Source organism: Camelus ferus, chromosome 16 (assembly GCF_009834535.1).
Source record: "Camelus ferus isolate YT-003-E chromosome 16, BCGSAC_Cfer_1.0, whole genome shotgun sequence".
NCBI lineage: Eukaryota > Metazoa > Chordata > Mammalia > Artiodactyla > Camelidae > Camelus > Camelus ferus.
Genome location: NC_045711.1, coordinates 34492749 through 34635186, shown reverse-complemented (window position 1 = coordinate 34635186; position 142438 = coordinate 34492749). Strand labels below are relative to the sequence as shown.

The 142438-nt window shown below is 50.1% G+C and overlaps 2 protein-coding genes and 1 long non-coding RNA gene across 5 annotated transcripts; 2 read left to right on the top strand and 1 right to left on the bottom strand.

Annotated features, from left to right (window-relative positions):
* Positions 1-59028: 59028 nt before the first annotated feature.
* Positions 59029-61559, bottom strand: LOC116669216. The gene is made up of 3 exons (XR_004326562.1): positions 61013-61559; positions 59863-59960; positions 59029-59169 (listed from the first exon to the last, which is right to left on the bottom strand). It is a non-coding gene; the product is annotated as an uncharacterized LOC116669216 (long non-coding RNA).
* Positions 61560-72859: 11300 nt separating this feature from the next.
* CRHR1 (corticotropin releasing hormone receptor 1) lies at positions 72860-125915 on the top strand. Of its 3 annotated transcripts, none has more exons than XM_032457182.1 (13): positions 72860-73193; positions 95241-95283; positions 102350-102469; positions 107265-107350; positions 114305-114411; positions 115200-115320; positions 115564-115717; positions 116003-116075; positions 118183-118255; positions 118511-118596; positions 118827-118962; positions 119140-119181; positions 119768-125915. In XM_032457182.1, exons 1-13 carry the CDS (start codon positions 73161-73163, stop codon positions 119906-119908), a joined length of 1215 nt encoding a protein of 404 aa, XP_032313073.1. In that variant the 5' UTR covers positions 72860-73160; the 3' UTR covers positions 119909-125915. The 3 variants fall into 3 exon arrangements, with proteins under 3 accessions (XP_032313073.1, XP_032313072.1, XP_032313071.1); XM_032457181.1 differs by having other exon boundaries at positions 95196-95283; positions 116015-116075; XM_032457180.1 differs by having other exon boundaries at positions 95196-95283.
* Positions 125916-129638: 3723 nt separating this feature from the next.
* On the top strand, positions 129639-131603 carry SPPL2C (signal peptide peptidase like 2C). The gene has a single exon (XM_032498213.1). It carries the CDS (start codon positions 129639-129641, stop codon positions 131601-131603), a length of 1965 nt encoding a protein of 654 aa, XP_032354104.1.
* Positions 131604-142438: the final 10835 nt, after the last annotated feature.

Here is a 142438-nt window from a genome sequence, read left to right as displayed (position 1 = left end):
AACCACCTGTTCCTCGCAGAAACTTGGCATCTTTGCCCCACTAAACTCTGCAAGTGGCTCACTGCTCAGTGGTCTCTCTTTTCATATCTGCTGACACAAGCTGCTCCAGTTGGTCTCTTGACTTTACACTTTTTCAGGGGTGAGCTGGGCCCTAGTCTGTGTTTCCCCAGCTCTGGAAGGCAAAGGTCAAATTTCCCTAAGATATCTCTGATTCCAGCTCCACAGTGGCATTTGGCCAGTGGAGCGCCCTCAGGTGATTTGGGAAGATGGAGACAGGTGGGCCTGGAGTAACCCCAGCCCTCACCATTAGCTGAGAAGGCTAAAAAAAACCCCACCTCCCTCCAATCATCTCAGTCTCTAGCCTTCTATTCCACAAGAACAGGGATGTGTGATGAGGCGGGGTGGTAGAACCAGTGCAGGGTCAGTCTAGTAAGTCCTACCTAGATGGCCTTGCATCTCCCTTCAGAATATGTGGGCACTTCACACCCGAAGTCCTCAGCCTCAGAGCCTCAGGTGAGATTCCAAAACAGTACGGCAAGCCCTTACTGAACATCTTGTCCTATATATTACATTTATTGACTGCTAACCATGTGTCAGGTACCATTAGCCTGTTACCTGTGAGGTTGTTACAGGTGAAGAAACTGGCAGTAGAAGTGAGTGAGTGAGTGGAATAGTCTGGAAAAAAGTCATGAGAAATGAGGCCAGGAAAGAGAGGTGAGGCCAGATTGCAGAGGCTTTAGCTTCAGGCTCAGAAGCTCAGACCTTCTCCTCTGAGCACTTTGAAGGACGGTGAGCAGGTTGTGATGTGGTCTCAGTTGTGCTGTTGAAAATTTGATTGCAAAGCGAGTGTGGGATGGATTAGAAAGAGGGCAGATGTCTTCCCATTAGCATGTGGGTCCAGGGCATGGCTGGGGTATGGGGAGGAGAAAGAGGAGGAGGGAGGAGAGGGGACCAGGGGGTTGGGAGGTGGAGGGAGGAGGAGGAGGAAGGAGAGGATTTGTCCCCTGTATTTCTTCATTTGCTTGACACACAGCATACAATTCCTGAGCGCCCACCACATGTGAGAGGGGCTGGGATTAACAACGCAAGGACCATCCATAGCCCTTGACAGAGCTCACAAAGTGGAAGGAAGGAGGATGCCAATGGACATTTGCAGGCCCTTTGAGGCTTACAAAGAGACTTCACACACATTATTTCATTCAATCCCTGCACCTGCTCTGTGCAGTAAGTGGGGCACATATACTCATACCCATTTCATAGACGAGAAAGCTGAGACCCGAGCAGATTAACTGGCTCACAGTTGTACAGCTGGATGGGGCAGAGCTGGGACTCAAATTCAGTGCTCTTTCTGTTACATCAGGCACCTACAGGAAAGGTCCCCAGAGCTCTGGAAGATGTGGAGTTGGGCAGAATGACTAAGGGCTGGAGTCAGATGCCTGGCTCCATCTCAAACTAGCTATGTGAACCTTGGGCAAGTTTCTTAAACTCTCTGTGCTTTAGATCCTTCACCTGTAAAATGGGAAGAATAGTACCTACTTCTTAGGGTTTCTCAAGATTCACTCGAGATATTGCATATAAAGTGCTCAGTACAGGCCTGGCCCAAAGCAAGCACTCTGTAGGTGATTCTACCATTACTATTATGTTTTGAGGTGAGTGAGATAGGGGAGACACTCCAGGTAGAAACAGTGAGCCAACTCAGGGGGATGTGGCAGGGACCCAGGCCACTGCTAGAAGCTTTTCTCTATATCCAGACCCCCTATAATACCCAGTACCTAACCTTTGCTTTCTCTCTTGCATCCTTCTCCCATCCTCCTCTTCCTCTCCCTTTCTTTGTCTCATCAATTTTTCCTTTCCTTGCTGCTCTTTGCTCAGTTCTGCTGGGAGCCCTGGGGGGAAAGACCTTGCTGACACCTCCCCACGCCCTCTATGTGGCTGTGGGCCAAGAATCAGCCTCTCAAATTGCTTTGACATTCACTGAGGAGCACTCCCCAGAAATATCAGCTGTTCGCCAGGTCTGCTAAAAGACGTGGCTGAAGCATCTGGCTTTTCCTGGGTGAAGTATCTTCTGTAGGCAAATGTCTCCCTTCCTTATGCCATGTCTCCTGATCCTCAATCCAAATGGTTTCCTTTTTATTAAAAGGAAGAAAAGGGAGAGATGGAGAGGGAGAGGGAAGGAGAGAGAGAGAGAGAAATATTACAATCTGCCCTCCGGTTTCACGGGAGGTAATCAGGAAAGAGAGGAGGGGAGGACTGGACTCTGTGGTTATCACAGCTATTAGTGGGAGATTATTGGTTCATCAGCCTGTAAAATGTTCCCAGCTTTTGCCCAGGTAATTACCAGCCTAGGTGACTGGCCAGGTTGGGGCATGGGGGAGGTGAGGCTGTCATTTCCAACTCACCAGCCTCTATTTGCTGCTTGGTCAAGGGGTTCAAATGAAAAGGTTAATTAAGAATCAGAGGATTTGCTCATCAGGTTAAGTCATGTATACACAGCACAAAGGCCACATATATACATGATGATTGCTTTTAAAAAACCAATTCATTTCCATGTGCATGTATTGACACACGCACATCCTCTCCCACCTCCACCTGACAACCACGTTCCCATCTTCTCTGGACCAAGTGTATGCTAGGCTTTGTTTGTTACAGGAGGTGAGTAGCAGGTGAGGCATAGGGGCTGCCTTTTTGGTGTTCACTTGGGAAATGGGGCTCATACAACAATAGAGAGCAGCCTGCAAATGCATGGGCTCCTTTCACACTAGCTGTTCACCTGCTGTATGTCCCCGGGCAGATCACCTCCTTTGTCTCAGGGCAAGTAGGGGTATATCATCAATTCCTAATCATGATGGCCTGTTGGGGGGGAGTATTGTAACAGAAATAGCTTAGACAACTCTTTACACTATGCCCTTTCCTGGGATTCTGATATGTGCCCTCCACTCAATGTGGCCCAAGTTGTTGGCACATGTAGTAGATTCTGTGGGTGTCACTCTGATCCTTCCTTCAGGACCAAGGTTTTCATTTCTCCAGCTGCTGCGAGTGTTGGCAGATGATGACTGTCAGCTGAGTACCCTCTCTAGGCATTGCCCTCAGCCAGAACAACCATTTCACTCAAGGACATGCCACCTGCCTGCTTCCTGGGGGCAGTCTGCCTCCAACTATGGTTGTAGGGGTGTAAATATCTATCCTTTTGTTTAAGGGCAGGACAACTCAAAAAGGTCATCCCAGCTTCAGAGCTCCCTGTAGTAGAACTGGCTGAACATTTTGTTGAAAATTCAGCCCAGTTCAACTCCTGTCTCTGCCCAGTCCCACTTCCTTCATTCTTCTCCTAGCCCTCACTCCCAGTTGGCATTAGTTGTTGATGCCAGTCACCCTCAATAGATTTCCTGCATGCAAATCTCCATTTCTGACTCTGTTTCCCAGGTAACCTCATGTAAGACAATACAAAAAATTGAGGATCAGCAGATTCGATGATCACCAGGCCCATCCATCCATCCATCCATTCTGCAAACAAGTGTTTAGCACCTCGGATAACTCCAGCCCTAGAAGTCTTCCTGAATGAGGAAGGATGCTGACTGGGCCTTGAAGGGCAGGCAGAATGTGGAAGGAGGGGGAGAAGCAATAAATTTAATGGGATTGTTGTGTGTTGTGGTGGTTGTTATTGTTTTATCTCAGCTTATGGAGTATCCACCACAGTGGAGATACAGTAGGCAAATAGAGTTTTGAAATTATCATGGATTACCAAATTTACTAACTTCAGTTCTAGAGTAGCACTCTCTGACCTCTAATGGGTACTGGACTATTACTTATTGAAAATTCTATCTTGTTCCTGCCATGTGATGTGTCCCAGTGGCACCCCCTCTTTAAAGTAGTGACAAATCTCCACCACACAGCCAATATCAAACAAGAGGAAACTCCCAGTCCCATGGTATTATTTACAGCCTTTGCCTTGAACCTACCACCTCATTCCACTTTGAATCTTCTCTGAATTATCCCTGGAGGCCTCAGCTTCTGGCCCCTTGCCTTGCCACCTGCCCAAGGCTTTGCAAACTTTAATGACTGAGGTTGCCTTCCCAATCATCAGCCTTTAACTCTCCTCATTTACAGTCCAGACATGTTCTTCATCCCATCTGTCTCCTGCCATGCCAAAGGTCTCCCAGCCCAGACTCTAGGCCAGCATCACCCCAGGTGACCAGGTGTTCTTCTGGCTGTAACCCCATGACCTCTGATCAAGCATTATTGGGAAGGGTATCTTCAGCTCTTGAGAGGAGGTGGGAGGCTGGGGACAGTGACTCTGGTTGGGTCTCATAATTAAGGTGTTTCCTTATTTTAAGGACCGCCAGAAATGTTGAGAGGTCCTCTCCTTTCCAGGGTCCTTCATCTCTTCTCCCCTCTGGCATGGTGTGGCTTCTGGCTACTGAAGAAAGGCAGGTTTAAGCGGAGCAGAGCCCTCAGTGAGGGGCTAGAGGCTTCACCTAGAAGGAAATCAGGAGAAAGACACGAGAAATAGAAAACAGCCTGGGAGGAAGAGGAGAAGCTCTGTCCATGGTGCTGAACAGCAATCCCAGAAATAATTAGTCGCGGAGCTTCTGTTCACCGCCGAGCACTCAGCTAGCCGTGCACTGCGAAGAACCCAAAGGATACAGGGAACCCAGTTCCTGCCATAAAAGACTTTTTAATTAAGTTGGAGACAATAAAACACCCACGTGAGAACATATAGAAATAATCCTAAAGGGTCCATAAATGATGGGTCTCAGAAAACTGCACGGGGGAAAGGGTTCTGGCTGTCTTGATAAAGAGGTCCTTAAGACAAGCCTCATTTTAGAGTCTATGCCCTTTGAGGGGAAAAAAAAGCACTTTATAATGAAGTGTTCTTTCTTTAGTCACCATACCATTCCCTAAAGTATTTAAAGCCTAAAGGTCTTGCGTATAAAACCAGTTGATCTAACTGCAGCAGTGCAGTTTAAATTTAGGTGCTAATGCTATGTTTAAAGTGTAAGCATGTGATTGGCTTTTTAGTTGCGTCTTTAAAAAGGATTGGTGAGTAATTCTTGTCTGAGTGCCCAGCCCAGGACTGTATGGCTATGGTCTCTCAACCCCTGCTTATCATAGTCACACTCAGCTGCCCCTATAAGCAGGAGGCTCCAAAAAGTCACTGCTGAGGGAGTGATGTCCCTCCTCAGTTCCTCCTCAGCCCTCAGCATCCTCAGGACCTGAACCTCTTGGGACTCATTACCCTTCTCTGCTCTCAGCATGTGCCCTCCCTTGCCATGAATGGGAAGAGGCTGAGACTTTGCACTCCCTCTTTAGCTAGGAACCTCCCTGCCCTCCCCATTCCATTTCAGGAGGGACAGGAGGAGGAAACTTGCCTAGGCCTTCATTGAAAATATATCCTTGTGAAGGCCTACTACTCACAGAGGAAAGGAATTTAGCTTCAGCTGTATCACTGGAATTGGAAAATGTAGTATTTCATCAGACTAATACACTGATCCCTGACTAATGTGCTGTATGAGGGACAGTTTGTAAGTCTATTGGTCTCAGTTTCTCCTTTAAACTAGAGAAATTGACTGGATGGTTGATCAGGGTTGTTACTGGTTCATTCTCACAGTCTTGGAATCAGAAGATGTTGGCTGTGTCCTTATTTACCTTGGGCATATATGCACCTCATTTATCCACCTCACTCCCTGAAGTCTTAACTCCCTGAGAGCTAACACTCAGGGAATTCTCCATCCATGGGTACACTCTTTACTTTTATGTGGGACTGTTGCTTTCAATTTTATTTGGTTTCCTATCAGTGAAGCTTGGCTAGACAACATGGACCCTAAAGGAACCCTACATCCATCTCTCCTTGAGACCTCAACCAGAGCCAACCTCACCCGCATGCTCCTTCTTTAATTTCTATTAACTCTCAAGAGAAAAGGCAGTGGGTATGACCAGCACCAACGCCTCACCACCTTGGAAGGAGAAAAGAGAGAAGAAATAATAGATTTTCACTCCTCCAGACAAAGGCTTCACTCCTAAGGCTTCAGGAAAGGACTGAGTGATGCCAAGAGGAGGCTGGTGCAGGTGGAAATGTGGACTAAAGCATAAACCCTGATTCAGTGTATGATAAGGATTCCCTAAGATGGCTTCTCCAGAGAAGCTTTCAGAAGAAGCACTGAGTCAGGATTTGCAGAGAAATGGGGAGACTCATATATTGTAAAGACAGAAGCAGTAATTGGCAAGTTGAGTGTGTTTAGGGAGAACTTAGTGGGCTCCAGAGGACCAGGTGAAGGGACTGTGAGCTGTGTTTGGTGAGATGCAGAACTGTGGGGTAAGCAAATGATCAGAGCCTTGCATGCTAGACTCTAGAGTTGTTTAAATAAGAACAAGAGAGATTTTGGTCATGATGCCATGGGTTGGGTTTTTGTCCTGGGACTCCCAAATTTGGGGGAGACTTTAGGGCTCAGACATAAGTTGGCGTGAGTGTGTGAATATATGTGGAGGAGACAATGGAGATGGAATTCATTTGGGTCATTATAGTTTGATTCAAATTCATTTTAACTTGGTCAAGAGTATTAATTCAATGTTTATTAGTAATTGGTAATTAGCTCCAACTCAGCCTAGGCCCCAGGGACTGGCTGTCAGGCTGTGTAATTGCTTCCCTTCCAGGAGAAAGGCAACTGGGGCTTCAATGTTTGGCAAATACTGGGTTGGGGAAGAGAAATGGATTGTTTTCTCTTCAGTCCATCAATTTTGTTATTCTCAATTGCTGTCCCAGTGGATCCTTCATCCCCGACACATCCTTGCAAACCCTGTCACATTTGGTGTGACTGGGGACAGAAGAAGAAATGCTAGAGGGGTACCTGGAGAAGAGCCTAAGCCCTTCTTACAGGGAAGTCAGCCATTTCTGGATGGGCAGTGGGACTGCACCAGCCATGTAGATCCAGCCATCTCTCACCTCTTGCCTCCAGCCCCAGTTTCTACCTGAATTTCCATATGTTATACTGCTGTTAGCAGAAATCCAAGGGCCTTCCCTTTCAGGGGCTCCAGAGGTTTCCCTTGCAGGTCTCCCTCCTACTCCCTCCCCAGCAGCATCAACACTGGAGCCAATGCTGGGTCTCACCACTCCCTGCCCCCACTAGCCCTATATGCACCAGGGACCAGTCTTGGGAACTGCAGGAAGGGTGGGGAAAGCATGTTGGGCCTGTTGACATGAGTGAATCACTCTGAGTGGGAGTAGATGATGAAGAAAATATGACTCAGTGAAGGGAATACAATGTGGGTGAAGACAAGGGGTTTGTACATCCTTACCTGCTCAAGTAAATATGGGAACTCAGGGGTCTTAGAACGGGGGCAGCTGGTACCCACTGATGCCATGTTGGCCTAATGGCCTGGCATTCTCAAGTCTCTCTTTGGGTCACCCTTGTATATGGCATTGTCTTCCTGATCTTGTCCCCTCTGCATTCTTTGGTGCTTCCCAGTATATTTTGTCTTCATCACTTTAGCCCTTCTTAGTCAGTGAGGTTGGTGAACAGAAGTTGCAGGGAATCTTCAACCAATGGCCCCTTAACTACTGGTCTTGGTCCATGTCCATCAGAGAGGATAGAGCTAGAAGCCAGTGTCCTGGCCTAAGTTTTGGAGCAGGTCTGTCATAGGGAAAGACTCTTAAGGGTCTGTCTTAGTCACTGGACATAGCAATAGCTTGTATGGACTTCTCTTTTTAGAAGATGGGGAGAGGGACATTATCCTGGCTGCTATAAGATGCTACCTTCCTTCTGTGGCCAGCACCTTGAAAGCAGCAGGAGGGCAAAGTGATCTGAGGAGGCCACATGGTACAAGGAAAAAGACTAGGGGTAGGAGAGGGGTGGTTATTGCCACAAGCCACACAAAACTGGCAAACACCTGTCTCTGGGCCTTTGCACATGATATTCACTTCACAAGGAAGGCTCCCTTCCTCCCCATGCATACATCTGGACAGCCAATTCCCTTACATCTTTTAAATCTTCACGTATCACCTTCTCAGTGAGGCTTCCCTGAGCACACTATTTTAAAATGTCACCCTACCCCCAGTCCCAGCATTTTCTATCCTTCTTTTCTGCTTTATTTTTTCCCCATTATTACTTTTCACCATCTAACATACTGTATCTTTTACTTATTTACTGTGTTTTTTGGATACCTGTAGAACACAGGATTCACAAGGGTAGGGATTTTTGTCCGTTTTATTCATAGCAGTATCTCCTATATATAGAAAAGCACCTGGCATGAAGAAGGTGCTCAATAAATCTAAGCTGAATTAGTGAATTAGCAAAGACAATTATGAGTGCTGTTAGGACATATAATATGCCCGGCAATCGGTTACCCACTGTAGGGGATGAATTAGACAAGGTCTCAGACTAGGATTTGGGAGAGCTGGACTTGAGTCAGCTCTGTCCCTCACCAGCAGTAAAGAGGAGATAAGATAGCCCCTGGTACTCCTCCAGGTAGCTGTGAAACTCAGACCAGGTAATGGAAGTAAAATCACACTGTGAGTTATTAAGGGCTGCCTCTCATGGTCCTCCTCATTCTGGCTACCATTTTGTCTGGGGCTGTGTGACAGGGTGGTAAGATGAGGCTGGCATAATTAGAGACTTCTTGGAGGAAGTGAGTCTTGAGATGGGCTCTAAACATACAGGGAACAACAATGGCAAAAGCCCAGAGGAATAAGGAATTTGGGGTGGGAGAGAGGCAGGGCCTCTGTGGAGATGGTTTCTGATGCTAATCTAAGACACAGGGAACTAGGGGAACTTCTACCTGCTGGGGCCACAACTTCTCAGGCCAGCTGTCCTGGCTGAGCTGTGCTCTACTCAAGGCAGCTTGTTACAAGGAACTGTGGCCCACCAACTGCTGGGGTGTGTTAATGTTTGGCAAAGAGAACAGGCAGCCTCAGAGGCTGAGCTGGAAGGTCCAGGACTCCAGCCCTTCTCCTGGAGCCTGCAGACAACTCACTTTGTATGAGAGCTGTTTTAACTGCCCCTGCCTTCTCCCCATGTTACATCTTTTGGTTTCAGTCCCCATTCCTAACTGTAGTGTCTCAGTGATGTTATCAAGAGAGAGCATTTCTGATGTCCCTGAATCAGCCTATGGATGGAGCAGACACTTGTCTACCCCTCATCCAAGCCCCTGTGGCCTGGAGGGGGACAAAGTCACATGGCACGTGGGAGGGGGCACATGGCTTCCCCCTTTAATGTCAGGGAGAATTGACCTAAGAAGGCAGTGGGGCAGGGAAGGCTAAATGGCTGGGGGTTGGGTACAAGTCCTTAATACCATTTTGCAGGCAAGGTTCCCAGGGTGGATTCTGGGAAAAGGAAACAGGGCCGTTCCCATAGTGATCCTGTCTGAATTTAAGCTTTACATTCATTGTCGATTCACTCACTCACCAACCCCCCATTACCCACCTCTGCCCATGCTGTCTCCCCGCCTGGCTCTTCTCCATTTATTGAAATCCACTGATCTTTCAGAGCTCAGCTCTACCCCATTTCCTGCCAGAATATTTCCTTCATCATTTCATCTCTTTAACTTCCCCTCCTCTTCATTTCTCATTCTTATCGTTCTTCAAAGTCATTCCCAGACCCGTGTTGTGATGGCTTTTGTAAGGTCATCTCATATTGCTTTTTAGTTCTGGCAACTTCTTATGCCTTGTCTTTCCAACTGGTTGACAGCACAAACATTTTGTACCCCCCCCACACACACACACACAAGGCCTTCTCTGGAAACAGAAGATCCTAGTGGAACTGCAGCTATTTGCCTCCAGGGTGGAAGGAGTTGTAGCCATCTATAGGTCAAATCTCCCTATTTTCGAAATAAGGAAACTGAGACCAGAGAAGAGAAATGTTTTAACCAAAATCACATAGTCAGGGTCAGATCTGGGTTTGGAATTCCATTCTCTCAGCTCTTTGCCCAGGAGAGAAGGATGAGAAGGAGGAGTCTTTGGCTGTGAAGTTGGTGCCACGAGGCTACAAAGTAAACCAGAGCCAGGGTGACCAGTGGCAGTCAGGGAGGCCTCGTGCATCAGGGAGTGCCGACTGGGATGACTCAGATGCCTAAATCCCCCTCCTCCCTGGAGGGACCTTACAGGCATTTCCTCTTAAAATGCAGACCCCTGAGAGATGGGCTGAAGGGCACAGGCTGGCAGAGAGCTCTGGAAGGAAAAAGAGGAGTGGTAATGGAGGAGCCTTACGGTTTTACCTATTTCTCAACCTGGCTCTGGTCATGAGTGTGGTGTATTTTTTGATTGACAGGTGATCTGAATCAAAGCCAGCCCAGAGACCTGGGAAGAATAAATTTCAATGAAATGTTTATTCTGAGAGCTCTGCTGCTCTATGAGGGAGAAGCAGATTAAGCTGACAAAGAGCAGGCTGGATGGGGGCTGAGCTTTCCCAGCCCCTGGGGAGGGTTGACCTCCAGGGCCTGGTGATCCCGGCTTTAGGTAAGGGTGCAGTCAGGATTCTGTTTGATCTCACCTGGTTTCATTTGCTCTCTGAGGAGAGCTCCCTGGAAGACCTCGAGAGCAGGAAGAGATGTGTGATTGTCCCCATTTTGTAGGTGGGAAGGGTGAGACCTGCACTGGCTAAGTGGGTGCAGAGAGAATTTTGAAGCAGAAAAGGAACGGGATAGGAATTTGGACCCTAACTTGCTGAGTGATTTTGTCCAAACCTTCTACCTTTTCTGGGTTTCTTTACACAGTTGTGGAGTTTGGACCAGATCAGTGGCTTTCAGACTATTTTTCCCCCATGACTGCACATGCTTGCCTCTCCATTTGGCTACATTAGGACTACTCCGGGGGCTGTAATAATGCCAATTCTTACACCCCTCTCCAAAAAACTCATCAGAACAATGGCCAAGAATGGCATTACAGAGATACCCTTGCATCTGTCCTAATTTACATAACAAAATTCAAAGCTTTTGCACTTGATATTTTGGAATGATTTACCAAGCACCTGAGTCACTGTCTTGAAAAACTCCAGGCTTCATAGGTGCCTCTCCTCGGGGGCTAAGATACCTTGATTCTGGGTTTCTGGATATGCCCAAGCAATGGTCCACTCTGGGAGAAGCAAAGCTGGGCTGGGGCTGGGCGTCCAGCCTCCATGCCCTTCACTGCTCAGAGGCGCTGTGTCCCCCATCACCACCTCCTCCTACCTTAACAACAGACTGTGGCCGCTGGCGGGTAAAGTGGGTCAAATGTCCAGATTCCTCCACTGGGGTCAGGCAGATCCAGCTCAGCGTGCTCCCCAGCCCTGTTCCCTGGGGCTCTGAGCTGCCTTTCTCCATATCTCCACTTTTCTTTTTCTAGACTCCAGCGAATACTGCCACATAGGGAGCCTGATTTACCAATCCTTGAGCAAGTCGAGAGATGCTAATAGATCCCCAGGGATGACAGGCTGTGTCGGAGGCTGGTGCGGAGAAGGCAGACTGTACCACCGGCAGCTCCCCACCCCCGGGCGATGAGCACTGCAGGCCGCAACAGCCCCAGCACTGTTGCGACACCCTGGCCAAGGTCACTCCCACCTCCTGGTGAACAAGCCAGGCTTAGGGGCACTGCTGGCTTGCTCTGCGGGGACCTCTAGGCAGCACAGCGCCTCCGTGGTGAAGAAAAGGTTGGGAATTTTTCTTGTCCTAGGCCCAATCCAGAGCTGATTTCAGATTCTGAATGTAGTAACTGCACGTGTAGGGTGCCCTATTCTGATGGAACTTAAAGTCCCTGGAAGAATGAAGAAAATTACACTTATTAGGACCTGGTGGGTGATGGTGACTCCTTCAGGCATCGCCTCATTTGTTCCTCACTTTCCAATAGCCCTGCCCATTAGGCAGCACTGTTCTACTTACAGGAACATCACCTCCAACACAGAGAGGCCAATCATCTGGCCTGGGGTAACACAGCTGACCAGAGGCAGAGCTGAAATTCCAGCAGGCCCAGTACCTAAACCAAGGTGAGAAAAGTCAGGAAGTAGAACCCTGTTTAGGGTGGACAAAAGGGGGCCTGTTTCTTCCCTCCCCTGCCTCGCGTTGGGTAAAGACCTTCTTCCTGCACCAGCCCCCACTTGCCTCTCCTAAGATCCCAGCCAGGGCAATATCTTTTCTGTTCAAGAAGGAAGAGAATCCTCATCTCCTGCCAGCAGAAATCAATAATTTATGAATCGCTCCAGCCGAAGCCGAGAGCGATTTTTTCAAATGCTTCTTAAAATACAATATTAACAAGTCTTCTAAAGGGTGAAAATATTTGAATTAAGAGAGATGAATGTTTTACGAGTTGGCGGGGGAGCAACCCCCTGAGATGGGCACGTGGGGAGGCAGGAGAGAGTCTTGGATTGGGGCTGGCTCAACCGTCCTGGGGCTCCAAGCCTGAGAATACCGTAACTCCAAGGGCAGAGCAGGTAAAAAACCAGGCCCAGCAAAGGGCCCCAAATGGCCTCCATCCCTGATGTTTGTTAGGTGATGGTTTTGAGTGTCCAGGTCTAAGACTACTGTGGATTTTAAATTCTGGCTTCTTGGGACCTGCTCCCCTAGAATGGTCCTCCAGTCACCGTCTATGGAAGACTGTTACTGTTCAACACATATTACTCTCCCTGAGTCACTGTGCAGCCGAGTATACTGCCCTGCCCCACTGACTCTGGCTTTGCCAGTGGAAATGTAGCTCATCCAAACAGAGGCCTTAAATGTGCTTGTATGGATGGCGTGGCTTCTAGGGCTCCAGCCGTGCACCCTGAGAAGAGCATGCCTTGTGCAGCCACTGCTTCTTCAACCCAGATCCTTGGATGAGAGACAGATGGAGCAGAACTGAATCTCACCACAGCCAGGAGCAGCCAGCACAGCCAGCCTGCAGAAGACTCGTGAGCTAGAAGACACTGAGATCTGGGGTTGTTTGTCACAGAATCAGCATCATCACAGAAAAGTGAACACATCCTCCCAGCCCCTCTGCCTCCACCCCCCTTATTGGAGAAGCATCTCCTTGCCCCTTTAGCCAGGCTCCCCGTCATCAAATGCATTCCTTTTGAAGAGTATCTGCTTTCCTCCCAGACATGCTCCCACCAAAGAAGGCAGAGCAAACTCCCCCAACTTTTTCCATTATGAAAGACCTTTGATAACATCGAGCCATGTCTTAGGTTCAGCAGTTGTATTTTGGTAGTCATCCATTGGGACTAAGTTGGGGGGAGGGACACAGTGATAAAAAAGCAACTCTGAATTAGTTACTCTTCAAAATCAATTTTTTTAAATCCAATATACCAGCAGTTTACAAACATTTGAAAAGCAGTACCCAAACAGAAAGTGTGTAGTATTTCTTCAGTCATTGTTTGAGACACTACAGATTTGTGGATTCCTTGCAATCTGAGACTCTGAGGTCCTGGGGAAAGAAAGTGAATTTTGTTGTAACAGACCACACACCAGCAAGCCACTTAAGCTCTCTGGACCTCAGTTTTCTCTTTTGTAAATGGTGATAAACACACCCGTGCTGTAGGGTTTTCACAAATATTCAGTTTGTGGAAACATTAGTGGTAAAGCACTCGGCAGACATAGGAGGTGCTTAACTCATCCTTCTTTCTGTTCTGCCTTTGCTGCTTTTTTAACTCTGTGACCTTGGGCCCGATTGGGCCAGATGGATCTCGGCCCCAGTTTTCTCATCTGCACAATGGGGAGCCTCACACTTACCTTGGAATATTGCTGGGGGGATGATCCAGAGTTCTGAATGTGAATGAACCTGGTGCACAGTAGGTACTAAAATAGTTTTCTCCTTTCTTTCTTCTTTGCCATCTCCATATATCTTTTTCCATGACCATGTGCAAATCACACCTTTTCCAAACAGCTTTCCCAGGACTCTGACTCTGCTCAGGAGCCTTCCTTTATGACAAAGCCCTTTTCCAGGAACGCATTCATCACAAGCTAAAGCGCCAACAGCTGATGTCAGTAACAGAGATGCCCTAATCGCAAACTAATTTAAGATCCTGTTTACACCCCTTAACCTTGATCATGTGCTCCTTTGACCTGCAGTCCTGCCCCTTAATTAAAGCAATTAGTGTGCTGCGGTAAGTGACAGTCTGGATTTCTCAGACCTCTGCCAGTTTCACACTTGCCTGCACTCCCCGAAGCCAGGCTGGGTCAGCCCATCCACACCTGGTGTGGTAACGTGGCCAAGCTCTCAAGAGACTTGATTACTCTTCATAAGGGAACTAGAAATAGAATCCTACCAGACAGGGACAAAACAAGGCAAGAGGAGTGTTTTGCTGAAGTAGGGACCATGCAATTTTTTTTTTTTTTTTTTTTTACCACAGACCTCTTACTTTCACATCAGTAACTGGACCACAGTGACCGACATCAGCCTCCTAGGGGCTAAGACATTCTCTCCTCTCCCACAGGTCCTCTCCTGTATCCTCTGGCCCTGGACTTTGAAGGAAGTCAAATGAAGGAAATGGAGACTCAGGGAAGTTAAGTAACTTGCCCAAGTTCACATAGCAAATAAGAGGTGCTAAGTCCAGCTCTGTGTGGCTCCAAATCCCTAGCTCACAGCCCTGGGAAGCCACTCTGAGGAGACAAAGCCTCCGGGGTATCCACAGTGGAACACTGTCAGAGACCTGTTGCCTCTAGTGAATCCCAGTGTGGCGTGAGGCCCAGGGGAAGCAGTAGGGCTGTGAAAAGACTGACTTCAGAGCTACGGACCTCAGGATTGACAGCCAGCTCTGTCCTCCCCAGCTCGAGGCCTTTGCAAGTTCTTGGCATTACTCAGCCTCAGTTTCTTCCTCCATAAAATGAGTGTGAATGCTGACCTGCAGTGAGCATTACTGCAGGCAAGGCGGTGCAGCACTGCAGACAAGGCAGTGCAGCACAGTGTGGGGCCCAGGATAGATGCTCATGAAATGTGAACTCCTCTTGCTGCTCCACCTAATGTTTTGGAGTTGGGGGACCCCTCACTGTAGAGAATCCCTACTCTATGGGACCTGTCCCATAAGTGGCTTGACCTAGATCAGGAGCCCCAGACAGCACCCCTTGGATAGGGGAGCTGCATCAAAATCATCTAGAAAAATATTTTAAAATACAGATTCCTGGCCCCATCCCCTGGAAGATCCGCTTCAGTAGGTGGGATGGGGCCTGGTAATTTGTATTTTTAATGTTTCCCCAGGTGATTCTGGTGCTCAGTCCAGCTTAGGAACCATCAGCCAGGTTTCCAAAGTCCTTGCAGCTCCCCTAGGCTGCTGCCCCAGCAGGGACCGTGATGCCTCTCTGCATGCTCCCCTCCCTCTCCTGCCATCCTGCACCCCAGCCTGGGCTGGGTGGTTAAGCAAGGGATTAGGACGTGCTGGTTGGAAAGAGGAATGACTTTTGGAGACAAACAGGAAGCTTGCCAGATGCCTTGGGGTAATCATAGGCTCTGTGGGAACTGTTCCCATTTTCTACTGGGGATGAGTCACTTCTCAGCCAGGAAGATTCATGCCAATGTGGTTAGATTCCCTTTCCTCATTCCTTTCAGACCACCCCCCCGGCCAAGCCCCCAAACACACACACATTAAGGAATCTAATCTGTCCATGATTGGCTTTGCCTACGCTTTGAAACATTTGGGTATTTGGAAATTGCTAGAGCTAGGGTAGGAGGGTGGCAGCTAGATTTTTCGTTAGTTTTCCCCAGATGCATAGCTTCATGTACCTGATTTGGGGGTGAGGGTTGGGTCCCATGGGAAATGCATGGTTTGTTTGTTTCTTTGTTTGAGAAATGGGCATGGGCCATCAGAGTGGCCTTGGAAGTAAGAAGACTAACAAATGATGAATAAGAAATAAGGGTCAATCGGGACAGGAAAGCTGTTAGACAGTAGAAAGAACTAGGTTTTCTTCTGTTTTCAATGATTTTATTTGTTAGAATCAGAACAAAATCCAAAACTTACAAATAGGGTATCTTTGAAAAGTGCCCCCTTCACTTCATACTCTCAGGCCCACCCCACAGGCACCTACCACTCCGCTCCTTACAGACCCTTCCTGAGACAGTCCGTGTCAATCAGTGCACAGAGGGGGAAATTACGCTTGTTCTCCCAGAAAAGGTAACATAGAATACACACTCTTCTGCCCTTTGATTTTTCCAGCTTACTTATCTTGAAGATCTTTCCAGATCAGCACATAAAGGGTAGCCACATTTTTTAAACCGTTGCTGCTGTTCCGTATTACGGACAATTCATCTAGTTAATCCTCTATTAACCACTTAGATCATTTCCCAACCTTTTATTTTATAACAGGCGCTACAGTACAACGGCTCTGCAAGTCTGCACTCCTGTGCTTAATCTGTGAGATAAATACCTGGGCATAGAATATCCGGATCAGAGGGAGTATGAATTTGTAATTTTGATAGGGTCAAATTGCCTTCTCCAGAGACTGTGCCAATTTACACTCTCCCCGGCAATATGTAAAAGTGTGTTAGCAAATATTTTTTACCTTTGCTGATATAATAGGTGAAAAAAATTGCTATCATCTCCTTGTAGTCTAATTTGCATTTCTTTCATGAGTGAGGGTGAGCATCTTTTCATGTGTCTGAGAGCTATTTGTTCTTCCTTGTTATGAACTCTGTTTTATATTCTTTACTTGCTAGTTTTGCATCTGAATTGTTGTTCCTCTTTCTTATGGATTTGGAGGAATCTTTACATATTATGAAAACAACTCTTTCACCAGTGCTAAGAGACACCAGCTTGCTGTTTGCTTATGGTATATTTTCCGTGGCAGAAATTTTTGCCTTCTCCCTAGTCAAATTTGTCAACCTTTTTTTTTTTAATGACTTCTTGATTTTGTATCACATTTTTAAAGGTATTCCTACCTCCAAATCAATTTTTTAAATCATTTAATATTATTTTTCTGGTTTCTTTTTTTTTTTAATGTTTAAGCCTTTGATAAATCTGACATTTATTTTAGTATAAAGTGTGAGACAGGGATCCAACTTTTTTCTTCCAGTTGTTCCATTCTTTATAACAAATACTCCATCTCATTCCCAGTGATTTGAAACGTGATCTTCACCACATACGAAACTGCTGTAGCTGTTTGTTTTCATTATAGAGATTTTTTCTGTTGCATTGATCTGTTTGTCTATTTTTGTTGTTTTAATCACCAGAGCTTTATACTATTTTAAATATCCCGTAGGTCTAGGCCCCCCTCACTATTCTTTTTTAGGTTTCTGCCTATTCTTTCTTCATGATTTATCTGTATAAACTTTAGAATGAGCTTGATTGATTCCAAAAAGGAAGGTGTTTTGGCGGTGGCATGTGTGGGCACACATGTGCCTGCCTCCTCTGGTCCCGACATGCAGCACCGAGTGTAGAAGACACAATGGTGCTGGACAGTTACAGGTGATTCATTTTTCCTTTCTCTCCCTTAATCAAGGAGGGCCTTCTGGAGGGAGAGGAGGTGAAGAAAGCAGAGAGGGAGCAGAAGGGAAAGGAGAGGTGGAAGAGAATCTCAGAGCAAAGGATAAATGAGGCCTCCTGGCAGAGAGGATTAGACACTACTCTCCAGGGGAAGAGAGACGGAACGAGAGGAGGCTTCTTGGAAGAGGAGCCAAAATCAAAGCTGCAGGGAAGTTTCCTTGCAGAGATTGGAAAGGAGTGGGTGGGCGAGGGGGTGGAAGCCAGCTGGGAGGCCCTTGCCTGGGCAGCTCGGGGGTGGCCTGGAATTGATGAAAGACGTGGTTAGAGAGAGAGGCGGTCAGCCTCTGAGTCATGCTGCAGACCTCTAGTGAGCCAGCTGCCCAGGCTGAGTGGAAGATGGGCAAGAATGGAATCAAAGCCAGAAACCCCAAGGGCCTCTCCAGGCCTGTTGGCTCCCAGAGGCCCCACCTCACATTCCTTCTGGTAATAGAGGGTCCCTCCCTCCTGGGAAACCATGACATGGGGTTTTGACTTGACTGCTGTGACCAAGTGGGTGCATTTACTCTTGGAGAAAAATTGGAAGTCGGAATTTGAGAGTCTGTGATGGAGTTGTACGTCCTGGGCTACAACAGAACCACCCCGAGGTCATGTTGCAGTTTTATTAGAAGTTGTAATTCTCCAGACCAAAGAAGGCCGCAGGAGCTCAGTCCTGGAAGCAGGGGGTGGGGAGTCAAGGAATGCCCTGCAATGGGGAGATGGCTGGCACTGGGGAAACAAGGGAGGCTGAATGAGCCTGAGCTTGGGCCCCACTCACAGCCTTGTCAGCTTCCGGGAAAGGGTGGACGTGGAAGGAAATGAGTGCCTGGGTGAAGATGAGCCCAGAGGGCTCTGTGTCTGCTCAAGGCTTCATTCACCCCCAACCAGAGGAATTCACACTCTGAGAAGGCCTCCCTGGGTGAGGATGCTCTCAGCAACAAGCAGGCTGGTACACACGGCTGCAGACCTGTGCAATGAGCTGCTTTTGCCCCACCACAGGGGCTGCCCTCAGAGCTCCTGTCCAGGGTGGCTGGGACCATCTCCTGCCTCTACCCACACTAAAGCTGGCCCTTTTCTCTGTTCCCTTCTGGGCTGGGCTTGGTTGGGGACAGCGTCCTGCTTGCCTGCCCAAGGATCTAACAAGGTTTCTTTTCTCAGCAGCTCAAACCTCAGTGTGTCCTTAGGTCCTACCCTCCCTCTAAAACTTAACACCTGAAACGCTGAGGCCCAGAGAAGGCACATTAGGATCCTGCAGCCACACAGCAAAGTCATTGACTAGAATCTAGGTTGTTGGATTCTAGCTACAGGTCTCCCACCTACTCTGGGCCCCAATCCCCCATGTGCTGTGGAGCACTTTCTACCTCCCTCCCTGGGGGCTCAGTCCTCATCCCGGTGCGAATATGCCTGCACTAGGCCTGGGGAGTGGAGACAGCTTGGTTTTAAAAAGCTCAGGGGTCAGTGTTTTCAGGGGCTGTGCTTATTTTCAGTTAATGTGGACAGAATGTTTCTTTGTAGTTTGCTTTTTTAATATAAAATACATGCCCCAGATATGAGGCCAGCAATACAAATCTATAGGGAGCTGCTGGAGTTTTGTAGAACATGATCTTGCTGAAGAGCTGGGTCTTAAGCTCTATCTGGAAGTCCCTTCCTCTCTCTGGGCCTCAGTTTCCCTCTCTGTAATTTGAGGGAGTTGGATTAAGGAGTCTCTCAAGGCCCTTTCATTTTGACCTGCTCTGATTTTCTGAAAGAGCTCTAGACCCATGACACTGCATTCCAGGGTCCCCCAGTGGGGACAAGGTGAGGCCTTCACAGTCTTCTCTCAGGGATGGGAGTTGGCATGATTTGCATGGAACCCTCTTGGGCCTCCCTGGGGGGGGGTCACTCCTGCACTTCTGCTCAGCAGATCAGTGAGGGTGGGGCTTACTGTCTACCCACCAGGCACTTCATTTTCAGAAGGAAAGTAGCTGCTGAAAGGCTCCCAGGGACCCAGCATGGGGCCACAGTCCAGCAGGGGAGATAGCTTAGGATGGAAAGGGGAAAAGGCCAGGTGAGCAGAAAGCACTCCTCGCTGCCAGGCCAGGACAGCTGGATGCCTCCTGCCCCCAACACTTCCCTCCCTCCTCCAATGCAGCGTGGGGAGCCCCTAGAAAGAGCATCTGCCCGCTCTGCTCCTCAGAGAGGAAAACATGCTTCATGACAGTTAGAAACATAAGCATTGTCAGAAGTACACTCAATCAGTAATGTAAGTTATGAGACAAAGGTCAAAGTTCCATTCATAATGAAATTGTGTAAAGAAAAAAAAATCAAGAAATATCCAAACTAAGAAAAATCATGAGCCCTGCAGCATAACACACATGACAACACTTCAAGTATAGCATCTCTGCTGGACCTTGCAGCCACCTGCATGGACTTTTGGCTCATGTTAAAGTTTTTACAGGACTTGGCACCAAGTAGCACACATATTTCTGACTCTCCAGCAGTAATCATCTGTGTTTTTTCCTTGGTGTATTGGGTTATGGCCAGGCTGCTGTAACAAAGAGACCCAACAATAACTCAGAAGAGAGAAGTTTAATTCTCTCTCCTGTAATGAGATGAACATTCCAGGTCAGTGGACAGCTCTATTCACACAGACATACAGGGACCCAGAATCCTTCTGTGGTATGGCTCTGTTGACCCACAGTCTTGGGGTCAAGAATCATGGCTGGGTTTCCATGGAGGTACAGGACTCCACCCCGGAACTGAGCCCCTCTCTTTGCTTACATTCTGTTGGTGAAAACTTAGCCCCAAGGTCACATCTAACTGTAATGTGGTCCCTAGCTAGGCTCTCATGTGCTCAGACACAGCTTTATTACTGAGGAAGAAGGGGATATAAAAGTTGATGGATCACTAGGAGTTTTTGGATCTTTGAAAAGTATGTGAAGCCAAAAGTTTTTTTTTTCCTTCTGACAGTCCTTTTTATGTGATTCTGACTTTTGCATCATCTGTCACCTTATTACTATCCCTCCCTCTTCCTTGCTCTCCTTTCTCCTCCTTCTCCCTCATCCTCACCATGCCCCTCACCCTCACTCTTTCGTCTACCTGTTCCCTCACCTGGTACAGAACAGGATATGCAGGATGGAGTTCAAGGTTCCATGGGTCAGTGTGTACAGCCATGCCCCAGATGGTCACAGCTAAGGATGGTGTGCATCCCTGTCTACACTAGCCCATGGCCAATTCACCTATGCTAAGCCATCCCCAATCCAAGTGGCCCCTGAGGATGCATTTGAGGAACAGGTGGACTCTTTGAGAAATAAGCATTGATTTTACAGGCAGGAGACCTGAATTTCATGTCCTGGATTTGCCAGTTGCTAATTGTGGGATCCTGAGAAAGTCTTCTGTCCTCTGTTCTGAGACTTTATCAAAAAATAAATAAGTAAATAAAAGCAAATGCAACTTCACCCGCATACACCAAAAAGGCTTTGTGAGGCTGACACAAAATAATGTTTGGGTAAGAGCTTTGTATCTTTTTAAGTATTTTTCTTTACATAACATAAACATGCTTGTTTATAGCCTGAATTTGACAATACCAACATCTGAAGTCCTCTGGATGCCTAATTCTGCTCTTTATTTTATCTGTTGATTTTCACTCGCAGTGGTTTATTTTCTTGTGTATCTTGTAATTGCAGATTGTGAGCTCATATTCACCTGGGCTTTCCTTATGTGTGGGACTCCTGGGAAGCCTAGATTAAGAATGTCAGCTCCAAAGAGGATTAGTATTAGCACCCTAAGGTGCTACTAATCAGTCCCCACTTTAAGTAAATTTCTTGGTTGGGGGTTTTCCAAATCAGATAGGCAGTGTCCGTGTGAACTTCAACCAGCAGAGCTAAGAAGTTATAATTCCAAATTCTCAGGAGAGTGATATTTTTCAACTCAGAGCTCAGGCCAAGACAGATGTGTTTCCTTCAGTCTCTGCTGATGGGAGCATATTTTTCACTCTGGATTTAAGCCCCTCAGGATCCAGGTTTTTATGCTGGGATCTCAATTCCAACTTCCTAACTTGCTTGGGTCCCCATGTGGGTTTTAAAACACAAGACCCTATGTTAAGGAATTGGGCTAATGCCCTAGGGAAGCTGCCACCTTCAACATCATTTTTAGCATTCTTGCTTCCTATTCTTTCTTCATGTGGGGGCCCTTGAGGATTGCTCTCACCTGCCTGTGAATTCAGCAGCTTCAGTGAAAGGGTGTTTGTGGTATTTTGTCCAGTGTTCTACATGCTGGGCAGTGGGAGAGGTTTTCAGGATGGCCACTGGACTCTGAAATGCCACATCTTTCACCTCTTTTTTTTTTTTTAACTCATTCTCCTCCCCTCTTTTCCTTTTTCTCTCTTGTCTTCCTCTTAGTCTTTAGCGCCTTCTCTCCACACCGAAGCCACATTTGTCTACTAGATCTCAGTTGTTAGCTTTGCATGTCCTAAGGGAACATTCTGGCAGGTTTTCTTCAATGTTCCTGGTTGACTTTCCCCAGCTCCTCCCTTGGTTTTCTAGCTCCAGCTCCTGCATGTGACCAGTGAACAACCCCAGACACTCCACTGCCCCAACCTTTGCCCTCAGGCTTCATCTTCTGCACAGAGTTGTCATAATCCCTCAATATTCATCCAGGGCTCTTCAACCCATCACTAGTCAACATGTCAAAATGTGCTCAGCCAGGAGCAGGTTTTGGTCAGAGCTTTTTATAATCTGTTTGGAGCTTTCCTCCTTTGAATCATTGTGAACATTTATTCATCAGAAAAACTCAACATTTTGAGCCTCAGAGCCCCAAATATCAACACCAAGCTTTCAGTCCCAACTCTTAACACTGGTAAGGTCCTAGCTGGTGAGGTCCAACTATGAGCTTGGAGGGGCCAGAATTTGGCTAACTTCTCCCTGGAATGAATTCAAGGAATGTGAGAAAATTCTGGTATAGGAGAGCAGGCAAACTGCCTGGGAGGGACAGAAGATCTATGGCTCTAATTTGAGGGTCATTCTTCTTCTGGTTGGTATTCCTCTCCCAACAGACAGCCTTGAGACCCTCATTCAAGGCTTCTGGGAGGGTTTGCTGAAGCTATTGGCACAGAGGGAATTGACAGGGACTTTGGAATGTGCCACCTCTCTCAGGGTGCTTTGCATGGTGGTAGGAGGCAAAGCCTTACACCCAGGGGATGGGATCCCAGGTTTGCAGAAAAAGGAAGCCAAACAGTGGGGATCAGGGACTCTCTTCCCAAGGCTACTAGAACTAGGCCAAGAAGGTTGTTCCTGGATTCTCTAGTATAGTCACTGTACCCCAGCACCACATCTCATACACAGCATCTCATTTAAAGCTCACAACCGCCCCATGGGCACATGACATTATTATATCATTTTGTAGGAAACCAAGGCTGAGCAAGGCCACAGAGGTCCTGTCACTTCCTGACTTTCTCTAAAACCTGTTCTTTACCCACGATGCTGAGCTGTTTCCAGGACGCTAAAAGGTGGATGGGCAAGCTGGCTCTTGCAACCATCCAGGTAAGAGCTGACATCCAGGTACCAGCCTTCGGGAGGCAGCAGACCCAGGCACGAAGCTCAAGGGCTCTGGAGTCAGAGTGATTGAGTTCATATTCCAGCCATTCCCTGAAGTAGCCAAGTGGCTTGGGTAATTTTTACTCCAGCCCCTCCCCTCACCTCTCCCTGCCTGTAGCCAGAGCAAGCCTTTAAAACATAATTGGATCATTTCATTCCTCTGTTCTCAATCTTCAACAGCTTCTCATCACTTTCAGGATAAAATCCAAGTGCCTCGTCAAGGCCCATGGCAGAGGCTGCCAGTGCTCACCAAAGCCTGCATCCTCTCCTTGGTCCCAGACTCAGTGCTGCAGCCTTCCTCAGCCTCCTTGCACGGTGAGGGTAGGGGCAGGTGGAGATATAAGACCTGTTCTTGCCAATGGAATTCGAGTGGAGGTGACACATGCTGCCTCCAGCTGAGGCTGTTAAGAGGGATGTGCCCTCTCCTCATTTGTCCCCATCTGCCAGCTAGATGTGGGGGTCTGATGAGGGCTCTGAGGAGTTGATAGAGCCCCAAGATGAGAGGTGCCTGGGTCCCTGGGCGTGTGGAGCAAACCCCTCTAACCCCACTCTGATGACACTAACTGAGCTGTTACACAAGCACAAAAATAAACCTTTATTGTGTTGCAACATTAAAACTTGGGTGACTATGTGTTACAGCAGCTGGCTTACCCTGACTCATGCAAGGCCCCCATGGTCTGGCTCCACTCCACCCCACTCTGCACTCACCCGCATCCCTCCCTCTCCTTCACTCTGTCCTGGCCACACCGGCCTTCCTGATGTTCCTCAGACACTCCAAAATCACTCCTACTGCAGTGCCTTTGCCATGCATTGTTCACTCCTCCTAGAATGATCTTCTATCAAGCTTTGCAGGATGTCTTTATCCAGGTTTCTGATCAAATATTACCCCCTCAGAGAGAGAACCCCTGACTGCCACCACCATGCTGCCTCCCCTGACTCTGCTCTATTCTTCTCCAGAGCAGTTATCATTACTTGACATTTATTATCTACCTGCTTCCTGTGTCTATCTCAGGTGCCTAGGACAGCAAATGGCACATTTTAAGTCCTCAATCAATATTCTTTGAATGGATAAATGAATGCTCTTTTCTCTGATTCTTTATCTATTTCATTCTCCATTTTCTCATCCATAGAATGGAGGTTGTGTGTTGAGGATGCTAGGAGACAATGCAGGTTAAGTATGTGGCACAGAACCTGTATGCAGGCGCCCCAGGAAGTGTAGGTTCTGGTGTAACTAGGGAGCCAGAAGGCAGAGGCTGCAGGAAAAAAAGGTGGGAACTGTGCAGTGGTAGCAAGAGACCCAATTTCTCCTCAACTCTCAAATATTTACTCAGGCCCACCCCCCATCCCTCTCCTGGACCCTCTGCATAGTCTTCAGAAGGCTGGAGCCTTGAGGTGGGGGCGGAGGATCCATACTGGGTCCAGCGCAGGGAGGCCCAGGCCAGTGCCATGGGCTGCCCAGAGCAGAGCCAAGGAAGGTGCTTTAGGCAGGAAGATTCTAGTTGCTGCTCTCTCAAGAGAGGGAGTAGAGATGAGCCAGCTACTCTGGATCCTTGGGCTGACTGCCAGCTGCCAACGTTCACAGGCACGCGGAGCTTCATTGGTGCAGGTCATTGAACTAACAGAGTGCGCGGACAGGAAGAAGGGAGGTTTAGGCTGCAATTTAGGCGATAAGCCACAGAACTGGCATCTGAGTGGCTGTATCCGCAGGTGGAAGGGATTCACCTGCTAGCCCTTCCAGCCTGCAGGGAGAAGAACCAGGGGCTCTGGCACTTGTGGCCTGAGGGAGATGGACAAGTTCTAGGCTGCCCTCTGGTTGGTGGAGATGGAGGAGGGCTTTCAAGGAGGAGAGAACAGCACAAGCAAAGGCAAGAAGTTGTGAAGTAACAGGGTGCTTGTTAGTTAGGATGGCAAGAGGGAGGCAGCATTGGTGGCCCTAGGGTGGCATCAGGAGCCAACCTCAGAAAAGCCATGTGGGGGAGGGTTGAGGGCTAGACTAGGAGCCAGGAGACCTGACTTTCAAATCCTAGGTCTGCCAAGAGCCATGGACCCTTGAGCAGTTTATTTACTTCCTCTGTGCCTCAGTTTCCTCATCTGTTGAAGACGAGGAAGATGATGCCCTTCACCTGAGGTGAAGAGGTGAAAGAGTGGGTGCTTGTGCAGTTTGAAAATTGGAAACTGTTCCATTATTTGGACTGAGAGGTAGACAAGAACAGCTGAGAAATTCTCCTGGGGCATCTGTGATGGCAGAGCTAAGGGTCAACCAGGAAATGACTTTGCTGAGAAGAGAGAGGGAGAGGAATAGAGAGAAAAAACCCAAATGGACCGCGGTGGAGAGGAGGGGTGGGGGAGGGGAGGAGCTGGAGTGGTTCCAGTAGGAGAGCAGACGTGGCCAATGGACAAGATTTTGGGTGTCTCATGGCAGGGTCAGTCCAGATGCTTTCTGTGGAAGCAGTGAGTCCAGACTGGGTCCCAGTGGCCATCCATGGGCTGTGTACCCTGTACCCATATTCTGGTGTCTTGCCATCTAGGCACCTGGTGGGACTGCACCCTCCATGCCTTTGTTGCTTTGCATGGCCACGTGACTTGCTTTGGCCAATGACATGTGTGTGGAAATGACATCATCACTTTCAGGTGGAGGCTTGAAGGGCCAGCGTATGACTCACCATGGAGGCAGACTCCATCAGTGTCCCACCCACATCCCTCGGATCTTTCAGGCCTATTTTACCTACAGTGTCTGCGTCTCTGTGCCTGAGCACTTTTTCTAGACCACAAAAGACAGTCTGCCTGCATGCACAACAGGCCAGAGTGCCGGGAAATTATACACCATCACCCCCTCATCAATGACTGGGGAGTTGAGATGTAAATACCTAGCCCTCCCGTCCCTCTGGTGGGCTCACTCTTAGCGTGTGTTCCTCACCACTTCCCTGGGATTCTTCCACGGGATGAAGTTCATTCACCCACAGTGGTAGCTGGCTTAATATGCGCCCTTTATTAGCTGCCTTTCTTTCACTATTGCATTTTCCCACTCCATACCAGTGTTCCTTGCACCTTCCAGATAAACCTCGTTGGACTCACTTCTTTGTTTCTGGATCTGTTTCTGGAAGGCCATGTTTTTCTTTCCTGCTGTCATGACAACCCACTGACCAACCAACTGGCAGTTTCCCAGAGAGGGGCTGCCTTGTCTTCCCAGGCCTTGGCAGGGCTGAAGACTAGAAGCGGAGCCCCCAGTGGACTCACCATGGACAGACAGGTAGTGGGAGTAAGAAACCCAAGGGCCACCATTTATGCCTCTCACCTGCTATTCACTCAGGGAAAAGGGTCAAATTCCTGGCAGAAAAATCTGACTAGCTAGCTCCAGTCACATGTCTTCCTTTGCTCCAATTAGTTAAACACAGGAGTGGGGAGTAAGCTGGGAGCATGCTGGGGTCCAGGCCTGAGGATGGCCAGTTCCTGGAGAACAGGGAGGGCACAAGGAGTCTGCCATCAACTCAGACCTCCTCTCAGAAGGTCCTACTCTTCATTTTTCCAGAAAGCAGGGGTCTCTGTCACTTCATTCAGCCTTCACTGAGGCACTAACTGATGTATCACAGGCACCAGGTGCCATGGAGACAATCCGCACACCCCTTGAAAAGACAGGGGAGTCCACAAACCACAGCAATGCAGGGCCGAGGTACCTGGCTAGGGTGGGACCCATTGCTGCCGGCTCTGTATGCGGGTCTCTTCACCCAGCCAGGGGATGCTAGGATTGATCCGACTGAGCCAGTCAGCACAGTCACGTGTGGACAGAAAGTACTAGAAAGTATCTTAATCTGCTCCCCAAGTTCTTACATGGAAAGCCTGTTTTGTCAAAATTCCAGAGCTGGATTTCACTGACTCATCACATTAAGATCCCATCAGTGGAGTTTTTCCTAGGGAGGGAGACCTGCCCTTTGACTTTGCTGCAGAGCTGCCCACAGCCTTCCCTCAGCTCAGTCCCCCCCCCACCCCGGGGACTCCCTCTGGGTGCCTTTAGGCCAAAACCTCCTCCTGCTCTTTGGGGAAGCCTGACCAGAGGCCCTGTTCACTCCTGTTCTCATAACAGTCCCTGTGGAAGGAAAGAAAAATGTCACCTAGATAAAGACACAGAGCATAAAAAAGAAAAAAAACTAAAGAGTGACATTTGGGAAAGTTTAGACAAGAATGGCCTGGGCAAGGCTGAGCTTAGGAGGAGGAAGGAGGTCAGAGCCTGGGGGAATGGGGACGTCAGACGGCTGACATGGTGACAGGAGATGTCTGGCCCTGGGTTTCTCTTTCGTAACAATCAGAGGTTGCTCCCTGAGCTCTGCCAGAGCACTCGCTAAATGCTGGCACCTTCCATTCACTGTCGCATTTAACCCGCGTGACGACCCTAGGAGGTCGCTACTACTATTCACTCAAATGGAAGATGGGGAAACCGAGGTTCAGGGAGGCTAAGTAACTTTCCCAGGGTCCCATATCCAGCCTGGACATTGCCTGACATCCATCTGATACCAAATCTTACCCACCAAGGCTTCTGGGCTACCAGGACCCCTTTGGTTTTGAGGTCCAGAGTAACTAAGATGTCAGTAAAAAGCTTAATCTAAGCAAGTGAGGCTTGCTTAGAGAGAAATCTTTGTGCTCCTGGAGAATAAGGTGGCAAACTGGAAAGAAACTAGCTTAGAAGTCAGAAATAATTAAGTCCCCACCCTGGCTTTGCTTCTTACTATGGTGTTACCTTGAGCAACTTACTTTACTTCCATGAGCCTCAGCTTCCTCGTTTGTAAGTGGACTAATAATACGTACTCTGTAGGGTGTGCTCTCTGGTACTCAGTACATCCCTACGTTATGGCCTCCACTGCATCTTCTTCTCCAGAGTGCAGCTTTCAGAGCCTCAGGACAGCCCTAATGACTTTTTTTTTCTTTTTTGCCAGAGCTCATTGCATGGGAGAGAACTTTCTGATGGGGAACCAGCTGCACAGCCACATAAGCCTCTTCCTCCCTCTGGTACAGACCCAGCTTTCCTCCAGCTTCTGGAAAAGGGGAGTGAGGATACTTAACGGCTCAAGTAGCCAAACCACTGGCTGGGCAGGAATGCAGCCAGCCTCAGGGATGACTAGAACCAGGGCCTCTGAGGTCACCAGGCCTCACTCTACTGTTTTATCTCTGATTCTCTGGGTGTCCCCTCCTGCTCAGACACCTTCTCCCATGCTGCTGTTCCAAGGCTTAATTCCCCACTGAGGACCGAAACTCTTTTCTCCAATTTTAGTTACTAATGCACAAACAAGGAAAGGTTCCACTTGGCCAGGCTTGGGTTACCCATCACCTTCCAGATCAATCTTTGGGATCCAGAGGTAGAAAAGTAGCATGAAGAGCCTGGCTTGGACCAGGTGATCACATGCAGGCCAGTCATTTTTAGCAAGATGGCCACTCCCATTCAGAGCCCCTAACTAGAGTGCAAATGGGCAGCGCTTCGTCTAGAAAAAAGGGGATGAAAGGTTCTGGGCAAATTAATAAATGTCTTTTATTTTTCACATCCCAGTTCTCTCTGCTTCTAACCACTCTTATCCAATACTGAAGCGCCACTCCTGAAATTTACATTCCGCCACCCTCTGTCCCCCACCCAGGTGCTTAGGTCTCTGCTTTCTGCTCGCTGGGCACAGTTAGCCTGATGAATGAGCCCAGCTGACAAACTTGACAGGTTTTCCTGAGTTCCTTCCTTCCTCCAACTGTCATAAACGTCTTCCCTCCTCTGTGTGTTGCGTCAGCATTTTCACTATCGGAGATTCACTTTTTAGCTTAATAGGGCTTGTTCCCATTAAAATGCACACCCTCTTGTGAGCAGGCCCTCACTCTCTGAACAATTATCTATGATTTAGTACTAGAGCCTTTATTAGCTTTTTCCCATTTTGGCAGGAGAAAGGAGGCAGAGGGCTTGAGAGGACTTGCTTGAGGCTGTATTGGAGACAGGAAGAGACTGGATGCAAAATGAGGAAGCTGACCATTCTCCCAATTCAACAAGTCTGTTCTAGGTGAGTCCCGGTGTCTGTCTAGAAGCCTTGGCCATTCTTATTTCATCTTGGAGAAGCAGCATCGTTTTTCCTTTTTTCTCCCTCTCCCAAGTTTAAATTTATTTATTTACACTTTTAAATTTTGAGATAATTGTAGCTACACATGCAGTTGTAAGAACAAATACAGAGAAATCCCATGTGCCCTTTACTCAGTTCTTCCCAGTGGTAACATCTTGCAAAGCTATACTAGAATCTCATAACCAGGAGACTGACATTACTGCAGTCAAGACACAGAACATTTCCATCACCACAAGGACCTTCATGTTGTCACTTCATAACCATACTTACTTCCCTCTCCACCTACCCTCTGTTTAATGGGTGGCAATCACTATTCTGTTTTCATCTCTATAGTTTTGTCATTTCAAGAATGTTATATAAATGGAAGCATACAGTGTGTAACCTTTGGAGATTGGCTTTTTTCACTCAGCATCATTTTCTGGAGATTCATCCAGGCTGTTGTGTATATCAATAGCTCATTCCTTTTTATTGCTTTGTATTTCATGGTAGGATATGCTACAGTTTATTTAACCATTCCCCCTTTGAAAGACAACCAAGTGGTTTCCAGTTTGGGACTATTATAATTAAAGTTGCTATAAACATTTATGTACAGGTTTTTGTGTGAGCTTGTCTTCATTTCTCTATGCAAAGAGATTATTCCAGAAATATTTTAAAATTACATATGCATAACATATGTTATTTATATTATCCAATTATTTGTGAAGAATTTTAGATTTACAGAAAAGTTGCAAGGATAACACAGACAGTTCCATTATACCCCTCACTCAATTTCCCCTAATATTTACACCTTCCATTACCATGGTACATTTGTCACTACTAAGAAATGACATTGGTACACTACTATTAATTAAACACCAGACTTTATTTGGATTTCATCAGGTTTTCCATTAATATCCTTCTTTATGTTTGAGGAGCCAATCTTGGATCCCATGCTACATTTAGTCATGGTTTAGTTTTGTGGTTTTTGCCCTGAAGCCTCAGGGATGTAGCAGAAAGTTCCTGTGGAGGGCAGGTTGGGGAGGTGAGAGAGGCTTTTTTTTAAAACTACACTATAATTTACATCCAGTAAAATTCAGCCTTTATAGTATACATATCTTTGAGTTTTGATAAATGTACACAGTCATGTAATCACCACCACAATCATGATATAGAATATTTCCATCACCCCTAAAATTCCTACCTGCCCCTTGGTAGTCAACCCTTCTTCAGCCCAGACAACCATTGATCCAACCCTACAGTTTTGCCTTTTCCAGAAAATCATATAAATAGAATCATACAACATGTAGTTTTTTGGGGTCTGGCTTCTTTTACTTAGTATGATGCACTTGAGATTCATCCAGGTTGTTGCATGTATCAAGATTTCATTTTTACTACTGAGTAGCATTCCATTGCACCAATATGCCAATTTGTTTATCCATTTACCAGTTGAAAGACATCTGGGAGTGCTTCCTATTTTTGATGATTGTGAATTAAGTCTCTGTAAATATTCATGCAAAGGTTTTTGTATGTATTTAGTTTTCATTTCTCTTGGGTAAATACCTATGAGTTGCATTGCTGAGTTGTATGAGGAATGTATGTTTAACTTCATAGGAAACTGAGAAGTTGTTTTCAAAAGTGGCTGTACCATTTTGTGCTCCCAAAAAAGCAATGCATGTAAATTCCAGTTGCCTCACTCAGCCAGGCCTTGGTATTGTCAGGTTATTATTGTTGTTGTTGTTGTTGTTCTAGTTATTCTTTTTAGTGTGAGTCCCAGAATTTTATAGCCCACCTTTCTGTCTCTGCTGCACCCCCTCAACCCCCACTGCCAGTGAGGAGGAGGTACGGTCACAATCTAGAGAAGCAGAAGGACTGTCTCTCAGAATTCCCCTGGATACTAGAAACTTCAGGACTGTAGTTATTAGGAAGGGGTGACTGTCAGCAAGTATGTCAAGGAGAATGAAGACAAGGGCAAAGGTGGGAGGGGCACTAGGGCACAGGGCTGGCAGTGAAGGGCCTGGAGGCAGCAGTCCAGAGTGGCAGGACCTGGAAAACCTGGCCTGTCCACTGGGGCTTGCTGGCAGAGGGAGAGTTCTCTTGGGGCCCAGAAGGAGGCCCCACTGCCTCAGCACCCTCCCTCTGCCCTCCCAAGCCTTGCAGCCATTTCCAATGGAGAGAATTGAAATCTCCTGGGATTCCCACAGGCTTCAGAGAGAGGAAGAGGGAGTCTGGGAACCAGAATCCTGGCTTGGGGCCCAGTTGCGTGACACCTGAATCTTGGGGAGGGTGGCTGAGGAGCCAGGCAACTGGAGCCTCCCAGGACAGCTGGGGTCAGGGAGGGGCAGCTCAGGTTTCATCACTGATTGGTGTGTGACTTGGGCTCTGACTTGGCAGCAGAATGATGCCATGCTCTGGCCGCTGAAGGGTGATACCTTTCACCAAGAAACCTTGGTCCTTTCCCTGCTCCACAGGGACTACTCTGGCTCAGACTTTGGGTCCTGTGGCCTAGAAGTAAAGGGACCAGATTTTAGTCAGGCCCCAAGACGGGGGCCTAGAGAGACTCAGTTCTGGAGGGGATGTGTGGGGTGTGTGTGTGTGTGTGTGTCTGTGCCCTATGTCTGCAGCATGGGAAGGGTGTCATGAGGGCGGGGACGAGTAGCCTCCAAATATTTGCTTTCAGTTTATTAGCTGTGTGACCTTGGACAAGTAACGTAGCCTCTTTGAGTCTTGGTTTCTCTGATCTTTGACTCAAAGTTTTGGACTTGGGTGATTTCCAAATTTCACTGAATATCAGCATCACTTGGGATTTTTAAAATAAACTACAGATTCCTGGGTCCCCCACAAACCTACTAAATCAGCATCTCTGGGTGTTTAACAGGTTCCTCAAGTGGGTTTTTGTGTGACCAACGGGGCACTGACATCTCCAGAACCACGACCCAGTAATCCAGTAAATCCAGCCTGGAGCAGCTTCTGGCAGAAGCTAGGGAGGCTGGTCCAGAGAGGAGGGAGGAGCCAGGGAAGCAGAGCCCCAGCATTCCCTGGAGAAAGTCTTCCCCTCAGCACTCATAATGGAAGTTGTCCCCACTAAACCCACCACTTGGGCATTCCTAGCTCTGGGTCCTATGGCCTAGAAGTAAAGGGACCATGCCAGCGCTGCTCCAGCCCCCTCTCTGCCACTCAGGAAGACCCACAAGAATGCAGACAAATTCGAGTGACATTTGGGGGGGGGCAATCCTCAAATCCATGCTCCATCAGCTCCAGCACTATTACAGTGCAGTTTGAATATTTTTTTTGTGGGGATTATTTAATGTCCATCTCCCCCTAAAATACAACCCTTGGGATGGGTTGGAAGGTGTGGCCAGTTCACAGATGCATGCCCAGAACCCAACATGCTGCTTGGCACATGGAAGTGCTCAGTAATTGTTCCATGGGTGAACAAACGATCACTAGGATTTCTTTAAAGTAAACCTCTGGCAAATGTTGGCTCTTTACTCTTATTAACAAATTCCTAGAGGCACATCTCTCACAGGATCACTACAAAATCCTACTGATTTAGACAAGGGCTGTTTATGTATCACATTTTGAGGATTCATTTATTCAGTTGATATGTACTGATAACCTACTGTGTGCCAGGATCCACAGAGAGCAGGAAACTAGCCGATGTCCCTGTCCACAAAGAGGTCACGTGCCAATGGGGAGATAGTTAAAAAGCAAACACAACTCACAGCTGTACAATAGGGTCAGGCAATGCTTTATGTTATGGAAAAAAACAAAGCAGGAAAAGAGGACGGAGAGGGGCAGAGTGGATGGGGTGCTATTTTAGGCTGAAGGGTCCATGAAGCCCTGCAGAAGAGTTAGTATTTGAATAGCAGCTGCCACTGGGAGCGAATCTGGGGACCTGGAGCATCCCAGGTTGCCAGCAGGATTCAGAAAGAATTCCTTGAAGTCTCAGGTTCCGGGATGAGCCAGTGGGGACACACTCTGCTTGCCATCAAAGTGAATTAAAAACTCATCTGGCTCAGAGCCTGTGCCAGAGTCATGTGGGCAGCAGTAGCCTCTTTCAAAGAAAAGGGTTTGCCAAGAAAGAGGGCAGCCTAGCATCCTGGTGAGGACCAGGGGCTTTAGAGTTTTGGGCAGCCCCAGCAAGATTAAGGTTCACCCTGTGCCTTGGTTTCTTCATCTATAAATGGGGCTAACAATAGTGCCTCCCCTATAGGGTTGCTCTAAGAGTTCAAAGAAATAGCCTGTGCATAATGCTTAGCTCAGTGCCTGGCATGAGGAAGAGTTGGATCTACAGTGGCTTTTACACCCTTGTCATTCCTTTGTCTCCCAGTAGGAGCTCTTAGCTTCTCACTCACTTGTTCCATAATTATCCCACCTACTAGTCACCAGGCACAAGAGCTAGGGTACCCAAAGGAGGGACACCTGAGCTGTCCAAAGGTGGGACAGAGGGACCACCAATCCAAGAGGCAGAGCCCTGGGCATTAGGCTGCCATTCCCACCTGAATGAACTTGGCCATGTTGCTTTATCTCATTGGGCCTTAGTTACCCCAACTGGGGATGGAAGTATTTGCTTGGCAATCACAAGATGATCAGTACTAGGAGCTGCCACCTCCAAGGACCCACCTACATTGGCCAAGGCATCTCATGGGGACACGGAGGGAGCAGCCTGCACAGAGGGGCAGAGGGTCCAAACAAACCCTCACAGGAAGAGAGTAATGTACGGCATACTCAGCAGGCACTGAAGGGCTCAGGGATCCTGAGGGGGGGGGCTCCTGAATGCTGAGGCCGCTTGGGGAGGTGCCCCAGAGGGGTCGGACTGAGGTGGAGGCAGAGGAGGAGGACGTCAAGGGGGAGAAGGGCTTTGCCGCATTTCCTCCCAAGCCCTGTTTTCCCACTGGTTCTAGGAGAAATTAGCAAGCTTATTTTGGGGCCACCACACTTTTGGCCTGCCCTCTCCTCCTTTCCAGCCCTCCTCTCCTCAGAGTGCCTATTCCCTTGTACTATCCCCTTTTAATGCCTCTTCCTTCCTCTCCCAGCAAAACTTACCTATCCTGTGTACCTTTCTCTCAGGGCTATGGGGAACTAGGCTCTAAACAGTGTTAATTCACTTATTCAAAAGGTTTTTAATGAGCTTTGTGCCAGGAACTCTTTGGGCACTGATGATATGGTAGTGAACAAAACAAACAAAACCCCCTGCCCTCTGGGTGCTTGCATTCTAGAAAGTTAAGGGGCAATGATTTAGTGTAGCATCCCTTAAAAATAGTCTCATTCAGCAGTTAACAAGTGATGAGAGCCTAACAAGTGATGCCCAGTGTCACTGGAATATAGTTTGAGAGGCAAGGGTGTATGTGTTACCACTTGCAGGGAGATTAAAGTGTGAAAGAGAACTCCCAGAGATGGAATGACTTATCCAAAGGAATGGCTATCTAATAGTGGAGTCCTGAATTGGTATAAGTGGTGATAGGCAGGTACTTGAGAGCAGTAGGGCCACTGGTCTGGCCTTACGGGTGGCTGCCTTCTTTGTCTATATATAAGGCTGGCTCAGCTTTCCAGCTCTGGCTCTTCAGCTTCTCACTGCTCTTGTTCAACCAGGCTGTGGGTGAGAACATCTGGAAGGGATTCCCTAGGACTGGAGGGAATTTCCAGGCAAATGAGGCTCTCTCAGCCCAGCTGAGAACACCCACCCTTGCCATCTGCTCCAGACGTCATTACAGAGTCTGTGTGAGAGGAACTCGGTAGTTTCCAGCTCCTCCAAGGGAACATCCATGTCCGCCCTGGGCACATCAGCAGACCACCCTTGCTACTGCTGGGGGCCTGCTGGGAGCCCGGGTTCCTGAGTGCATGAAGCAGCACCCTTTCCTTTCTCCCTTTCTCCTCTGGGAGGTGAGGTACCTCGAACTTCCAGAGATGCTCCAAGGGTCTTTCCAAGAATAATGATAGAGGGAGATGCTTCCCTGGTTGTCAGAAAAGGTGCTGCCAGCCTAGAATTTTCTCATTCTCATGAGGCAGCATTTGTCCGACACTCTCTGTGCTCTGCCCCATGCGACATCTTGGTAATACCATGTGCAGATGGCTCTGTGTACTAGGGGCTTTACAGCTTGACTTCACTTGATCTGCTGGAAGCTGTGAAACTGTTCTCATCTCACCTTCCTACAGATAGGGACATGGCAGCTCAGAGAGATCAGGTTACCCGCAGGAAGTGGCAGAGCCAAGATTTGAACCCAGTTCATCCAATACCAAAGTCCAGTGTTGACTCCTTGGCCACAGCGCCTCGCTACACGTTCTTCTAAGCACAGGTGCCGGCCGAGAGGGACAGCAGGGCTGGGTGGGAACTCTTTCAGCGGAAGTCTTGCCTCGCCCTATCCTCCAGCCCCACGGGAAGCTCCTCTCCCAGGGTTTTGGGTGGATGTACCTGCCATATTTGTCACATGCAGCTGCATGAGACCAGGAAGCACCTGTTAATGAGGGTGACAGATGACGATCATCAAGACTGGGAGTTACTCAGCACCAAAGTTGGATCTCCAATTTGTGACATCCTCATTCACTGCAAATACCAGAGCAGACCGCCTAACCCAAACTAGGAGGCCCATGTGCTCATTCGGGAAATCCCAGGGGACTCCTGGGAATAGCTTGCCCGATCACAGGGCAGGCAGCAGGGTGGGAGAGCCAGGGTTTGGGGTCTGTTCTCATGAAGGGAGGCTGAGACCACAGTGTCTCTACCCTCCACCCCTAAGCCCCACCTTCATCAGGGGAAAAGGGAGCGGGGAGGGTATCCTCTGATGCTAAAGCTGGTGTTTACCCCTCTGTTATTCTGCAATGTGGCCCTCCACCACCACCACTGTCTCCCGCTCCCTCCTGCTAGCACAGGTGCCCCTGGCCCTGGAGCCCCATGCTGAGCTGGCAGGTGGATTAACAAGTCTTGATGTGTAGACCTTGTGCCAAGTACAGTGAAACAGAACCCCTCACCCCTCCCAGCTGGCTGGGACCGCAGGACTGAACAGGCAACACAATCACTCTGTCTTCACCTGCTCTGCTGCCCTCTTTGTCTGCTGTGCCCTCAGCTTTAAACCTGAGTCTGGCAGGTGTGATCAGGGAGAGAGGGCTCCTTGACCATGATTGGCCCGGAGATTAAGGGCCTCTGAGGAAGGGCCTTTGTTTCTGTGTTTTGGTTTCACAGCTTGGGGAGATTGAAGATAGGGCGCATTCCCCTGAGCTGTGAAGTTTCTATAAAAGCCAGTCAGTGCTCTTGCCTATAACTGAGAAGACAAACATTGTCATTTTATAAGGCTGTACCACCTCCCCTGTGGAGGAGGAAAAAGAAGACAGGCCTTGACTCCAGCCCCTGGATGAGGCAACTGACTAGGACGATGGGGTGGGGAACAGGGTCTCAGGATGCTTGGAGACAGGTCCTGGCAGTGGACTGGCTGTGTGTCTCCAGGCCGGTGAAGCACCTCACTGGGCCTCGGATGCCAGTAGGAGGAAGAAGGGAGTGATTTCGGAAGATAAAGGTACAGAGTGTTGGTGAGAGAAGTAAGAGTGATTGGGGAGGTGGCTGCAGGTTGGAGGGAAGGAGGAAGGAGGACCAGGAAGTAGGTGGTGGGAGAGAGACTGGACAGGTTCAAGTGCACTGTCCGTAGAGGCCAAAGTGTCCCCTTCCACTAGCCTCCACAACTGTCTCCTGCTCATTCCTTGTTGCCTGGGAGCTGCTACTCTGGGAACCCATGCTGAGCTGGCAGATGGGTTAACAAATCTTGATGTTTAGATCTTGTACCAACCACTGCGAAATAGACCCCACAGGCCTCAAAGTCCTGCCCATCTCTCTGCCCCTCCAGCACTCCCCCATCCCACAATGGGACTGCTCAGCCTCCATCTGCAGGGTCACCCCATCCCCAGGCTCTCCTTCTGATCCTGTTCACAGATGAGGATTTAAAGGGTCCATAGATTCAAAATCAAGTTGCCTGTGATCTTGCTTCCATTGAAATTCAGCCTTCACCCTGGGCCCAGTTCCAGCTGTGGGTTTGGATCCCAGATCTACAGCCCTGAGGTCTACAACTACCTTCTGCCCTAAGTCCCACCTCCCTCATTTGTGAAATGACCATGATTATAGTGCCTCCCTCCTAGAGCTCTTTGAGGATTAAATGAGAAAACCAGAGCTCCCAGCAAAATCCCCAGACATGACAGGAGTTCTGTGACTGCTAAATCCCCTCTCCCTCCCCTTCCTGATCAGCTCCCTCAGGTTGTGCAGCCAAACAGGCTTGTTTACAAAGGCCCTGGCCAGGCAAGCTAAGGTGCATGGAGCAATTCCCCACTGCCACCCTCAGCAGTAAAGGTGAGGGAGCACCAGGAACTGTCACTCATTGAGTGCTTTCAGAGGGCCAGACCCTTGCCCTGCAAAACTTGTAAACCTCACATCAACCCCAAAAGGAGGTTTTTATTATCCCTGTTTTAGAGATGAGGAAACAAAAGTTCTAGCTTCTTAAATACCCTGCCCAGGTCCCAGGACTAGTGAGTGGTAGAGCCTGGATTCGAATCCAGCCCCTATTCCCAAGCTGACTGGGCTCTCTCCACCACCCTACTCTGTGATAGTGTCACTCACGTGATGGGTGGCTGAAGGCTGATGAGACCAGGTGAGACAAACTGATGCTGAAAGCAAAGTACCCAAAATGTCAAGACCAGGGCTGTGAGGCATACTCAGGTGAACAAATGGGACCCAAGATTGGATTCTGGACTGGACTGGAAGATAGGCAGACAGAAACCCAAGCTAAACAATACCCCAGGACACTGCCCTGACTTTGGGAGCCAGGAAACGCCTTGGCCGTGGTGGCTGGTGGGAGCTCGGCGTGGAGAGCTTATGCAATTCCTTCCAGACAACACATTTTTCCACTCTAACAGCCACCAATAAGAAAAACTGTTTACTCTACAAGAACCCAACGTACAGACATGACCGACAAACGTTTCAGGGAGCCCCCGCTCTCATCCTATTTCCAAACTGAGCTATTTCTCCCAGAATTCCACAAAAGAACCAGGCACTTAGGCAATGTGCAGAGTCACCCAGGGTCAAAGACACTATTCCAGGTATGAATTTGATTGCTAACCAGGTGACACTTGAAGAGGTTCAGAAACCAGCAGGAGAAAAAGTCCTCAGTTGTTATTACTCGGCACAGCCTGGGAGGAAGAAAGGGCTCTTTGTGGAGCACTGAAAGGGACCCAGATAGAGGCTAGCCCCTGCCCTTCTGAGCAGAAATCATCTTTTCCATCACCAGTTTCTGCTTTGCTTGACCCAATCTCATTGTTCAGCTGCATTCCGCCAGGAGCGAGAAGAATACATTTGGATACATCACTTTCTCAGGGCAAGTGCCCGTATTTCTACACAAGGACTTGAATGTAGATCTATTCTAGCCATCATTATTTACAAATATTTTGACAAATAATTTCTTTAAAGTTACTGCTATTTCCCTCCCCTCTTTTTGCTGTTTATTCCCACCACCTACCCCCACCCCAGGAAAAGTGTAATTCTCCAACACAATTTGCATTATAAATCTACAACAACATTGAACTGAAATACAGGCAGAGGTGGCATGTGTGCATGACAAGAGCATAAATCCAGGTGGCTTCTAGCACCTAATTCCTTCAGATGTGGCCTGCCATGGTCACCGCCCCACGGCCATTCTCCTCCCGCTCTGTCCACCTACCCCTTTGTCTACCCCACCTCTCTGTCCTCTCCTCCATCTATCTCAGCATCAGTGAGTCTATGAGACCTCTTTCCACCTGGCGGAGCGGGGGCAGCAGGAAGGGAAAGGTGGTCAGGGTACTTTATAAAAATGTTTCTGTTTCTAGGGGTTGTGGGTGGCTGGAGGCAGAAGGCTGGGACCAGGAGAGGAGCACCGATTTGGGAAGCGAATCTGGGCTGAAAGTCATGAAAGAAACATCTCAGCTCTCTGAGGGTGTATGTTCTAGCTAAGTAGGTAAGACAGGCTTTTCAGCATGTCACTGCATAAGAGAAAGATTGGGCTGATGAGTGTGGGAGAGCTGGCAGAACACACAACTGCTGTACCTGGTGGGGTAGCAGGTAGCTTGTCCCCAGGACGGCTGCCTTCCATTCCCTCCCTCCTTTTCTCTGAACGCGTGCCATTCTCCCATGGAAATGTGGAACCTATTCCTCCCTTCCTCTCGAATCTGAGCTTTCCTTAGTAATTTGCTTGACCTGGAAACTGGTGGAAATGACACTCAGGATTTCTAAGGCAAGATATCAAGAACTTTGTGGTTCCCACCTGAGCTTCTAGGGACTTGGAGCCTTGAGCCTCCAGGTAAGGTTAACTTCCCTGAGGCTGCCATGCAGTGAGGAAGCCCACAGTGCCACGTGGAGAGATGGAGCAGGGAGAGGGAGATGTGCCAGGCCACCTCTGCAGGTTCCAGCTCCCCACCATTTGAGTTACCTGAACTGCGGCCAAAGCACCCTGGAGCAGAGCTGACCCATTCCTTCTGTGCCTGTCCAGCTGCCCAGATTCCTGACCACAGAATTGGGAGACATGATAACAGAAAAATTTTTTCAAGCACTAAGTTTTTGGGTTGTGTGTTGCACATCAGTAAAGACAAGGACCCGGGCAAGGAGCGTGTTTAAGTGCCAAGGATCCCTGTCCACCTGACTGTCCCTCTTTAAGACAGTACCCACCCCCTCTGCCTCCCCAGACCTCTACCAAGGCCTTCCTAAGCCCTGGAACCCCCATCACCAGGACCAATCCCAATTCCCATCCAGTTTCCTTCTAGGGAAGGAAAGTTTGAGAGCTAATTGGCTGCTTGGGGAAGAACTAAGGAATGCTGGGCAAGGGCAAAGATTCCGTGTGGCCCATCTCTGGTATAGGTCCTGGTGGACTGGATAGTGGGAGGGGAAGGAATATGAGTCTTGTGAGCACCTTGGCTGTGTGACTTCCTCTATGGAAATGATTTCTCAGATGAAAGCTTGTTCTTGCCTCCATTCCAGAACTCATGTCCAGTGTTTCCATACGTCGGCTGGACTCTCCTCTGAAACTCCCTCAGATCTCTCAGATCCAGCACATCCCAAGCCAGAGTCTTCTCTCAACCCACCCCTAAGGCACTTTCCTGCCCCCGACCCCACTGTTTCTGCCAGGGGTGCAGAAGTCACTGGGCCCATCGAGGTGTGGGTGGCCAACCTTTCAGGGACAGGACCTGTGCAATGGACCTGGAGCCAGCAAAAGCCGAAATGGCTGGAGGTTTGTCCTAGGGATCCCAAGGTCGGGACAGAGGTGGGGGGCCTCTGGGTATGGGCTGAGGTGGGAAGATTCATGGCTAAGGAACCGGGTAGAATCCAGCCAAGGTCACAGGCAACCCCAGGGTTCCTCCTGGAGAGGAAATGGGTCCTAAGGCTATGTCCTGGGCAGATGCCCACAGACAGCTAATGATGCCATGTCCAGTCTTAGAACCCCCTCTGCCTCTTTGTCCCCTTTACCTCCTGCAGCTCCCGTAGCAGACATCAGGAAATGCTGCAGCTTCCTGCCTGCTTTGGGGGTTCCTCACACCCCTCCTTTCCTTTCCATCCATCTGTCAGACCCTGGCTCAGCTTGTCATCACCCCATCCTTTACTCTGGCCTCCCTCTGGTCCCCTGCCCTCACCTCCCCCACTTCCAGCCCAGCCACCCTCCACATCACTCCTTTGAAGTTCCCTGTTGTCACAGCATCCACCTGCTAAAGACCTCCAGTTGCTTCCCCTTGCCTGTGGGATGCAGCCCTTCCATGGTCCTATGGTCCCAGACCCTTGACCCCGGCCTGTCCTTCCATCAGGTCCCCAGCAAGAGCTCCTGAATCCTTCCACTCTGGGCTCCCTTTAGGGCACTTGCCCTCCTCTGTGCAGTGCCCCCTTGCTTCTGCAGACCCTAAGCCTGCTAGGGCTTCAAGCCTGCAGTCCTATCTGGTAGCTGGTTGCCCGCCACCCCCAACCCCATGACTACTGAGCAGTTGGAATGTGGCTATTGCGACTGGGAACCAAAATTTTAATTTCACTTATGAACATTAAATTGAAAAACTGATAGTGGATTCAGTTACTGGAAAACTTTAAAATATATTAGGAACAATTTGGGTATGTGAACCTAACTTTTCAACTGTCAATTTAACGAATCCAAACGCAGATCTGATATATCCAAACAAAAACATTTGTGTCTGAATTTAGCGTCCACACTGAGTTTCAGTATAAAGTGTAAAATACTCATTGGATTTTGAAGACTATGTACAAAATTTTAAAAAGAATAAAATTGGGGGGGGTGAGTATAGCTCAGTGGTAGAACACACGCTTAGCATGCTTGAGGTCCTGGGTTCAATCCCCTATGCCTCCATTTAAAAAATAAATTAGGAGGGAGGGTATCGCTCAGTGGTAGAGCATGTGCTTAGCATGCACAAGATCTGGGTTCAATCCCCAGTACCTCCACTAAAAATAATAATAATAAAATAAATAAATAAATAAGCCTAATTACCTCCCCCCAAATAAAACTTTTTAAAAATTTAAAAATGCATAAGTAAAATAATTTTTAAATCTCAGTTATTAAAATTGACTACATGTTGAAATGATCATACTTAGGATATGTTGAGTTAATACAGAAGGCAAAGAGCAAAAAAATTTTTTAATTTCATCTGTTTTGGGTTTTTTTTTATTTTATAAATGTAGCTGCTAGAAAATTTTAAATTTTTTATGTCCCTTGAATTCTGTCTCTGTCTCTGTGCAAGCCACTGATCTAGCACTTGAATGACAGTTCAGCTCTACCCTGTATTCCCCTCCCCCCACACCCTCAAGCTTAACTGCCAGCCCCCTTGGGCTTATGCATGGCCCATACTTGTCATGCTGATCTCAGTGTGACGCATGAATGTTTGCAAGAACATGTGTATATTCATGTGGCCGTATGCATGCATGTCTGCATCCAGACCTCTCTGTGTTTTCAGCGTGTGAACACCCAGGAAAGCCCCAGCGTGAAGGCATTCACAGCCAGTGTCTGGCTGGGAGCCCAACGCCCATGAGGAATTGACATGGAGACAGGGCCTCGGACTTGAAGGTTCAGGCTGCTTGTCCACCCCTGGGGGGAAGCTGGAACAGACAGTGTTTTCTTGGCAAGTTGATGAGAATGTCATGTAGAACAGAACTAACAGCCGCCCTGAAATCAAGATAGATGACAACTCCTCCTTGCCCCTCACCAGTAAAGCCCGTCACTCTATCACTGGAGAGCAAACTAAATTGGTCTGGCACAGTTTGCTGTTCCCAAAGCCAATTTGGTCCCAGCTGTGTAGTGTGTTATGCACTTCTGGGTAGTGTCTAATTGATCATTTGATTTACCGATACCTTTCCTAGGTAGGGTCTGTGGAGCTAACCACACTGCAGGAAACCAGGACAATGTCCTTGTTCCTTTTCTAAACATATGAAGTGTCGACTGAAATAAAAATCACACAATGTGAGAGTTTGTGGGTTAGGTTTTATTTGGGGCAAAATGAAGACTATAGTCCAGGAGACAGTATTTCAGATAGCTCTGAGAAACTGCTACAAAGAGATGGGGAAACTCAATATTATATATGATTTTAGTGAAGGGGGGGGCCCATGCAGTCAAGCCCACATTTAGGCAGAGGCTTGCTGCTAGTCATGAGGAGCAGATGTCACCGTTAGTGATTTTAGTGCTTTTCTAGATAGGAGGAGATGCAAGAAATCTGGGCTCATAAAATTTTCTCCTGCAAACATTTAAGTATCTGAAGGCCTGTTCCACCAGTTTTCCCAGAGCACAGAGTGCTTCATTCCTCACCTCCATCCTGACTCCTTTCAGGAAGTGTTGGAGGTCAGTGGCTGCAGGGTTCATGATTTCATCCAAGCAGAGGTAGATGGCAAGTGCCAATTTTTAGTTGGTAGGGCCCCCCATGGTCATAAATTCGACCATGGTTTGGGAGGCATTTCATGACCATTTGGTCCCGCAGTGCTAGGAATGCTTATTCCTAGGTCAGGTGAAGATAGAATTTATATAATACTATTTTCCCTAACACAACCTAAGATTACTTATTTGACAATACTTCCTATGCAATTTAACTTACCAAATGAATCTGACTAGTTTAATATCTCTCTCTGAGATGTTTCAGGAGCCCTTTGAAGCATCCTAAAGTTAGCTAGAGGTTAAAGAAACTTCATTAAAATTTGATTTGGGAAAAATACCAAAAAGGTTTTAAAACACTTGGTCAGATAGGATCATAGGTCACAGTAAAACAATTCTTATTCACTTAGCCAAAATGATAATAAAAGATTTCAAAGGCAAATATGGAAAGTTATAATGGATTTCTGATTAAACGTAAAAGAAATTTTATAATCTGTTATCAAAAACAGATCAACATTTTAAGAAAAATTTGTCCTCTTAACAGAAAGAAAAGCTAAATTCAAGTTTTGCACCAGCTTTCTTTAAACACTTTATTTACTCAATTAAATTTATTCTAACTTAGTCAATGTTTTCCATGCACAACACTCTCTTCTCAGGGTTCCTTTTCCATAAACCTTCCATCACTTTCTGTATCCATATTAGTTTGCCCCTTATTTCTTTCCCATCCAGAAATAACCAGCTATAGAATAAACCTACTTTTCTTTTCCCTTAAAATGCAATTCCATTCCTCATAACTTCTTTACTGAAAAAACACATCCTACTTTCCTACTGTATACTGAAATATTTCCTTTATTTCTCCTAGTGGCTTTAATTAAATATTTAAAACAGAGCTTTAAACTCTTAAAAAAAACTCTTAAAAACCTCAATTTCCAGTGAAAACTAAGAAGTAAGCAATTATGAACTGTCTTATACATAAACATTCTATAGATTGGCAAACATAAACACCAATAACCATTTCTAAAAACCATGTGCTTTGTTATAGAAAATATCTCAATTTGTCACTAAATGTATTTATTAATAGTCTTAAATCCCTTTAGTTTCCCTACAAAAGGAAGCCAATAATCAGTAATTAATGTTTCAGCATCTTAGTTTATTTTGGGAATGACCTAGCTATTATTTAATAAGCTCCCATCATTTAGCTTAATTTAGCACAACTCTAAAATTTTGACTTACCAAATATATGGAAAAGTTATTTTTAAGTAGACATTCCTAAAACATAATTACTCCTAAAGAACTTATCTAAAAGCTCTTCCCTCATTTGCCTTCAATTTACTTACAAAAATTTCATCATACCAAATTATTTTTCTTGCTGACAGATTTGCAACAGATATAATAAGATCTTATTTGACAGAACTGTTAAACCTAGGTACAACAAAGGTATTGTACTTAATGTTGATGACTCTAAAGACATGTTTATATTAATTAAATCAGTGAATTTTAATGCCAGGTATTAATTTAATACTGAATATTTCTCAGTTCACGTGAACCTGAAATTCATTCTGGACAGTTTCCTTTTACTTCTCAGAAGTGAGATAAGTGCTTAATTTCCTTTAAGCCAATTAAGTACAGCTCATTTACAAATTAAATTTGATAATACCATCCAAGGGTAACGACATATATAATACACACCTAGACATATAGATAGACACAACTAGAGACCTCATAGCTTCATTTTCTAAACTTGGTCATGAATTAGGTACTGCAATATAAACACTAGTTTTAACAGTTGGAATAAGCTAAATTTTAAAAAGCTTCTTCTCTCTCTCCCCATTTCTTTGTCTTGCAGTCTCAGGAATTAGAGATGGTCTAGATAAGTGTTCCTGAGAACCTTGGTCTCAAAGCACAGGGAGAGAAAAGCAAGTTCTCCTAGGAGGACTTGTTCTCTCAGTGTCAGGATGCTGAAGAGTCTTTTTTCCAAGCTAGCTTTCTCTAACTGTATATGCAATAAAAGCCCCTTTTGTCCATTTTCAGGGCAAAATTTCCTTTAATTCCCAATTAAGTAAGTACTTGCAAGTATAAATTTTCTATGTACATAACCCTGGCTAGGGTGTTCGTTGGAGGCTGGCTTTCTGATGCCTCTTGTTTCTGTGTTTGCGAGGTTCTATTTCCCGTTTTAAAGTTGAATTTGTCAAGGATAAAATTTACTAATGAAGTTGTGAGGTGGGCCAATGTGCTCCTTGTGAGCTTAACTCATCTAGGCATCACCCCAGAGTCGTTTCAGCCCTCTTACGTGGCTCATTTTCTCCCTTCAATGGTCTCAGACCACCACAGGTGCTTGGATCACTGAATAATCAATTCTTATACGTGACCCGTAGATGAGTAACTCTTTTTTTTAAGTTTTTATTTATTTTTTATTTTTTGTGGAAGGAGATAATTTGGTTTATTTAGTTAGTTAGTTAGAGGAAATACTGGGGATTGAACCCAGGACCTTGTGGATGCTAAGCAAGCACTCCACCACTTCAGCTATACCCTCCCCCCTCTAGATGAGACTCTTAATTAATGAGTGGGTTTCCTATTGGGACTACCACACAGACTACAGCACAGTATGAGAAATCTGCCTCCACCACTCTCCTAATTTCTCAGTTGCCTGAGAAAGCCAGAGTCTTGTCTGTTTTCTTCCCTACCTCCCCACAGGATGGGTATTTCCCTAGTATATTTCACACAGGCCTCAGGTGCCTCTCCACAGGGTGGGAACTTCCCTAGTATATTTCAGAGGCCTCAGGTGCCCCTCCACAGGGTGGGAATTTCCCTGGTATATTTCACACAGGCCCCCACATGCCTCTCTACAGGGTGGGAATTTCCCTGGTATATTTCACACAGGCCCCCACATGCCTCTCCACAGGGTGGGAATTTCCCTAGTATATTTCACAGTGGCCTCAGGTGCCCCTCCACAGGGTGGGACTTTCCCTAGTATATTTCACAGTCGCCTCAGGTGCCCCTCCACAGGGTGGGAATTTCCCTAGTATATTTCGCAGTCGCCTCAGGTGCCCCTCCACAGGGTGGGAATTTCCCTAGTATATTTCACAGTGGCCTCATGTGCCCCTCCACAGGGTGGGAATTTCCCTAGTGTATTTCACAGTGGCCTCAGGTGCCCCTCCACAGGGTGGGACTTTCCCTAGTATATTTCACAGTGGCCTCAGGTGCCCCTCCACAGGGTGGGACTTTCCCTAGTATATTTCACAGTGGCCTCAGGTGCCCCTCCACAGGGTGGGAATTTCCCTAGTATATTTCACAGTGGCCTCAGGTACCTCTCCATGGGGTGGGAATTTCCCTGGTGTATTTCATCCAGGCCCCCCCCATATGTCTCCACTGGGTGAGTATTTCTCCCCAGTATCTCTCAACTGGGGTGGGGGGGCAGGTACCTGTTAACACTGCCAAATGAAAGTCAAGATCATCAACCAATATGAGAGATCTGAGAACCAGGAGAGACTTACTCAAATTCACCTGGACTCTTTGAGTAGGCTGATGGGCACAAGTGGCCTCTGCTGGCACCAAGGCTCTGGTTCCTCTTAGAGTTCAGGTGAAGGAGAGAAGTCTGCTCTCGGTCCCTTTGTGGTCACCAAAACTGTCGACTGAAATAAAATCACACAACGTGAGAGCTGTTGGTTAAATTTTATTTGGGGCAAAATAAGGACTATAGCGTGGGAGACCACATTTCAGAAAGCTCTGAGAAACTGCTCCAAATAGATGTGGGAACTCAATATTATGTATGATTTTAGTGAAGGGGGGACACGTGCAGTCAAGCACACATTTAGGCAGAGGCTTGCTGCTAGTCATGAGGAGCAGCTGTCACTGTTAATGATTTTAGTGCTTTTCTAGATTTGAGGAGATGTAAGAATTCGTGCTCAGAAAATCTTCTCCTGGAAATATCCAAGTATCGAAGGTCTGTTCCATCAGTTTTCCCAGAGCATGGAGTGAATCATTCTGATCTCCACCCTGAATTCTTTTCAAAGAGTGTTGGAGGTCAGTGGCTGCAGTGATTCCTGATTTCATCCAAGCAGAGGTAATGGCAAGTGCCAATTTTCAGTTGATAGAAGCAACCCACCCATCCATCCATTCATCCATCCATCTATTCAGCCCCTGAGTCATTCAGTTATTCAGCCAAGAGCATCCATTGTGTAGTGGGCAGTGTGTAGAATAAGAACTGTGAGGTGAGAGTCTGGAAAACCAGATTCCAACACCAGCCCTTGGGCAGGTCTCTACTCTCTCTGTAAAGTGAGAGGGTTGGACTAAAGATCTCAAGGTTCCTTCTAGCTCTGGCACATCAGGGTTCATGGCCAATTTTCTGGGCAGAGATTTCTCATTTGCAGGTAGAGGTCCTCTCCTAGAGTCCAGGAGCTTGGACACTACAGCGGGATGAGGGGGACACAGAAAGATGCCAGGGTCATAGGCATCACTAACTCCCACAGGCCGAAAGCCTGATTTACAAGAGTTGGGTGGTCCTGAGAAATAGAGGATTCAGCTTAAGTGGGTATTTGTGTGTTTGGTCATTGTACCTCAGAGGTTTGAGGGGACCAGGCAGATCAACAGTGGCTTAGTCTGTTTGGGCTTATATAACAAAGATACTACAATCTGGGTGGCTTAAACAACAAATATTTACTTATCAATTTTGGAGGCTGGGAAGTCCAAGATCAAGTTACCAGGAAATTCCGTGTCATAGACAGCCATCTTCTTGCTGTGTCTTCACATAGTGGAAGGAATGAGGGAGCTCTCTGGGATCATTTTTACAAAAACACTAATCCCGTTCACGAGGGCTCCACTCTCATGACCTAATCATCTCCCAAAGGCCCCACTTTCTAATACCACCACAATGGGGATTAAGTTTCAACATACGGATTTTTGGGGTGGGGAAAACAAACATTCAGGCTATAGCAAGCAGAATCTGGCATTAGTGTTTTAGAGACTGTGGATTGTCAGCCCCCGGATCATGCAGGGTCACTGGAAACCCTTTCTGGTTCCTAACCCTCTCCACAGGCAGCGTGTGTCTTTAGGCAATTCCAGACTCCTCTCTTGTACCAAATAACTAAGTTCTCGCCACTTCTTGCCCCATCTTCTCTGCTTCCCTTCCACCCTGGGCTAGTTTTGTTTCAAGGTCTGCTTCTCAGTGCCCCACATGTTGGCCAGAAAGGCCACTCCTGGTACTTTGAAGCCCCTCATCCAGCTGGCTGCCCCCAGCTCCCAGGACCCATTCCAAGTCTTCCTAGGAATCCTTTGCCTCAGCCTGGCTGATAGGCGCAGATTAACGGAGCTGTGCCGATCTGGCTACTGAGGGCTCTAAATTTCTACCATAAAAGTCAAACACAGGAGAAGCTTTCTCAGACCTCGGTCCATATACCATCAGTCTCCGTAACAAAGGTGCCTGGTTGCAGGCTGGGTTGGAGGTGGGTGGGAGCAGAGAGACAAACATGGGGAGAGGGGAGAAGATTTGTTGCTGAGCTTTGCCTGCTTTGATCCTGCTACAAAGAGCAATTTCGTCGGGCTTCGCCTCCAACATTCAAAACCTGTCAGCAAACACCCAAACCAAAAACCACAATGATGATGGCATGTTGGAACATCCTGAATTCAGAAAACAGAACATGACGAAAAGTACATGTTGAGAGCGTCTAAACCCACCTCCCAGAAAATGCCACACACACACACACATCCCACCAGCTAAACCCTCTCCTCCATAATTTAGACCATGAAAGGGCTCTAATTTCTGCTATGTCCCCTGAGCCTAGTGCAGTGCCTGGCATATCATAGTTGTTCAATAAGTATTGTTGAATAAATGGATTTCTAGCCCTAGGATCACACTGAGAAGATTTCTTAATAATAAACCAATTCAGAAGTGGCTGAGGGTATCAACTATTCATTCAAAGAACATTCGTTAGGCAGCTCCAGGTTCCTGGCACTGAGCCAGGTTCTGAGGACTGGGATGACTAGACAGTGAAACTATTCATCAATATGCATTAAGCTCCCGCTCTGCACCAAGCACCCTGTGGGGTTCTGGATATTGAAAGGCGAATAGGACAGATATTCCTACCACCATGGAGCTCGTATGTTCCCCTTCACAGGAGACAGACAATAAGCAAGTATATAACCAATAAGCAAGATGATTCTAGATTGTGTAGGTGCTGCAAAGCAAATATGTAGGTGCTGTGATAAAAAGCAGTTGGGTGACCTGTTTGGACAGGGGCAATTTAGGGAGCAACTCTCTAGGACCTGAAGACTGAGGAGAAAGAACTAGGAGCCAGGGACTAGGACCAGGAAAGAGCATAGCAAATGCAAAGGCCCTGGGGCTGGAAACAGCACAGTGGGTTTGAGAACAGAAAGGAGGTCAGCACAGTAGGAGCGCAGGACTGAGGAGACAGAAGTTTAAGATGAGATTGGACAAGTGGCTGCCCTCCAGTGGGAGAGGCAGACAAGTGAAAAATCAGAGCAGAGTGGTTAAAGCTACAGTGGAGATAGGAACGTGCAGGGACATCCTGAACTCAACTTGGAGGAGGCAGCATTGGCACCTTGTCTTGAGACTGCACACAAAAATCTCCAGTCCAGCGTGGACTTCCATCCTTCTGTCATCATGGACCTTACTCCAATTCGCTCCCATTCCCTCCCAGGAGCATGGGGTCCTGGAGTGGTGTCAGCTGCAACGTGCTCCAGCCCAGAGGATCATCCCCCAAATGATTTCCCTGCTCTGAAGCTTCTCCCAGTCTCTTCTTCTGCTGCAGAAAGCTGCTGGGTGGCAGCGGCTGGAGTTACCTGGGGTGAGTGAGTTGGGCAGCTGTCACTGCAGTGGGGTGATGTCACCAACATGGCGAGTCTCTTCCTTTCATCTCCCTGGTCTCCCTGGAGCTTTTACTATCATTGAGACCAGCATCTAGCAAATGGCCCTATTGCTGCCTTTTATCTGGCTGGCTTTCAACTTGAGACACACCCTCTCTGGGGGCCTTGCCTGGTGGCAGCACTCTCCAAAACTACAGTCCTTACAGTGGGGTATGCCAGGCCCTTGCATGATAATAATGATGATGATAATAATAACTAATAATAATAATAAACGATGTAGTAATAACTGTAACATCAGCTCCCCATTTATTAAAGTTCTGAGCTTGCCAGGCACTGTGCTAAATATTTTACACACACTATTTCATGTAATTTTCACTACCACCTTATAAGGCATGTGTTGGTAAGAGGCTCAGAAAGGTTAAGTAATTTGGCCAGGTTGCATAGCAAATATGTGCTGGAACTGACATTAGACCTAGGGAGGTCGAATTCCAGACACGTTCTGTAGACTAGAAGTTCCCAGCTCCAAGCTGGCTGCATCAAAATCATCAGGGGAGCTTGTTAGAAATTAAAATTTCTGGTCCCTCATCCTCAGAAATTCTGATTCTGTAGGTTCGGAGTAGGGCTCAAGAATCTGGCTTTGTTTGTTTCTTTTTTACCCTCACGAGGTTCAAAGTGTATACATGTACACCTCCTGTATATGTATACTCAATCTTGGTGAGTAGAAAGCAGAGAGAGGAAGTGAGTTGGGGGAGGGGGTCGCCCTGAGGGGCATATCTGACTCCCCGGCCCCACCCCCACCTGTTCTTTCCCAACCCCAGTCAAGAGACAGAATCCAAACCATTCCCAAGCTCCCCTCTTTCTCCTGCAGTGAGAAGCAAGAAAAAACACTGCTGGGAACAGGCTGAGTAAAAGGGTTTTCAGGGAACACAGGAGGGACTTGGGGATAGCGTGTCTAAAGTGGGAAGCCAGTTGGGTAAAAGGCATGAGAGAAGATGGTTAGGTGGTCTGTGGGGTCTCTGGTCTACCGTAGTGATGGTAGGTTACCATGATTTTTCAATCACTGAACAAGTATTTATTAAGAAGCAGAATGCTCCAATAGTGCCTTGGAAAGGTGTTGTGGGGCAGAGAGGAGCACAAACATTGTCCTTGCTCCAAGCCTCCATCGCAGCACCTAGCATTCTTGTTGGCACATATTAATCTTCCTACACAATTTTGGCAAATGAATAAAGATCTTCAATTCTAGTGGGAGGCGAGTGCAACATCAAGGAACAGCAGAAATGACTATTGGGACTCAATAAAATTAAGTATTAACATGCACGACAGCATGGATGGACCTTGCAGACACTACGCTAAGTGAAATAAGCCAGTCCCAAAGACAAATACTGTATGAGGTACTTAGAGTAGTCAAATTCACAGAGATAGAAGGTAGAATGATAGTTGCCAGGGGCTGGGGGTTGGGGAATTGTGGTTTAATGGGTACAGGGTACCAGTTTTGCAAGATGAAAAAAGTTCTGGAGGTTGACTGTATAGCAATGCGAATGCATTTAACACTACTAAACTGTACACTTAAAAATGGTTAAGATGGTAAATTTTATGTTATGTGTATTCTCCACAATTAAAACATTTTTAAATTTTAATATAAAAATAATTATGTTACATTGTGTAGTGATTGTAGAGATTGTTAGTCTCCCCCTTAATATCTGTTCTCCCTCTTTCTGATAGAAGGAGAAATTTTAGCTGCGTGCAAGTTTGCCCAGAATAAAGACTACATTTCCCAACATCCTTTGCAGGTGGGTATGGCCATGCGACTAAGTTCTGGCCAATAGATAAGTGGAAGGGTCCTGTTAGAGCCCCTGGGACTTCCTTAAGAGAGTACCAGTGCACTCTTTACCCATCCTCTTTGTCCCTTCCTCCACTGGCTGCCAGGGGCATGAGTGCTGCCATATGGGAGCAGGAAGTTGGGAGTCATGAGCTCATGGAGGTCATACCTGGTAGGGCAATAGGGTGAGGCCCTGAAATGGAAACACCAAATCGAACCTGATCTACCTGCACGGACTTCTGCATGAGAAACAGACTTTCATCTCCTTCAAGCTACTGCCCTTTTTTTTTTTTTTTTTTTGGTCATTTGTACCCAAACTTAATCCTAGTGAATATGACGGGGTAGAATGAAGGATGGTGGGAACAGAAAGGACCACGAGGGATAGAACATTCAAGGAAGGTCGTATGGGTGAGGTCAGACCTGAGCTGGCCTGATGGATAATAAATGGGCCGCGAGATGAATAAGGCCTGGCCCGTGTCCTCAAGGAGCTCACTGTGTAATGGAAGGAACAGGCATTACACATGATCTGTAGTCTGGGCCACTGCAATCAGCTATCATTTGGGAGCCATTGTCATGTGTCAGCTCAGACCCATAGACTTTTATGTTTAATCTTCACAACAGCCCTATGGGGTAGGTACCTTTATCATCATCCCCATTTTTAGAGGGAAACAGGCTTGCAGAAGTTAAGCTGCTCATGAAGGTCATGTAGAGCAGAGGCAGGGCAGGGGTGGTGACCCAGGCAGTTTGATCCTTAACCACTCAACTAGGCAGAGTGTAAAGGAACTCAATGGAAGGAGTATTCATGGTCATTTGTAGGGCTCTGGAAAGCTCTATGCAGGAGGTAATGCTTGTCCTGAGCCTTGAAGAGGGCTAGGTAGGGACGGGCAATCCAGACCATGGACACAGCAGAGGCAAGGGTGTGGTGGGGAGCTGGCGAGGCTGACTCAAGAGGGGTGTGTTGGGAGATGAGACTGGAAAACACAGGGGTTTGGAAGGAAGCCATCTCATGGGCCTGAGAGTGTTCCTGACTGAAAGGCTTGAATTATAGAAGACTGAAGTCCTGGAATGATAAATCTTTCGGATATATTATGGTTACTTTTTTAAAAGGCCAAATTTTTCTTGAGAAGAAAGAACTAGAAAGGTGCAGTGGAGAGGAAAGCAGGTAAATTTCGTGGATAATTAGTACTCAATGGTGGATTAGCATGACAGGTTGAGGTACCGGGAAGGGCTTTCTTAAAAGAATTGCAAATTGCTTACAAATGTCTATGGATAGATAGTTCCAGATCTTGGATTTTGAAAACTAAATTATTTCCAGAGAGGCTAAGGAAGAAGCCAGAATTAACTTAAGCAGAGATTGATAATAGTTTTGTTGACAGAAGGCACCCATCTATACTCAGGGACTGCAGTTACTTTAAATCTTGCTCCAAATGAGATTTTATTTTAAATTTAATAAAGAAAGAAAGGGGTTAGATAAATATTGGTACCATTGTTTTAATATTGTTGCTTTATGAAAAAAAATCTATTTACAAACAGAAATGTGTGAGTTGTGTCAGCTCCTGAGGAATAAACCACCCCTCTTCCTTATGCTCTGTGGGAGCAGCTACTTGACTTGGGGACCAGTGGCCAAAGGGAAACTAACCAGCCCCTGCAGGGCATAGTCCTGCCTTGCCAATGCCACCTTCATTTCAGGAACAGAAAATGAGTAGGATTTAGGTGTAGAGAAAAGAAGTGTGTGGATGAGGGAGGCATCTGATGCAGAAGCCTGCCCTGCACGTGAGTGGGAATCAACAGCCCCTCACCTCCTCCCTTGCCATTGGGGGAAACTTTTAGGTTCTGCAAAGTGCTTGTATTTTCTGTGATCACAGCACTCCTGTGGAGTAGACAGAGCATCCACAAAGTGGCATTATTCTCTTTTTGCAGAAAAAGTGAGCCTCAGAGAGATGATGTGGTTTCCCCAGGTACACAGCAGCCAGGTGTTGCAGGAAGGACCCCCAATGGCAGGCAGAGGAACATGTGTGCAGGTGTCTGAGCAGAGGCATGACTGATAGAAGTGGTGTCTGATCCAACCCAGTCAGGATGGTGGGAGGAAAGGGAGCAGGCAGGGACTGAAGTCTGGGGGAACTTTTGGACCCCTGCGCCTTTCTCATGCCCACTCGCCAAACCCCAGGCACCCTCCTGCACCCAGTGGAGGGACCACCCCCTTCCTCCAGGGGACTGTGCCCAATTGCCCGTGGGGAACCTTTATATCATACCATTTACAGCCAAGTTCCCTGTCTCCACTGGCATCATTCTCATTTTTCTTTTTTAAAAAAATCAGTATGAAATTGTATTAGAAAAAAATCAATACCATAACATAACCTGAGGCAGATAAATCCAAGAAGCTTACATTTCACAGTCTGAGTGACTTTTGCAAGGATTCCCCAGTGTCACTTCCACTACCTTGGCCAGAAACCTTTTCTGTCATGGGGTCTTTGAAGAACTGCTTCTGGGAAGCCAGTCCCTCCCTCTGGTCTTGCCAGCAATTTTGTTCAGCAAGCTTTTCTCTCATCCTATTACACCTCTGTTCCCCAACCTGGTGGATTCCACCACCAGCCCCAGGCAGGCCAGCCTCCTATGGACTCACTCTTGCCCCTCAGCCTCGGTTCACCAGCCTCTCCAGCAGTCCAGCCCATCACTTCCTTCAATATCTGCTTCCGTGTCACCTCCTCCAAGAAACAGGCACTTTGGAGTCAACAGCCTCTGTCCTCCTCTTGCTCCTGTGTGAACTTGGGCCCACAGCATAACCTTTCTGAGCCTCGGGTACCTCAAGGGCAAAAATGTGAATGTTGGCACCACTTTCACTGCATTTTTGAGCCAAGGAAATTACCTAGTGTATGTAATTAGCACACGCTCAGCACTAGTAAGCTCTCAGTAACGTTTGATTCCTTTCTCTGGGCCTATCTTTGCCCTGCTCCTTCATTCTGCTTCCCTGGGCACTTAAATACCAGAGAGTTTATCCTGGGATCAGAGCAGCCTATCCCTTTCCCCTGTTTCGGTGCATCCAGTGTGGTGGGCATTGAGCTTCCCTCTGGAGCACTCAGGGCATGTCCAAGGGAGTTGGGTCCAGAAAGGCAGAGGAAGGAAAGTAGGGAGAAGGGAAGGGAAGGGAGGAAGTGGGAAAGGGAGAAGGAAGGAACAGAGGAGGAGAAAGAAAGAAATCACTGGGGCAGGGAGGAAAGGAAGGAATCCTTTATCAACAATAGACATCTGGTGAATTCTACAGTGACTGGTACAGAATAGGGGCTTTGAGGGACTTTGAATTGGATGGGTGAATGGATGGGTGGATATAAGATTAGATAGAGGGAAAGAAAGGAGGGAGAAAAGGGGGGGAGGAGGGAGGAAGAGATGAGGGAAGGAAGGAAAGATGGATGGAAGGAAAGAAGAGAGGGAGGGAGGAAGGGGAGGAGGGGAATGTGGCCTTAGTCTGTGTTCCCCTGGTCTGGATTTCCCCTCCTGTCCAGCTCTGCTCTCCCTTGAGGCAAGATGGGGCTTCCAGATAAGAGACCATTGCTTCAGAAGCCCTGTGCTGCCAAGTAGAATCAGAAATGCCCACCATGGCCAGCTGTGGCATGAGGCCAGGGACAGCAGAAGCACCCCATCCTGACATAGGCAGGTGGGATATGGGCACCTGGCTGGTGAAAGACGCATTCGCCTTCCTCCTCGGCCTTCCATCTGAAGCCCAGCTCTCCATTCTGGGGCCTGAGGGGCAGGCCTGTTTAGCATGCATGGGGCCTCCTGCCTGGCTGTAAGTGGAGAGGGAAACAGGACAAGAGCCCTCTGGAGATTACTGGGCCCGTAAAGGCCTGCCTGTGTGGATGGATAATCAGCTGCAGGACCTGCGTGGCAGGGAGGGGGCTGGGACCCAGCCCAGACCTCTGCCCAGTTGCCAGAGTCCCTGCTCACCTGGAAATCCCCGAGGCAAGCCCTTTCGCAGCTGGACTCCATGGAATGGTTCAAGATGAGGATAGGCAAGAAGGGACATTCTTAGTCTCTGGCCCCTTCCTAGACATTCATAATGCAATGAGCACAGTAAAGATTCTGAGAAGTCCTACGAAAGGAAACTTGTTTAGTTTGAACTCATCGCTTCCGAAACCTCTTCTGTCATGGAAACTTCTTTTTCCTTGTGGACACTTAATTTACATTTTGAAGATCCTAGAGTTTGTAGGATGCAGTTTGGAAAAGCTAAGGTGGCCTGGGGAGCAGAATTTTGGCACTGGATATACTGAAAAGATTACTGAGGTCCTTCTGGAAAACTCCTACCCATCCTTTGACACCTACTTCAGATGTCCTCAGGCTCTCTGTGGTGTTTCTCTACTTCCCACCCATGGAGAATTAACTAGTTATTTATCTGTGCCCCACTACACTTAGGTATCACTTTATTCTGTTCCTTTCAGGTGGAGTTGGTTGGAGTTGATTGGTTTTCTGTCCCACTGGACAGAAAGCTCCTTGAAGGCAGGAACCACATGTTGCTCAGTTTTGGTTCCCTACTACCTGATGTGTCATCAGTGCTCAATGCGCATTTATCAATAGAATTTAGTAAAGCATCCTTATTTGACAAAGAAGTAAGCTGAGATCTAGGGAGGAGCCAGGCGTTGGCGCATGTTCACCAGCTGGCTTTGGCGGGGTGAGGGATGCTGACCAGGCTTCCAGATTCCTTGAACTTGCCCTATCTCCATCTTTGACACTGAGCCAGTTGTCATGAGTGCTGGGTTTTCTCTCTTGCATTTCTCTTAACAGTCAAGCAGAAAAAGGACTTGGGTAGAAGGGGTCGTAGCTAATATGTCCGCGTGGTTCAGTCAGTGTCAGGGTGGTCATTTCTGTTCCCACCTTAATGCCTTGTTTATGTCACTGAAGGCTGCAGGTTTAGTTTATGGGCAAATACCCCTGACCATGGTCTTGGTCTGAGCCTCCTGGGTAGAGTATTGTGCTTCCTCTTACCCCTTTTCATCTGAGGCTGACTGCTAATGTTCTAGCAGGGAGGGTAGCCATCATTAAACAAGGCAAGTGAAGGCACAGCATCCTGAGAGCAGGTGAGAAGTCACCACAGAGCAGTTCATCAGCAACTTACTGGACAGGTGGTTTGCTCCCCTTAGTGCCCCCTTCTCCACAGCTTTCTTCAGGGGCCTCAGGTGGGGGCCGGGGCTGGAGCTCTGTCCCAGCCTGATGGGGAGAGGGTTGGGAGAGCAGGAGTAGGGAGCCAGGAGAGGAGGGGAAAGGGTCCTGGGGCCCTGAGGGCCAACCCTACCTCCGCTGCACAGCCCTGCCCACCTGCTTCCACAGGCCTTTATGTTTGTGTCCTCAGCGCATGACCTTGCCCCTTCACGGGGTTCACATGCAGGGTTTGGGTTCTGGGGAACAAAGAATCTTATCTTGGACCAATTAAATAATTATGGCGTGAGCACTTTCTGTACTAATGCCCAGAAGGTGGGCTCAGGGCACAAAGGAAAGGCCTGAGATAGCTTCCTTTTAGGGAGCCTAGCATTTAGGTACCCCAGACATGCCTCTGGACCTTCTCCAGGGCTCAGCAGCCAGGAGGGACCCTGCAAGGGCAGCCGATCAGATGTCAGCCTGGGATGGGGCAGCAGGACGGGGCAAGGGGTTGGGGTGTCACGGGAAGGAGGACTGGGCTTCCAGAATAGCTACATGTCTTTGGTGAAGGTGTGGGGCAACAGGACATCCACTTTTCTTAAGGAGTCCTACCCTCGCACCTCCCACTGGAATAACTCTGAGGCATGCATCCCACATGGGCTCCCCAAATGCCTCGATGGGATTAAGCTCCAGTCACCACAGGGGTAACTTGCTTGGCTTCCTCCCCTTCCCTGTCTTACTTCCCTACTCCCTACTAGGCTTCCTGGGATCATCCCCAAATAAATCACCTGCTCTCAAATCCTTATCCCAGGGTGTGCTTCTGAGGAAGCCCACCCTAAGACAGCATAAACTGAGGTAATCTATCTGGGGGATGATTTGGCAATAAGTATCAAAGTTATAAATGCACATGTTCATGGGCCAGCAGTTCTACTTCTGGAAGTTTATCCTATAGATATACTCTTATAAACACCAAAGGATGTACAAACAAGTTGGTTTTTGTTTTTTTTTTTGGTTTTTTTTTTTTGTTGTTGTTGTTGTTTTTTTTTTTTTTTTTGCTGTTACGGTGTTTGGGAAGTTCTTGGCTGGTTTTTGTTTGTTTGTTTTGCAACACTGCTTGTAAGAGCCAAGGATGAGAAACATCTAAATGTCCATCGCTGGGGACAAATTGAGTAGATCATGGTTCATCCCATCAGTGGACTATTATGCAGCCATAAAAAGTAATGAATGGGGACACTCTTTATGGACTGATCTGAGATAATCTCCAAGACAAATTAAGTGGAAAATAGCAAAGTGCAGAAAATCAGGTTTGTATGAAACAAAAAGAATATACATCCATAATTGCTTGTTTATGTAAATAGATGGTCACTGGGAGTATGCCAGGAAACTGAAAACCTGGAGCCTCTGGAGAGAGGAATTAGGAGGCTGAGCGCAGGGAAGGGAGGAAAAATTTCAGGATATCCTCTGTGAACCTTTTGATTTCTGCAGCATGCACAAGTTCTGTGGTAGCTATATATATATATATATATATATATATATATATATATATATATATATATAACTTTAAAATAATTGTAAAGAGTAACCATATACCTGGATGCGTGATCACAGAGTTTTGCTATAATGATCAACCCAAATTTAGCTCGTCTCAGGAAAGTTGAACCCATGGCCAGTGGTGTTCAACCTTTCTTTTCTCATTTAACATTCCCATAAGGTGGTTCTGCATCATTACTCCACATTTCTAAATAAAGAAAGTAGGCCTGCGTCTAGCCTTCCCCCAAGATGCTAAGAGTCCAAGCCGTCCTTCCCATACTCCTTACTTGGGATACCAGAATCTTCCCAAATTTTCCTGACACAGGGATGTTTGCAGCCCTTCCTTTACTGAGCTGTTTGAAATGCAGACTGTTATCTTTGAAGAGGATGAGATGAGTCAGGGGGCTGGATGAAATGACCTCTCCACGTGGGCTCCTTGTGGGCGGGTGCCATGTTCTATTTCTATATCCCAGAGGCCTGACGCAGCACCTGGCACATTTGTTGGGTGGATGGATGGATGGATGTTTTTTGCCCAAAATTCTAGGCGTGGAGGAACAAGGGGAAAAAGACCCCTTCCTTCTGTCTCCTAGGATCCTATGTCAGTGAGAGTTGGTGAGCAGAGCTCTGGAGTTGTATATATTCTGCTTAAAATTCCAATTCTGCTCTCCTGGCTGCCATGCGACCTCAGGTGAGTCTCTTCACCTGAGCCTCAGTTTCTAAATCTATGCAATGTGCAATGGATACAGAGGGTTAAATAAGACCCTGTCAAGGTGCCCCTGCGTGCCTGGCACATTGTGGGCTCCTTTGGGCAGAAAAACGACAGCAAGACTAGACATTATTACCTCTTTGTCTCCATCAAATCACTCTCATGTCAGTGAGGTCCTCCTTTTGTCTAACTGAAAATCCATCCTGCTGTAACCCAAGTCTGTGGCCTCCTGTGCTATGGTCCACAGCCAGGAAGGAAAGTTATCAGTGTGATTCCTGCAGGAGGCTTTTCCAGATCTGAAGGGACAAAGAAAGTCAAGGTTGAGTCTTGTCAAATGTGGGCCTGGCAGCCCCAGCCCTTCCTGCTTGATCCATAGTCAAGTCTCGGTCCGTTTTAACTTCTTTGCCCTCTCCTGGGCTCAAGAACTCTTGGTGCAAGGTCAGCTGAGAGTTATCCAGGGTTCAGAGCACAGTGCCTGCCCTTTCTCCACCCCACTCCCTTCCCCTCCACCCAAGGAATCGGCAAATAGCTCAAATTCCCACAGCAAGGAGATTGAACCCCAGGCACTGAGCTGACAAGTTGCATTTTACAATAAATCCCCACAATTAGACCCTGCAAATGGCTTCACTGTCGCTTTCTTGATATACAGCAGGGAATTAGCTTAATGTCCCTGGCAACCAATTCTTGGACTAAAAATAGTTAGCTTGTGGGTTCACCTTTCCTTGTTTAACATCCAGTCTCCGCTGGTGTTAGGGAGGGGGTAAACCTGGGGTCTGGGTCCTGCCCTGATACTGGGGCGGGCATTAAGGGTCAAGGAATTAGCTGGCAGGGCCAAGGCGGAGGCCATGTTTTGTGAGGGCAGGGAGCCAGGCTGAGCTGTTTTATTTTAAGTGTGCAGGCTTTATGGAGTAGGCAGCCACCTTCCCAGAGGACACCCTGGTTGGCCTCCTTAGATCCCACCTCTTCTCCACCCACACACTCTCACTCACCCCTCAATGGGCACCACCATTCAGTGGGCTAGGAATGAATTATAACCCATGGTGTCACCTTGGCCAAGTCACTCCTCTCTAGTTTGCAGTTTCTTCATCTGCAGAAGAAAGGATTAAATAGTCCACGTGTTTAGGTTTTGGATTGTCAGACATTGCAGACTCACAATTTCTGGTATTTTGTCCCAAATGTCCTCACAAATACCAAGGTTCCTGAACTGCCAACACCTCAGTGTGCATACCCGCTCAGGGACCACCAGGCAGAGTGGCAATCCTTTGTCAGACCCTTTGTACTAATTTTTCCTCTGGAGGGAGGATAAAAACAACTTTAACATTTCCTTTAAAGTCCTATCTAGCTCTAAAAATTCTGAAATTCCTCTCTTAGAGCCACTTGCTAAGAGTAAAACACCAACTATCCCTATAAAATGTTCATGAAGTCTTGTCAGTCAGTCACATCTTAGTATAAATGAGTCTATAAAGTCCTTTCCTGGAAGAGAAGGAGAAACATGGAGTCTTGGGGTCCCTCATGGAGCCTCACCTGGCTCCCCACCACACCTGTGAGAAGCCCTCACGTGGAAGCCAAAGGTACTCACAAGCTGTGGCCCCAGCCCACCTTTCCAACCTCAAGACCTCCCAGTCATGCTCTGCTCCAGGTTTATACAACTCCCTGTTCTCCAAACAGAGCAAGCACACTCCCACCACTGGGCCTTTGTTCACAATGGCGCCCCTGCCTAGAATGCCACTTCTCCTTCTCCCCTCTGTCCCTGCACCACATTTCTCTGTTGGTGTAAATCTAATCCATTTTTGAAAGTACAAATGCCACTATCTCTTCTGTGAAGCCTTCCCTGTTCCATAACTAGAATGAGTCCCCCAGGGTCCCTCTTCCAGCAGCATTTGGAATCATGTAGTACTGGAGCCAGAAGACCCTTAGGGACCACCTAAACCAGCGTTACCCCAAATATTTTGACTGTGACCCATTATAAGAAATCTAGTCTGTGTTGTGACCCAACACACACACATACACATAAGCATACAATGCACACAATGCATACATGTACACACTCAACTGTATACCTGTAAACACACACAGATACAAAATACACACATGTACACATACCAATAACTGAAAGAAGTTTCTTTATGTAATGCTTACCTCTACTATGTGCAGCGCTCTGATTCTGGTGTAGTTGCTCCTTTTTTTTTTTTTTTTTTTTTTTGAATGCTGGTTCTGACTCATTAAATGTATTTTACCATCCTGTAATGGATTGCAAACTACAGTTGGGAAAATGCTGTCCTAGTTCAACTCCTTATTTTACAAATAGAATTACCAAGGTCCAGAGAGAAGAAGGAAGTAACTCAAGGTCACACAGCTGGCTGGCGGCAAGACCCAGACCAGACCGCAGCTCTGCTGGCTTCACAGAGGCGACCTTTGTCTCGCACAGAGCCCTTTACACTGCAGCTGCTCCTGCAAGACCGTACACCCACGAGGAAGAGGGCTGTGTCCCCAGCCCCACTGCCCCCTCCTCCCATGAAGCTTCCTCCATAACAGGTGCCTAATAAAGGTTGTGTTGGAATAATGATGAGAAAGCATTTGCGGAGTCAATGACGGTCTTGCTGGAGTGAAGGGTTAATAAATACAGCAGCTCGGCTTGGAGACCAAGTCAGCTTTAGCTCACCAGTGGGGCTGGGCTTTCCCAGGGTTTCCGGAACGCTGAAATTCATTCGCCGGGGCGCAGATATCCTGTGGCTGAGTCGGGGTGAGGGCGGGAAGGGAGGAGGGGAGGCTGGAGGAGGGGAGGAGCCCGCCAGGGAGGGGATGTCAGAGGGAGGATGGGCTGGGGCCCTGAGGGCCTGGTGTCAGGGTGAGAGCCGGGCCATGGCTCATTGAAAATCTGAACAAGCTCCAGAGAGAATGGAACTCAGTCTCCCTCTGCCTCCGTTTCTTCCTGTCATTGTGGAAGAAGTGGCTCAGCTTGGGAGGTCAGAGAGGTGAGGCAGGGATGTATAGAGGGAGAGATGAGAAAGGTGGCGACGCAGAAATGAGCAATTTGGACACAGCTCCGCCGAGTTAATATCAGAGGTGACACTACTCAGGGGTGGCTAGGAGCCATTTGAGGCTTCCCACAGCTCCCTCCCCCTCCACTGCCACCTCAACTCCCCCCAACCCCCCAGAGCTCAGCCACGCTGGAACCTGCACCTCAGGGAGGGGCCCGTGGCTCATCCACCCACCAGAGCACCCCCACCCCCAAGTCCCTGGGCCTTATGGGGTATTTGGGCTGGGGGCTGGGCAGCCTGGAAAGGGCAAACACTCATTCGTTGACAAGATGAGCGGCTACTTTGCCCACAACCCCTCCTCTGCCAGAGACTTGGAGTTAGCAAGCACGAACACCTGAGGAGTCATCTGGGCCCATCCACTGTGGCCACCTGCCTGCACTCGTGCACCTGTGATCAGCCCAGGAGAGTAAGGACCTGGCCATTGGTTTATTCATTGATTTGACAAGTATTTATTGAGTTCCTGCTGTGTACCAGGCCCAGGGCTAGCTGTGCTACAGGGTACTTGTGAACAAGGCACAGAGCTTAGGGTGTAGCAGGGAAACAAGACTTTGGACATGGGTGTTTTGAATGGCAAGGGGAAGCCCAAAGAGCTAGCCTTGGGTGTCAGTAAAAGCTTCCTGGAGAGAGTGAGGTTTAAGGTAAAATTTCCAAAGATAAAGAGGCCAGATGAGGAGCTGAAGTGTGACGGGGGCCTGGGGATCCGCTCATGTCTGTATTTTACTGGGGTCTCCTCAGCCCTGGGGAGCCCACTGTGTCTCTGCCTCAACTTTGCAGCATTGGGAACTTTGTTATTTTGGCTGCCTCCAATGAGACAGAGCTCAGTGGGAATGACTCACACTAAACAAACCTTCTAGAGACTGAGTCATACATCAAAATGCCAATTTGTTTTCCTGTAATGCAAGTATATTTGGCAAGCTAAGCCTCAGTGGCAGCTTACTTTAGGATTAGAAACCCAGAGTGTAAGTCTCAATGCCACAACACACCAACTAAGGAACTTGAGCAAACCTTTAATCCTCTATGAGTCTTGGTTTCCTCATCTGAAAATAGGGATAATAATGGCTACTTAGGGTTGTGATGAAGGTTAAGTAAGCTACTGCATGTGAAAGGGCCTCATTTCTCTGTAAGAATATCCATATATGGGTTAGTGATTTCTCAATTTGTATTTATTTTTTAATAGATGATGAATACACATGGTACAAAAGTCCAAAGGTACCAAAGGATATAAGCTGACCAATGAGTCTCCTCCCTGCTCCCCACCTGCTTCAATCCTCAACTATCCAATTCCCCTCCTTGGAAACCAAACAGATAATTATCATGACTTTAAAAAATTCTTTAAGTCATAAAAAATTATGACTTTTTTCCAAAAGGACTTCTCTATGTTTTAAAAGTGACTTATGGATTTAAAAATAACCCAAAGAGGGGAGGAGGATATAGGTCAAGTAGTAGAGCACATGCTTAGCATGCATGAGGTCCTGGGTTCAATTCCCAATGCCTCCTCTAAGAATAAATAAGTAAATAAGCCTAATTACCTCCCTCGCCAAAAAAAAAAAAAAAAAAAATTAATACCCTTTTAAAAATAATCCAAAGAGAACACAAGGAAATACAAGGAACATTTGTTTTTTTCTCCCAAGACCCCCAAGCTCACACACCAGAAGTAACTGTGGTCAATGGTCTTGTGTTCCTCTAAAGGATAACAATTATTGCTGGTTCTTGATGCATCTTTCAAGGGATGGCCTGCTCAGGAAAGGTAACAAATGAGACCATGCAGGATTAGTCAGGAGGTGGGACGTTCCCAGGGGACATTTCTATTAACTTAGAGCCATGGAATGAATTGCCTTTCTCCACTCTAGGGAGATTTATCATCCACCCACCACCCATCCACCAACCCTTACCCACTGGGCCCCTCTGCTAGGTGCCGTGGGGAATACCAGAATGAATGAGTGAAGCGTGCTCTCTACTTTGGCATCGTCTATCAGTGGGACAGAAGACATCGATCCGTGGATTTATGCAAGTCTGCAAAGGGCAGGAGACTTTCCCTAATATACCATCACTACCACTGCCCTTTCACAGACAGGGAAACTAAAATCCAAAGAGGAGACCTGACTTGCCCAAAATCACACGGCAAGTGGATGACTGGGCAAGGGCTGGCAGGCAAATTTGCCAACACATCCCTAATGTAAGATGGGAACTGATGGAGGAGAGAGGTGGGCTGTCCTGGAGTGCTGTGGCAGTTCAGGAGTGAGTCTAGCTGTCCTGGAGAGGGTCAGAGCACTCCAAGCAGCTGGCACAGCTTGAGGAAAAGTGCCAAGGCAGGGAGCTTGGCAGTGTCCAGGATTCATTCTGGCTCCAGCAGGTTGCTTCCAGGGGAACTCAGAGCAAGGAGAGGAAGGTAGGTTGGGCAGGAATTTCTTGTCCAGCCAATGGGGCTCATCCTTGGGAGTTCAGCAGCCATAGGCCCAGGCCCCCAGGGCACCCATGAAGTTGTGCTGTGCACAGCTGTCTTTCTTAGCACAGCTAGAGAGAGACGGGCAGAGCCTAGCCTCGCTGCTATTTTCCCTGGACCCCTCCACCTCCAGCCCTTCCCTGCCCCATAACAATATCCTTCCAGTGAGGTTTGCGGAAGACCCTCAGGTCTCCTCCTGATACATTTACCAACCACACCTCTAGCCAGATGCCCTCCTCTGGGGTGTCTGCTCATTTGTTTTGGTTGCCTCACATCCTGCCTTCACCTTTTGCCCTCTCTGTCCAGTCAGGCCCCCCAGGGAGGCCTCATCAACCCTCTAGTTCACTAGGGTTACTCACAAAAAAAGATTCATTGTGCAATCACATTTGCAAACTCAGATTCTAAGCAGCCTGCATCGATCAAGTTCTTCGCAAGGAAATGAATAGCCTATCTGAACCTGGCTAATTGAGATGGGTTTATTAAAGAGATTGTTTAGAAAGATTTGCACAGGATGGGGAAACCACAAGGATCATGGGGCTAGAGAGCGGGTGGGAAGAGGGCAAGATTACCAGAACCCTGAAGGAGAGTGATGCAGAGAGGCTGCCATGACAGTATCCAGGACCCCCTGTCAAGGGACACAGCCTGCCCATGGCCACCCCCCAGGGAGACAGCTGGTGGGTTAAATACCCCATGTCACCTCCCTGCTGCTGATCTGCAGCTGGGGCTTCCTATTGGCTAAACCCAACGGGAAGTGGGAGGGTGAGGCAGCCCATTGGTGCAGTTCACACCAGTGGCATGGGGTGGACAGCAGGTAGGGAAAGGTGGAGGGTGGGTGTGGAGGGGCAAGTGGGAGATCCTGTGCACAGCCAGCACGGCCTCCTTCATCGCCAACACGCCTAATCTTCCTCTGTGAGCTCAGGAGTCCTATCAGGCTGTTTCCTGTGAATGGATTTCCTACGTGTCTCAGGTAATTTCCCCTCTTTCTCCCCTTCTCTGCCTCAGGACTCAGGAGCCCTCTGTGTTCCTCCTCAACATGACCTGCTGGTGGGACCCAATAACTTCAGCCTTTATCACCCCTTGCTCCTGACCACATCCAGATGGAACCATCTGGCCAGCTTCCAGCAGTCCTCTCATGCAGTAGAGACTTGGGAAGGGGCAAGCACCAGGCCTTCTTCTGGGGTGGGCTGCTATGTGGCGGGTGGGCTGAGCCCTGGTCAGCACTTCTCTAGTTCAGGAATGCCTGGAGGTTCTGGCTCCCATCCAGGTGAGCCCCTGGGGCTTGGCCAGATGGCAGCCAGCAAGGCTGAGGCTGGCTCTGAGCCACAGGCCTGACTTTGGATATCAAGCAATAAGTGGCCCATGGAAGCTTCATGTCCACTGGGGCACCTCAGGGCAGGCGGGGCGTGGCCCATCCCTCATCTTGGGTTGGCTCACTAAACCTAGGCCTCAGGTCCCCTGAGTCCTGTGGGGCATCAGCCAGGCCTGAGGACAGCCGTGTGGTGCAGTGCAGAGTGCAGGAGTCAGAGTCAGAAGATGGGGCTCTGTCCAGCTCTGCCACAACCCACCTGGTCTTAGAAAAATTGCTTTCTTTTCTGAGAAAAACCCTTTTCCCAAAATGAGATCTCCTGTACAACTCCAGGGTATAAAACTGGTTCAAGGGGAGAAGGTATATCTCAAGTGGTAGAGCGCAAGCTTAGCATGCATGAGGTCCTGGGTTCAATCCCCGGCACCTCCTCTAAAAATAAATAAGCAAATAGACCTAATTACCTCCCCCTATAAAAAAAAATAATAAATTTAAAAAAAAAAAAAACTGGTTCAAACAAAAGTGTAGCCTCAGAGCCTTCTCCCCAGTCTCCTTATCACCGCTTCCTCCTCCCACCCCCATCTCGAGCATCAGTCCCTGAAGTATCTTTTTGCAATCTTAAGGTTCTACAAAAAATGATTTGGAAACCCTGGTCTGCATACTCTGTAAGTGGGCCCAGGCAACTGTCGTATGCTGTGAATTTTTTAAATACATAAAAATAGACAAAATGTTATCATAAACCCCCATGTACCCATAACCCAGATTCAGAAATTAACAACCCATGGCCAATCTTGTTTCATGACTATCCTCATCCACTTCCTCCCTTCCCATATTACTTCAAAGCAAATCCCAGACATCATGTCATTTCACCTGTAAATATTTCAGTTTGTGTCTCTAAAAGACTGTGACTCATTTTAAGTACATAACCACAATGCTGTTATCATACTTTAAATGTTTAATCAGAATTCACATTTCCAATTATTTATAGGTGGGTTTTTCATTTGTTTACAATTTGTTAGCATCGGGGTCCAAATGAGGTCCATATATTGCATTGGTTGATAGGTCTCCTCGGTCTCTCTTTGTCTTGTTCTGCGACTTGTAAGCCACCAGGGAAGGTCAGGGTGGCTAGTTTGTGTGGACGTCTCAGGAGGTAGTGCAGACATCCCCAGGGACATGGAGGGAGAATCTGATCCACCCTGAGACCCTGAGGAAAGAGGAGGGAAGGAGTGAACAGGTCTCACTGAGGCTCAGTTCTGTGGTTTCCCACCAAGAAGCCATAACTGTCTGTTCTGGGGAGCTCCCATTCAGAGCTGGGGCGAGGTCAAACTCTAGAAGAGGGGGTGCCTCACTGGGGGTGAGAGGGACCCAGAAAAGAATGGATGCCTACAGAGTATTATGCTCTGGAGGCAGGAGCCTGGGGTCTAATCCACAGTAAAACTGACTATTAACTGGAAACATTTCATTTGGCATCTGCTGAGACACAGGACTTGACCAGGGGCTGGGACTGCTGAGATGAATGGGGAGTTGTCGGCCCTCCAGGAGTTCAAGGCTCTTCAGGCAAACAGATAGGCACATTGTATATTTAACCTCTAGACTTCAATTAGCAATCTGTAAAATGGAAATAATAGCACCTTGCTTATTAGACTAGCAGATTTCTATGAGAACTCTATTAGTTCTAAATGGGATTTTATGAATAGGAAAAAAAGGACAAACTATACCTACAAAAGAGGTGATGAGGGGAGAGGACTGGGCGGTAGCCTGGCAGAGAGGTGAGGAACGTTCACGAAAACCCCAGAGTCCTCAAGTTCTGGCTCTGTCAACTACCAGCTGCGTGGCCTTAAGCAGGGTGCCCCCACCATTGGTATTACCCCAGTGCCTTCCTTGGGGCCTCAGTGTTTTGGAAATGATGGAGTTCAAGAAGTGTAGAGTGGGAAACCTTTGCCCTTCTGTGATTTTCAGACGGAGTAGAAAGTCTAGGTTTGGATCATAGCCCCATGGAAAGCCAGAGTTTCTGCTGTCCATGGCACCAAACTCTTGTCTAGGGCCTCAGTTCCTCAGTCTCAGCACTGTGGATATGTTGAATCAGATAAGTGTATTTTGTGGAGGCTGTCCTATGCTTTGTAGGATATTTAGTGGCATACCTGGCCTCTACCCACTAAATGGCAGGAGCTCTCACTCAGTTGTGACAAACAAAAACGTCTCTAGACATTGCTAAACATCACCTGGGAGGGAGAGGCACCCCTAGTTGAGATCCTCTAGTCTAGGCTAAAGGGACGTTATCTCTCTGTAAAGGTATGTGAGTGTGTGCCCTTCCTTTAGACTCTGCGCTTCTGGCTGGCACCTCTGATCTGTTTTCACTTCCTTCCCCGGGTGTTAACCCTTCTTACTTCAGTACACCTTTAAAAAATTTCCTTAAAAACAAACTTCAGTGGCCCTCTTGGCCACACTTAATACATGCAAAAATACGGCAATTGTGCCCAAAGTAAGCATATTTGCCCTGGATTAATACAAACTCAGACTCAGGAGGAGGAGGAGGTCACCTGAGGAGTCTTTGTGACCTAGCGGCCCACCCTTGTCTATGGTCACTGTCAGGCTCTGTTGTGTGGCTTGCCTCTGCATCTCCCAGGAAAAGAAAAAGGGAAAGACTGGTCCTAGAGCATCATTTTTCTGGAGCCAGGGCCTCCTATAGGTGGTATCACAGCTCCCTGCGGGGCTAGGCTCAGGTCACCCCACCATAGTACACTGGAAAATGTCTGGAGTGGGATCTGGGAACATGGGCTGGAATTCTGACTGTACTAAAGCCAGCTGTGTGACCTTGGGCACGGTATCAACCTCTGAGTTCAGCTTTCTCATCTGTAAAGTGACTACTAACACCTCCTCTACGGGGTTGTTAGAACGATTAAATGAGAAAATGTTTGTTATGAGGCACAAATTGCCATACAAATCCTAATTAGTACTGTTATTATATGTTGTTCTAAATGAGAGAATGAGTAATATCACCCAGTCACTGCACCTCCATTGCTTGTCCCCGTTAAAGCAGTCTCCTCCCCTGGCTGTGTCTCTAAGGGACTCTCCTGCCTATAAGGTCTCCCTCTCATCTTCACTTGTCCACACCCACGTCCTTCAGTACCAACTCTCAACCCACATTCTCCAGAAGGTCTTTCCTCTGACAAAGGGTGTGAGTCAAGGTCACCCTTTTCCCCCAGTTGAGCTACCTACAACCCCACAATCCCAAGTCTAAGTTAAGCACAGCGCTGGGTAAATCTAGGTGGATGAGGACGATGCTGATGCTGATGATAATTTATAAGATTTAATAATAAAAACAGCAAATACTTTTGAAGCACTCACTATGTGCCAGGCACTGCCCTAAGGCCTTTACACAAATTAGCTCATTTATTGAGTGCCGGATGGCCACGTGGAACTGAACAGCTGCCTCTCTGCCTCCAGACCCCAGCACAATATCACTTCCTCGGTAGACCTTCCCCTGTTGGCCCTGGGCAGAATTAATATTTCTGCCTCTGTACCCATGGTGCCTGGTCTATTGTTGACCTAATTTCACTAGCTTTTAACTATTTATCAAAGTGGTTGTCTCCCTTCCAGTCTGAACATCTTGAGGGCTAAGGCCTTGCTATATTAATCTTTATTAGCTTGGGCATCCAACAGTGATTGGTATATAGTTGCTGCTCATTAAACATTTGTTGAATGAATGCACAGATGAATTGAGTAATTAACACCATCTCCCTCTATGTTTATGTGATTTTATAAGTTGCTCCCTCCATGAGGCCGTTTTCCTGACCTCATACTTCCAGAAGCATTGTAGTGCTACTCCAAGCATGATCTGCCTGCAAACTATTTGTTGCCAGTCTGTGACAAGACAGGTGCAGAGACTGAAAGTAAGCTGGTAGGCATTTTAAAGCAATTTGACAGAGTAGTTTTATGTCCACTGAATCTAATCGTTCTGAAATTTGGACTTCTATTTTGTATGTCTTTATTTTTTATTTCATTTATTCTAATAATTTATTCCCACTGTATGTTGCAATAGTATCATTCTGCAACAGATGAGAAATTTAAAAATCAAGAACTGGTTCTTCATCACAAGCAGTCTAAGAAATACAGTTCCAAACCATCAACCTCACTGGGATGCCCATGGTTAAAGCCAACAAAACCCCACAGGCAGAGGGGGCGTGCTCAGCCCTCCTTTGCTGGGTCCCACCCATTACTGTTTGTTCTCCTATCTGTCTCTCCTACTGTTTGGAAGGACGTGGAATTGTCTTTTATTCTGATTTAGATTCCTCATATTTCTCTTTTCTTTCAAATCTGTCAGGTTCACTGAATGAAAGCTGACTTTGGTCTGGGCCTGGACAGGAAGAGGAAAGAGTAAGGGAGGGGTCAAAGAGTTTGGGAGGGGTCTGGCTGGGAAGAGGATGCTGAGATGGAGCAGGAGGTGTCCTGAGGAGGGTTGGAGAGGCTGCCTAAGGAGTACATCCTGAGCCATTGAGCTGGTTGGCTGGAGTGGCTGGGGCTGAGGGGAGGAAATGCAGGGAAGGCCCTGGGCCCTGGCAACCTCACCAAGCTGAGCAGATGAGAGCTGGGCTCTTGAAGGTGGAAAGAAGCAATTTCAGGACAAATGAAAGGGGATATGGGATACTTTTACAGAAGGGGTGTTAAACATGAGCCTCTCATAACCTCCCTGGGATGGTCAAGGCCAAAACTATAAATAAGAACGTAATGGAGTGATACAGAAGGCTCCTCTTTTTACCTGGGGTGGGGGGAATGTGGAGGTTAAGTCAATGAAATCAACATAGTCAACTGGGAGGGGGTGAAATGTGAAATGTGAAATCTATAGATGCCCCTTTAGGTAGATGCTCCTTTAGAAAGAGAAGGTCTAAAAAAGCCAGAAGAGCAAGACTTGATTACAGCCTAATCGATAGCATTAGCATATTTAAAGATCATGTCAAGGGGAGGGTGAAGGGGCTCAGAAAGGTGAAATTGTGTTTATTAAGCAGAGAGAAACAGAATCTGGAAATCTGGAACTGTCTGGTCCCTGGAGAGTCAGCTCCAAGGTCAAGTAGGGCTGGGGAGCAAGGCCTCTGCAGGGCCTGGGCAAACCTCCCTGAGGACCCGCCAGCTCCCTCTCCACTGTTTCCATAGTCCATTGCTGCTGTTACCTTCTAATCAAGAACTCTGCTTTACACTGCCTAGAGGGAGGGGCTGTGCTGCCCATGCATTTGAGCATCTGGTCCACTTGATGATGATGATGATGATGGTGATTACAGGTAACCTTCAATAAGCCCTTGCTATGTGCTGGACACCGTTCCAAGTCATTTACAATTATTAACTTTCTAAAACCTCTCAACAACACTGTGAGGTAGGTATTCCTTCCCCTATTTTATAGATGAGGCAGTATTAAATCATTTTTCAGATTTATACAGCGTGTAAGCGGAAGAGCTAAGACTCAAACTTAGGCTGACTCCAGAACCTGTGCTACACTGGACAACTCTGTATTTAATTTTTGTTGAGAAAAGTGCATTTGGCAATCTGGTTGGTGCATCCGTCTCTTCTGGTATTGGTTGGGGTGAGTCTGTGCCAAGCTCAATATGACCACCTCTGGGACACTAACCAACTGGGGGTTCTTCAAGACTTGGGACTGTGTGCTTCATTTAGAAAGTGCCACCCAATGGCTAAGGCAGAGTGACCAGATGGCTTCCTGGGCACTGCTCCTCCCCACTTCAGAGCCCCAATCCCCGTCAGAGTCCAGCTCAAAAGGCACTTTGAGGTGGGAATCAGGAGGCTGTGGACTAGGCTTACCAGCTATGTAACTTTGGACCGGTCACCACTTCTCTGTGCGCCTCAGTTTCCTCATACGACCTTTTACAGTAACTCCTAAACGAAGAACCAGTTGGACCCATGAATGCACCGGCTTTTGCTCAATGTGATGAGAAGTGGGTGGAGGGAAGGAGGCAGGGGTGCAGCAGGACACAGAATCCAGGGCAGTTAGGTTCAGAGTTTGATTACAACGCCGGCTAACAACCACTCTGGGACCGTGCTCCGCTCGGGGTGCTTCGGTTGGCGCTGCAGGCCGAGGAGGCTCTGTGGGGTAGTCATTTCTTTACCTCCCTTTTCAGCTCCGGCAGGAGGAGGGGAAAGATAGGAGAAGGCAAAAGTTCTGTCCAACTGGAAGGGCTGGAGGGGAGAGTTTAAGGGGCTGGAGGAAGCGGGAGCTGCTTCGCCCAGCAGGGGACGGAATTGGGAACTAGGGAGTCAAGCTGGATAAAGGCGGGGAGGTCTGTCGGAGCGGCTCACCCTACCCTGAGGGCTCTGCCGAGAGGGGGCGCTGTGGCCTCCTCCTCACCAAGCCCGTTGGATTCCTAACTGCTTTCCCCTCAATAGCGCAATGCGTGCTCGGCTTTCCCCTCCACGGGTTTCAGACGCCCGCTAGTTCTGCAGGGCACCGCCATCTCCCCTCGTCTTGGGGATCCCAGGTTCAGCCCCTTGCCGGGACCAAACTGGACGGTCGCTTAGTTTGTAGAATGAATGGATGGATGAACGAACGAATGAATGAATGACAATGAATGAATGAGAAGGGTTCCTTCCGCAGAGCTTTAGAGTCTCTGCGCGCACCTGGCACATCAGTGCAAAAAGCGCGGGGGATCGGGCCCAACATCTCCGCCCTGCTGAAGTAGGGGCGGCGGGGATCTTCTCCTGGCCGGCTTCAGGGCGGGAACTGCCCGAACGCAGTTCCTAGCTTCACCCGGTTAACGTGGCAGCTCTGCTCAATCCGAGCTGCCCTAGTCCCCAGCCTCCAATAGCTGCATTCTTAGAGATTCACATGCCCGCATCAAGTCTCCCCAGACTCCTTTGGACTCTCCAGGCCCCAGCCTGAAATCGGGCTGGAGACGGGAGGCTGGCTCCTCTCCCGCTCCCCCCACCCCCGCCCTACAGTCTCCAGCTTCTCCCCGGGCTGCGGCGGCCGCCAGGACTGCCAGCGCGCCCCGCCGATTGCCGCAAACCCGGGCGCAGGGAAAGGGGGTCAGCGCCGTGAGGGCGCGGGAAGCCGGCCCCAGAAAGGGGAAGGGACAGGGGAGGCGGGGTGGGAGAGGGAGCAGAGGGGCGAGGCCAGGAGGAGGGACCGGAGGGGAAGGGAGGAGAGAAAAGGGGAGGGAAGGGGACGCCCAAGCGAGGGGGCGGGGAGCCGAGGCTAATAGCGGCGCGGATCTAGGGGGAGGCGGCGGGGGCGAGGCGGGCTCCGCGCGGGCGAGAGGCAGCTGCTGGCCGGGCTGAGTCGGGAAACGGCGGCCGGACTTGCCCGGGAAGGAGACGAGAGCCTGCTGGGCCGGGCTGCGGGGCCCGAGAGCGCGGAGCCGGGCACCTCAGCGCCGGGCAGCTACACAGGAGCCCGGCAGCCCACTCCACGCTGCCAGAGCCGGCAACCGCCCGCCGCCCCCTCTGGGATGTCCGAGGAACCCAGGTATCCAGGACGGTGACGGAGCGAGCCCGAGGATGGGACGGCGCCCGCAGCTCCGGCTCGTCAAGGTAAGAGCAAGCCGGTCAGCGTTCGAGCGCGGGCGCCCCCAGCTCCCGGCGCGCGGGGCTTGGTGGGCTGTGGGTGTGATACGCGGAGGGGGTGGGTGTCACCGAGCAGAACTGTGCCGAGGTCCGGGGGCGACCGCGGTTTGAAGGGCGGCCCAACTCCCTCTTCCTGGACCTTTGGAGCAGGCATTCGGCTGTGGGGGGAGAACTCTGAGGGTAGGGGAAAAGAAATCGTTGTGGCGAAGCTGCCGGGATGTTGGCGGAGGAGGGGGTCCGCCCACCCGGCTAACCAGCTCTGCGCGGGGAATCGCTCTTGGCTTTGGGAACCGATGCATTGTTCCTCCTCCCACCCCTCCCGTGTAAACCAGGTTCCCGGGGTAGGAGGCTCTGGAGAGGGGTTTCCCACGGCCCCCAGCACCCTCTCATCTGCTTTCCAACTCTGCACGCCTTCGCCCTGTTCCTGGGCTCTCCTTCCAGCCTCTGCAAGTCCAGGGAGATAAATGTCCCCGGCGCCTTCGAGCCCTGAATCAATATCGCAATCTCTGGGGAGCAAACGGTGCATCCGGCGGTGGTTACCGTTCCTCCGCCGCCGCCGGCCCGCCCGCGGGAGCCCAGCGCTCGCTCTCCCAGCCTTTGCACTCACGGGTCCCCGCGCCAGCTCGCTCCTGCCCCGGCTCTGGCGACGCGATTCTGGCGCCCGGAGTTTAGGAAAGTCGCCAGGAAAGCCGCACGTCCAGCGTCTGCTCTCTAAAGTTCGGGGGCGGCGGGGGCTGCCCGTGAGCCCGGGGAAAGATTAGGGGGTCGACAGCCGAGTCCGCCGCTAGTGACAGCCCCCACTTCCCCTTTGCAGAGCGATTCCCAAAACGATTGGGCTGGCGGGGTGTAGGCAAGGAGGCAGCAGAGGGAGGGAGGGGAAGGTGGGCCTCGGCGCCGCCGCGGGGGAATCCGGAGAGGCTCCCGCCTGAGGATCCGGATTCCGCAGGGTCAGTGTGGAACCGCCGGAGCAGACACCAGCTCGACTGGATTCAGAGCATTTAAAAGCGATTACATTCAAAAGAATTGAATGGATTTGGGGGAGGGGAGCGTAATGACTGAATTTCATTTTTCCGTCAGTTATTAAACCAAGTATACGTATATCAATACATAAAGTGGTTTGAATTAAACCACCAAGACTTTAAAACGCACCTGCTGCTAGATCATCAGTTGAGACATTCCCGGTTCTGAGGCTTTCTCCCTTCTCTCCCTTCTCTCCCTTCTCTCCCTCCTCTCCCGAATATTTATAAGTTGTTTATTCAAATGACTGAGGGTTGATCTGATTGAACCCGTATCTTCTTCTCCACTGAAGACTGGGGGTGAACCCAGAGATTATTTTCTGGGTGATCAAGGAGACCCTGGAAGGGAGGAAGAAGAACATCCAGAGAGGCTGGATAAATGGCACTGAATGGGAATATTTTCCAAAAGGCTAGTGGTCTATATTCGCAAACCTTGGTCTAAATCCGCAAATCAGTTAGACGATATTCAACATTTTCAATAAGTTCAAAGGACTGAACCATAGATTTTTTCTTTTGTTTTTGACTTTACATGGAAATAGGCAAATGTTCTTTCTCTGACCTTTCTTAGAATCATGTGCAAATCTCTGCTTAGAATTATGATGCTTTCCTAAAAGAAAAAAATATTTTTTCCTGTTGTTGTGTGTGTGTTTCTCCTACTAGGGGAGTGTGTGTGCCTGTATAGCTACCCTAATGAATTCAGGTGGTGCTCAGTAAATATATACTGAATGAATGAGAGGCAGTGAATGAATGGGCAGTTAAGGCTGATTTCAATTAAATAATTACTTTTACCTTTTATTTATGTAGCACATACAACTTGCTGGGCATTGTTCTACCTGCTTTGCAAATATCAGTTTATTTAGTCCTCATAACAGCCCTGGGAAGTAAGAGTTATTACTGAGGCACAGAGAGGCTAAGTAACTTGTTCACATACAGCCAATGAGTGGTGGAGCGAGAATTTCAAACCCAGGCGCTGTAGTCTAAGGCCTTGTTTTGTTAGCTTTTACCAGAAAATATTTTAAGCCCCTTAAATCTCATCCTAGACCTCTGATAGAGGAGAGTGCAGGTGTTTTTTTCAGTATAAAAGTCAGAATCTAGGGGGGGTTCATCCAAAATCTGGCTCTTTCCTCACCGTGTCAGCCAGTATTGGGAAATGGTCTACTCTGGGTCTTATTGTGAGCCTTGCACTGTCCCGGATACAGAGAACTGGGGCGGGAGGTGGGGGGGAGTGAGAAATGTGTGTGCGTGCATGGGAGGGTGGTTGTGTGTGTGAATGAGGGAAAGATGGGGTGTATGTAAGAGTGTGTGTGGATGCCAAGGAGTTGGGTGAAGCTACCCACCAGCTCCTCACAGGGAGACCCAAGTGTAGCTCAGAAAGGCAGGTCTGAGTGAGTGTGAGAAGTGGAGAAGGCAAGGCCAGGTGGGCTTTAAAGGGAGAGTGAGTTCTGAGGAGGGAGCTGGTTTTATCGCTATTGTGGTCATAAAAGCAGTCTAGCAGTATCACACAAATTTCAAAAACCAAAGGGCAAAATTATTACAATTTCACCCTCCTAACGCAGCTATTGTTACCATTTTTAAAAGAATCCCTGCAGGCATTTTTTGTGTGTGCAAGTGCAGGTTTGGGCACAGCTGTGGCCATCAGGAACACCCTTTCACTGTGCCACAGCCCAAGTCTGTCCCATGTTATTCCTGAGCCTCCAGAGGAAGGTTGTCAACATCTGCATATTCCCTGGGAGTGGTTGTTCTTTGCCACGCCTAGATCCATGCATGTTTGGGCCATTTCCAAACTGCTTCGTTGACAAATCATGTGGTGCCAAGTTTTTGAGGGGAGCATTGGTAAAAGGGAAAATGAAGGCAAAAAAGTGAACCATGGGGGATGGCAAAGTAGGAGAAGAGGGGCTGACAGCCCGGCCAAGCCGTCAGGATGTGATATGCCCAATGCCACGCAGGGGCATGACTTGGGTCCAGCCAGTTCTTAAGGAGGGTGTAGATTTGCGGAAAAGCAGGACCCGACCCAGAGCCAGTGAGAAGGGCTCAAGTAGAAAATCCATTGCTCACCCTCTCTAACGTTTGACTCCTCGGAGAGCATCAGCAGACAGTGGGGTTCAGCTGCACAGAAGGAGTTTGGAGGGTCCAAGCTGCCCTTTGGCAGCACATTAAGTGCCCATGATGCTTGCCAAGCCCATGGGCCTGAGCCCCGGCCATGATGTGACCTAGAAGAAAGGGGTTAGGCACAGGGTTGATCATTTTAGCCACTATTGGGATGGAAAGTCCAACAGCCTGGGAGTTAGCAAAACTAATGTCAGTCACAGCTATGCCTTTAATTAGCTGTGTGACTTCAGGTAGGTCACCTTCCCTCTCTGAGCCACAGTTTCTCTGTCTATAAACAGGGATATTGGACTAGAGTCCCTGTTACCATTCACATCTCTGTGAAAGATCTGTTTCTAAAAACAGTCCTTAGGGTCACAACCTCACATGGGAAGTGTGGGATGCAGCAGATTCAATTCCCAGCTCTGTCCCTTCCCAGCTGCGGGACCTCAAGATCTGAAGTACCCTCTCTAAGCTTGGATGTTCCCAGCTATGAAATGGAGGCAATACCTAACTCATAAGGTTGAGGTACAGATGAAATGAGTTAACACATGCAAAGTGCCTGGAACAGCACCTAGCACAGTTTGTTTTCAGAAAAAGCTGAAAGGTGATTGCTCTTCAGAGAAAATAAGATAATGCAGGAAAAACAACTAGGAAAAGCTATTGGACATTCAATTCAATATATAGCATCTTTGCTTCTTTTATCCTTCACCCTGGGCCTAATAATCCATTGCACGTAGTAAGTGATTCACAAACGTTTGCTGACTAGATGGATGATGTCATTGCTTCCTCTAGCTTAGTACTGTATGATTGAAGCGGACCCATTGCTGGTCCCCCAAGATGCAGGCATCATGTCAAAACAGGCTGAGATGCCAAAACCACTCTAGCAGAAAAGCCATCTCTGATGCAGAAAAGATTGGAACTGCCCCTTAAGCCCACTATGGTTATTTTTAAAAAGAAAAGAAAAGAAAGTAACAAACAGCTGATGTAGCACCCCACTGATCTGGAGATTCTGTTGAGGATGGAACCTTGGCTGGTCTGGAGGAAAGCAGGTTGGTAGCAGGTGACCTGGGGCCTTTCTGTTTCCTCCTCTGTGAAAGGAAAGGGTGGGGTGATCTCTCCCAGCTCTGACTCTACCTCACCATTCATGGCATCAACAGAAGGAAGAGTGAGCCCATTTTGGAGCTAAGGCCAAGTTGTGATTTTAGCTGCAGTTTTTTATATTCAATGAATGAATTTGTTAATTACAAATTACTCCTGTCTACTTAGACTCTTGGGGCCCCTGTCAGCAGAGTCCCTTGGAAATAACATCATCAAGTCTTTTTTAAATACTTGTCTTCCGACTTGTCCCTCTTGACCAGATGTCCCTCGCTCCATGCAATGTGGCAGTCAGCATCATCTTGTGCAGGTGGGAACATCAGGTGAAGCAGATGTGGGCTTGAATCCCAACTCTGGTACAAAGTTAGGTTATTACTCTAAATCTCAGTTTCTTCACCTGTAAAAAAAAAATAGTATCTACTTTATAGGATAATCATAATGACTTCATGAGATATCAAGTGTGAAACTAGGCAAAACTGCACATTGTCTGGCACAAAGTAAGTGCTTAACAAATAGTAAATATAGTAATCACTTAATAAATCTTACCAAATTTTATCAGTCCAAGGAAAAACAGCAAAAGGAGGAGTGGTAAGGGAGAGAGAGGTGGAGGAAGGAGTGCTTGGCAACGTAGAATCTCCTCCTGCCCCAGGGTCGTTTACAAAGTCTCTGTGGAGAAGGGATGGGGCCACCTGCCATCAGCCAAGCTCAAAGGTCAAAGGACAGGGGTGCCTGCTGTTGGCTCTTGACCATCTCTGACGTGTGAAAACATTTGACAATTAAAATAGAGACAAATAGGGAGGATAATACAAAGTGATTAACTCACTGATGCCAACAATTATTTTGAAAATAACCAGCTGGATTCTGTTAAGCAATAGATTATTAACCATTTCTCTTCGGAATAATTGGTGTCTGCTTCAACAAAATTAAGAGTCTGGAAGGCAGGTTAGGGAGAACTAAGGAGGAAGACTTGGGGAATATGGATATGCACGTCCTTTTCTGTGACATGAGCGTGTTGAGATGCAGTTCTGGGAGATGGGTCCCATGTATACAGAACCACCGACTCAAATGCTTTAGGTGAATGTGTTCTTTGGCAACCATCCACCCAGGAGCCGTGAAACTGAAGATATTTGTGGGTGCTCTTTCTGCCCTATAAACACAAGCAATATCACCATCCCGCCCCTGGCCCTGCTGGGTCCCAGGGAGCAGCCCCAGCAAGGTGCTTAGAGGTGGGGTTTGTGGGGCACACACCTACCCCCACCACCACCACCACCTATCAATCTGTTCCCATCCTCCAGCCAATCTGGCTGGGAGCCAGGGTGCCTAGGTCAGAGCCCAGGACAGAAACTGGCCAGACTGGTCTAGCTACTTCTGTGCCTGAAGAACCAGGGAGGCAAGGTTTGTTATAGTCTGACAGACTACAATTTGGAGCCCACCTGCCAGTGAGTTTTAAGAGGTAGTAGGGCTAGAGTTGGTGGGAATGTAATTTGGTGCAGCCACTATGGAAAACAGTATGGAGATTCCTTAAAAAACTAAAAATAGAGTTACCATATGATCCAACAATCCCACTTCTAGGCATGTATCTGGAGAAAACTCTAATTCAAAAAAATACGTGCACCTCAATGTTCGTAGCAGCACTATTTACAATAGCCAAGACATGGAAGCAACCTAAATGTCCATCAATAGATGACTGGATAAAGAGGATGTGGTGTGTGTATACACACACACACACACACACACACACACACACACACACACACACACTGGAATACTACTCAGCCATAAAAAAGGAATGAAGTAATGCCATTTGCAACAACATGGATGGACCTTACCCTAACTGAAGTAAGTAAAAAACAAGTATCATATGCTGTCACTTATATGTGGGATCTAAAAATATAAATGAACTTATTTATAAAACAGAAACATACAGACATAGGAAACAAACTTAGGGTTACCAAAGTAGAAAGGGAGTGGGGAAGAATAAATTAGGAGTTTGTGATTAACAGATAAAAGCTACTATATGTAAAATAGGTAAACAAGGACCTACTGTATAGCACAGGGAACTATATTCAATAGCTTGTAATAACTTATAATGAAAAGAATCTGAAAAATAATATATATATACGTATATAACTGAATCACTTTGTTGTATATCGGAAACCAACACAGCATTGTAAATAACTATACTTCAAAAAAAAATAGGGCTACTGTGAGGCACAGTGGGAGACTTGGTTGAATCTGTAAGTGCTGAGAGATTAGGCCTTTGAGACAACATATTACTCAGTAACCCTGGCAAGTACATGGAGCCAAAGAGCTGGAGGGCAGGCTGCCCAAGGTGATGGGCTAGGGCAAGAGATGGCTGCGACATTTCCATTTACAGCAGGAGTTCCCCCTTCCCTGCTTTGATCCATGGCCCCCCAGACTCCTGGGGAGAGTATGTGAAGGGCTCGGTGGTTTCCAGAGGTACCAGCCATTCCTGGATCAGCCCCACCACTGTGCAGGCGGGGCTGGGTGGGATAGGGAAGGAGGCCCAGGGATGAGGGGCTGGGCTCTGCAAGCTGGAGAAGGAAACCAGGTCCAGGAGGAGTCCAGCTACCCTGGGGAAGGGTCGAAGGAAAAACCCCTGGCTGTCTAAGGAGCAGAAAGCCCCCCTGCACTGGGGACCCCCCAGCCCACTGTCAGAAGCAAAGGGCCAGCTGGGTGCCCAAGGGCTGGCTCAGGGCAGACGATTTTATTTTTATATAAGATTTGGGGGAAAAGAAAACGATTTGGACACACAGACAGACAGAGAAAAACTAAAGTGATGCAGAGATGGAGACCACCGGATAAAGCTGGCATGAGAGAGAGATCAGGACAGAAAAGCCTGGAGGAAAGAGGAGAGAGGAGGGAGGGAAGGGGAGGGAGAGAAGGAGGAAGGGAGAGAGAAAGGTGATAGCAAGATAAAAGGCCTGTGTGTCTTTTTTGGTCATTCTTGCTTTGTACTTCCTCCTTAGCAGCCAAGAGAATGCATGCCTTGGTTACTGAAGTCAGAGATGGCATTTACCGGAAACACCCTCTCTCCATTTCTTACAAGAATTACCAGCACCCTCCCTAACTTGCTGCTCGCAGCCTTCCTCAGACATCAGGGTCAGGAGAGCCCCAGAGAGCAGGGATGCTTTGAGGCACGCTGTGTGGAGGCTGCAGACACGTGCCCACGAGAAGGAGCTCCCCCAAGTCCCAGGCCTGCCAGGCTCCCCCTCACTGAGTCCAGAAGGAACAAAGCCTGTTGCCTCTGTGGTTCTAACTGGCCCCTAGTGTGCAGTCTGTCTCTTTCTTTCACACACACACACACACACACACACATATGCTGGTATCCTCAGGGAGTCCTTTGCAGTATTTATAATAGCATTCCCTTAAGAGGCTACTGCACAGTCAAACTGGTGAGACAGGTGTGCAGTACCCACCTACCCAGGGACAGGGCTGGAGGACTGACTCCCAGAGGAGCAGCTAGGCCCCTGGGACTGTAGGGTCAGCAGTGGGAGTGGATGGCAGTTTGGACAGCCTCCATGGCCACACCCCAGGCCACACAAAACAACGCGCCTGGCTAGGAGCCTCGGAGGCTGACCCTTGGAGGGACGCCTGCATCCTGGGCTTGGTCTGAGGCCCTGCCTGTCCCCCTCCTCTTGCCTTTTCCCTCCACTCTGCTTAGCTTCTCTGGCCAGATGAGCCATGCTCCGAGCTGCCTCTGTGCCAGGGTCCACATGCGTGACCCCATTGAGTCCTCTTGTCCCACACTAGGGGTGAAAGAACCAGATGCTCCCCACATCTCTGCATTCTCTCTTTGGCCCTCTGCCCCATTCCTCTGTTCTACCGCCACGCACAGAATACTCATTTCTGCAGGCTGCCTGCCTTTGGCCAAGCTGTTCCTCCTGGGGCTTCTGTCCCCCAGTCTCTCTGCATCAATCCTGTCTAACATGTCCACCAAATTCTTCCTGAACCATCCTGACCCTCTCCTCCAGGAAGCCCTCCAGTCTAAGTCCATCTCTCACCAGTTGTTCCTTTGCTTGCTCTGCGTCCCTTCATGTGAGCCTCTAGCTCTCCAACAACAGGACCCTCCAGCTCTTTGGGGCATCCCTCCACAGGATGTTCAAAGCATTTACTAACCAGACCCCACACGGACCCCTGGTCACTTGCATCTAACCTGAGACCTTGTCCCACCATAGATTCTGAGCTCTGCCTGGGCCAGGAGGATTTCCTTAAAAATAAAAGCGAAAACAAAAACAAAAGGCTGCAACCCCAGCACCTAGTCTGGTACGCTAAGCCCAGTAGGCACACAATAGATGCTGAATTCAACGGAGGGCATCTCCCTGCTCCCGCTCCCCGCTGAACGTTTATCTATGCGCATGGAGGTGCCATGGCGACAGGAGACACGAAAATGACAAGCTAGACAGATAGTTTCCCCGGCTCTGCGTGTGGATGTGTGACTCAATGGCTTATCAAGTGCTACGCTGTTGGTGCCACTTAGTAACATTCAGCAATTCCTGCCCCATGTTCCATGCCTGGTCCCCATAGCACCGGGGCGTTTGTCCACGTCTAAAAGCAAGAACAGCATTTTGTTTCATGAGGGGCAGGGCTGGTGGGAGATGTTGCAAGAGGGAGGTTTAGAGTTGGGCTGAGGACAGAGGTGCAAGAACCTTCTCAGAACCTGGGGTCTTCAGAGAGTAAGTCCAGGGCACTTTGATCCCCATGCAGGAGCTGGGGAGGAGACTTGGTGGCAGCCTGGGGATCCCTCCCCACTGCTGCCCTAGTTCCGCTGGTTACAAGGCAGGAATAGGCAGATGAGGAGGAAATGGGCAGAGGACTCCAGTGGAAGGAATGGGCCAATTCTTGGCTCCCTCCATGGGCTCCTGTCTCTCAGTCCACATCCCTACCCTCTAGCTCCCTATGGGCGAGGATGGGGCAGCTTTTGGTGTCTTTCTCTCTGGATTGCTGGGCTCCAATGGCCTCACCATAAACACTGCTGCCAGGCTGTCGAACTCTGGCCCCACACAGTAGCACATGTGCACCCCTGAGCAGCAGAGCATCCCCAAGGAAGGAGCACTGTCCCTGAAGCTGAGGATGCAGGAGGCGTGGAATTGGAACCAGCTCTGCCACTTTCTGGCTAGGTGACCTTGGGCAAGTCACACAACCTCTAGAGAGGTTGGTCCTCCTCTGGACCATGAGGGAGAATAAAGGAGGAAATGCCTGTGTTGCAGCGGGCCTGTCCTCTCCCAAAGCTCCATGAGTGGGACCTGCTGCTTTCCCTGGTGAGGTTCCTCCTCCAGTCTCTGCTGTGTCCCCCACTCCTCCCCTTGATGCTGAGCCTAACCATTACCCCAGACCCTCCTCCTCCATGGGGCCCTCCCAGATAAGCCAGCCATCGTGCGCTCTCCTCTGGCTGAAGCAGAGCTTCTCACACTAAGTGGAAGAGCCATGTGGGTTTCTCCAGTCCGTGGCAGACTGGCACATGGTGTTGCACACGATGACTGTGCAGGCTGCACCACACAACTCTCCTGGAGGGTTAGAAAACATCTGAGCCGGTCTAGACCCCGCTCAGCGAGATGTCTATTAACAATGTGTGTGGTTGTCACGGCAAAGACAGCTTCACATCAACATTTCCACATGCTTACTCTCTGCAGCGCCGCACCAGTCCCCACCACCCTTGGGGTAGCACTGCTCTAAAGCTCTCCTCTGAGGCTCAGATTCACGGTCTGGAATCCCTGCTTCATTTTTCAAGGGGGTCTGGCTGCTGGCCAGGACCTGCACCTGCGCGCCTCCTGCTGTAAGACCCAGCACTGTAGCGGCTCTTTCTGACTGCACAGGCCGGCTGACTGAAGCAGGAAGAACTGTGTCCAGGAGGGGCAGAAACCTTCTATGTATTCAAAGGCCTTACCACCTGGCAGATTCTGGGTGGGCTCCTTCTCCATCCTCGTTCTCACTCATTAACCTGCACCTTGTCACCGAGGTCAGGGGAAGGAAGACTCATAACATTCAGCGGTCACTGAGCTCTGGTGAGATAAGGAAAGCCCCACGTCAGTTGGCCCCTGTCCTTGGGCACATCCCAGTTAAGCGATCTCCAGGAGCCAGCTCTGCCTCCCACCTCCGAGGTGGCAGCAGGCTGGCCGGACCCGGCTCACTGGCTCTGGGAGAAAACTGCCGGCTACACCCATGGGTGGCCCCCTTCCTGCTTCATCTGCATCTCCCATGAACACAACCCAGGAGGAGGCCCAGAGCAGCTGAACAGGCAGCGCCAGGACAGCAGTAAGGAAAGGGCCTCCGGCCTCCCCAGCCGGCCAGGAGGGGGCATTCCCACCAGTCTCCTGCCTTCAGGCTGAGGCTAGGAGGTGGGGGAATGACTGGTCCAAGGCCATAGAGTGAGATCAGGGTCTCTTCCTGGCCTGTGGTCTCCTCCCTCTCATCCTCCGCTCTTTCCAGGTTTCCTACTATCCCCAACCCCCCGCCACCAGCTTCCTTTCTCACTCCTGCTTCCACAGTGGGCTGGCCGGTGAGTGTTTTCAGAGCTGTGAGGGAGATGCAGAAACCTCCAGTCCTGGGTTTCCCATGCCTGGCACCACTGTGCTGGGGGCCAGGAACTCCTCATTGTAGGCTGTCCTGTGTGCCTGAGGGTGTTAAGCAGCATCTCTGGCCTCGAGTCACGAAATGCCGGTAACACCTCCCAGTTGCGGCAACCAAAAGTGTCTCCAGACATTGCCTTGTGTCCCGTGGGGAAAAAATTGCCCCTAGTTCGGAACCACTGGGCTAGGTCAGTTGCCCTCAACTCTGATGACACTTCAGAGTCACTTGGAGAGCATTAAGAAATAGAGAGACACCTGAGTTTCCCTTCAGGCCTACTGAACCCGAATCTCTGAGGTGAAGCCTGAGAAACAGAATTTTCTGTCTCTTGGATGTCAGGTACTGTTCTGAAATTTCTGCTTTCGTCTAAATCACTTCTTTTACAACAAAGGAAACAGTTAGGCCCATTGCCTATCTGGTGGACAATTATATAGTTATCCCTAATCTCTGCCATGCTCAGTGGGATTTGGTGGTCCAGAAGCCCCCTTTAAACCACCTCTCGTGGCTTTGGAAGGTAGTCGCTTCTCCAGGAAAAACTGCCTTAAAACCTTTAGCGGTTTTCTAACGGAACCTAATTTCCAGTTATCAGATGATTTCACTCTGCCTTCCCGGCCCTCTTCACATGCCTTTTAACATGCAGCTTCTTAAAGGACATCCCTTTTCTGCTGACACTGAAATCCCCCTCACTTTACACTTGTCAGAGAGCGGGCTAAGTGAGAGCACAGCTGATAGTGGCACCTACGTGGCTGGTGTCTCCGTGCTGTCCCCAACACCTCAGCTCTGTCTCCCAGAGCAGCAGATGCTTCTCCACCCCCTCGGGGCTGGGTTCCCAGTGTCGGGAATCGCTCACAGCTGCCAGGGGCAGTGGCTTACCTCCTCTACAGGAACCAAACTCTGCCCTTCCTGAGTCCCCCACTGACAGGGCCCCACTGGTGCCTACCCCCCAGTTCCCACTGCCAGCTCGTGGGGAAACAGGCTGTAGCCTGGAGCTAGAGGTCAAGAGGCAAAGGAAAACTGTGTCTCTCCTTTTGGAGGGTCTGTGCTGGGTAGGGGTTAGGAAGGGAGGCAAGAGAGGCAGGGATGCAGGCTGACCTGCCCAGGGCTATAATCCCGGCATTGGAGCGTCTGTATGAGGGGTAGACGGCAAAGGCTACACTTCTTGGAGTGGAGAAGGTTTCAATGAGAAAAATCACAGGATCTGGCCCTGTGCAAGTCTTCAGTAAAAGCTGGAATTTAGAGGAAGGAAGAAAGGAAAGAAGGAAAGGACAGATGGAAGGAGGGAGGAAGAAAGGAAAAAGAAAAGAAGGGAAGGGAAAGGAAAGGAAGGGGAAGGGGAAGAAGGTATAGGCGAGGGAAGACTGAGAGAGGTGGAGAGCTTAAGACCAGGAGAGAGAGGAAATCGGAGGGAGGCAGGGAGGCCGAGAAGGTATGAGCTATGAGAAAGAATGAGTGAATCAAGACTGAATCATATCAAAAGAGGGAGGGAATGAATGTGTGAGAAACAGAAAAGGATGGGGGGGTCAGCGGTGCTCCAGGGCACTGCCCACCCCCACCTCGCCTCCCCGTGCTCAGCAAATCTGCATCAGCAACAGTGATGCAAACTCTACTTTTGCAGGTGGCTGCTGGCTCTTGGGAATAGAGCAGTGGTGGAAAGTGGGTGTCCACGCTCTGAGCTTCAGGGGAGCAGTCAGGGAGCACTTCTGGGGAGAAAGGCCAAGTCAGGAAGGAAGCAACTTGCACACAGTCGAGGAGTGGTAATCACTACCGTTTGTTAACAGCTTGCTGTGTGCTCAGCCCCATGCTGTTTTAAATGCACCATACTGCTGAATCTCTCCAGAAGTTTAGAATATGGATACTTCATCCCTATTAGTTCCATTTACAGATGGGGAAACTGAGGCTCAGAGATGTTAAGTGATTTGCCCAAGGTCACATAGATAGGAGGAGGCAGATCAAAGATTCCAATGTGGATCTGTCTGGCCTCAAAGTTAGTGGTCTGAATTTCTGCTCTCCTGTAAGACCTGGAGTCAGAGTAGATTCAGACCTGGAGACCTCACAGATGAGGAAACTGAGATGGGGAGGGGGCAGGGGAGTGGCTTGTCCACGGTCACTGAGCAAGTTTGTCAGAGCTCAGCCTTGTACTTCCCATCCCAAGACACTTTTTCCTACAGCACAGCCTTCTGGAGTCCAAGGTGGAGATCTGCAGGAAGGAAGGACCAAGAGCAAGAGAGAGCTGCTGGTGGACAGGGGGAAGGGATGCAGGAAAACAAGGAACAGGAAGTGAACCTGTCAGAACCCTGCTGGGACCCTGTGGTCAGAGGGAACAGAAAGTGAAAACTCATCCATTTATTCACTTGGTCAACACTCATTTATTCATTCAACAAACATGTATTAGGGCCCACTCTGTGCTGGACCCAGACACAGACCCTGCCCTCAGGGAGCTTACGACCCAACCAGACAGTACACCTGGGACCCTGGAGGGGCACGTGTAAACCCCGGAGCTAGAGTCTCTCAGATCCCCACTGCCCTTGGGGTGGATGAAGCAGGCTTCAGCTCTGCTGGGGGGGCCTCATGAGGGGAGCAGGGAAGGGAGGCAGGGCACCCCGTGAACTCAGGGCCCGATGAAGAAGGCCTGGAGGCGGAAGCACCCAGGTGTGCCCCCTTCTCTGAAATGTAGGCGGGAGATTTTCCTTCCCATTTTTTCCTCCTTGCACAACAGCAATTTAAGTTAACAATAAATTATTTCTCAACTGCCTAGAAAAGAATAATCTTTCACTGCTCATCCACTTTGGGGAAAGCACAGGCTTTCTGCCTTGAGGTGGCAACAGGTTGCGGCTATCACAGAAAGAGGCTGTGGGGAGTGGAGCTGGCCTGGGGCAGGATCAGGGGAAGAAGGTGGTCAGGGGGCAAAAGTCCTGAGCAGTCAAGGGGGCTGAGAAAGGACATCCAGGATTACCATCCTCTGTCCCAAGTCTAGTTTTACCCTGGCTAGTCTTTAGTCTCTGCTTGGATCAGAAAAGATATTCCCTGGGGTCCCAGTTCAGTCTGCAGCTCTAGCCTTCAGAGACCCCTCCACTTGGCACCTCTGTGCAGGGCAGAAACTGCACAATTGCACGGGGGCCCTGCACCTCCCCCATGTTGTCATTCCATAACTACAGATCTAGTCCATATAGGCACACAGGTTTCAGAAGGGTTGATTGTACATATGTTTTATTTCTGCAAACTAGATCCTACTTTTTAAATCCCATGGGGGAACCAGCCTTCTAAAGAAATCTTGATTTATGACCCCTCCTCTTTTTCATATTTAGATTTTCTTCTCTTGGCTCTGCTTAAAATAGGCCATACCTTGAAAACCAGATATCTGATAAGGGGTTAATATCCAAAATATATAAGGAACTCATACAACTCAATAGCAATAAATAAATAAATAAATAAACAAACAAACAAACAAACAAACAAACAAGGCAAAAACAAACCCCACAAATAATCCAGTTAAATCTGGGAAACGCAAATCAAAAGCACAATGAGATATCATATCTGTTAGAATGTCTATTACCAAAAAAGACAAGTGAGAAGTGCTGGGAAGGGTGTGGAGAAAAGGGAACACTTGTGCACTATCGGTGGGAAAAGACACTATGAACTCATCTACAAAATAGAAACAGACTCGCAGACATAGTAAACAATCTTGTGGTTACTGGGGAAAAGAGGTGGGAAGGGATAAATTTGGGAGTTTGAGATTTACAAATGTTAGCCACTATATATAAAAATCCATTTTCAAAAAGTTTCTTCTGTATAGCACGGGAAACTATGTTCAATATCTTGTAATAACCTTTAATGAAAAAGAATATGAAAAACAAATATATGTATATATATGCATCACTGGGACACTGTGCTGTACACCAGAAGTTGACACATTGTAACTGTACTCCAAATTTTTTTAAAAAGGGAGCACTTATGCATTGTTGGTGGGAAAGTAAATTGGTGCAGCCACTATGAAAAACAGTATGGAGGTTCCTCAAAAAATTAAAAATAGAACTACCTTATAATACAGCAATTCCATTTCTGGGTACGTATCCATAGGAAATGAAATCTGTATCTTGAAGAGGTATCTGCACTCCCATGTTCACTGCAGCATTATTTACAATAGCCAAGATATGGAGACAACCTAAGTATCAATGGATGAATGGATAAAGAAAATGTAGTATATACATACAATGGCATATTATTCAGCCATAAAAAAAGAAAGAAATCTTGCCATTTGTGATGACATGGATGAACCTTGAGAGCATTATGCTGAGTGAAAGAAGTCAGACAAAGACAAATACCATATGACCTCACTTATATGTCAAATCTAAAAAAGCCACACTCAGAGAAACAAAGACCAGATTCTTGATTGCCAGGAGTAGAGGGTAGGAGCGTGAATGGGTGAAGATGGTCAAAAAGTACAAACATCTAATTATAAGATGAATACATTCTGGGGATGTAATGGACAGCATGGTGACTATAGTTAACAATACTGTGTTGTATATTTGAAAGCTGCTAGGAGAGTAGATCTTAATAGTTCTCAACACACACACAGACACACACACGCACAATTGTAACTATGGGAGATGATGAACGAGTTAACTAACCTTATTGTGGTAATCATTTTGCAGTATATACATGTATCAAATCATTCTGCTGTACACCTTAAACTTACACAATGTTGTATGTCAATTATTTCTCAATAAAGCTAGAAAAAACCTACAGCGCAGAGCAAAGCAGAGTCAGAAATGTCAGATATTCCGGTTGTGGAGCTTTCCTACCTTGGCCAGCAGGTGGCAGTGTTCACTGGGAGAGGGGGGTCTTGCCTCTGGGAGTCACCAGGGAGGGCTGCAATCTTGGCCACACTGGGGAGGTGGGGGTACTCTGGGCCCCACGTCAGAATCTGCCACAGTCTCCTGGGCCACGGAAGGCAGTCAGGCCCAGCTTCATCCTCCATCCACTAAAGTGCCTCCCCTGAGCAGTTTCCACACCTACAAATGATGAAACTGACCAGCTATGACAAGCTGATGCTCAGGAATCCACCTTGGCACTCCAGACCTGATGGATCCATCCCAGCCCAGTGTTTGGGCCCCTCAACAGCTGGCCTGTCCCATACCCACAAGTTACCCACAAGCTCAGGGCCCTCCCCTTGCCTGGAAGCCCTCTCTCTCCTTCTCACAATCCATACCCACCCTGCCAACCTCCTCTGGGAATTCTGCCCACACGGTCACCCTGTGCTGACCCCTCCTGAAATCCCATGGGTCCCCTGCCCTCACGTACACTCTGCCTGGCCATTCTCCTTTTAATATGTGTGTCTGTCTTTCCCTGCCTGTTCTGAATTCCTTTCCTTTTTTTCCAAATCAAGCAGTACTGGACTCCTTGAATGTAGAATCCTAATTCAGCAAAGGGCTCGGTAAGATCACTGAATTTGGTGTTTTAAAAAACAAAAGACAAAAATCAAAACAAATTTCCTTCTAAGCTGAAAAACCCCTTCCAAAAGGAAAGCTTACAGAGAAGACAACAGTCTGAGTGGAGGAGAAGTCCCGGTCCTGCCACAGCCCATCCCCCGGGGCCTGGGAGGAACTCCAGGACTAGCCCACTCTAGTCCAACCCTCTCGGTAACCAAGGAAGATTCTGGGGCCCAGACTAACCAAGTCATGATAGTGACCCCATGGACAATTGTAGGAGACTTTAAATTTCAGAAAGCATCTTCCTCCTCCTTTCCCTGTGACACAAGTAAGAAAGATCTCATTGCCCAGAGGGACCAGGTGACTTGCGCAAAGTCTCACAGTCAGTGGCAGGACTGGGCTCAGAACTCAGCAGGAGGGGGAGGAATCCTACTGAAGGATCCTCTCAGTGCTGCAGCTGTGGTTCTGCCCGAGGGCCAGCTCAGTTCCTGACCCTTACAAGAGGGTTTCCTGGGACCTCTGGGGGCTCTCCCAGATGGAGCATCAGAGGTGGTTGTGAAGGGGAGGGAAGGCAGGCCCCCTTCTTGTTCCTCATGAACTTTTGGGAGGTGAGGGCAGCTCCTGGTGCCTCCAGTGGCCCTTCAGGGCTTTCCCTGAAAGGTTAATTACCGAATCATCCCATCAAAGGAAATTGCACTTTTGTGCCTTAAAGACCAAACTGAGCTTCAGCAATATAGTTATTTATGGTCTCTAATAAGCATTTTCCGGGTGTGATTAACCTTTATGCCAAAGTCACACTGGGAATTGGGATGGCAGTTTCAATTCCAGCCACGCTCTGAGCTGGCCTGGGGGTTGGGGTGCGGGCAGCAGCTGGAGCAGACTGGAGCAGGCAGCTGTCAGACTCAAGCCCTCCCACCCTCCCTCTCCACGGGCTCCTGGGCCCCTCCCTCTCCTCTGCCCATCCCTTCTTCGTACACTCTCTCCTGACCCCTCCTCCATCTTTCATCCGCTTGAAAGACAGACCTAGATTGCCTGCTCACTGGACCCTAGTCTCCATGTAGCTGCTAAAAACAGTTCTGTGACCTTGGGCACCTCAACTGTAAATACCCCTGTAAAATGGGGAGCACGAGACTTACTCTGTCTGCTTTCTGCAGCACTGTGCCTTTCCTTGTCAGGGATCCCTGGGTCCTTGGATGGTCATTTTATGTGACGCTGTGATTGAGCACACCCTTGGCTTTCTCAGATCTAACCTTCAAGGTTTGCCTCTTTGGCAAGTGGAGACATTTGCAGCTGAGGTGCAGGTTTTATTTTGGGACTTGGGGCTGCCAGGCTGGCTACGGAAGTGAGGCATTACCTCGTGAGTGAGCCTAGCGCCCGCCAGCTTCAGCTCCTTCGTGCCATTTTGGTTTTCTCTACCACCTCACAAAGTCCTGAAAACTTGCTTTGTCAAAAATGGTTCTGAAAGGACAGCCAGCGCCTAGGGCTGTTGACGGAGGGGTCCAAGAAAGTGGCAGTTCTTAGGCCAAAACCACTTTCGATTACTTTGAGGGAGGACAATGTGTCCAGTTTGGTGAGGCCCTGGTCTCCGATGGGACCCCACTCACCACACGCTCCAGCTATATTTTGGGGCGCCAGACCTCTCTGAGAAGTGGACAAAGCTTTGCACCGTCCACAGGAAAATGGTTGTCATAACACACAACATTCTGCATTTAATTACAGGGTTTCACGTGCCCCCTCCACCTTGTGTGTTGGCGGACCCCAGATTAAGATCTCTCAGCTTTAGAAGGAAACAAACAACATCCTTGAAACTTTTGGGTCCCTTTCCTGCCCGTTCCTGCAGCACAGTAACTTCCTCTTTGTGAAGTTGGAAAGCTGGTTATGTTGAAGAGGAGATCAACGTATGGTGGGAGGAAATACACAGGCAAACTCTGGACTTTTCATGAAAGTGTGATTCAGGAAAAAGCCAGCCGCCTTTACAAACCCTCCTGCAGAGAGAGAGGTGGCACAGGCCCAGATTCTGCGCAGAGCCGACCTTTCCTGAGAGGAGAGGTTGGTTTGGGAATTTTAAGATTTTTTTCTCTTTGCATAATGCAAAACTGGCCCTCTACTGGTGGAAAATGACTTTGTGAACCATCATATCCAAGTAAGAGGCAGGGTTACAGGCAGCCAGCCAAGGACAGGCTTCGTCCTGTGGCATTTGGTTTGGTTTCATGATGCATCTGCATTTGCCTTGCTCCTCTGTGAACCCCGGGATATTAAGATGCGAGGCTAAGCCCTTCTGGCTGGTGTATTTGCCATCTAATTAGGATCCTGGGGTGTAAGTGCTCTGTACTGAGGCAAGTCCATACATTTGGGACTAGTCTGAGGTTTTGGTTTGCCGGGGTCCAGCACATGTATAGAGGGGACACGGGAGATTGAGGGGTGACTGAGTTGCTGGGTTGCTTTGTTTTGGAGGGTTGGGAAAGGTGCTGCCAAGGGGTGGGGCTCTGGACCTGGCGTCCAAGGACTGCAGAGTTCACCGGGTAAAGGAAGGGTGAGGAGGGGGCAAAGGTGTGCAGACACCAGCAGAACCATGTGTGCTGGGGAAGCAATAAGTAATTCAACATGAGAAGTGATTCAATGTGAGTAGAGCGTGGTGTGCTCTCAAGGGGCAGCCGAAAGACCAAAGCACAGCTTCAGGCTTAGAAGGACGGTGTTGGGATGTCAAGCAGCAGGGCTGATACTTTAAATATGGTGTTGCTGGTTGCTTTAATTTGCCTGTGGCTGAGCTGGCTCTGGTAGCCCCATTTCCAGTCTGTGTGTGCCTGTGTCGGGAAATGGCAGAGGCAGGGGTGAGCGACAAGCTGGGGGCAGGAGTTCCTAGTCCCCTTCAAGAAAGAGCCTCTGGACATCCCAGCTGAGCAGCCCTCTGTGGGGACAGCTCAGAGCTGGGTCCCTGCTGACTGTACTGAGCCGAGCAGTAGGTTTGTCAGCAGTGCCACCACCTGTGCTCAGCTAGCGAGAGCCACTGGCCAGCCTGGTGGCTTCCTCCTCTCTCCACTTCTGCGTTTTCATTTGGAAAATGAGGGTAAGGATATTTCGCCATCTCTCTGGGGACTGTGACGTTTAATTACTGATTAATAAAGTGTTGGAAGTTCCTTGGGGCTAGAGAGATGAATGGGTTTGTTCTAATCACTCCCGAGTTCCAGGAGCAAGTTCGCTGACAGCAGCGCCGTCGGCTGAGTCCGAGTGCTGGGCACAGGACAGGGGTGCAGGGCTGCGGCTGTTCTTGGAGCCTCGAGCTTGGCCCAGTAAAAGCAGAAAGACCCCTATGATGGGACAGGAGGAGTGTGCCAGCAAGGGAATAAACAAAGCCCACTGAGGAATCAGGCACAGCACTGAGCTGAGGGGACAGAGTGTGTGAATCATCAGGGTCCGGGGGGGAAGTCTTCCCTCAGGGAGTTGGGGGGACAGGCTCTAACCAGGAGTGGGGAGCATTGAATTCCATCTTAGAATGTAGGATGGGAGAAAGGGCCTGTGTCATCAGATAGGAGCAGGAAGGAGCCAGTACTGGGAAGGTGGGTGGCCCTGGCTGGGCGCCCAGGCAGGAAAGGACATTCATGGAAGGTGAGCACAGAAAGCTCGCCCTAAGAAAGGGCTGGTCAGTTTGCTTCTAAGGACTGGGGCAAGGACCTGAGGTCCAGAACAGGTGAGTGGGGAGGAGTCCAGGAGGAGGGCGGACTTTCAGATGTGGGGAGGGGTGGATGCGGGAGCAGAGGCCAGCTTGGGAAGAAGGTACGTGAGCCACAAGGCCAGGGCTAGGGTGAGGCAAGCAAGGCATTTTTCTCAAGCATGGAATTTAAGGAGATGCCCCAAATCGCAGTATCAAGATAAATAATATTTCAATACTGTTACTGATTTTTCCTTTTACCCTAGGCTCCAATATGGCCCCAGCACTGTTAGTGATCCTGACTTAAAAAAAAAAAAAAGCTTTTGCTATGTTGTTGATCATGAATTTTTTTGCATTAATTTAGAGTTTAAAAAAATATTGCATTAAAACATTATGTATCTTGTATCTAAGTTTTTTGGCACCACCCCCGCATAAATTTTGCACCCTAGATGAGGCTCTCAACCTAGTCCGGACCCTGCAGGTGAGGTCTGCAAATGATGGTGGCAAACGTGTGCTGCTGGAGTTGGCTCTAGTCTAAATTAGAAACTTGCTCACCATGGGACTCCAGCAAGCCCCTACCTCTCCCCCTGCCCCAATCTCATTTTCCCCTGTGACATGGCTAAGACAGCTTCCAGATCTATGCGTCTCTATTTGAATTTTGTAGAACTGTTTGGAAATGGGCTGGAGCTGAGACAGCACATTGGCGGGTAGGGGAAGGCCAAGAGAGAGTCCCAGGGAGGGGACCCAGGATGAAAGAGCAGGGAAGCAGGGCTGGTGATGCAGAGAGCAGCCTCCCCTGAGGTCAGGGAGACCGAGCTCTGCTAGTAATCGGGCTCCCATGTCCTGAGAACTGGAGGGAGGGGCAGGTTACAATGACCCCCAATACCAACCCCTCTTGCAAAGCAAATCCCAGGGAAAACAATCGCACTGCCTCCAACCCATGACTAAATAAGAACCATCAAGTTCAGATCAATCAACCTGATCTATTAAGTGCCTGTGGTAGACCTGAAACACAATGTAACTCATGAATATATTCAGTAAATTTGAATGCAGTGAACAAAAGAAAATCTCTGCCCACGTGAAGCAAGCTGTACTACTCACAAAGGACTTCTAAATACACTGCATCCTGTTGGCCTGGTGAGGGGTGGGTGTGCTATTATACCCATCTTTACAAGTGAGGAAACTGAGGCACAGAGAGATCAAGTAACCTGCCCATGGCAACACAGTGAAACCAGGGTGGGACGCCAGGTCTCTTTTGACTCTGAATCCGTAGGGAGGGTGCTGACCTCAAGGGAGGGGAGACAAGGACTGTGTGAGGGTGTTATTTGAAGAAGGGACAGCCCTCCAGGTGTGGGATTTTGGAATCAGAGTGACACCAAGTCCCCAGGGAGGGTAAGAGACAAAGACTCCCCCTGGAATAGGGGAGCCATCTTTCCAGACACATTTATGCCTTCCTCTCTCTGGGCCTTGGCTTACTCATCAGGGACAGCCACACCAGCCCCACAGAGAATGAAGTATCATCACAGATGTAAAAGGGCTTGGTAAATGGTAAGGCACAATTTGCAGTGACCAGTAATTAGCTGGGCGGGGATGAGGGCCGGGGAGGCAGCTCATTAAAGCACAGGCCCTGAGCTCCTGCGGCTCAGAAGGGAGGGAGGAAGGGAGGGAGGCAGGTGTACCCTAAGGGTCCTCAGTGAGCCTGTGGGTGCTCAGCGGGCAGGTGGGAGGATGTGTGTGTGTGTGTGAATGTGTGAGTGTCGGGACACAGCTGGGCCATCCTTGCAGTCTCACAGGATGGAGGCCGTGTTCTTAGGCAGAGCCTCCCTGGGGCCCCTGGCCCTTAGGGAGAAGGTTCACCTCTGTCGTGGGAAATGGGGCTCCTGCTTAGTTACCTGCCTCCCTTTCAGGCCCCTCTGAGAGCAGAGCAGCCCCAGAGCGTCAAGGTAGAGAGGACACTGAGGAGGAGGGCAAGGAGGCAGGGGGTGGGGGTGAGGTGAGGGGGGTCTGGGAAGAGACATGTAAGAAAGGGATGAGATGGAAAGCTGCAGGCCAGAGTGCTCATGGCACATTCCAAACCACACCCCTTTCTTCCCTGTGCCCACAGGCCCTTCTCCTCCTGGGGCTGAACTCCATCTCTGCCTCCCTCCAGGACCAGCACTGCGAGAGCTTGTCCCTGGCCAGCAACATCTCCGGTGAGTACCCCACCCCCACATCCTGCAAGATTCCAGGTCACCACTGCCCCGACACCCACCACCACCAGGTCTCCCAGGGCCTGCACACAGAGCCATGCCCCATGGCAAGAATACACAGGGATTTCCTCTCCAAGGCTCCAAGTGATACATCATGTGTCCACAGAGTGCTGTGTTGAGGAGGTTCCTGAAGTGGACTATAAGTTTGGTGGGAAAGAGAGCTGCAACTGCGTGACAGCGTTTGCCACGGGCCTAGAAGGGCCTTGTGGCAAGTGTGTCAAGTAGTTATTTTGTCTGCTCTGAGGTGGACCACAGGGGAAGTCGCCCCAGCCCCTTGCTGCTGTGAGAATCAACAGAGCGGAGGGCTGGGCTGTGACTCAGGCATCAGTGAGGAAGAAAGCCTGCTGTTTTCTGCTGCTAAAAATGCCCGAAGCATATTACTGTAGGGTGCTAACTATGTGCAGGGCACTGTTGGAGGTATTTGAGATACAGATCTTCTTTGACTTACAACGGGGTTAAATCCATATAAAACCATCATAAATATCATAAGTTGAAAATGCATTTAACACATCTAACCTACCAAACATTGTAGCTTAGCCTAGCCTACTTTGACGTGCTCAGAACACTTACATTAGCTACAGTTGGGCAAAACCATCTAACACAGAGCCTATTTTATAATAAAGCACTGAATATCTTACGTAATTTATTGAATACTGTACTGAAAGCGAAAAACAGAATGGTTGTATGGGTCCAGAGTGGTTGTAAGTATATGGCGTATGGGCTGGGTACTCGTGATCACTTGACTGGCTGGACATTGCAGCGGCTGCCCCGAATCATGAGAGAGAATCCTACTGCATATCGCTAGCCCGAGAAGAGATCAAAATCCAAGATTCGAAGTATGGTTTCTACTGAATGCATGTTGCTCTCAAACCATGGTAAAGTCGAAAAATCATCAAGCCAAACCATTGTAAGTCAGGGACCGTCTGTCTATTACCCCAGTTTTCACAGTGACCTCCTGAACTAGGTACTGTCATCTTCCTCTTACACATAAGGAAACTGAGGCACAGAGAAGAACTAATAAGTGTCAGAGCCAAGATTTGAGCCCAGGAAGCCTGGCATCCAGATTTGTTCTTTACCACTATCTCTGACCTCCTCAATAAAAATTACTGCTTAACTGAAGATATTACTAATAGTTGTATAACTTCACCATTTACAAAGTGCTTGTATAATAGTCCTATTTCATCCTCACAAGAGTTTAAGACCCAATAATTGTACATAAGGAAACTGAGGTATAGGAGAATCAGGTTTTGGGGCTCCTGAGGCCATGCCTTTTCTGACTTGGTGTGTGGTCCCTGAACCCTCACCCTGGCCCTTTTAACCAGGGTCCTGGGGATGCTGCTGCCCAGCAAAGGTGGAGAGGTGCCCTGAGGGTCTTTGGGAGGTTCATCCTTCGGTGATTTATTTTCCTCTGCCAATCTCTCTTTGATTCAGTCCAGCTCATTAATTGAGCACCTACTGTGTGCCAGGCCCCATGTTCCCTGGGAGAACAAAGAGGGGCTCACAGTCTGGTCCAGGAGTCCAGTCCATAAACACAAGGCACACGCTGTCAGAGAAACAGCCGCCACATGCTAGCAGGGAAGCAGGAAGCATTAGAATCTGAACCTGGGCCTGTGGGGAGAGAAAGCTTCCATGGCTCAGAGCAGCTGCCCCCTGGCCTGCTGTTCCCTCGCCAGGGAGGGCCTCGGGGTTGGGGAGGAATGAGCACTGGACTTGGAGCACCAACTGGGTCCTCGTGCTCACAGTAGTGCTCGGTCTTGTCCTGTTTGTCCTAGGGGCCCCGCCTGGTAGCCGTAGAGATGAGCATGCTCTTGATCCTTGAGACTTTACTTTGCCCAACTGTAAAGTGAGGACGGGGGAGACTGACACCTGCCTCAAGGATCTGTTATGATTAAATGCATCACATTTAATGGCAGTATTTCACAAACTGTAGAGTGCTATACCACTACTAAGTATTATTTATTATTGTTGGTAGTAATATCAGCAGGCTTTTAAGAGTGCTTACCGTATAGCTGGAATGAAGGGAAGGCACATGCCATGAATTGTTCACTACAATGGAGGTGGTAGGGAGGTTAGATGAGGGATGCTGTGAATCCAGGAAGGCTTCCTGAAGGAGGAGATTTCAAGATGAGTTTCTGAGAAACTCTGAGCAGGGACTAGTAGAGAAGAGCCAATGCCCTGAGCCAAAGCTAGAGTTGACTAAGGACTAGCAGGTGGGTTTGGTGGAAGAACAGGGGAGGGGTGAGGAGGGAAAAGCAGTAAACCTGGGGAGGTACTAGAAGCCCCAAGCATCTGGCTGCAAAGTTGGCTAAGCTGGGCCGTGAGGAATGGAAATGTTTTTGAGCAGGAGTCTAGAGTTCTAGTGGAGAAAGACTAGGAGGGAGACCTGCTCAGAGGCCCAGCCTGAAATGAAGAGCCCTGCCCGCAGTCCGCCTACCAATTTCCGACCCCAGGCACTGGGGCCAGGTCAGTCTCCATTAACTTGCTTGTTGTGCTCTGGAGCAGTGACATCCCTGAGCCCATGAAGGTGTCACCTGTCCTTGGAGGTAACAGGCTGTGATGAATGCCATTCATTCCCTGATGACTTGTACTGTGCCCCTACCCCAAGCCCAGCCCAGCCCAGCCTGGCTGGCTTCAGGGCACGCAATCCATCACCCTCCCCACAGCCTCTGATAATGGGCTATTTGTCTTCTGACACTCAGACCTACCCAGACTGAAGGGCACTGGTAGAGACAGATGGTAAGGGTGGGGTAGCGGGACTGAGACAGATGGATGGGCGTCTGGCTGGGGTAGCTGGCACTGAGCTGGGGCCTTTCGGGGGCCTCTCACATGCCAGGAGCAGGGAGAGGATGGGTCCCCAGGGCCGCGGCCCCATCATGTGGCAGATCACAGTCTTGGCAACTCATGAAATCATGGCATGAATATGACAATGTCAGAAAGTAACAGAATTATTGACCAATGACATCAGAGATAAATGGAATCACACTGTTGACAAAGATCCAGGGTCATGAGGTCCCTTCCCCTGTCTTAAGGTCATGAGTGATAATAATAATTAATGATAGCTAATATTTACTTAGTGCCTACTATATGTTAGACACCATTCTAAATGCTTTAATCTCCTTCAGTCATCACGAAAATATTGTCAGGAAGTACTTTTATACTTCATCTTACAGAGAAGAACCCATGGCTCAGAGAGGTTAAGTAACTCACTCAAGTACACACAGTTACTAAGCAGTAGCCCCAAGATTTGAACCAAATAGGCCTGATTCCAGACTTTCCCACCACCATGTATGTGGCTGCCCAGAGAGCTATGGTGCTCAGAGCCCAATATGACCAATTATCTTGGGGTGCAGTGCCCCCTTCCAGTTTCCCATAACCATATTGGGTTTGCACACAGCTTTCAGTTTTTCTCAGGACCTACTATGTGCCCACAGACCCAGAGGACAGGAGGCTTCCACCCACATGTCCTGATGAATTACACACCCTGCAAAGGCATCTTTCTATTCTGCCCAGCTAAGGAGGCAACAGCCCAATGACGAGGTGGCTGAGCAAAAAGCAGGACTCTCTACCTGGCCTCTGCCACCCTCTCCATGCCAGGTGACCCCTGCCCATTCATTCCAGCAGCACCTTGCGCCTAGAACTCAGCGCCTGAGGTCCTGTCCTGCAGCCTCCTCCCTTCCCTCGACGTCTGGGTCCCCGCCCCTCTTCCTCTACCCTTCCTTTCCTCCTCTTTTCCTTCCCTACCTCTCCTCTCTCCATTTCCCCCCTAAAACCACGCAGGCAACCAGCTTTGAACTTTCTAGCCGGAATTTCTGAGACTGAGCCCGGTCGCCGCTCCAGATTGGCCCTGTGCCTGTGGCCACGCCCCTAGCTGGCTCCTCCCCTCCCTCGGACCACCCCCACCCAGCCCCTGCCTTCAGGCCAGTGTCGCCCCTTTATTCCAGAGGGAGAGGCAACGTCGTCTCCAGACTGCTTGTATTTGGTTTCTCCGTTCTTGCAGCCTGTGTCTCCCTTTCTTCCCGTCTCGCACACAGGCTTTCATGACCTCCAGGATTTTCTGGACTGTTAATAAAGGTCATGTCTATTGCAATGTTTCCCCACGCCACTTCTACACAGCCTTCTTGAGCTTCGGGGGACAGGAGGGAGGGGGTGGGGAGGCACCGCCACGCGGGGGAAGCCGGAGCGCTGAGACCAGTGCAGCCGAATGCTGTGAGTGCCAGTTGCCCAGCCTGGGGACAGCTGTGGTACTGTGGGAAGAGCCCTGGGCAGGCATGGAAGCCACTGTTCAAAACCCACTTCTGCCTCTTATTGTCTGGTTGACTAAGGATAAGCAATTTGGTCAGGTCTCAGTTTTCTTATCTGTAAAATGGGGAGAATTCCCTCCCGTGTTGGCAGATGGCATGAGACCCATAGCAGGTGCTATGGAAGCTGAATCTGTACCACAGATTAGTGGCAAATAGCATCCTTCCTGACCACTCCCACAGGCATTTCCCAAACCAGCTGTGGGCTAGGTCAGGTTGCTGGACACTGGCTGGTATCTGGTCCTCCAGACCAGGAGGGCCATCAGCTCAGTAGCTGAGCCCCCGCCTTGGTTCTGGTGTGATCTTGGCTATGGCTGGTGCCCAGTCCTGCCCTGCTCCCTGTTCTTTTCAGAAGGGGCTCTGGGTAACTGTCCGGGGAAGGAGAGAGAGGGAGGGGTGGGAGGGCAGATGCTACACTGAGGCTAGGCAAGTTCTGGGTGCTGCCACACATGACATTCCATTTAATGCTACCAGTGCCCAGCTCAAAAGACACCGTGAGTGAGTGAGTGAGTGAATGAATGAATGAATGAATGAATGAACAACCTATGGAGGAAGTTTAAGTCAGATGATATATGGCTTTATATATACCTGCCTGGCACACAGTCAGTCCTCAGTAAATACCGCTCCTTTCCCACTGTCTCCTTGACTGTTCCCCTCCCTTTATTGGCACACAACACAGTGTAATAGAAATAGCACTCAATTTAGAGTCCAAAACACCTGGCTATGAGTCTTGGTCCTTTCACTCATTGACTCATGACCTTGGGCAAGTTACTTAATTTCTCTGGGCCTCAGTTTTCTCATCTGTAAAAAAGGAATAATGACGTTGCAGGGTGGGTGAGATTCAAACAAGATACATGAAGAAGGGCTTTTAAAAAGCAGAGCATGGGCCATTATATTACCCCTCCCTCCCCAAAGCCACATGCTCCCAGCTTCTCCCCTCCTCCAGGCTCAGCACTATTGGCGTGACCCATGGCAGATTAAAATCTCAACCTGCTTTTCTCAACCCCCTACCATCCCCCTCCCCGCCCCCACCGCCACCGCCCTGTGATGCCATTCATGGAGTCTCCACTATGGCACAGCATCAGGACTTGGTCCACCCCAGCTGCCTGGCCCGCCTTCTCCTCGTGTCCATTAAGCCCCAGTCCAGATTTCTTTCTCTTTTAATTAAACCACTTGGCCTCAAGGCCTCTGCCCCTTGAGCCCTGATTTGCATGCATGCCCTATGAATAGCTTTGATTAGAAAGAAAAACCAGCATTTGGTACAAGTGTTGCTCGGCACTGCCCTGCATCCAGCAGGAAGAGGATGCCAATCTAACCCAGTGCTGTTTCCTGAGAGACTGGGCACAGGCTAATCTGGGGAGGAGATGGCAGGTGGGCCCCAGCCAGGGCTTGGCCGGTGCTGATGCCCTGTGCTGAAGATGCCACCCCCTCGTTGGTTCATGGCTCTTTCTGACTTGTCTGTACATTCCAGTGCCAGTCTTAGGTTATTAACCCCCTCCCATCATGATGGACACACTGGATCTCCACAGGACTAGTGTGCCAGCCTTGAGCAGGAGAGGGACATGGAAAGGCAGAGCAAGAAGGGGCAGCATCAGGAGGGGCACCAGGAGTGTCCTCAGTGCAGCCCCCAAGCACTGGAGACCAAAAGCACCTCTACCCTCCAGAATTGTTACTGTGGCTTCAACTCTGCCCCAACACACACACACACACACACACACACACACACACTCCACTCCAAAAAGCTCTTAAATTAAGGGCAAACATTTGGGAGGGGATTTTGACATCCTCTTTCTAGTCCAGTTGTTTACAACCTTTTTCAGTCACAGACCCTTCTGAGAATCCAATGAAGGCCCTTGTCCCCTTCACAATTAAAATGCATATATAAATTTTTCATTTAATTTCAGAGTCTCTATGAACCCTTAAAGTTTCCAGTGGACTGAGATTAAGAATTTCTGATCAAATCCAACTACTTCATTTTATTATTGATAAAGACACTAAGACCCAGAGAGGGGAAGCAACTTGCCTACGGTCACACAGCAAATTAAGTGCAGAGCCAGTCTGAAGCCAAGTCTCCAGATTATTAATTCAGTGTCCTTTCTACTCCCCTAAAGGGTGTCTCCCTCGCTTTTTTCCCCATGGTCCCCTTCTCAGTCAGTTTTCTTCTAGGACCCAGCATACACCAGAGCACAAATGTTCAGTAAATGTGGTTATCAGGCAAGCTGGAAGGTGGACCAACTTCTTTGCTGGTTCCTCCCCACAGGTCCAGAGCAGATGTGGTTTGGTTCTAGAGACACGTGAGGGGACTGGATCAGGGTTTGGCTAGGTCTCTTCTGAGCTGTTCCAGGCTGTGAATTCTGACAGCTCCAGTCTGCACCAAATGAAAGGCCAAGAGAAGTGTCCTCAGGCTACAAATGAGAGGACCCGACGCATGTCTAGCCTTCCTCTAAACGCCAGCCAGGACCTCAGCTTTAATACTACCTCCAGTTGTCTCTGTTCCTCCTCTGCTCTGGAACCTGCATTGGCTCCCTAGTGCCATAGCATCAAGTTCAGGTTCCTTCCTCTGGTGTCTCCTCTGTATGAGCTCATCTCTGCACTGGAGTCATTGCTCCTGTGCTGTCCCCAGTTGGTCTGTGAATGTCAGCCAGTGGGGAGGTGGGTGGGACACTGGAGTGGGGATATTGCTCTGCCTTACCAGCCATCTCTGCCCCCAGGACTGCAGTGCAACGCATCCGTGGACCTCATTGGCACCTGCTGGCCCCAGAGCCCCGCAGGGCAGCTCGTGGTTCGACCCTGCCCTGCCTATTTCTACGGTGTCCGCTACAACACCACAAGTAAGGGAGCCCATGGAGGGCAGACTAACTGCTGAGAGGTGGGGCAGGATGGGGAGGGCTTGACGCTTGTTGGAGGTGGGGGAGATAATAATGACAAAGACATCAATAATAACTACCTCTTGTGGGTACAGCCACCATTGACCAAAGGCCAGCTCCATGCTCTGCTGGGCATCCTGCTCTTTACTGCTGACTCTCACAATACCCTGGAAGACACTACACATAACTGTTTTATATAACTAAGGCCTCTGAGGCTCAGAGAGGTTAGGGAACTTGCCCAAGGTCACCAGCTGATAGGAGGTGAAGCTGGAATTTGCATCCAGTTCTGTCTGACACTTTCTTCTGCAGTTGACAAACTGGGTTAGTCAGTGTGAGCTATGAGATAGGGCAGGAATCATCAGAATAGTTCCAATAGCTTAGAGAGGTTACCAGGCCTACCCACCAGCCACAAGGTGGGGGACTCAGAGTTTTAGATCCATAGGCAGGGGTTCGGCCTGGCAGGCAGGCCCACAGGTGGGGTGGGGGTGGGGGCGGACTGACCCCAGCAGTGTTTGTACAGATACTTGATCCGTGCAAACACCTCACTCCTCTAGACCCTGAGCCTGCACCACCAGGCTTTGCAGCTCCTTGCTATACCACCTGTCACCCTCAGAATTAATTTGCTCTCCCCTGTCAATGACTCACAGCCCCTGCTTATCAAGAGAGCAACAGCTGCAGGCCAGCAGCCCCAACCAATCTGAAAGGAGGGTGGTGTCCCTGATCTGGTGTGCCTGAGCTCGGGGCCCCAAGAGGGAACCCTTCGGTGGGCCCTTGCAGTCTGGTGTGCCTGAGCTCGGAGCCCCAAGAGGGGACAGAGGATGACCACAGATAGCCAGTGATTGTGTGGCCTTCAGCACGGTTTTCCCCCTCTTAGGTTACTCTGGGCCCTCATCTGAGGATGGAGAGAACTGGATGACATAGCTTTTTAAGACTTTGTCCAGCTCAGAACTCCCAAGTTCCTTCTCCTGCCCCTCTCTTTTTTACCAGCTGGATTAAGGAGATTAGGGTTGGGGACCACAGCCAAAGAGCAAGTGACAGGGCTCTGAGAGGTGTTGGGACTGGGCAGGAGGCTGGAACAGCCAGGCATGCAGCTTATGTGTCTGCAACCACACCCTGGACCCCAGAACAAGAATTGAGACTGGGAAAGGTGTGGGGAAGTAGGATGAAGGGCAGGTGGACCTAAAGGAAAGGCTGGGATGCACATCCTGCCAGCATCCAACTTAGTAGGGCCCATTTTACCATTAGGAAATGGATGCAGAGAGGTTAAAAACTGCCTAATATCACAAAGCTTGGAGGCAGCACTGGAACTGGGGAACCAGAGCCCTCCTGCTCTTTCACTCACAGGGCTGTGTGCCCTGACCTGGAGCTCCCAGGAGGGAGGCAGCATTAGGGCCGGTACATGGTAAGGGATGGGGGGCTGCTTCCAGGAGGAGCTCCCCACCCCCACCATAGGACAGCACCAGGTCCTGTCAGTTCCACCTCCAAAGTGATCCTCTTGTCTGACCTACCTGTCCTCCATCCCCAATGCCACTGCCCCTGTCCAAGGTACCCCATCTCTAGTTTCTCATCTGACCCTGTCACACCCTTGCTTGGAGTCAACCCTTCTAAGTCTCCTGATTGCCTCCATGGTCAAGTCCACGCTCCCTAGTGGGGCGGGCCAGGCTCTCTGTGGCTATAGTCCTGACTACTTTTGTAGACGGCCTTGGCATTTAACAAGGTCCCTCCACTCTCATCCCAGGGGTGACTTGACATGTCCCAAATAAACCTTTAGTGCCTGGGCACGTGCTACTCGATTTGTCAGCCCCACCTTAAGTGGAAGCCAGGAGTCCTGGGTTCTACTCCCAACTCCACCTGTAGCTGCTTAAGGAACTCCTGGCACTGGTCCTCCTCGGGCCTCAGTTTATCCACCTGCAGGTGAGTGGGAGGTTTGGGTGAGGTGCTCTCTCGGGTCCCTTGTTCGTCCCTCTGTGATCCCAGGAGAGGAGCTGGAGGAGGTGATGGTCCCTTGACATGGGGGCAGGGCAGGAAGTCTCCCCTTCCCAGGTGCCGCCAGGGCCAGAGTGATGAGGAATGCCCGTGTAATCAGTAGCAACCGGGAATCCAGAGTTGTATCTGATCATTAGACGCTAATTAATTCATTTACTGATGAGGAGCTGCCAGGACTTCTAGGCTTTCTCCTTAATGCCCTCCCTCCTGCTGCATCTGATCTTCAAAGAGATGGGAAGCATTTCCAAAAATATCCATTTTCCCATGATTCTCCAGGAGCACTGCTCAGCTCAGCAATTAAAGACAAGGAGGTCGCATCCTCCCTGGCAACGACTCCACTTGCTACTCGTCGGCCTGTCTTCTTGCAGGATCACCTCCTCCCCTCCCACCAAGCCTCCCTGCTCCCTCTGGACTACCGGGCCTGGGAGGGGCTCCAGGCTCCCCCCTTGTGAAAGGGAGGCTTGAACCAAGGGAGGCCTCCAGGAATCCCAACCAGTACACACTATGATAGCAAAAGGGGACATGTTCTGAATCTTATGTAAGGTTATATAAATATAGTTCCAAGACAATAAATAATAATAAAAATAACAGCTCACACCACATGCCAGGTAGAGCTGCAAGCACCCTGTACATGTCAACTAAAAATGCCCCTCAACCACTGAGGTAGGCGCCATTGTTAAGGTCATTCCTATCTTGCAGATGAAGATGCTGAAAGGCTGTGGGACTTGTTCAAGGTCACGCGGCTAGTGAAGGCTATCTGGGTGGAGAGCTCTTAACACTACTGTTATGGCAACACCCCCCACCCCTGCCCTTCTGCCCCTTCCAGCCAGATCTCTGACCCTAAGTCCCTTTCTTTGCAGACATTTTGGAGCAGCCTCCGGCCCCAGACACTCCCATCCATGGGAAACACACTGGATTCCCCTGCTTCTTTGCCTTCCCCCAGACCTCCCTGAAAACCCCAGCCGCTGAGCCCTCAGCCCTCTGGTAGCTTATCCCTCATTTAGCAATTCGGAGGGAATCCACAGCATCTTCAACTCCGCCCAAAGGCTCAGCTCTGCCGAGACTCAGGTCCACTGGCAGGGAAGCTAAGCAGAGCTTTAAAAAACCATTTAGCCTCATTTCCCCACTGGTGCGCTACAGCACAAGCAGCCTCCCAGCAGAAGAGCGGAGGAGCGGGGTTAGAGAGCAGGCCTCGGCCTTGCAGCCCTGGAGGCCAGGCCGCGGCCCCCTCTCCCAGGGATGCAGCAGCAAATCTGCCCCCACCCCCCACCCTCTCCCTCTTGTCCTGGTGCTGCTAGCAGAGACGTCAGTCCCAGGCTGGACAGCCCCCTGGGGATCAGCTGGCCCAGCCCTTCTTCTTACAAATGAGGAGAGGGTCCCAAGAGGCCAGCTGGCTGAGGTCACTCCCGCAGCACAGCAGCACTGAGCTCCCCCGCACTGTCTCCTGTGCAGTACTCTGCCGCCCATGCCAGGCTCCAGGCTCAGGGACTGGGACTCAAGCAGCTTCCCCAACCCTCCTTCAGCCTTGCTTGGGTGGGGCTGCAACTTGAGGGTGAGTGTGAGCCATGGAAAGGCCTGCAGAAGGGGAGGAGCCCCCAGTGGAAATGGCTCAAGGCTCATTTCCCTCCAACCCATGCTGCCTGGAGTCAGGTCCAGAAGGAAGTCGAGGAAACATAGTTAGAGCCACTAATGCCAGAGAGGGGTACAGCGTGGGGCATGGTGACCTCCACCAGCACAGGAGAAAAGACTCAAGATTTGAATCTCCCTTGACCCTTCCCTCCTGGGTTTCAGGGCCCTGGTGGCCCCAGGGGGTGGGCAGGAAGGAAGGTGAGAGAGGCCCTTTGTGCAGCTCCAAACATCCCTGAGCCCTGCAGCCTGGCCTCAGGTCAGACCACAGGCAACTCCCAATCTCCTTAGAAGGTGACACATTTTGGCTTCCAGGCTGTTGGCTGCTTGGACCCCCACCCTTCCCCAGGCCACTCTCCTATCTTTTTCCCCAAGTGCCGGGGCCAGGCTGGGAGCCAGCTGAGCAGATCACAATAACAAAGTACTTTCTGCATGAGACCCACTCCCATGACACCCCCCAGCACATCTCCCATCTCCTTCCACCTGTCATTTTCTGTCCCTCTACCAGGGATGTTCCCACCACATGACCCTCCAACATAAGGCCTGCCATCATGGGGACCTTCCCTACCACCTGCCCTGTGAGCCCTGCCCCCTGTGAAACACTGCCACGTGAGGACTCCCCACGGGACACCTCCCCCACAGGACACCTCCCCACAGACAGTCCCACCTGTCATTGCATTGTGCCACAGGAGCTGTCACCACAAACCCTTTTGCCACATCATGTCTGGTCTCTTGAGTGAGAACTGACTCATCAGAACCCACCATTCTTTTTTTTGCTGCCATGTAAGACCCCAAATGGGAGATTTCTCAGAAGGGCTTGCAAGGAAACAGCCCAATAAACTGGTCAAAGTGAGCCAGTCCCATGGGCATAATCGTGCAAGGTTGGGCAGGCAGAGCCATGGCCCCATGAGCAGGCGTAGGAGGGCCACTGTACCCGTGTTGGGGACCAGTGAGCAGCAAGAGGCAGGAAGATGGAACTAAGGAAGCTCCTCTCCCCAGCTTCATTCTAGAGCCCCCCAGCAAACAGGCCCCTGTGATGGCCCAGATGGATGGATGGATGGACGGACAGAGGAATGGGCGGACAGATGCCAGGTTACTCTTTGGGAGAGGAGCCATGGGTCTCTCTGCCTCTCTCTTCTTTTTCCAGACAACGGCTACCGGGAGTGCCTGGCCAATGGCACCTGGGCCGCCCGTGTGAACTACTCGGAGTGCCAGGAGATCCTCAGTGAGGAGGTGAGGCTCTGAGCCTGGCTGCCTGTGGTGAGGGCTGGGCCAGGGTCCCCAGCAGGGCTTTGTGCCTGCTACTGGCCCATTGGGCTGCGGGGCCAGAGGCTGAGGTCTCTGCCCTGCAGGGAAGCCGACTGGGGAGCCGGAACTAGGCCAGCCCGTGAGCGGGCATCCCCGGGGAGGGTGAGACAAGTGGGCAGCAGGCAGGCTCTGACAGCGGTGGGTTGAGCCTTTGTTACTTCCTTCCTTCCACCAGAGCTCACTGGGACAGGTTCTTACCTGTTTTCCACCCCACCCACCTGAGCAACACATCTGGGTCCAGCCAGGGTCTTGTGTCAGAATCAGGGAGGGGGATGGAAAAGCAATGAGATGGAAAAAGCCCTTGGAGAGCTTTTAAAAAATATTTAAATATTTTTGAGAAGATGTGGCTTACAGGTAATACAAAATTCAAAAGGAACAAATGGGAAAACAGAGAAAACTTTCACTCCCAGCCCTGTCCCAGCCACTGGGTTCCCCTACCAGAGGCAGGCATTTTGCCAGTTTCTTAAGTGTTCTTCCAGAGACAGTCTCTGCATAGGCAAGCAATTATGTATATATATTCTTTTTTTTAATCCAAATGATGCAAATTATACATACTGTTTGACACCTTGCTTTTTTCATGTAATCATCCATCTTGACAATTGTTCTGTATCAGTACATAAAAAGTATTGTCATCCTTTTTTATATTTGCCTAATATCACATTGTATAGATGTTCCTTAACTTATGTAACCAATCTTTATTCTCAGTCTTTGGTTATTACAAACAGTGCCACAATGAATAATCTTTTAAGGGTGACATTTTGTAGACGAGTGGGTGTATCTGTCCTCCTGGTCTTGCTGCTACATCTCTCCCCCTTGCCCCTTCCCCTACATCTCCACCCACCCCTTCAGTGGGTGCTGAGGAAGGTGGGGGTCATGGAGCTGGAAGGACAAGTGAGAGGAAAGCAAAGGGCAGATGGGCTGTTGCCATAAGTTGTCCAGGGGCCACAGGCTGCTGGGACGTGGAAGAGAGGAGGCTGGTCTAGTTCCAAGAATTCTAGGGCCTAAAAGATCTAAACTGGAAGGGGCCTTGGAGACCCTCCATCCCATCTTGATCTGCCTGGTAATAAGAATCATGAGAGCACTTGTTCAAATATGGGTCCCAGGGCTACACTCAACACCCAATAAATCAGACTCTCCAAGGAGGACCTGGGAATCTGTATTTTTAACAAATGCTCCAGGGAGGGACTTCTAATGGGGAAAAAGTGAGAAACTCTGATCTAGTGCAAACCATTCACCTTACTCAGAGGGAGACTGAGGCCCAGGAAGGGGGAGTAACTCACACAAGGTTCCATGGTCAAAGTGAGTCAGTGCCTGGAACCTGGGGCTTTGCAGTCAGGCTCCCTTTGCCCACCACCAGGTACTTGGTGTGAAGGGAGGTTGATGATCAGAGGACAGCTTTCCCCACCGAATACTCCACCCTGCCCTGAATGCTTGGTTAGCCCCTCCCCCAGACTGAGATACTGGGGTTCTGCTGTCTGCTTCTAGAAGCTGCAGAGATAGGGCAATGCTTAGCCATACTCTTTTTAATCGTGCTGCTTTAGCAGATAAAAGAGTTACTTGGAATGCAGGGTGAGAGGCTTCCTGGCTTCTCAGATGACACAGGCCTGACCACGTGGTCCACCCCAAGCTGGGGTGGGTTGGCCCGATGACCTGACCTGAGCAAAGATAGCCCCCAGGTTGCTAAGCACCCACACAGTAAGCCAACCCAGGAAGTCCAGGTTGGGGGTGAGGGCATCCTCTTGGATTGGAGGAGGAAAGTAAGGTTCCCAGTTAGGAAATATAGCTGGGCCAGAAGAAATGGGCTTCAGTGGGGGTGGGGTGGGCAAGAAGACCTCCATGGAGTGGGGAATTGCTTGCCTGGAACAGTAGAGGAGGTGGGAAAGGCAGGTCAGTGCCATCAGCGACTCTTAAGACCACAGTTCATGCCCAGAGAGGGATGGTGTGGGGCAAGGGGCACAGCTAAAGCATAAAGTCTTCAGTCCCTACATTGCCACCACCTCCCGCCCCGTGCTTTGATCGTCCTGCTGAGTGTGCAGATCCTGAGGCTGATCTTGAGGTCAAGTCATCAGCTTCCTGCCTTAGGACAGACACCCCTCCCCCACTAGAGGGGCAGGTGTCTGTCCCTTTCTTGGACATCAGCAAAGCTGGAGACATCACAGCTGCTCTCAGCCTCCCTCCCTGCATTGGAGCCTCCCGAATGTCAGAGGATGTCCATGGCCCATCACACCTCTCCTGCTCTAATTTAAGCCCCTTCTAGTTGGCTGTTGGAGGACACTCAGCAACCCTCCTATCCCCCCAACACCCTCCAGAGACTCAGGGGCAGAGGTCAGCCTTCCCTCCTCTCCACCCTGCCGCTCCCACCCCTTCTGCCAGGACAGGGGTCTCTCCCTCTCTCCACCCGGGGTTAGGGTGGGAAGGAAGATTAGGGAGCACTAGCTTCTTATCAGGCCCCTTTTTGGCAGAATAACGGGAACAGCACAGGCCTTGGAGGCAGAAGCGCTGGTTCCAAAACATATTCTGTGTGACCCTGGGCACATAACAGCCTCACTGGGTCTCGGCATCCTCCTCCGTGGGAGGCCCAAGAGTAACGCAACTTCTGCCTCCTGGTGGAGGGAGGGTGCTGTCCGCCTGCGTCTTGGCCTGTAGAGGGCGCTCCATCCATCTGCCCACCCCTCTGCCTCTCATTACCTGAGCTCGGGGGAAGTTGTAGCGTTCACCTGGGGGGGCGGGGGGGGTCTTTGATGAGCTGACCACAGGTGACTTGGGCACCACCTTCGTCTGGTTACCCACTCGGTGGGGCTGCCACCCCGCACATCCCCGACGTGGTGCAGTGACTCATCCCCACCCAGCCTCCCCTGCCCACCGCAGTCCCCAGCAGCTCCTGCTGGTCCCTTTGCCTAGCACTCTGGGTAATCAATTAATTTAATTAGTGAAAATGCCATCCCCTTCTGCCAGTCCCCAGCCTCGCCAGAACCCTCCCCACTCCCAAGATTTTTCGTCTCTCCTGGAGCTACTGCGAAGAGGAAAGTCGCCAATTAATCTAGCAGCCGGTTTCTCAGCTCTGGGCCGGGCTCAGCCCTAATTAAGCACCAGCGCCCCCGGGGAACTGCAGATAATGGATTCGCAGAACCGCTGTCTGTGAAATGGGACTTGCGAGGGCGCCCAGAGGCCAGGCGTGGTAGGAGACCTGCTCAGAGTCATCACCACCAGGGGACAAGCCCCCAGATGGAGAGCTTGATCCATGCATGACCCAGACCCTGCACTGACCACCCAGCACCACCCTGCAACAGCCCCACTCCCATCTCAGCATCCTCCCCACAACACACTTGTCTCCCTCCACTGGAGTGACAACCCCCACACTGCCCCAGGCAGCCCCCCATGGCACTTGCACACGCTCTGCTCCCCTCCCCCACACTCTGATCACAGGGAGCCCCGGCCTCGGGCACATCCTGGGAGGGACACCTTAATGGGATATGAAAGGGACTCAAGAGCCAGGGCTCACCTCTCACAGAGGGGGTTGGTTGGACCAGGGGTATTGAAACGATTAGGAACCATCTGGACTTTCTGCTAAAATGAAAATTCTGACAGTGGGTCTGGGGTGGGCCTTAAGATTCTGCATTTCTTAAGATTCCTGCGAGCTCCTAGATGATGCTGATGGTGCTGGTCTGGGGACCACACTTTGAGGAGCAGGGGCTGGAGTGCCCATGGGTAGGGTGAGGGAGTAGTTCGGGAAAGCCAGGTGGAGGAGAATCACAAACTGGGGTGGGCAGGGGTGGAAGAGAGACCAGGGCTGGGGAACTTGGCAGGGGTAGTGGGGACCAGGCAGGGAGCACTCAGCATGCCATCCTGAAAAGGCATCAGGACAGGTCTGACACTGCTGCCATTTGGGACCAGGTGTGTCTTTCAGAGAGTCTGGTCAGAATTATTGCCATTCCCCAGGGGCACTGGTGCTCAATTAGGGCTGAGCCCGGCCCAGAGCTGAGGCTGAGGTCTTGGGTGCAGTGGAGTGGCCTGTGTCCACCTGTCCTTCTGGCATTCCAGCTGCTTCTGCAGTTAATGGTGGCTTTCTCTCAGAAGGTCATTCACTGGGTATCTCTCAGGTGTCATCTGCATCTCTTGCTGTGTCACTGGGTGTCTCTCAGGTGTCATCAGGGTCTCTTGGAGTGTCGCTGGGTGTCTCTCAGGTGTCATCAGAGTCTCTTGGAGTGTCGCTGGGTGTCTCTCAGGTGTCATCAGGATCTCTTGGAGTGTCGCTGGGTGTCTCTCAGGTGTCATCAGGGTCTCTTGGAGTGTCGCTGGGTGTCTCTCAGGTGTCATCAAGGTCTTTTGGAGTGTCACTGGGTGTCTCTTAGGATGTTGCTGGCTGTTCTCTCCAAGTGTCTTTGACCACCACTCAGGGTATTGCTGACCATCTCCAATGGTGTCTCTGCATGAGGGTGGCTGATTGTCTCTTCTGGTGATGCTGGTCATCTCTTGGGGTGACCCCGCCATCTCTCTAGCAGTCTTCTTGGGCTCCCCCTGCACTGTAACTCCCCAGGTGGCTCACCGTCTCTCAGATTTCATCAACTGTTCTGGCAGGTGAGAAGCAGGACTGAGACCCAGCCTGGACCCTCCAGCTCCAGGAGTCATGCAGATGTGGCCCCCTGCATGGTTTGGCCCAATTCTCCCCTTTCAGCCTCGGTGGAGAAAAACCCTTCAAGAGCCCCCAACCTCCCAGTAGAAGCTCCCAGAGAATTCTGGGCCCCGGATGAAGAGAGTGCCTCTGTTTTCAGTCCCTGCTTACTCCCCAAGAAATGTACCGTGGGGACAGAGGAAAGAGGGTCTTTAAGGCCAAACAGACCTGGATTCCAGTTGCTGGCTGGTGGTTTGGAATGATTATGCAGCCTCTTCAACTGGAAAAACGGGGACAGAAGGACAGTCTCAGAGGACACTTGTGAGAAAGAAAAGCAATGACATCTGGAAAGCCCCTGGCGCAGTGCCCAGCATACAATAAGTGCTTAATAAATGACATCCCACCCCAAACCGAAGGACCCCGGCACGGGGGGCAGTTGATGGCAGGTGGCAGTGAAGGGTGAAGGGCCTCCCCATGCCCTCTGCTTGTGCCGCCCACCTGGGCCTGTTTGTGAAGCCGGGGCATCACACGGATCTGGGCCCCACAGCCACTCAGTGCCCAGGGGCTTCACAGCATGGATTTGTGGGAAATTTAATAAAAGGGAATTAAATATCAGCTCCAGACCGGCTAGATGTGTGCATATCTGCTGGAGTCTCTAGATTGGGCATCTGCCATCAGGCACTGAGACTCCCCCCATACACGTGGATACCCTCTGTCCCTCCCTCCCTCTCCGCTTCTCTCTCTCCACTGCCTCCATTTACACCTCACTGGGTCTCAGCCCTTCAGAGCCTGAGCTGCTAATGTGATTTCCTGTCATGATTCTGAAAGCCTCTTCCAGGAAAACCAGCCCCTAAAACAGAGCTGGCTGGGCCTGCTGGGCCTCAGAGCTTCTTCGGTGAGGACACCCCTTCAGAAGGGGTGTGGCAGGGGCTGGGGAGAGCAGGGGAAGGAGGGCTTCGCCCCTTCTTAGAAGTCTGCTAGGCGTCCCTTGTCCTCAGGTGGGTGAGCCTGGGCCTCAGTTTCCTCATCTGGAAGATGGGTAGGCCTGTACTTGATCCCTCAGGACCAGCTTTGATGTCCATGGATTCTGTAATTCAGACGGCAAAACCAGTGGCTTTTCAACATCCATGTTTCCATCCTGGATTCAACACTCAGCTCTGGCGCTGCACCGTGTGCCACACCCTGGCTGTCTAGCCTCTGCCCTCTCAGGACCTAGAAAAGGGTGAAGGAGGCCTTTGATTCCATGGGGGCAGGAGTCTGCAGAGATCTGGGCACTGGGGACCACCCGTCCCCCATTATGGGGTGGGGATCCATCCACCTTGCCAGTCTGCACACGAAGGTAAAACACGTTCAAGGCACAAGAAGTTGAATGAACTTGAATGAGTCCATGTACTTCTGGGCCTGCTTTTCTGCAAAATAAGATACAGATCCCCCCACCAGCTCTTCCACTGGCATTGTTTTGAGGGTTTGAGAAGACAACAGATATGAAAATAGTCTGTAAACAGGAAGGCATCGGCGCTCGGGGAGTGAACATTGATTGGAAAGAGGAGACCTCAGCGTTTCCCAGCTTCCATCAGTATATGAAGTGAGTTAAGTAATAACATTGGGGACTTTGTTTTAGGCCTGGGAGAGGACCCCACTGGCTTCGAGCATACTGCCTGGGCCAGGGGTAGGACCTGAGAAGTGAGTTATAGAGCCTAGAGAGGTTTGGGTTTTTTTTATGGTTTCTAACGATTCTGTGGATGCTAGTCCATAGCGACCGCCCTTCCTCCTCCTCACTGATAGGAGCAACTTCAATCTCAGCGGGGGGTTTAAGGGGTGATTGAGAAGATGGTGGCTCAACTCAGAGATGGGTGGAGGAAAGAAGTCCTAGAGTGTTGCTGTCTGCACTCACAAGGACCACCTGGTGTTTGGACTGAATGGAAATGTAAGTGTGAGAGCACATCTGTGAGCCATGCCTGTGCATTTGTGCACACAGAGTGGGGAACCCTGTGTGATGTGAAGATTCAAGTTGACTGATATTTGTCCAACAGCACGGAGCTATGCACAGAGCATGGGATTCAGAGACAGACAGACAGGGCAGTCTCAAATTGATCGGCACTGCTCTAGGGCAACACCTGACCTATAACAGGGGCTCAGGAAGGGGTAACTATTGTTATTATTGCCCACCAGTCCTGGGCACCCATGGGGGCTATCCTCACACATCCCATGGGCACAGAGGGGCAGCTGTGCAGGAGTCTCACTTCTACCCCTCTCTCCCGCCTCAGAAGAAGAGCAAGATACACTACCACGTTGCTGTCATCATCAATTACCTGGGCCACTGCATCTCCCTGGTAGCCCTCCTGGTGGCTTTTGTTCTCTTTCTGCGGCTCAGGTGAGGAGGTCCTGGCACAGTCCCCGGCATACACCCCACCCAAACCTTGAGCAGAGTGAGGAAGTCAGATGCAGGAGGCATTTCTAGGCGGGGGGCTGCTGGGAAGGCGAAGTCCTGCCCCCTCACCTCAGTGGGAGGAGGTGACAGATGCAGGTGTCCCAGGTCTCTTGGAACCTCTGGCAGGGTCATTTGTGTACCCCTGCCCAGTGACTGCAGCGGGGAGGGCGGACCAAAGTCCAGGCTCGCCTTGTGTCACCCACCCCCAGGCCAAGCTGCACCCACCTGGGGGACCAGAAAAGTGGAGCCCCTTTGGGTCTGAACCTGCCTGGTCCCAGCATGACTGCCAAGGATGCAGGTGGCAGTGCCAGCCAGGTCTGTGCCAGGAATGGGAGGTGGGAGCAGAGACTGAGCATCAGGGCTGAAATCTGGGAGGGAGGCATCTCACTGGGGGCCCTTCATGTTTTCTGACCCTCAAACCTGGAACTACAGGGAGGGAGAGGTGCTCACAGGAGAAGGGGCATCCCCAGTAAGCAAACCTCCTCTGTTCCCTGCAACACTGACTGTGTGGCTTAGGTCTGGGCGGGCCACAATTAGAAAGGGACCCATGGGATGTCAGGAGAGCCACTGCTGCCGCCTCCCAGCATGACTTAGTCAGTCAGCCCTGCTCTGAGCTTCAGTTCCTTCATCTATACATCTGGGCTGCAGTGATGCTGGTGGCCTGTCCCTCACCTTCTCTCCCCCACCGCCCCCACTTGTTCCCATCTCCCACCCTCCCCGGCCATCCCCAGGAGCATCCGGTGCCTGAGAAACATCATCCACTGGAACCTCATCTCAGCCTTCATCCTGCGCAATGCCACGTGGTTCGTGGTCCAGCTCACCATGAGCCCCGAAGTCCACCAGAGCAACGTGGTATGTCCCAGAGGGGCAGGCCCAGGGTCAGAGGAAGAGTCCTGGTGGGGCTGCCCCGATGGAGGAGGGGCTGGAGCCAGGCCTTGGAGCCCATGGAACAGGAGTGGATCCCAGGGGGTGCCCCATCCTGCCAAGAGGAGGCCCCAGGCTCGGGGTGGCCTGCTGCTCCTGCTCCCCCATCCTTTCCCCTGGCCCCTGCCCCTGGCTCCAGCGCATCCTCACCTCTGATGGGGTTGGCGGCAGGGCTGGTGCAGGTTGGTGACAGCCGCCTACAACTACTTCCACGTGACCAACTTCTTCTGGATGTTTGGCGAGGGCTGCTACCTGCACACGGCCATCGTGCTCACCTACTCCACGGACCGACTGCGCAAGTGGATGTTCATCTGCATCGGCTGGGGTGAGCAGGCCAGCCCCCTGCCCTGGTGGGGCTATCCTCTCCTCACCCCAACTCAGCCCAGCTGGCTGGGGGCCTGAGGGCCCGAGGCAAGGTCAGGGTGGTAGGGTGCACCGCAGCCATCTGCCCCTACTTGGGGGGCGGGGACGGTGGCAACATCTTAAAAGAGGCATGTTGGGCGAGTGAGTTCGAGCTTTACTTTAGGCGGCCCTGTAGGCCCTGGGCTGCACTGGGGTCCTCTAGGCCCTGCATGCCCCTGACCCTACCAATGGGTCCTGTGACGGCCAGTCTCTCCCCCAGGTGTGCCTTTCCCCATCATCGTGGCCTGGGCCATTGGGAAGCTGTACTACGACAATGAGAAGTAAGTCATTGCCCTCTGGGCCCCCTGAGCCCCAGGTCCAGGCTCCTAGCCCAGCTCTGCCTGGCTGCCCCCAAGGGCTTTCAGCCGTGTCATCTTCCCTATCAGGGCCACAGTTTCGTCATCCATACAGGAAGGAGGCTGGATCCTGGACTCAACCTGAAGCTCACTAACCATGCTCTGCCTTAGGAGGGCCTGGACAAGGGGGTCCAGCCTCTATTATCTGCCTTGGGCTTTCCAGACAGGAAGAGCAGGCTAAAGGTTCCTGGAAGTCCCTGGAGCCAGACCACCCAGATTCTGAATCGTGGCTCCATCATTAAGTAGATTTATGACCTTGGGCTAGTTACAGTGTACCTGTGTTTCCTTATCTGTAAAATGGGCATCCTCATAATAGTGCCACCCTCAAAGAGGGCGATATGAGTTAATATACATCAAGCATTTAGGATGGAGGCTGGCACATAGCAAATGCCCTATAAATGTTTTCTGTTAAGACTTGTTTTAACAAAAGCTTCCATAGATTTAATAGAAATTGATCCAGACAATCTCAGAGACTCCTTCCAGCTCTGAAGTCTTGATGCGCCGTATTTAAAGGAAGCAGATGTTCCCAATCACCCCTGAAAACTGCACTTCCGCTGACGAGGTTCTCAGCCTTGGCTCACATTAGAATCACCCAGGAAGCTTTAAAAAGTACCAGTGCCTAGGCTTGACCTCCAGAGAGTCAAATGTCATGGGTCTGGAGTGTGGCCTGGGCACCAGGACTTTTTTAACTGCCCAGGTGATTCTAATGTGAAGCTAAGATTGAGAATCGCTGAGAGAAAGGCAGAAAGGTGGACATAAATGGCCAGGGAAGGTGCCAGGCTTTTCTTAGCCAAAGTGTTCTCAGGAACCCACTGTCTTTGGTTCTAGGCAGTCTCCATCACCCTATAGAGGGGAGGGGGCCACCACAACCTCACTGGGCTGGACAGGGAGCCTGGAAAATTATATTCACACTTACCAGGATGCTTCTTCCTGACTCCCGCCCACCTAACTGGCTCTCTGTATTTGCACAACTGGTGGTTTGAGGGCATAGTCTGGGAGGGGTCCAGCTGACAGACATGACTGGGGGCCTGGCAGTGAATCCCAGGATGGTGGCCTGGGTCCCAGAGCAGGAGCACTGTAAATCCTGGGTGATGGAACCTGTGCCTGCATGTGTGCAGGTGAGTACAAGGAAGGAGAGGAAGAACAGGTTTCAAAAGGCTGCCCAGTGTGTGTGTCCGCGAGTGTCCTGGAGCAAAACTGATGCCTAAGCCAAGTCGTTCTGAGTGTCTCTGGCACTCCACCTTGTGGTAAGATTCTGACACTGCCGCAGAAGGGACCCAGGTGTTCAGACATGAGAACTCGTAGGCCCTGGGGCTCAAGGACTGGACCTGGCCCCAAACAGCTTGCATTTAGTCTGCACGGTGTTTTTTGAAAACTTGAATTTGTTGCAAACCCTGAAAAAGTTAAGAGGTTTCACATAAAAACTCAGTTTCTGGTTTATGGAAGCATCATGAGATCTGCACACCCATAAGTCATTGTCTCTGCGCAAGGATGTAGGATTTCCTATGTGTCCCATCCCAACCCACTCCCCACACCTCCCTAGAGCTTGCTGGAGGGAAACTTGAGAAAGTGCAAAGCAATCCTGCCTCTTGTGGCAGGTAGAACCAGTAGCATCTCTGCCTCAAGTTCATTCAGGCTGCAATTAAACAGATTCAGAGTTCGTTAGCTCCTGGGTGCCACTGCGTGACAGGTGCAGGGCAAGGCACCACTAGAGGGCATGTGTCAGAGCCACAGTGGGGCCCAAGGGGAGCAGTGGTGTGTTGGACCCATGCTTGTTCTCTTCAATTGTCTTTTCCACAATCCCCCTCCCTGCCACAGTGCCTGCTTCCAGCTTTACAGCTCAAAAGATGCTGTCCATTCTGCAGACGGAATAACTGAGGCATTGTGGTAGGATCTTGACCTTCTGCCAGGGTTGGAATTAGGGCAGCCAGTCGTGGCTTTTGGCCCCAGTCCTGCTTTGGCCAAGCACTTCTCCTCACCCATGCCACCGGACCCAGATGACCGTTTTCCTCTTACCTCTGCGGCCTTCTAGGTGCTGGTTTGGCAAAAGGCCTGGGGTGTACACCGACTACATCTACCAGGGCCCCATGATCTTGGTCCTGCTGGTAAGAACCTGGGTAGAGGGCAGGAGAGAATGGCTTGCTGGGAAGAGGCAATCAGTGGCCTGAAAGGATCCCTTTGCCCAGAGGTGGGGGGCGTGGAGCCAGGAATGTACAAGGGCTAATGAAGGTAGAGGGTGAGCAGCAGGGGCCGGAGGCCAGAGCTGAGACAGCTGAGTGCCTGACCTGTCCCCTCACATTCCCTCCAACATCTCGCACACATCCGTGCCCAGGCCACCCCACTGTGTGCTCAAATTACAGATCAATTTTATCTTCCTTTTCAACATCGTCCGCATCCTCATGACCAAACTCCGGGCATCCACCACGTCTGAGACCATTCAGTACAGGTAACCAGACCTGCTTCCCCTACCCATAGGGGCTTCAGGGATCCCAGCCTCTGCCCAGGGTTCCCCCCCACCAGGCCTGAGAGTCCCTCCTGAAGCCCCAGCTCCCCATGTCTCAGACATTCCTGGCATCTGCCCCAGCCCTCCACCAGCCCCGGTCCTTTACACCAAGCCAGAGGCCCAGCCCCTTCCTGGGGTGGGTTGTGACTCTGGGTGCACCCACCCCACCCCAGGAAGGCTGTGAAGGCCACTCTGGTGCTGCTTCCCCTCCTGGGCATCACATACATGCTGTTCTTCGTGAACCCCGGGGAGGACGAGGTCTCCCGGGTCGTCTTCATCTACTTCAACTCCTTCCTGGAATCCTTCCAGGTACAGCCACCCTCCCCTCACTCCAGCCCTGGCTATCCCCTGCTCCTCTCCAGGTGGGGATGTTCACAGGGGGGCCTGGAAGGGGCAGGAGGCTGGGGACAGAAAGGGGCAGCCCCAGAGGCTGGGTGGGGCCACACCTGCCCCAGTCCCTTGACCCACCTTCTCCCTCCACCCCAGGGTTTCTTCGTGTCTGTGTTCTACTGTTTCCTCAACAGCGAGGTAAGGACCCAGGGCCCCAGGACTCAGGATGGCAGGAGGCCTGTTGGGACCAGAGATTGTCTGTAGCCGCCTCCTGCCCTCCGCATGCCAGCTCTCTCCTCCCTGCTCCCAGGTCCCTATGGAGATGCTGCTGGGAACCCCAGGAGGGTCCCTGCCACCTCCCCACGCAGCTCCCGCAGTGGCAAGCCCACCTCTTTGCTCTCGTAGGCAGTGGGCATGGGGAAACTAGCAGCCAGGGCTCCAGTCTCTTCAATGAGTCTGTGAAATGGGTTGTTGAAACCCAGGAAGCCGAGTTCTGGGGCAGGGATGTGTGTGGGTTGAGGACAGAGATTCTTCATGGTAAATGCCATATGGTACCTTTGGGTGGATTCTAAAACGGCACCCTTTCCTCAGAACACTTGAGAAAATTGTCCTAACAAGTATGCAAATCAACAGTGTTGATGAGGTGAATGTTGTCACCTCCTATGTGGCTCCCTGTGCACCTCATACCTGTGCACTGCTCGCCTGTATAGCTGCTTGTGGCAGCCCTTGGTGGGGCGATCCTGAGACCTGGGCTCAGATGTTATGCTCTGCTCTATGCCCACAGGTCCGCTCCGCCATCCGGAAGAGGTGGCACCGATGGCAGGACAAGCACTCGATCCGTGCCCGCGTGGCCCGCGCCATGTCCATCCCCACATCCCCCACCCGCGTCAGCTTTCACAGCATCAAGCAGTCCACAGCAGTCTGAGCTGGAGGGCCGTGGAGCACCCTCTGGGATCTGTGCTTGGGAAGGTGGTCGCCAGGCTCAGCCGGCTGCCCTGTCTGTGGAGGGGACCAGCTCCTCCCCACACCCTTTACCTCCCCAGAGCAGCTGGCACTGTGAGCCTGGGAGGCTCCGCCCCGACCCCCAGCTGAGCAGGAGTTCTAGGCCTGTGAGAGCAGTCTGGGCCAGGGAGTGAATGGAAAATAACCTATAGGACTGGGCTGGGCCCAGGCCCTCTGGTTTCCCTTCGCCCCAGTCCTCCCTGGAGGATGGAACGGAAACAGAGGGAGGTGGAGTGCGGAGACTCCAAAGCAGCATGTGGGTCCCTCCAAGAGGTGTCTTTTCCTAGAGCGCAAGATGGAAACGCACTGGAGACCCGGGGCTGTCCTCAGTGACCGTGGGGGGGGGGGGGCATTCGCTGCCCCAGAGGTATCATGGGAAACTCTTGTGACAGCATCCGAGCCACCATGATAATGCCTCCGGGCCTTAGCAATGCCTTCCAACACCACTGGGAACCAAGGCCATTGTCAGAAGCCCTGGAGACATTGTCAGAAATCGGATGGCATCATCGGATATCAGGCCACATCACTGAAATCCTCCCAAGCCACCAGAAGTTCATCTGACCCCCTGGCACTGCCACCAGAAATGCCCTGCCTCGCTGCCTTGCACCCTTAGACCTTCACATCCCACCACCAATGCGGGCTCTCCCTCCTTTACCTCCTACCCCCAGTGTCTCCCCCTTTGTGAGAAAATGGGGAGGTGGGAGGGTGATGGAATGTCCTTGAGCAAAAGCCAGTGTGTCCCCAGCCAAAGCCAGCCTCCCTTTGTAGGGACAGAGACTACTTGGGGCCATCCAGCCTGCTGGCTTCAGTGACCCCGGCCTCACGGGGCAACCCCTCTGCTGGTCACAGGGATCTTGCGGCCCTTGGGTACTCTCTGGGACAGCATCATTAACTAAACAAAGGTGGAAGGGGCTGGGCGCTCGGCCCCTCTCTGTCCTGAGTTCCCCAGAGCAGGACAAGCAGCTCTTGAGGCAACCAGCCAGCTGACTGCTTACACTGGACCCAGAGCGGGGCTTTGGGAGAGTGGAGCTGGGAGATGGAGGTGGTTGGTGTAAATAATAATATTTATCTTTCAATAAGCACTTGTGAAGGCCTGGAATGTGCCAGGGCTGTATAGAGAGGATGCCACAAAAAACGAAGGCCACTTTCAGCCTTTAGGATTGCTGTGTGGCTGGGGAACCCAATGGCACTCACACATCACCAAGGAAGGGGCGCCAGGGACGCCGCTGAGGTCTGGGACAGGACTTGGGAGAGGGGTGGGCCTGGGGGTCCAGTCAATAAGGACAGCTCTTGTAAGGGGGCTAGTTGGAGGGAGAAGTGCCAGGGCGAAGGGTGCAGGTGCGGGACACCGCGGGTGGGCGTGGCTTGAGCAAAGGTGTGACAGTGGGAGCAGACAGCAGTGTGTCCCAGCCCCAGGGAAGGAGCTGAGCTGGAGACAGGAAGGCGTTAGGAAGCAGGGGAGGCTGAACAGGCTTGAATGCTGGCTTAGCATGGGATCCCCAGAAAAAGACAAGGCTTCAGGAACAAACTCCAGGGTAGGGGCACACAGGGAGCAGGTAGGGGCCAGGAAAGGACGGCAGCGAGGAAGGATGGGGCACACACACCTCAGCCACTGTGGGCGGTTGGCTCTTAGTCCTGTTGCAAAAGCTGGAGAAACCAGGTGGAACCCACGCTTGCCTCATCCCACCTGAGGGGCAAGGGATGTGTATCTACCACCTGCCAGGAGCAGCTGTGTGGGCCACAAGGAGGCGAAGAGAGAGAGAGCACCTGGCACAGCGTGTGCGTGTCCTCAGGGCAGGAGGTGGCCAGGACACACGAACTCCACCCAACACATTCAGGCCCCAGGCTTTGCCTCTGAGTAACCTAGAAGGAGGGCCATGCAAGGGTGTGTGTGTGTGTGTGTGTGTGTGTGTGTGTGTTTACACATGTGGGGACACCCACCCAAGTGGAGCATGTGGTGTCAGGACACCGGGCAGACTGAGATGACTGTGGTGCTGGGACCCCGGAAGCTACTGATGGGGGATTTGAGGTCTGATGATGGAGGGTCTGGCCCTCCCTGAGGGAGGAGCCCGGGGTGTCCCTGCTCTATGGGGGGATTTCCTGTTCTGCCAAATCCCCAAGTGCTGTCCCCTTAATTAGAGAGATGGGACCAGCTGAGCAGAGGCAGCTGGGAGGAGATTAGGGGGCACCAGGATGGAGACAGGCTGACAACTTCCAGAGCAACTGGGGTGGGGGGAGCCGCATAAAGGGTCCTGGCTGACACGAGGCACCAGAAGTGACTGCTGAGTCTCAAGTGGCTATTACTGAGGCATCTCTCTCAATGCTGCCTTTCACCCACTGAAGAAGTGAGAAAGCAAGGCTTTTCGTGGACAATGCCAGGATGTTGGGGGCAGGGCCATCCCAAGGATGGAAGAGCCTGAGAGGGGCTAGGAGGACTCTGTGGGGTGGGTGGCATAGACAAGGGATCTTGAAGGGACCAAGCTGAGGCACTGCCCCCTTTCCTGCTTGTGCCTCCTGGCTCTTTTAGCTGATGGGCACCCTTGGCACCCCTCCCATGTGCTCAGCCATGTGTGAGGGGGAGAGGTGAGCGGCTTCCCAGCACAGACGCAGCAACCAACAGCAAAGCTCAGAGCTGCCGGCTCTGGAAGGCTGTGGGAGGACATCCAACACGCGGCCAGCAGTCATCAGAGAAGGGGGTCCCTGGGCAGGCAGGGGCTGGTCCAGATAAGCTTCAGGATCCCCCACCCCTCATCCAGAGACTGTAAGGGTGGAGGGGCTTCTGGGGGCACAGCTGGGAGCATCTTGGCTGTAAAAATACGCAGGGCAGGTATGCCGCATTTAAACCTTCCGCAGGCTCCAATGCCAGGATCAAGGCAGGCTCATGGGTGGGTGGGCAGGTTTGGGGCTGTGGGGGGTGTGACAGGCCACACTGTAGGAAGGGGCTGGGCAGTTGCAGGGTGAGGGTCACTGCAGGACAGGCCCCTCTCTCAAGATGGGAAGAATTTTTCTCTGTGCCACACCCAGAGGCTGCAGTTCCTAAACTCTGCCCAGCTGAGCCCTTTTCTCTGTGGGCCCCTCCCTCATGGGCACAGATGACCAATGGAGGGGAACCACCCTTGGGGTTTGGGTCTTCTACCTCGGGCTCTGCCACCTCCCTGAGTGTGACAGCACAGCCCCTGCTTGGGGGTCCTTGGCTTCCCCTCCCGGCCTCCTCAGTACCCCTGCTGCCGATGGGACCCAGACTGGGACCCCGACTGACACCCTGGGACCTAGACTCAGGGCAGCGGATACAGACCAAGGAGGGCTGGAGATGTGGAATCCGGATGATAATACCTTAATTGTGGGCATTTGTAGATTGCTTTGCAATCCACAAAATTCTTTATAACATTCACAGAAGTAGGAACAGAACTAGCCCATTTTACAGCTGAGAAAAACTGAGGCCTGGTGACTCCCCTGAAATCAAAGGTCTCTGACTCAAAATCCATGTCTCTTTCCACCCCATCAGTTGACTGAAGTCAGTGGGCTTGGGTTTGAAGAGGTCCGGGACTGATAAAGCACCTCTAGGGGAAGGTGACAGCAAGGAGGCCTCAGCATTTCAGACTGTCTGATTGGGGACATGTCCCAGGCAAAGACGGGACCAGGCCAAAGGTGGCCCAGCCAGTGTGCTGAGCCCAGCTGGGTAGGAGCAATAAGGGTGCTGTACCTCCAGCACGACCTTCCCCACCTTCCCAGTAGCCTCCACCCCTCCACAACTTAAAGTGATGCTTCACTGCAAGCAGTACGGCCCAAGTCACCAGAAGCCTCAGTGGGTCTCCCTGTACCCACCAGGCCCTGCCCAGTCCATTTGAGGGTGCCACTGGCCTCCAGTGCAGGGGTCTCTCAGGCTTATCTCATCCAGCGCCTTGACTTCAAATTTACCTGCCCGCCTTGGTCCAAACAGAGGGGTTGCCCCCTGTTTTTCACCATCAACAGTGCTATCACTGAGACGCTAGAGCACCCACTGCCAAGCCCCTCACAGACTATCTCATCTTCATCCTGCCCTAGGAGGCAGGTGCTGTTATCCCCAACTAACAGATGGGGAAAGTGATGCCCAGAGAGGTTAAGACACGTGCTGGAGAGCACCCAGCAGTGGCACAGCTGGATGTGAACTCGGGCCAGCCTCACTTGGCCTTCAGGGTGTTCCACACTTTGTAGTGTTCCCCTCCCTGCCCCACTGCCCCCTCCAATATCCTCCCTAATGAAATTCTTCAGTTTCTCCAATTTGTGGACAAACAGAATTCAGGACGAGGCTGGGTGCAGGAGTCGGTGCCTGCAAAGCAGGGGCCTCAGGTACTCTGTTCCTTGAAGCTAGTGCAGCCGCCAGGCCGGCCACAGGCTGCCAGCTTCCCAGTGTCCCCAGCCCCCTCCCTGCTCCATTTCAGAGCATCACTTCCTATTCTCTACCGTCTATAGCCCCCCAACCCCCGCAGATCCTGCAGGGCAGGCTTGGGGTCAAGAGAGGCCTGGACCGAGTATATTTTTCAAAGTTCTCAGTGTTTTGGGAACATCAATGAGGTCATTTGTAAACAGAGACCACCTTTGGCCACCAGACTGCCACCCACTCCTCTGCCCCTCCAAGGGGTCCTAGACAGATGCCTGCTGCCCAGTCTCACTGCCCATTGGTCCAAGGCAGGTGGGGGCAGCAGCAGGGTGGGAGCCATGTGTTTTGTGTACCTAAGAGGAGGCTGAGGGAGTACAGGGGGCACCCGGCTAGGGCGGGAGGGCGTGGAGGTGAGACTGGCTGGTCAGCTTGCTCCTGCCTCTCTTGCATTCACTACTGGGGTTGTGGGGGAGGAGCAAATGGTGATCCGGTCCCTTCTGGGTGTCTGTACCATCTCTAGAACATGCAGCTAGGACAGCGCCGGGCCCAGAAGCAAGAGCTGTGAACAGGCCAGGTGAGCTGGGCAACTTTCCACCCTTCCTGAGCAACCCCACCCAGCTGAGACCCGCTACCCAGGAGTCTGCTGCCCTCTCTGTCCTGAGTGGATGAAGATAAATATTCCAGGTGTCACCTAGGTCCCCAAACAGAAGGCAGAGACATTGTCCCTGGCCTGCCCTGGGCAGCAAAACTGAGAGCTCAGGGCATGGCTAAGGGGACAGCAGGGAGGGAACAGAAGCTGTGGATTTAGGAGGGTGCCCTCAAGGAAAGGGGTGGAATCTGGGGGGCATGGGAGAGGGTGGGTGCTGCAGAGCCTTGGAGCAGAAGCACAACCTGGGGAGTGGGCATCAGCTACTCGTGTGACTGCACCTCCCAGGGCCTCCTGCAGGGCCCTGTCAGGGCACAAAGCAGCCACGGAGAAGAGCAATTCCAGGGCTGGGGGCCTGGGGGCAGGGATGGGGGAACTGGGGAAGCAGCAATCGGACAGATACCTGAAAGCCCTCTGTAAGCGGGGTCCCAGGAAGAGTCTTGGAGCAAATGAGCCTCCAGAGAATTTTATGAGCTTAGGCTGCCAGGATCCCAATGGTAGATCAGGGGAGAAGGTAGGAGAAGGCTCTGTTTGGTGGGGGCAGTGTTTCTGAACCCCAGATCGGGGCACATGCTGATCTTATGGGGTCCGGAAGAATTGAAAGGCCTGTCCTGAGCACAGCGCCCCTGGAGGGGACTGGAGTTGGTCCTTGCTTTGTTCTTTTTAAAATTGTGGCAAAATACACACAATATAGAAGTTACCATTTCAACCATGTTAAAGTGTACAATTCAGCATATTAAATACACTCACAATGTTGTGCAACTGTCACCACGATCCAGTTCCAGAACTTTTCATCACCGTAATGAAGCCTCAGACCTGTTAAGCAGTCACTCCCCATTCCTCCTTTTCTCAGCCCCCAGACACCCACCACCCTGCTTTCTGTCTCTATGATTTGCCTATTCTGGATATTTCATAAAAGTAGAATCATGCGATATTTGTCCTTTTGAGTCTGGCTTCTTTCAGCTGTTTTCAAGGTTCACCCACACTGCGGTGGGCATCAGAACTTCATCCTTTTGTATGGCTGAATGATATTCCATTGTATGGGTAGACCACACTTCCATTACCCATTCATTAGTTGAAGGACACTTGGGTTCATCTCTTCCAAGTTATCATGAAGAGTGCTGCTATAAACACTCATGTACAAGTTTTTGTTTGAACATCTGTTTTCCATTCTTTTGGGTATGTGCCCAGGAGTGGAATTGCTGGGTCATATGGTAACTCTCTGTTTAACTGATCAAGGAACCGCCAACAGTTTTCCACAGTAGCTGCACCATTTACAACATCCCCACTAGCAACATACGAAGATTCTAATTTCTCCACATCATTGCCAAAATCTGTTACCATATTTTTAATTTTTTTTAATAATGGCCATCCCAATAGGTGTCTTAGTCTTTGGTTTTTCAAAAGACCCAAGATTCCCTGTGTGGAGAGCAGGGCCCTGAGGTAGAGTCTAAGCTGAACATCAGTAGACAGGAGGCTGGAGAGAGCTTTATCTGTGCCCAACATCTGTGCTCGGATGCAGAGATACACCCAGTCTAGACACGGCTGCTCTCTCATAAGAACTGTATAATCCAGATGTCCCTCCCCTAACAGCCCCCTTCCACCACACCAGCCCTCCCTCTGTAATGGGAGCCCACCAAGGGGGCAGCTGGCAGCCTCCTCCCCTGGTCCGGCCCCTTCTCCCCACACCAGGCTGTTGTCCTTGTTCTCCAAAGTGTCCCTGACAGTTACCTTGTTGTTGTAATTACTGTTCATAATCTAATTAAATTTTATATTAATGGATGACATAGAAATACACAAACAAGCATTCAGACATTATTTCTTGTGCAAACACAGTAGAATGTTCTAAAAGACACAATCTGAGTCATACACAATATTCATTAGCTGTCAGATCAGGTGTGGATGAGACAAGTAAACAACTGGATGGGAGGAGATTGTCAGAGTCTACATGGTTCAATTTTTCAACCACTTTGCAAGGTCCCTTAAGCTCACCCTCCGCCTCAAAGAATCCAAAGCTGGACGTTGGAGATGGCATCTCATCGGTGGGGATTTCATAAGGAAGACGACTCGGAACTGCAGGGACAGACCTGTAATCCAAGAAGAGGTCTTGAGAAAGATCAGTGACTGTACACTTACTCGTTAGATGTTAAAATGTGTTTCACAGGTCAAGATGTGTTCCCAGAAGTGATGTCAGTCCTAACCACTGGTACCTGTAAATGTGACCTTGTTTGGAAAGAAGGTCTCTGCAGATATAATTGAGATCATTAGGATGGGCCCTAGTCCAATATGACTGGTGTCCTTATGAGAAGACAAGAGACACAGAGACACACAGGGAGGATGCCATGTGAAAACAGAGGCAGGGACTGGAGTGACGCAGCTGCAAGCCAAGGAAAACAAAGATTGCCATCCAAATCGAGAAGAGATAATGAAGGATTCTACCCTGAATCTCAGAGGGAGCGTGGCCCCACTGACACCGTGATTTTGGACTTTGTCTTAGTCAGCATGGGCTGCCACAGCACACACCATGGGCTGGGTGGCTTAAACAACAAGCATTTATTTCTCACAGTTCTGGAGGCTGGGAAGTCTGAGATCAAGGTGCCGGCCGACTCAATTCTTGGTGTGGGCTGTGTCCTGGTTTGCAGACAGCCGCCTTCTTGCTGTGTCCTCATGTGGTGGAGCATGAGATCATCTCTCTTGTCTCACTAATCTCCTTATGAGGACTCCACCCTCAGGACTTAATTGCCTCCCAAAGGCTTCACTGCCACATACCATCACACTGGGGATTGGGGCTTCAGCATATGAATTTGGGGGAGCACACATTCAGTCCACAACAGACTTCTAGCCCCAGACTGACAGATAATAAACTTGTGCTCCTTTAAGCCACCCAGTTTGTGGTCATTTATGTAAGGCAGCCCAAGGAACTAATACAATGTGTAAAGTATGTAGGTGACTTTTTAACGATTCCCATCTTTAACTGATCTTTTGAATAAACCCACCTCCCACCCAGTCCCAATCATCCAGGATAAGCAGGCCAATCGCACAGGGCCCTGAGCACCCCACACAGAGCAGAGCAGGCTTAGCCAGAAACTCCACCTGGGTTTGGGTCTCGTCTCTGCCACTCACATGTCACCTTGGAAAAGTCCCTTCACTACCCTACACCTCGGTCTTTTCTGCTGTAAAACGGGGTCACTCACTCGTGCATCCCACACATAGTTCCTGAGCATCACTTTCTGTCCCAGAATCTGAGGGCAGTGGGTAGATAAGGTCCCTGTGCCCATGGAGCTCGACCTGCAGAAGACAGAAAATAAACATGGAAACACACATCCACGCAAAAACCTAAGGCTGAGATCAGAGCTATAAAGAAAGTAAGACCTGATTTGTGTTCATGACATGTGCAGAATGGGGCCTCTCTTCTCCTGGACTTGGCGGTGGAGACGTTGATGGGGGTAGGGCCTGAAGGACAAAAATGAGCAGCAGGTGAGGTGGAGGCAGGCAGGAGCAGGCAGATATCAGAGCTGCAGGACCAGGAAGCTTCAAGCAGAGAGCAGGGCAGGACAGGGCAGTTCCCTGGACAGAGCAAGACCTAAGGGATGTGTCCAGTGTGAGAGCTGGATCTGGGGCCTGGGGCTGGGGCTGGGGCCCCCAGGGTGCCCTTCTCTGAGCCTTGGTTTACTCATCCATGAAGTGGGGGTATTCAGGTAAGGTTAAGCTGCTGTAACAAAGAGACTCACAATAAGCCTATGACTTAAGGAAGATAATGTATCTAACAGTCCATGGTGAGCATCCCATGACCCTGCTCCCTGCAGACATCTGAGGATCCCGTTCCTTTCATCTCTTTTCTTCCCATCCCTTAGGACAACATCCTCCTCTCCATAGCCAATGGCCTGTCCATGACTGACTTGTGAGAAAGGGAAAGAGAGAGACAAAGAGCCCTACACTCTCTGTCCAGTTTCCTGAGGGACTCGCATCATTTCTGCTCAATTCCATTGGCAAGAAATGGCCACATGGCCATTCCTAAATCCAAGGGAGTCTGCGAATGAAATTCCGGTCATGTGCCTGCACAAAGGGGCATGGATTTAAAGGGCAGCTCGTAGCCTCGGGTATAGTGATACCTCCTTGCAGGGGTGCCATGTGTAAAGTAACTGGCACTTAGTAAGAGCTCAATAAAAGTATACAATGTCACTGAGGTCAGGGCTCCCAGGGGCCTTGGAAACTCTCTGCTCTAATGTCTTTATTTCTTCACAGTTAAAGAAACAGGCACAGAGAGGAGAGACATCTGCCCCAGTTGCCCAGTGGGTAAGGGGCAAATCTGGTCCAGAAACCTGTTTGAGATCCTCAACCCATCCTCTCATATCTTATTTCAAATTACCTGGTCCAGCTCCACTGTGGGCTGGGCCGAGAGCAGGGACCCAGATGACCTCTCCACCAGGTGGCAGGGTTGGGGACAGGATCCTAAGAGGGACCCTGTGCTCCACGGCAGTGCCGAGGCCAGGCTGCACAGCTCTGTGACCAGGTAGGTGTGGTCCTGGTTTCCTAGACAGGAGGCAAAGCCACTCTGTGACAGAGGGCCACACCCAGCCCCTGGGAGGGGGAAGCGGGCTGTGAGCAGCTGTCACACTGGGACGCAGCAGTAGGTGCCCGGGGAGGATGGCGTGCCGGGGTTTCCTCCTCCTCCTCCTCCTCCTCACCAGCGCCATGGCCCAGGGGGAGTATGGCGTGGTCCACGTGGTGTCGGATAATTGGAGCAAAGACTACTGCGTCCTGTTCCGCTCCGACTATGTCACCCTGCCCCGGGACCTGCACCATGCCCCGCTCCTACCCCTGCACGATGGCACCAAGACACCGTGGTGTCCAGGAGAGGACTTCTCCCACCAGGACCACCCTGGCTTGCCCAGCCAGCGGCCCCTCCGCCAGACCACCGCCATGGTCATGAGGGGCAACTGCAGCTTCTACGCCAAAGGCTGGCTGGCTCAGGGCCGAGGTGCACACGGGCTGCTCATTGTCAGCAGGGTCAGCGACCAACAGTGCTCAGACATCACCCTGGCGTCCCAGGACCCCCACAAGCCCCTGCCAGACCTCACCATCCCCGTGGCCGTGCTCCGCTACACCGACATGCTGGACATCCTCAGTCACACCCACGGTGGTGCCGGGGTCCACGTGGCCTTGTACGCACCCCCAGATCCCATCCTTGACTACAACATGGTGGTCATCTTCATCCTGGCTGTAGGCACTGTGGCCGCGGGTGGCTACTGGGCTGGCCTGACCGAGTCTGATCGGCTGCAGCGGCGCCGGGCCCGAGGGGGAGGGGGGCCTGGTGGTCACAATCAGCAGGAAGCAGTGGCAGCCCAGCGGGGGCACGAGGAAGAAGAGGAGGACATGCCAGTGGACTTCACGCTGGCCATGACGGGCGCAGTGGTCGCCATGTCCTGCTCCATCATGCTGCTGCTCTACTTCTTCTACGACTGCTTTGTCTATGTCATGATCGCCATCTTCGGCCTGGGCGCGGGCACTGGCCTCTACAGCTGCCTGGCACCTGTGGTGCACCACCTGCCCCTGCAGCAACACCAGTGGCTCCTGCCTGGCCGGCGGGCCTGTCTGCAGCTGCCCCTGATGCTGCTGGCCATCTTGTGCATGGTGGTGACCGTCCTCTGGGTTGCCTACCGCAACGAGGACCGCTGGGCGTGGCTCCTGCAGGACATGCTGGGCGTGGCCTACTGCCTCCTCGTCCTGCGGCGCGTGCGCCTGCCCACACTCAAGAGCTGTGCCTCCTTCCTGCTGGCCCTGCTGGCCTTTGATGTCTTCTTTGTCTTTGTCACGCCCCTTCTCACCAGGACTGGCGAGAGCATCATGGTGGAGGTGGCCTCGGGCCCAGCAGATTCCCTGAGCCATGAGAGGCTGCCCATGGTGCTCAGGGTGCCCCGGCTGAGCTTCTCGGCCTTGACCCTGTGTGACCAGCCCTTCTCCATCCTCGGCTTCGGGGACATAGTGGTCCCGGGCTTCCTGGTGGCCTATTGTCACCGCTTTGATGTGCAGATCCGCTCACGCCAGGTCTACTTCATGGCCTGCACCGCAGCCTATGCCGTGGGCCTGCTGGTCACCTTTGCTGCCATGGCCCTCATGCAGATGGGCCAGCCTGCCCTGCTCTACCTGGTGTCCAGCACTCTGCTCACCAGCCTGGCTGTGGCTGCCTGCCGCCAAGAGCTCACCCTCTTCTGGGCTGGCCAGGGCAGAGCCAAGACCCCCGCCCGGCCTGCGCCAGGGCTCTGCAGTGCCCCTTCAGTTGGCTCTGAGCAGAAGCAGGAGGATGCAGTAGACATCCACAGAGCCAGTGAGGCTGAGGGGACCACTGACCACCTGGCAGAGGACTTAGACAGCAACCTTGGGCAGGATATGGCTGAGATTGTCATTATATCTGAGGATGAAGCCACCAGTCTGGACGGCCACAGTGACAGCTCCGAGGGCTGGAGCGATGCCAACCTGGATCCTGACGAGCTGCCCTGTGCCTCCCCTGGGGCCTCAGAGGAGCTGATGCGACTGATGCCCTCAGAGCTGGGCCACACTCACGCCCAGGCCCAGGCCCAGGCCCACGCCCACGATGCTCACCTGCCCTGAACGGGGCTGCACAAGAGAAAAGGCCTGAAGGTAAAGAAGAGCACGTCAACCCAGGCTCCCTTGTGAACCAGGCTCCTGGGACATGTGCCTCCTGAATATCGCAGAGCAAAGCCATGCGTGGCAAAAAGAAATCGGGGCATTAAAGATATTCCATATCTACCAGACGGAGCCTCTTTGTCTGTTAGGACTGTAAGAAAGCAGTGACCACCGAATAAGTCCATGCAGGGCCAGGAGGGTCCTTGGCACAGGACCCACCCCTTCCCTGCAGCCCTGCCCCAGCCTCATTGCCCGTCACCTCCTCATGCTCAGGTCTAACTGAACCATCACTGTCCCTTGATCACCTCACGTCCTCTCCCTCTCTTTGCACATGCTGTTCCCTCTGGCTGAGATACCCTTCCCATTCCAGATAGAAATACACCAACCTTGCTCCCTGGCTCACTGGAACATTCCTAAGCAGCCTTCAAGCGTCTGCTCACATCCACGCATCCTGCTAAACACCACTGCTCTAGGTGTCCTGGACAGCAACTCCATGTCTGGTGTGTTCCTGCCTTCATCCACCTGTTGCATCCACAGACCTGAAGGAAGCACCTGCTGTGTACACCAGCCTGAGATGGACACAGAGGGAGGCTGCTTTCCAGCTAGGGGAAGGGTGGGGGATGGAGAACAGAGAAGAACCAACCTGAGAATTGTCTCAAAGAGGGGCTGGTGAGATTGGAGGTGGAGTGGGGGAATTTAGGAGACCATGGCTCTAGTCCCGTGCTTCCTTCCCTGGCTCTGGATGGTGGACCAGTCTCTTAACCACCCCCCTGGGCCTCAGTAGTCTCATCTTCAAAATAGGACTTATAATACCAAGTCCACCTGGAGGCAAGGGCATGGACAAGGTGACCCCTTAGGGACCCCACAGTTTCTCAGGCCATATGGTATGTTTATATGTTGCTTATGCAGAAGCAACAAACTCTGGGGTGAAGGAAGGTGTCTGGAGGGGGCTATGTTGGAGGTGAGGGAGTCATACCCCAGGAGGCAGGGTGGGACAGTGATCAGTTCTAGAACCAGCAGCCCACTGGAAATTCCAGCTCCATCACTGAGCTGTAGTTTGTCACTGAGCAAGTGACTTAACCTCTCAGTTCCTCAGTTTCCTCACCTGTAGAATGGGGTAATAATAGGACCTACCATGGGGTGTTGGGGAGGTTTGACTGCATAGGCCCTGCATGTAGGAAAAGCAGTGTGAATGTTAACTCTGTTTCTATTACTCCCTTTTGTGAAAACCTTTCAGAATCAAATCTACCTCCTACAAGCCTTTGAGTTCTGGCCCTGACTTCCTCCCCTTCACATCCAGCATTCCTGCCTCTAGCACCCCCACCAGCGAGTACTCACCAGCCTCACCACACACATCTTCCCCCAGGGCCTTCCCGCCTGCTGGTTTCTCTGCCTGAACTTTCCCTCCTCCTACCCCCAAAACTAGGTCTAGCCGGTTTCTTATCCTTCCAGCTCCAGCTCAAATGCCCCCTCCTCAGGGAGGCCTTCCTTGATGACCCTTCCTAAAGTAGCCCCATCCTCCATCACATCACCATAAGCCCTGTTCACCAGTTTTCTCATCTCCCCTAGTCACATCAGCTTCGTGAGGGCAGGGGCTTCTCCATCTTGTCTGTCTGTGTAGCACAGGGCCTGGGATATAGTAAGTGCTTGGTTTACATTTGTTGGAGGAATGAATGGATGAATGAATGACAAGTTGATCCAGCCTGAACTGCAGAGGAACAGGGGACACTGTAAGGGAAGGCCCCATGGCACAGACCGCGTTCCAGAGGTCCTGCTGGGCCTGGGTTGGTGTGGACATGAGACTCTGAGGGATCTGGTTGGGCCCTGGAAGTGGGGAGTAAGGTGGCCGTCAGGGCGGGTGATGCAAGTAAAGGGCATCTCAAAGAAAGCCCCGCTCACGGGGGATGAAGTGCAGCCCCCTCAGTAAACTGCACCTGAAGGCTGGGAGGGACCTGGGCCAGGACACTGACCGGAGGTGCCGGCAGCCCCTCCCACCAGAGCCAGGGACCATCTGGCCTGGACAGAGCGGCCTCCGCAGGCTCTGGCTCCTTCCCAGCCCGGCCGCCTCCCCGCTGCTGACCCGCGTCCCTGTGCCTGTGAGGGTGGGCTCCGGCCCTCTGGCAGATCTGTAGGGAGGGCTGGATGGAGCTGAGGCCTCTTGGTCCCCCTCACCACCTAGACTGGGGCCAAGGGGACTCCTCTCTCTTAGGGACTTGCAGTCAGGGTGGCTCTGAGGCCGCTGGACTAGAGCTCCCTGCGGCAGGGCTGACGCCTGCCTCCAAGGAGAGGATTCGCAAGGCAGAGGGTCTGAGGAAGGAAGCCCCCCAACCTCAGCCCCCACCCACATCCAAACAGATTCAGGGAAGGATGAGTCCAACTCTATCCTCCCTGTTCTACCCACAGAGGCAAACACTCAGAACATTTTATCTATAAAATATTGGGGGGGGGGTTAATACTACCTACCTCCTGCCTCCAAGGGTTGTGGCAAGTGCTAAACTACCCAGGCGAGGAGCTGAACCGGCTCCAGAAATCTTGCGGTGCAGCTGCCACTGCTGTTCTTCACTGGCCCAGCGTCCCCTGCTCCTGCCCTGACCCCAGGACCAGGATCCTCTTTTAGCTGCAGGCTCTGCCTCCCTTGGCCAACCCACTTCCCAGGGACTGGGCCGAATCCAGGTGGCTGAGCCAAGCTGCCACCAGTCAGAGGCACCCAGAGCTGGCGGCCCCCATCTGAGTGCCAGAGGGACACAGGCATTGCGCATGTGCATACACACACACACACACACACACACACACACACGGGGACTGCACCCTCAGGCAGCTAACGACAGAGCAAGACAGTAGTACCAGGGCCTGACCATCTCCCCCTGACTCGGCCTCCTCTGAAAGGCAGCCATTGCCCCAAGCCCCGCTGGCCAGCAGAGATGGTGGCAGACAGGCCTGCATCCCAGTCTGATGGCTCTCCTGCCTTCACCTGTTTCCCCCTGTTCTCCTTTTGCACTCCGAACCCCATCTGAGCATCTGCTTCCTGCAGTGCCCCATGTGTGACAGGTGAAAGCTAAGGTAGGACCAGGGGAGAAATGAACCCCGGCTCTGGGGCTGTGATGTGCTCAGACTGCCCAGCATTTCTCTTTGTGGCCTTATTTAAGAATTCTCTCCCAGCAAAACCCCCTGAACTGAATAGTCACCGCTTGGGGTTGGGGGTTAGTTAATGAAAAGTTTGGTGCTGGAGCTTCTGGTTTCCCTGGATAGTGAGAATCAGCAAGGACCCGAGAGATGCTCTATTCCACAGATGAGTAAAGGAAAGCTCAGAGAGGGTCAGGACTTGCCCAATGTCACACAGCAATGGGACAGCAGAAATAGGACACAACTCTGGTCTTCTGCCTCCCAGCCCAGCAGCTGGGATCAGCTTCCTTCCTCAGCCCCCGTTCCCTCTGCACACCCTAGTCTGCAAAACATGCCTCTCCAAGGAAAATCTTGGGGTTTTTCCATGCTCATCTAGAAGTAACTTTGTGTGGAAGATTTGTGATTCACCATCCAGCATCTCCTCAGCTAGCACAGGAGGACACAGCTGGACTCTGAGTCACTGACACTTGGATTCAAAGCCCAGCATTGCTATTTGTATGCCAGGTAATGCTGGACAACCAAGGCCACCCTTCTGTGCTTCAATATCCTCTTCTGTAAAATGAGATGCTAAGACTTATATTGTGGGTTTGTTACAAGGATTAAATGAGGGGAGGTACGTGCACCCACAGTTAAGATACGCTAAGCACCAAGGACAGGCTAGATATACATGTTATCTCATTACATGGTGCCCAGGTCTTAGAGCAAAAGTTTGCAGGACAGCACCTGGCACACCCCCAAATGCCATCTTCCCCAAATCAGCTTACGGTTCCTCTGGGTGGTGCTCCCAGAGGTGGAGTCATCCTCATCCCTTAATCTCTCCCACTCTGCCCAGTGGGATGCGATATGAGGGTGGGTGCCTGGTGGTAAACAGTGGCAGCATCACAGAGCCAGAAGAGGGATCCCTCCGCAGTTAGACTGAAACGCGGAAGGTTTTGTGTCTTTTTTCCTGCGACCCTGAATTTTGAGTGCTCCTGTGCTGCCACCTGCAGGTCAGTAGGATAAGAGCAGGCAGGCTCATGTCCTAAGGGCCCAAGAACTTTGGAGTAATTATAGTCAGGGGTGATATTCAAAAAATATATATAAAAAAGTACCCATCAACAAAGTTGCTTAATTCTTAAAGCTGATTGTAATAAATTGAACGGTGTCTCCCCGGAAGATATCCACGTCCTAATCCCTGGAACCTGTGAATGTTATCTTAAAAGGAAGAAAAAAGAAGACAACTTTGTAGATATGATTAAGTTAAGGATCTCGAGGTAGGGAAATTATCTTGTATTATTCAAGTAGGCCCTAAATATACTCACAACAGCCCTTATAAGAAGGAAGCAGAATAAAATGACACACACAGGATTGGAAAAGGCCGTGGAAGATGGAAGCAGAGATTGAAGTGATGTGGCCACCAGCCAAGGCTCAACGACAGCCACTAGGAGCTGAAGGAGGCAAAGAACAGACCCTCCCCTCAGAGCCTCCGGAAGGAGCACTAGTCTGATAGCCCCTTGATTTGGGCTCCGTAACACGGATTTCAGACTTTCGGCCTCCAGAGCTGGGAGGATAAATGTCTGTTCTCTTAAGCCACCCAGTTTGTGGTAATTTGTTACAGCGGCGGCAGGAAATGAAGTCACAGGTCAACAGGCATCCATGGTGCAGACTGCCCATGTGCCCAGCACCGTACTTGAGAATTAAACATCCTCAGAGCTGATGAGACAAAGACACAGCGGAACAGCAAAACTGAGTCCTCCCACGTGTTCCTGCCTCCACAGGGAAGTCAGCGAACGAGAGACAGGATCTGGGGTTTTAGTTACAATAGCCAGTGATTGTGTTCTTAGTTCAGGCTGCTTTATCAGGCTCCAGGGACTTCTTTTTATTGTTATTTTATTGTGCTTTGGAGAAAAAATGGAAAGCACAGAAAAGTAGGAAAAAAGCACAATAACTGTTAAATTTTTGGAATAGTTCCATTCTGTCATTTATTTTCCATTCACAGGTTTTTATTTGTGTGTTTCATTTACATAGTATTTTATTTGTGTTTCACTTACATAGTTATAATCAAAATGGATACATACATTGGTATTTTGCTGTAACTATTCTGTGTGCACTTTGAACCTTTATTTGGAATGGGATATGTAGTATTCCACAGCTGATATAACTTTCTAGATTTCACGTTCTCTTTATTGGATGTTTGGTTGGTTTCCTTCAGCCCTGTGAAGAATATCTTTGGCTGCAAGTTACTTTACATATTTTAGAAAATTCCTATAAGATAGATCTAGTCATTTTATTACTGGGTAACTTGGGGTATGAAAATCTTTAAAGATTGTAATGCATTTTGCTAAATTACTTTCCAAATCATGTGTTTCTCAATTTATCCTCTGTGTGTGTTATAAAATATGGAAGTGACCATTTTACCACACCCTCACCAGTATCTTTGCCAATTTGCTATGATGAAAAACAGCATCTCTTACAATTTGCATGTCTCTGATTAATAGTGAAGTTGAAATTTTATTTCTACATTCTGGTCTATTAACAGGATGCTCTCCATTCTGGAATTTAGCACAATGTTCGACTAGTTACCATGTCCTGTTGATTCTACACTAGAAAAATCTCTAGGATCCATTTTCTACTTCCCATTTTTACAGGCTTATTTCAAGATGTCACCTCTCACCTGGGCCATTAGGGTCCTTGCAAAAGAAAAAAGCACAACTATTCTTGGTCATGTCCTTCCAGCTTGAAAGACGTTGGATGGGTCCCTACTGTCTGTCAAACTAACTCCAGCTCCTGCCCATCTGTGATCAGCTTTCCTACCAGCCTGGCTTGCCTCCTACAGCCCCAGCTGCCCTGTGTGTGCAGCCTCCACACTTGCCCACCCAGCTCCACGCCTCAGCTCCACCTTCCACTCACTTGGAATGTGCTCTTCCACCTTCTCCTAAAACCTGTGCACTTTGTATCCAGAGATTCACGCCACACTCTCCAGCAGCCCCCTGCAAGGCCCTGTCCAAAGTCCTGGACACAAACATTACACAGGATGTAGTTCCTGACTCAAAGGTTTTCACTTCAGGAGCTGGTGGATGAGGGCATAGATTTGCACATTCTGATTAAGTAAGGCCCTTTGGCTTCAAGGAACAAAAGCCCATTCAAAGTATCTCAAGCAAAAAGAGGAGCTAATTGGAAGGATACAGGATTTCTCAGAACACCAGGGCAAACAGCCCAGTTAGGGCTCATGGGAATTGGGAATTAGAGAGCTGTCAGAAAGCAAAGGCATCCTCTCCCTCTCCAGCCTGCACAGGCTCTGTGCATCCACTTCCTCTCCTCCCCTCCTGAGCCGGCGCCTCTGCGCTCATTTTGCTCTTGGCTCCTTGTAGCACTGCACCATGGTCTCTGGGCCCAGGGATCACCAGCAGTGGGCAATGGTCTCTCTTCAGACACCATTCAGATTCTCAAGAGAGGATGAGCGGGGTCTTGTCATAGGCTGTTGGTGAGCCCATGGTCCAGTCAACTGCAGCTGGAGGTGGACAGCAGAGAGAGCAGGGTCAGAAAGGACAAAGGGTCGTCAGAATCTGAATTTTGACACCATCCCTAGGTGATTCCTGTGCTTATTAAGGTTTAAGAAGCTCTGCTTTAGAGCAAGTGTTCTCAAAGAGCGATCCCGGATCGGCATCAGGCTCACCTGGGGATTTGGCAGAAATGCAAATCCTAAGGCCCTTCCCCAGGGCCTGGAGGGGGCTGGGAAGGAATCGGGCCCTTCACACGGGTGCTCAAAGTGGGCCCCACCCCCTGCCCTCTGTTTTCCAGAGAAAATTCCCACCTTCTTTCCATGGTGAAGGGCCAGTGCCTAGCTCCTCACCTGCCACCTTGTGGGGCTGGCAAAGCAATACTACCACACAAGCTGTTACCTATAAATGAAACTCACTGATGCTAGTTTATGCTGGTCAGAGGCATGTCAACCCTCCCTGTGGTCCTCATTTTCCTATTCAGGCGACAACTGGGCAGATGATTTCTGTTGTCCCTTCACAGATTGCGGGTTTTTAATGCCCTTGTTGCTTCTCATCTATATGGGTTTCCTATGGCTGCTATAACAAATTACCACAAACCAGGAGGCTTAAAACAACAGAAGTTTATTTTCGCACAGTCTGAAAGACAGAAGTGTGAAATTCAGGTGCCAGCAGGACCACGCTCCCTCTGAAGGATCTAAGAGAGAAGTCTTTCCCTCTTTCAGTTTCCGGTGACTGTAGGCATTTTTTGGCTTATAGCTAAATAAATCCAATCTCTGCCTCCATATTCCCATGGCCTTCTCTCTTCTCTGTGCGTCTCCAATCTCCCTCTGTCTTTATCCTATGAGAACACCTGTCATTGGATTTAGGGACCAATGTAACCCAGGATGATCTCATCTTGAGGTTCTTAACAATTACATCTTCAAAGACGCTTTTTCCAAATTAGGTCATATTCACAGGTTCTGGGTGGACATATATTTGGGGAGGGGGACACCATTCAACACACTACATCACCATCCCTGCCAAATGTTTTGGACCAGACCAGGGCCAAATGGTGTCTCCACCCCATCTCCTTCCTTATCTAGAGTAACTGCAAATAACAAGCTTTCTGGCCAGCCCCATTTTAGAGCCAGAAGGAGAAGAGTATCAAGGCACAGCCCCTCTTCTCAAGGAACTGATGGTTGGGTGGCACCAGAGCAGCCAAGAGGAATGCCGCCTTTGCATCTCTGCCAGTGGCAGTGCCCACGTCTGCCTGCCATCTCCTGTCAATTTCCGGAGCTGCGGCTGGAGGATGAGAGAGTGGCCTGGCGGGGTGGGGGGAGGTGGGGAGGGGTTGGAGTGTCCTGGTTGGCGTTCTGAGAATTGCAAGGCTCTCAGGGCTCCCAAGATGCCTATGCCCTGCCTTCTACAGTTTCCGTTCCGCCAGTGCAGGAGGTTTTACGAATGCCAGGACAGCAGTTAAGGATGGGATGATCAGCCAAATGGCACATGCTTGGGCCTCAGCAGCCGGCATTCTCTGCCACCAGCCTCAGGGCCAATGGAGATGAGACTTTGCAGAAAACAAGCTGGTGTCCAGAAAAGGCTCATCCCAGATGATCTCTAATGTTGTTAGCTCAGCAACGATGAATTAAATGAGGAACGCGCAGCCCTGGCCCCACTGTGCTTCTCTGAGGGATGCTGAGAAGAACGTGGTCCCCTAGCTAGGGACCACAGAACACAGACCAGGAATAAAAGGAAGCAACTAAGAGACAGGAGAACTGAGGATAGGGCATTTGTTGTGGAAATAAGCAATCAGGTTAGACCTGGGATTTCTCTTCACTAATCAGCTGTGTGAAATTGGAAGAGTTCTTAAAGAAACTCTGCAAATCATTAGAAAAAGACAAACAATGCAAGAGGGGAAAACAGGCAAAGAATTTGAACCAGCATCTTACAGAAGAAACACAGATGGCCAAAAAATCATGTGTAAAGATATTCGATCTTTCTAGTAATTAGGGAAACAAAATTTAAAACAACCGGAACACAAGTGGGAAAATTGGTGACATCTGAATAAAGTCTGCAGTTTAGTTAATAACATTGTACCAATGCTAATGTCTTTGTTTTGATCACCATATATGGTTATGCAAGATGCTAACATTAGGAGAAGCCGGGTGAAGGGGCTATGAGAACTCTGTATTTTCACAACTTTTCTCTTAGCCTCAACTTATTTCAAAATAAAAAGGTAACCAAACAACTACTATAACAACCATAACAGAAAACAACAGAGATATCACTGTCTACCCAACGGAGTGGCAAGAATTATAAAGATTAATAAGACCCAGCACTGGAGGTGGTGTTACTGAAAAGCAGGCTGTCACACGCTGTTGGTGACAATGATTTGATGCACATTTTTGGAGAGCACTTTGGCAGTGTCTATTACAATTTCATTGTGAGTGTCCCTGGACCCAGGAATTCCATGCCTTGGTGTTTCCCCAAATCCTTGCACTTGTTTTCAGAGGCATGTCCAAAAATACTCACCATAGCCCTATTTCTAACAACCAGGGGCAACCCGGATGCCAACAGAGGAAAGGTTAAGTGATATAGTACATCTAACCATGAAGTACTGTGTGGCAGGTAAAAAGAATGCAATATACCCACATGAAAAAAAGCGAAAATGTTTCTAAAGCCAAAAATTATAAGCTCATTGATGTGAAGGAAAAGCCCAAATAAAGTCATACATTTCTAAATGTACATATACAAATGTATATGCCGACCCCAAAGTCAGAAACAGTACCCTCTCAACTGGCGAAAGTTCCCTGCAGAGAGGACAGGGGGACAGGGATTGGGGCGGGGGGGTGTTGCCAAGGGAGCTTTTGCTTTTTCTGTTTTCTTTGAATTTTTAACATAAAAGTTTGTGTATTACTCGTGCGAGTGCCAATTTTTAGTTAGCACTCGTCATGCCTGCCCTTCCCTAGTGGCCCTTGGGCTTGGCTACGTCCTTCCATCGCTTTGGCTCCACTCGAATTTCCAAGGCTGGATTCCCCAGGCTGAACACGCAGAAAAGCTTCCAGGACTTCCTCCCTCTTCCTTCTTTCCCACAAGCCCACCCTCCTGAGTTGCAGATGCTTAACTGCAACTCCTTAGGGCAGAGAAGGGGGTCGTGGTTCAGAAGAGGCTGCAGGAGGGGCAGGGAAAGACTGAGCCAGGGGCTCAGACCCCATCAGGTCTCTGCCCTTTTTGTTTCTGTTTCTCTTGGAGGGACTTTCTCACAAGGCTAGAACCCTAGTCACTAGAGAGGAAGGGAGCCTCTTCCTCCAGTTCCAGCTAGAGTCTACAGGTCAGGTCAGGCCCGCTTGGATCAGGTGCCCATATGCAGGACCAGAGGGGTGGACACCATCATAGGGAACCCCGATCAGAACCACATCATTCACTTGGACAAAAGAGGCATTTCTCCTAAACAAGAAGGCATTCATGTCCTAGAAAAAGGGAAAGAGTCCTAAGCAGACAAACCAGGGGGCGTTCAGCCCATGGCTTGGCCTGGATGCCTAAGGACTGGTTACTTAGCAGCAGGAAGGCCTTGGGAGACCTGCAGCATCCCCTGCTCTTGCCTTACTTCCTCCGCCCAGCTGCTGCTGCTGACATCTGTGCCCAGAGTGCACTGGCTCCTGACTCCGTCGACCCCCTCCTCAGGGCACCAAAAACCTTGGATGCTGACTCATCTGACTTTTTTCTGCAACCAGCCTATCTGGAAGAAAGTTCTTTTTGATTTTAAAATGTCAGACTTGGAAGGTCCATTGTCTCAGAAAATGCATCATTTGTATACAATGGATGGGCCCACCCTTCTTTCCAGGATGCTGCTTTTCAAAGAATCAGATCTGTTTAGAGCTAAGAAGCCCCTGGAGGGTCTTCTATTTTAATCCCCTCATTTTGCAAACAAGGCAATGGGCACAGAGAAGTTTCCCCAATAATACCAGCCTTCAGTGAGAAGCACTGGCAACAAGGAATCCTAAAAATTAATCAACACTTGGGGTTTCCATCAAATTCTTGTAAACTATTTAAGGAAAACAATATAGTAACAAAAACTTATCCTGGATAGGTATGCTTTTTTTTTTTTTTTTAAGGCTTGAAGTAATGGGGTTTTTTTAAGACACAGAAATATTAAATTGAATTTTTCTCTTTTTGTGCATTCATCACAAAATGTTTGATCTTTACATGTCTTTG

Excerpts from the sequence above, each read along its gene's own strand:
- CRHR1 (XM_032457180.1), top strand. The coding sequence starts at position 73,161 with ATGGGACGGCGCCCGCAGCTCCGGCTCGTCAAG. Across the intron at positions 73,194-95,195 it reads CGCAGCTCCGGCTCGTCAAG|GCCCTTCTCCTCCTGGGGCT; the intron begins GTAAGAGCAAGC and ends CTGTGCCCACAG. Across the intron at positions 114,412-115,199 it reads GTTCTCTTTCTGCGGCTCAG|GAGCATCCGGTGCCTGAGAA; the intron begins GTGAGGAGGTCC and ends GGCCATCCCCAG.
- SPPL2C (XM_032498213.1), top strand. The coding sequence starts at position 129,639 with ATGGCGTGCCGGGGTTTCCTCCTCCTCCTCCTCCTCCTCACCAGCGCC.